Source organism: Crocuta crocuta, unplaced genomic scaffold (genome assembly GCF_008692635.1).
Source record: "Crocuta crocuta isolate KB4526 unplaced genomic scaffold, BGI_CrCroc_1.0 scaffold125, whole genome shotgun sequence".
Classification (NCBI taxonomy): Eukaryota; Metazoa; Chordata; class Mammalia; order Carnivora; family Hyaenidae; genus Crocuta; species Crocuta crocuta.
Window position 1 is genome coordinate 1,861,975 of NW_027531143.1, and position 144,179 is coordinate 2,006,153.

At 36.2% G+C, this 144,179-nt stretch overlaps 3 protein-coding genes and 2 non-coding genes across 17 annotated transcripts; 3 read left to right on the forward strand and 2 right to left on the reverse strand.

Annotated features, from left to right (window-relative positions):
- The first annotated feature begins 12,401 nt into the window (after positions 1-12,401).
- Positions 12,402-39,800, forward strand: NEXN (nexilin F-actin binding protein). The gene is made up of 11 exons (XM_077771048.1): positions 12,402-12,475; positions 14,251-14,329; positions 14,412-14,560; positions 20,263-20,304; positions 21,539-21,736; positions 21,831-22,007; positions 24,513-24,698; positions 28,324-28,521; positions 32,462-32,683; positions 37,840-38,025; positions 38,489-39,800. The coding sequence occupies exons 1-11, from the start codon at positions 12,449-12,451 to the stop codon at positions 38,858-38,860; spliced, it is 1,836 nt and encodes a 611-aa protein (XP_077627174.1). The 5' UTR covers positions 12,402-12,448; the 3' UTR covers positions 38,861-39,800.
- A 73-nt stretch (positions 39,801-39,873) lies between these two features.
- Positions 39,874-73,757, reverse strand: FUBP1 (far upstream element binding protein 1). 11 transcript variants are annotated; one of them, XR_013336847.1, is made up of 24 exons: positions 73,507-73,757; positions 68,034-68,124; positions 67,132-67,194; positions 66,279-66,317; positions 65,531-65,570; positions 64,985-65,037; positions 64,833-64,904; positions 64,649-64,706; positions 62,552-62,714; positions 62,362-62,460; positions 62,131-62,232; positions 61,773-61,875; positions 61,576-61,676; positions 60,852-60,993; positions 60,043-60,203; positions 56,799-56,950; positions 56,631-56,710; positions 53,391-53,528; positions 51,227-51,301; positions 45,184-45,243; positions 44,958-45,103; positions 42,336-42,382; positions 41,303-41,439; positions 39,874-40,101 (listed from the first exon to the last, which is right to left on the reverse strand). XR_013336847.1 is itself a non-coding variant. In XM_077771101.1 (23 exons), the coding sequence occupies exons 1-23, from the start codon at positions 73,624-73,626 to the stop codon at positions 40,068-40,070; spliced, it is 2,139 nt and encodes a 712-aa protein (XP_077627227.1). In that variant the 5' UTR covers positions 73,627-73,757; the 3' UTR covers positions 39,874-40,067. The 11 variants fall into 11 exon arrangements, 10 of the variants coding, with proteins under 10 accessions (XP_077627227.1, XP_077627228.1, XP_077627230.1 ...); XM_077771101.1 differs by lacking the exon at positions 41,303-41,439; XM_077771102.1 differs by having other exon boundaries at positions 39,874-41,439.
- Positions 73,758-74,052: 295 nt separating this feature from the next.
- DNAJB4 (DnaJ heat shock protein family (Hsp40) member B4) lies at positions 74,053-117,157 on the forward strand. 3 transcript variants are annotated; one of them, XM_077771113.1, is made up of 4 exons: positions 74,161-74,246; positions 106,883-107,124; positions 113,348-113,916; positions 115,955-117,157. In XM_077771113.1, exons 2-4 carry the CDS (start codon positions 106,914-106,916, stop codon positions 116,186-116,188), a joined length of 1,014 nt encoding a protein of 337 aa, XP_077627239.1. In that variant the 5' UTR covers positions 74,161-74,246; positions 106,883-106,913; the 3' UTR covers positions 116,189-117,157. The 3 variants fall into 3 exon arrangements, with proteins under 3 accessions (XP_077627240.1, XP_077627239.1, XP_077627238.1); XM_077771114.1 differs by lacking the exon at positions 106,883-107,124 and having other exon boundaries at positions 74,053-74,246; XM_077771112.1 differs by lacking the exon at positions 74,161-74,246 and having other exon boundaries at positions 106,441-107,124.
- Positions 75,932-76,016, forward strand: TRNAL-UAG (transfer RNA leucine (anticodon UAG)). Its single transcript has one exon. It is a non-coding gene; the product is annotated as a tRNA-Leu (tRNA).
- On the reverse strand, positions 95,168-95,270 carry LOC144237456 (U6 spliceosomal RNA). Its single transcript, XR_013336863.1, has one exon. It is a non-coding gene; the product is annotated as a U6 spliceosomal RNA (small nuclear RNA).
- Positions 117,158-144,179: the final 27,022 nt, after the last annotated feature.

A 144,179-nucleotide genomic window follows, 5' to 3' on the forward strand; every position in this document is an offset into this window, starting at 1 on the left:
ACCCACAGACCTTGAGATCATGACCTGAGCCAAAGTTGGACGCTTAACTGAGTGAGCCACCCAGGTGCCCTGAGAGACTTTTTTTTTTTTAATATTTTATTTTTGAAAGACAGAAAGCATGCACACATGAGATGGGGAGGGGCAGAGACAGAGAGGGGAGACAGAGGATGTGAAGTGAGCTTTGCTCTTTCAGCACTGATGCAGGGCTCAAACCCATGAACAGTAAGATCATGAGTGAAGCTGAAGTCAGATGCTCAACTGATTGAGCCACCCAGGTGCCCCCAACTGAGTCACCCAGGCAGCCCAAATTCCACATGAGTTTATAGACTAGTAGGTGAAATATTGACTAATATCATATAAAAAGCATGCAAGTGGGAGAGAATAATAAATGAGTCTAAGATTGAATGGATATTTGAATTTGAGAATGTGTTCCCAAAAGATTAATTTGAAAATCTTCTGTAACTGTCAAATAGCATATTTTAAAATAAGTACAGATAGTTCATTAAGAAAATAAAAGTTGGGATGCCTCGGTGGCTTAGTTGGTTAAGCATCCGACTTTGGCTTGCGTCATGATCTCACAGTTCATGTGTTAGAGCCCCGCATTTGGCTCTGTGCTGACAGCTCAGAGCCTGAAGCCTGCTTCAGATTCTGTGTCACTCTCTCTCTCTCTCTGCCCCAACCCTTGCTCATGTTCTGTCTCTGTCTCTCAAAAATAAATAAATTTAAGAAAAAAAGAAAAGAAAAGGGTCAAAAGGATAGGATCTTTTAGACTTCTCAGTTTTGATGAGTACTACATGGATATTGAAAATCTTTCCGTGATGGCTTTTGGAGTTCATTGAGGTAGGCACTGGAAAGGAACCAATCCACTGTAATCTGGGAAAGGAGCATAAAGTCTACCAGATATACAGGTGAAAGTCTGGGTGGAATTAGGAGAAGTACAAAAAGTAGTCTGAGAATAGAAGTCATTATCTTACGCATCTGACTGGAAGGTTGGGGTATGGTGTATGCCTCCTTTCAATTCTGTATCAGATAATTGAGGTTAGAACCCTACCTGTGCTTGTATATGGACCATTAAAAATCCTGTTCCAAGGCTTCTGTTAAGAGTTTTGGCCAAGAGACTGTTAACAAACAGCAAGAAAATTGGGAGAGTGTCTGCTTATTCAATGCTGTATCTCTCAATGCTTAGCAGAGTGCCTGGCACATGGCAAATGCTTAATAAATATTTGTGTAATAAAAAGTGTGTTCTATTTATATTGTATTCCATTATTGCATAATGAAAATCATAATGATAGGGATACATTATATACAATAGCCCTTAACTGTTTATAAAGTGCTTCACCTTGGAGTTGGCAGGATTTACCTATCAGTAAACAATTATGTAGGTCTTCTATATGCTGGGCAAATGCCATGGGCTATGGACACAGTAGTGCATAAATTACAGTCTCTACTCAAAGAGCTCACATTCTAGTAGAGGAGGAAGTCAGGAAAGTTCATTACCATATTGTGGTAAATGCTACAGTCGGGGTAAGTATGGGGGTGATTATGGAAACACACATAAAAGCAGCACGTAATCCTGTCTTATGGAGTCAAGGAAGACTTCCTGGAGAAAAGTAAGTACTAAAGGAGGAGTAGGAGTTAGCTAAGAGATAAGAGAATGGGCACTAAGCCGAGGGAGCTAGCTGTGCAAAGGTTTGAGATGTGCCAGTATTTCAGTGTGAGAGAGTGGGAGGAAGGTATGACAGAGATGAGACTAACGAGGCAATTCAAAGTACCAAAGTGTATTACATCACTTTGTAATAGATGTAATTAGAGTAAGAAGAAATGGGCAAAGACTGAAACATGTGGGCAAACAACACCAAAGAAATGGAGAGAGGCAGAGAAGTCCTCAGAGGAGACAGAAGGAATGGTCAGAGACACGATAGAACAGGGAGGGAATAGTGTCACGGAGCTGAGTGAAAAAGGATTTCTTCTGAAATCCTTCTTCTGAAGGAGTGGCTGAGAATCTCAGGTGTAGTAGTGACATTCTGAAGGAGAGAACTGTCCATTTTATGGGCAATATAATGAGAAAAGCATTATTCCTATTTTATATATAAAACTGAAGTTCACAGAAGTAAGCTGGCTTAACCAAGACCATACATCTAATAAACAACCCGAACAGAAACCCTAGTAGAAGTTTTCTGGTTCTAATTCCTGTCTTCCTCCATCATCATGGTCTTCTTACGTGTTTAGAAAATCAACAATTAACTGAGAAAGTGTCATCAGAATATATTTATAATTCTGAATATTTTGCTACGAAATTCCTTAAGCAACAAGTGTTAGAATACTTTGGAAGACTTAAAAATATATTTGTATTAACTTTTATTAAATGTAAAAATACATACCCTTGCATTTTTTTGTATGAGAGTGTTTATGAAAAATTATGACAAGATTGAACTTGTATATGCAGTTTTAAAAATTGAAGTGTAATTAACATACAGTGTTATGGTAGTTTCAGGTATACAACATATTGATTCAACAATTCTATTCATTACCCAGTGCTCGCCGTAAGTATAGTCACCATCTGTCACCATCCAGTGTTAGACAGTATTACTATATCCCCTGTGCAGTGCTTTTCATCTCTTTGACTTAGTGATTTTATAACTGGGAGTTTGTACTTCTTAATCCCTTATGTATTTGGCCCATCCCTCTACCCGCCTTCCCTCTAGCAACCACTAGTTCTCTGTTTTTAAGAGTTTATTGGATTTGTGTCCTTGTATGTTTTTTAGACTGTACATAAAAATGGAATCATATGGTGTTTGTCTTTCTCTGACTTATTTCACTTAGCATAATATCCTGTAAACCCATCCATGTTGTTGCAAATGGCAAGATCTCATTCTTTTTTATGTCTGAGTAATATTGTGTGTGTGTGCATGTGTGTGTATATCTTCACATCTTTATCCATTCATCCATTGATGAATACTTACGTTGCTTCCTTATCTTGGCTATTGTAAATAATGCTGCAATAAACATAGGGGTGCATATATCATTTTGAGTTAGTGTTTTTGTTTTCTTTGGATTAAATACCCAGTAGTGGAATTACTAGTTCATATGGCATTTGTGTTTTTAATTTTTCTGAGGAATCTCCATACCATTTTTCTATAGTGGCTACACCAATTTCCAATCCCACCAACAGTGTATTAGGATTCTGCTTTCTCTACTTCCTTACCAATACTTGTTTTCTTGTCCTTTTGATACTTAGTCATTCTGAATTGTGTGAGGTTTTTTCTCACTGTGGTTTTGTATTTCCCTGATGATTAGTGGTGTTTTCATATGTCTGTTGACCCTTTATACATCTTCTTTGAAAAAAATGTCTATTTGGGTCCTCTGCCCATCATTCAGTTGGATAGTTTTTTGTTTATTTTTGTTTTTTTTGTTTTGATGTTGAGTTGTAGAACTTCTTTATGTATTTTGGATATTAACCTCATAAGATATTTCATTTGCAATTATCTTCTCCCATTCAACAGGTTGCCTTTCTGTTTTGTTGATGGTTTCCTTTGCTGTGTTTCCTTTGTTATTTTAGTGTTGTCCCAATAGTTTATTTTTGCTTTGGTTTCCCTTGCCCGAGGGAGCATATCCATAAATATGTTGCTAAGGGAGATGTCCAAGAGATTACTGCTTGTGTTTTATTCCAGGAGTTTTATGATTTCAGATCTCACATTTAGGTCTTCAGTCCATTTTGAGTTTATTTTTGTGTGTGGTGTAAGAAATTCCAATTTTATTCTTTTACATGCAGCTGCTCAGTTTTCCCAGCACCATTTATTGAAAAGACTGTCTTTTCCCCATTGTATAATCTTGCCTCCTTTGTTGTAAATTAACTGACTTTGATTACTACAGCTTTGTAGTTTATCTTGAAATCTGGGATTGTGATACCTCCATCTTTGTTCTTCTTTCTCAAGATTGCTTTGGCTATTTGAGGTCTTTTGTGGTTTCATACAAGTTTTAGAATTATTTGTTCTAATTCTGTGAAAATACTATTGGTATCTTTTTTAAAAAATGTTTATAGGAGAGCCTGGGTGGCTGGCTGAGTCAGTTGAACATCCAACTTCGGCTCAGGTCATGATCTCACAGTTTGGAGTCAAGCCCCATTGTCAGGCTCTGTGCTAACAGCTCATAGCTTGGAGCCTGCTTGAGATTCTGTATGTGTCTCTCTCTGCCCCTCTCCTGCTTGCACTCTAGGTGTCTCTCTCTCTCTCTCAAAAAATAAATTAAAAAATTTTTTTAATTTATAATGAAAAATGTTTACTTTTGAGGAACAGAGAGTGAGTAGGGGAGGGATAGGAAGGGGGGGGGGAGAGAGAGAGAGAGAGAGAGAGAGAGAGAGAGAGAATCCTAAGCAGACTCTGCACTGACAGTAGAGAGCCTGAGGCAAGGCTTGAACCCAAGAACCATGAGATCATAACCCAAGCTGAAGTCGGACATTTAACCAATTGAGCTACTCAGGCATCCCTCTTGGTATCTTGAGAGAGACTGCATTAAATTTGTAGATTGCTCTGGGTATGTTTTAATGATATTAATTCTTCCAGTACATGAGCATGATACAGCTTTCCATTTGTTTGTGTTGTCCTCTATTTCTTTCATCAGTGTCTTAGTTTTCAGAGTTTTCACTGTACTGAAAAATTAACCTCTGGGTTAAATTTATTCCTAGGTATTTTATTCTTTTTGGTGCAATTTTAAATGGGATTGTTTTCTTAATTTCTCTTTCTGCTATTTCATTATTAGTGTATAGAAATGTAATAGATTTCTGTGTATTAATGGTCTGGAATTTTTACATCATAATACACATTATACCACATATAATTATGATCATTTACATATTAAGCAGCTATTATTTAGTCTAAGACATGGTCTCTAGTTGGCTGATATATGAGAGGGAGGCAGTTTCGGCAGAGTCACAGGTCATTGTGCCCTTCTTGAAGGAAGGGCATGAGTAGTTAGGGCACTGTGAAGTGAGGGTGGAGAGAGGGTGGTAGGAGACAGGAAGGAGAGGATTTAAGGAAACTGAAAACTTTGAGCTGTCATTTAGAGATCATGATGATCCATTACTTGACTAAATGTCAGTACTGTTGACTTCCTTCACAGGAAGTTCCTTGATGGATTTATGGTTCAGTGTTGAGATTCACTAAAATGTGTGATATTCAAATAATTTTTGAACATTTCAGAGTTCATGTCATGACTTTGTTGGAATCAGATCTACTTTAAAAAGCCTTCATAAAACCAGAATTCTCACTGTCATTGTACAATTAAGAGGGAATTTGGCTTACTCTAGGAATACTGTTAGATAATGTTCTGTTAGATAAATTCAGAAGCCTTCTATACTCTTGGCAAGTGAGTAGGATGATGAGATCGGTCAGTGTGTTCCTTAAGAGAATGATATATATGTGAATATTGTTATTTGATTCTTCACTATCATTAATTACAACAATAGAAGTGCTACCTGCATGTTGCTGATTTGGGCACTTTGAAAATCAGAGAAAATAGCACCTGACTTTATCACATTTGAATGAATTCACTAAATGAATTCTAAACCACAGCTAGGTGAGATAACTGCATTTCATTCAGTATTTGAGAATCATTTAATGACCTATGTGTTCTCCTTAATGCCAAGTAATTCTAAGAGAATAACTGCTAGAACATATTAATTTAAAAGGAAATACTTAAATAAAAATTGTGCTCACGTGGGACAAAGTACCAGCACCACATTCTACTGCCAGTTGCCAGCTAAAGACTACGAATTCACTAAATGTAGAGAATAGTATTAGTCATGTCTTATTTATTTTTGAGAGAGAGAGAGAGACAGTGCGACAGGGGAGGGTCAGAGAAAGAGGGAGACACAGAATCTGAAGACAGGCTCCAGGCTCTGAGCTAGCTGTCAGCACACAGCCCAACGTGAGGCTCGAACCCACGAACCGTGAGACCCTGACCTGAGCCAAAGTCAGACGCTCAGCCAACTGAGCCACCCAGGCACCCCTCAGTCATGTCTTTTGAGCTTCCAATATATTTCTACTGCTTAGAGTTATGGTTCTCAAATAATTTGATTAAAGTTTTTGTTGATTACACTAGTAGGTTAAGCTGGTTGGTATTCCCCTTGCCCCACCACACATGCCAGTTGCACTGCTTTTTTGGCATCAGCATAATACAGTGGGTAGAATGCAGACCCCATAGTCAAACTGCCTGCTCTTATCCTGTGTCCACCACTCATTAATTGTGCGGTCTTGAGCAGGTTACTTAACTTTTTTTATTTTTTTAAATGTTTATTTTTGAGAGAGAGAGTGTATGTGTGTGCAAAGTAGGGGAGGGGTGAAGACAGAGGGGAATAGGTTCTAAAGTGGGTTTTGTGCTGACAGCAGATAGCCCAAAGAGGGCTGGGATGCACAGCCCAAACTCATGAACTCTGAGATTATGCCCTGAGCCCAAGTTGGAGGCTTAACCAACTGAGCCACCCAAGAGCACCCTTGGTTACTTAACTTACCAAGTCTCTGTTTTTCTTAAAAAACTTTTTTTTAAGTTTATTCCTCAGAGAGAGAGAGGGAGGCAGAGCATGAGTGGGGGCGGGGCAGAGAGCAGGATACACAGAATTTGAAGCAAGCTTCAGGCTCCAAGCTGTTAGCACAGAGCCCAACATGGGGCTCAAACCTGTGGGAACTGGGAAATCGTGACCTGAACTGAAGCTGGATGCTTAACTGACTGAGCCACCCAGGTGCTCTAAGACAGTTGGTTTTAATAAGACATTACAATCAATGACAGTGGAACAGAGTTCTTTTTTGAGAAGTTAATGAACCTAATGTAGTCAAATTCATACCTTTCACTTTAGCACATAAAGACAACTGAGTTAGCAACTGGAATGTAATATTGTTTCTACGAGGAATTTTTAAAATTCCTTTTAAAAATTATGAAGGAACCTAGTAGATAGTTGCCTGCTTGGTTTTGAATTTTTTTCCTTTAACATAAAGCTATTTAAGGGATAGGAGTCCAATTGGTGTTTTTTTTTTTAATTTTTAATGTTTTATTTATTTCTGAAAGAGAGTGTGTGAGCAGGGGAGGGACAGAGAGGGAGACACAGAATCTGAAAATGGGCTCCAGTCTCTGAGTTAGCTCAGAGCCCGACGCAGGGCTCGAACCCACGAACCGTGAGATCATGACCTGAGCCAAAGTCGGATGCTCAACCGACTGAGCCACCCAGGCACCCCAGGAGTCCAATTGGTTTGTAACCTACACCTTAAAAGACAATTCTATAAGACAAAAAGCTAACGAACTTATATTGCTACAACTTTTTATCCTCAAAATGCAGAACAGAGCAAACTCAGCAAAGGATTGCCTGCTTATATTTTAATTAAAAAAGATAAAGTTAGTACTATTCAGATTTTCAGACTTTCAGAATGAGAGTTCAGAGTACTGAAATGACATTTAAAAAACTATTTTAACTGGTTTCACTCATTAAATTTAAAAATTAAACTTATTTTATTCTGAATCTAAAAATAAGTCAAGATATAATTTGAAGATTTCTTGAAAAATTAGATGAAGAGGTAGCTGATTCATTTATTCTCCAGGACTACTCTTGACAGGCTCATTTTTCATTGTCACCAAACGACAGAATTTTCTTTCATTTCACCACAAAGGCTCCTTGAAGTTCCCTCTGGACAATTAATATAGCTACATTTATCAGTCTATGTGAGATTGTTCAAAGTTTCCTCATACCCTTTGCTATTACTCTTTTAGATTACACAAATAATATATTAATGTATGCTCATTGGCAGGGAAATGTACGTTTTTACTGATGAGGGTAAAAAGGATAGTGAGGAAGACCATGAGTAATGAAATCAATCAAAATTATCGATACCTACTAATGTTAGGTATTGTTCTAGAGTTTTTCACATTATGTTACCTAATCCTAACCAGGAAGCACAGAATTGAAATTTGGTTTTAGCTCTGATTACCAAATTGTTGTAATCAAAGCATGAGATGATAAAGGCTTATATTATGAGGAAAATGGAAATAGTGAAGTAATATATAAGAAGAAATTTGAAAGAAACTTTCACTAACCTTGACAGTCTATCATAGTTTAGGAGATCTAAAAGAAGAATGAACTAGAAATAACTCTAAGGTTTGAGAAGCTATGAGAATGAAGGATAAGTTCTCTTGGTTATACAAGAAGAAATATCTAATAGGCAACTCTAGATTTGATAGAATGACTCAGATAAGAGCTCAAGACTAGAAATACTGGTTATTTTTATCTCAGGCACATAGAATTAGATTACGCCCAAACCTTGGTAATGACACACAGTCATGTATTCTCTGCTTTTTTAGGAAAGTACTGTTAATAATGTAATAAGCACCCACAGACCCAGTGAACAACAAAAGTTAGGACCTTGTTAATAATTACATTGAATCATGTCCTATCTACCTTCATCATATTGTCTTCTCCCAGAGAGAAAATTTTAGCCCCCAAATGGATTCACTGGAAAGGTCTTGCAAACATTTAAGGAATAAATGAATTAGGGGCATGTGGGTGGCTTAGTCAGTTAAGTGTCTGACTCTTAATTTTGGCTCAAGTCATGATTTAAGTTCCTGAGATTGAGCCCCTTGTTGGGCTCTCCACTGATAGCATGGAGCCTGCTGGGATTCTGTCCTCTCCTCTCCTCTCTCTCTCTCTCTCTCTGTCCCACTCTCCCACTCACATTTTCTCTCTCAAACATAAATAAACATTTGGAAAAAAAAATGATATCAATTCTGTATGAGGTCTTACAGAGAATTAAAGAAGACAAAATACTTTCCAACTCTTTCTATGAGAGCAGTATTACTCTGTTAACAAAAGCAGATGTTATTAAAAAAATAAAAGACCAATATCCCCCATAAACATGGATGGAAAACTTCTTAACAAAATTTTATCAAATTGAATTTATCAGTAAGTTAAAAGGACAATGCATCATGACCAAATGAAATTTCTCTATGAATGAAAAGTTGACTCAACATTTGAAAATAAATTAATGTGACTTACTATAACAAGAATCAAACATAAGATTATCTCAATAGATACAGAAAAAACATTTTATTAAATCCAACATCCATTCCTAAAATTATTCTACCACAATAGGAATAGAAAGGAATTTAATCTCATAGAGGGCATCTAAAAAAAATCTACAGCTAAAATTGTATTTAATGGTGAAAAACTAAACATTTTTCTCCTAAGGTCAGGAACAAGGCAAATATGTCTGTTCTCCCTACTTCTATTTGACTTTGTACTGAAGGTTCTAGTCAGAACAGTCAGGCCAAAAAGAGAAAGAAAAGACATACAGATTAGAAGGGAAAAAGTTGAAATGTGCTCCTAGATGATATAGTTATCTATGTAGAAAATCAAATGCAATCTACAAAAAACTTCAATGGAACTAATAAGTTACTTTGGCCAGGTTGCAGGATAGAAGATGAGTATACAAAATATATTTCTATATACCAGCAACAAATGATCATCAATTGAAATCTAAAAAATAACACCACTTACAATAGCATCAACAAATACGGAACTATTTACAGATTTATATGTGAATGCAAAGGACCTAGAATAGTCAAAACAAGTCTTAAAAGGAACTAAGTTCCTCTTAAAGTTACACTAAAGAACAAAGTTCCTTTCTAAGTTACACTAACTTTTTCAAGGCTCATAATAATATATACTAATCAAGAATATGGCATGGTGACTATAGTTAAAAAAAAAAAATCCCTTGGTACTGGCATCAGGACAGACTGATGGAACAGAATGGAGGGTCCAGAAATAGACCCACCTGTGTATGGTCAATTGATTTTTGACAAAAATTCAAGAGCATTTCATCAGAGAGATACCTTTTTTTTTTTTTTAAATAAGTGGCCCTGGGAAAATTGTTTATCCATATGCAAAAAAATGAAATTTTGTCATATACAAAAATCAACCCAAAATGGCTGAAAGACCTAAATGCAAAACCTAAAACTATAAATCTCTTAGAAGTAAATATAAGTTCTTTGTGACTGTAAGTTAAGCCAGTACAGCACCAAAAGCACAAACTATAAAAGAAGAAAATGATAAGATAGACTTGATGAAAATGAAAAGCTTTTGTTCTTCAGAAGACATTGTTGGGGTGCCTGGGTGGCTCAGTCGGTTAAGCATCCGACTTCGGCTCAGGTCATGATCTCACAGTTTGTGGGTTCGAGCCCCTCATCGAGCTCTGTGCTGATAGCTAGCTCAGAGCCTGGAGCCTGTCTTCGGATTCTGTGTCTCCCTCTTTTTCTGTTCCTCTCCTGCTCATTGCTGTCTGTCTGTCTGTCTCTCTCTCTCTCTCAAAAATAAATAAAACATTAAAAAAGAGAGACATTGTTAAGCAAATGAAAAGACAAGCCAAAGACAGAATATCTTTTCAAATCATATATCTGATATAGATCTTTTATCCAGAATATATAAAGTACTTTCAAAAGTTAGTGGAAAATAAATAACCCAGTAATAAGAACGGGCAAAAGATTTGAACAGATACTTCTACCAAAGAATATTTGTAGGTAGAAAAGAAACATATGAAAAGATGTTCAGTAGCATTAATTATTAGGGAAATGTACATTAAAACCATAATGTGATGTCACTACACACCTTTAGAATGTCTAAAATTTAGAAGACCATACCAAGTGCTGGTGAAGCTATAGAAGTACAACTATCATATACTGTTGGTGGGAAGATAAAATGGTACAACCAGTTAGAAAACAGTTTGTCACTTTCTTAAAAAGTTAAACATACATCTACCATAAGGTTAGCCATTATACTTTATTTACTCAAAAAAGTATATGTTCACAGAAAGATTTATACATGAATATTCATAGCAGCTTTATTATAACAGTAACTGCAAACAGCCCAATGTCCAGCAACAGGTGAATGGTGGTATATTGAACAAACTGGTATATTTATACAATGGAATCATATTCAGTACCGAAAAGGAACTATCAATGATCCAACTTTTGATGGATGAATCTCAAAATACTTAAGCTGGATAAAGGGGCCTGATAAAATAGTACATACTATCTGATTCGATTTATAGAAAATCGAATCTTTGTTGACCAAAAATGTACCTTCCTGGGGAAGGAGGTGAGAGAAGCAAGAAAAGGGAGGAATTAAGGGATCTGAGAAAATTTGGGGGGTAATGTATATATTATCTCAATTATGGTGATGGTGTCACCATTTCAAGTTATCAAACTGTGCACCAAAAAAAAAAAATTTAAGTTTATTTTGAAAGAGAGACAGCATGAGTGGGAAGGGGCCAAGAGAGAGGGAGACAGAGAATCCCAAACTGGCTCTGTGCTGTCAGTACAGAGTCTGACTTGGGGCTCAATCCCACAAACCATGAGATCATGACCTGAACCGAAACTAACTGAGCCACCCAGGCACCCCCAAACTGTGCACTTTATATAAGTAATTACATCAGATGTTAAATGGACTATACATTGTAATTAAAAGATATCAGAATTGGGGCGCCTGGGTGGCTCAGTCGGTTAAGCATCCAACTTCAGCTCAGGTTATGGGTTTGAGCCTGGCGTCAGGCTGTGTGCTGACAGCTTGAAGCCTGGAGCCTGCTTCTGATTCTGTGTGTGTGTCTCTCTCTCTGCCTCTCCTCCACAATCTCTTAAAAGTAAACTTTAAAAAAATTTAAAAAGATCAGAATTGACTTTTCAAAACAAGGCCCAATTATATGCTGTGTCCAAGAGATGTACTGTACATGTAAAATAATAAGTTGAAAGTAAATAACTAGAAAATTATATAGATCATGCAGACTAAACTTAAAGTTGGTGTAGCTATTTTAATATCAGAAAGTTCAAGACAATGAGATAAAAAGGAAATTTCATACTGATGAGTCAATTCAAAAAGATGATATAATCATAATGCATATGCACTTAAAAGAGGTTGAAAAAAATGACAGAATTAAAGGAAGAAAGACAATCCCACATATCTGAAGACTGACAGAAAAACTGGGCCACAAAAAAAAAAAAAAAAAAAAAAAAAGACACAGAAGATCTCAATAACACGATAAACTACCTTGACCTAGTTGATATTTATAGAGTAATACACCCAGTAACTGTCAAATACAAATTCTTTGCAAGTGCACTTGATACATTCACCAAACTGTTCTGGGCCATAAATTTACAAGGATCTTTTAATCCATGCACCTTGTACCCTCTTATACCCTGAATCTTGGGCAAAGGAGCTGAAGGTTATCACAATTTATTACTTGCCTGGATTATGTCAGTATTTTTTGAGATGCAATTAACATGTTATTTATGTTTACAAAAATACATAGCAAATGAAAAATTAAGTCATTAAAAATTCTTATACAATACTAATATATTTTTTTTCAGGTGCAAAAATATACAAAGCTCCATAATCACTCTGAGACCACATAGAGCAAACATGAATGAAATTTCCCAGAAGGCTGAGGTAAGTCTCAAACATTAAAAAAAAAAGAGGGGGGAACATAGGCTTGACGGTAGAACTGCTGAAAGGGCCATTGCTTGGTGGAAAGGTCATATCCAGAAGTTCATAATGACATAGTGTCAAGATATAAAATGTAAGAGCTAAAATTCACAGGCTGGTGTTGGGCCCAGTATTGTCATTTGGATTCTAATCTTGGAAGCATAAAGATACTGAAATGCATATGATGGCTAACATCTTGAATAGAGTTTTAATACCTTGATAAGTTATTTTTTAGTATTTAAAAAAACCAACAACCCAGATTTGACGTATACTTTTAGGAGAAAGCAATGATTCACTCTCTGGTAAAGTTTCTTAGCTACTTCTCCCAGCGGCTGAAGTAAAACTTCTCTTAGGCTTTTTCTGGTCCTTGGCTGTAGTTTCTGCGAGTTGTAGTAAGAAGAGCTCAGTTGCTGACACCCCAACATTATGAAGTTTAAAAAGCCTTAAATGGCCAATGACACCATAAGAAGATAATAAAATAGAGGCTGGGTATGCCACAGGATTAATAAGTAACTACTGACATATTATTTACTGAAACATCTGGATCAGCTTAGTTTTCAAACCTATGAAAATTTTAAAAATATTTTTAAAAAACGAAAATAATTTGCTTTCCTGGTTTTAGAGTGGAGGGAAATATTTTCTCCTGTCTTTTACTAGAACCCTCCTTTTCCGGGAATCTCTTTTGCCAGCCTAGAGCTCAGCCCACTTGGAATGATAGAGTATTTTTACACATTTTTAATGTTGGCTTACAGAAGTTCTAGATAGCAGTACAGCAGTAGTAACAACATACAAATCACTGCTTTGCGCAAAGACCCTGGAGCACATCAGGCACACATGGGAAATAAAGGGCTCCCCTTCAGTTTATTCCTATTTGATATGGAAACAAGAGCGTTGATATATGAATTAGGCTATAAACTTTAAAGCCTGAACTTTTGCTTTATTTTCACCTTAATTTATTGAAATTAGTGAATTTATTGAAATTAATGTCTTTTAAGTAAGAGATGTAAAATCTGAATCTTTAATAATCGTGTAGAAAAACAAAGTGCAGGTTGTTTTAAATTATAATCCAGTATTCAATTTTTATATTTTGTTAGTCTTTAGCCTCAGTGGAATGCATCTACAAAGTGGAATGAACTCCTTTTCTATTAATAAAGTTTTACTCTCATTTTTCTGTGATTTCATTTTTCATACTTAGACTTTAGAAAGTAATCAGATTCTCAGTGTACAAATATTTGAGACTCATTTCTGTTTTCTGTTTCAATAAGTATTTCCTATATTGCTGATGCTGATCTATCTTTACTTGATTTCTTCCTATCTTATTTTTTTAACCTTCTTCTCTTTATTTTCTTCTAATGAAGATTCTGCTTTCTTCATCTAAACCTGTCCCAAAAACCTATGTGCCAAAACTTGGCAAGGGTGATGTAAAGGATAAATTTGAAGCCATGCAGAGAGCCAGGGAAGAAAGAAATCAAAGGAGATCTAGAGATGAAAAGCAAAGAAGAAAAGAACAATATATTAGAGAGAGAGAATGGAACAGGAGAAAGCAGGAGGTTATTTTATTTTATTTTATTCTTGTGCAAAATTCATTTTCATCTTTTTAATTTATGCTTTGTTATTCACATTAACCATATTTTATATTAAATGTAATTAAAACTTCTCTGTATTTGTCAGTTAATTTCAAACTTTGCATATAATGTAGTCTAAATTTTGGACATGCTCATATTTATTTAATCATTTAGATTAAAGAAATGCTTGGTTCTGATGATGAGGAAGAGACATCTTCTAAAGTAGAAAAGGCCTATGTCCCAAAGCTAACAGGTAAGAAACCTGAGGGGTAAATTGTAAATGAAATTGCAAAACAGAACATAGTAAATATCAAACATGTTTCGTATATTCTTAGGAACTGTTAAAGGTAGATTTGCTGAAATGGAGAAACAAAGACAAGAAGAACAAAGAAAGAGGACAGAGGAGGAACGAAGACGCAGAACTGAGCAGGATATGTTAGAGAAGAGGAAGATACAACGTGAATTAGCAAAAAGGGCTGAGCAGGTATACACTAAATATTAAATTGGTATTTGCTTCAGAAACTAATTGTACAAAGTAAACTAATCAGTACATTGCCTAATTAAAATATATTAATATAACATAAACTTAATAGCAGCTAACTTGAAAACAAGATCTTAAACACAAATATTAAATATCAGATAAATATTTAATATCATCTACCTAAGAAGGATTAAGGGCAAAATATACTTATTTTAAGGTTGAATGCTAAGATAACTTTTGTTATGCACCGACTTGTCATTCAGTCCTGATTCCTTATGCTGTCCACATTTCTTCTTTTTCCTGACATGTTAGAGGATTTTACAAAGATGTAAGGCAGTGTACATAAACTATCCACAATATGCTGGTCTTTCAGTAGCAATCAATAAATACTTGTTGGTTATTATTACACAGTAAGGCATAATTAGGGTATCTTCCTACTCAAGAATTTGAAACAAATCACATTTTATTTAATAATGGTATTATTAGCTAGCTTATTAACTTTTTTTTTTTAAGTTGGGAATGATAGTAGAAGAGGGGAGAAATGTGGGACAGCCATTTCCTTCATAGAGCCATTGCTGATGCCCATAGCCACAGGGGATAAATTAGAGGGGAAAAATTGTTCCTATGATTTTATATAGTCTCTTAATGAATTTAGGATTCCCACGTATTTTAGCTCAGAGCATGAGAACTAAGAGGCTGGTAAGTATTTTTAAAATACTCAAGAATATGATTGAATTTCCAGAAAAAGCTAATCTCTCAAAGTGACTAACGAGTATAATGACATAGAAACTTAATAGTCATACTTTTATTAAGTAAAGAATTGACTAGTTCACAAAATTAATGCACTGATATTTATTATACATTATCTCTAGCCATAGACTTGAAAAGATGACAGTTATATTGCTTATGAACTTAATCTAGTCTACATTATAAGATCAAAAGAGATGATCAGTGTATTGAGTTTAGTGAGATGGCATTTATCTCCTAGAGTTGTTAATAGTATTATATGAGTTAATAAATGCAAAGCACTTAGAAAAGTGCCTGGTACACAGTAAGTAGGTGATAAATAATATTTCACATAAATAATAAATACAGATAAAGGTCATGAAACCATTTTAGCTCCTCTTTTCTCATCAATATGTTAACAATATATTAACATAGTCTTCATAGTATAAAACCATTTTTATTGTGAAATTGTACTTGGCTCTTTTTTGTCTACCCTTTAAGTACTTTAAATCTATTTGCTGGGTGGGGGAGAGGGGAAGGGGGGTGTGGGCATGGAGGAGGGCACTTGTTGGGATGAGCACTGGGTGTTACATGGAAACCAACTGGACAATAAACTATGAAAGAAAAAAAATTTAGTTGCTAAGTTCCTTCCAGATTCCTACCTTTCTAAAAAGAAAAAAGACAAAGAAGGCAAAGCATATGCCGTATTTGCATGTCAAAGAAATTTATTTACCCAGACTTTGCAAATAACCATTTCTGTGGCACAAATAACCACTTGTATAGTGGCAAATAATGACATAATACCAGATGAATTATAGAAAACAATTGGAATTTCCTATATTTTATTACTTTGTATGTCTTTAATTAAAGGATGGCATGTACTTTACCTCTGATATCTCCAGTTATCAAAGATGAGAATTGAGGGGTGCCTGGGTGGCTCAGTAGGTTGAGTGTCCTACTTCAGCTCATGTCATAATCTCACAGTTCGTGGATTCAAGCCCCGCGTCGGGCTCTGTGCTGACAGCTCAGCCTGGAGCCTGTATCAGATTCTGTGTCTCCCTCTCTCTCTGCCCCTCCCCAACTCGTGCTCTGCCTCCCTCTCTGTCTCAGAAATAAACTATTAAAAAATTAAAAAAAAAAAATTCATTTTGCAATGAACTTTCACCCAGGAATATAAATGAGTATTATAGATTATACATTATAAATATAAAATATATCAGTATATGTAATTATATTTACAATATAAAGTATAAAATAAGGTAATAAAATATATAATTAAAATATATGATATTTGGCAGTAAATAGTGTACCTGGGTTTAGTCTACTTATATTAAGTCTTATAAACTTTTTCAAAAAAGCACTGATTACTCACTAGACTTTAAGACCCACTACCAGCCCAAGAACTGAATATATAGGCAGTGGTTTCTCAAAGAAAAATGACGTGTGTGTTGAAAGAGGTGAGTTTGAATATGATGAAGACATGGGATACTCAGAGAGAGAGAAGGAGACAAAGAACCACTTCTTTAGTAACTCCAGAAACTACATGGCAGGGTGCCATAGAGTCCTGGTTAACGAAAATTTTACTCTCTTACGTTATTTGAGAATATGTAGGTGCAAAATAGTAATTTTATCTTACAAATATGGAAAGTCCAGCTTTAAAAATTAAGTACATTTTCTGCTCAAAACTAATAAAATTGAATCTATCTTTGAATATACAAAGTATGACATGGGTAATCAAGAAAAGTTTGTTTTAATTTTTGTTTTTTAGTAGGGGCCTAAAAATTTGTTTTAGTTTTTGTTTTCAACACGGGGCCTGAACTTAACGACCCTGAGATCAAGACCTGAGCTGAGATCAAGAGTCAGATGCTTAATAAGCTGAGCCTCCCAGGTGCCCCCCAAAAACTATTAATGTTGGGGCACCTGGCAGGCTCAGTTGGTGGAACATGAGACTCTTGACTTTGGGGTTGTGAGTTCAAGCCCCAATTTGGGGGCAGAGTTTACTAAGAAAAAAAAATCTTAATGTTAATTTGAAAAATTCACTTGTACAAGTCCATATTCAAGAATGCTTTAGAAAGGATTCCTGAGTCAGGAGAACTACCAGATTCTACTATCTTATGATGAATTAAAAATGAGTATACTTTGTATACTGGATGTTAGAATCAAAGACCAATAAAACTTGGGGGATAATCTTAATTTAGTATAATTTTTAAGGGTTTTATTTTTGGGTTGTTTTTTTTTTTTTTGAGAGAGAGAGAGAGAATGCACACAGGGGAGGGGCAGAGGATCTAACGCGGGCTCTCTGCTGTCAGCCCCGATGTGGGGCTTAAACTCACGATCTGTGAGATTACCACCTGAGCCGAAGTCAGATGCTTAACTCACTGAGCCACTCAGGAGCCCCTTAATTTAGTATAATCTGGTTATCTTTGAGGATACCCTAATGGGCAAGAGAAATTATTGATAGGGGCTGTGGTGTTAAAAATAAAGGGAGTAGGGGCGCCTGGGTGGCTCAGTCAGTTAAGCTTCTGGTTTTGGCTCAGGTCACCATCTCGCGGTTTGTGGGTTCAAGCCTCACATCGGGCTGTGTGCTGACAGCTCAGAGCCTGGAGGTTGTTTCGGATTCTGTGTCTCCCTCTCTCTCTGCCCCTCCCCCTCTCATGCTCTGTCTCTCAAAAATAAACAAACATTAAAAAAATAAAAAATAAAAAAATAAAGGGAGTGGTGCCTGGGTGGCTCAGGCGGTTAAGCATCTGACTCTTGGTTTTTGGCTCAGGTTATGATCTCCCGGTTCAAGAGTTTGAGCACTGCATCTGGCCCTGTGCTGATGGTGCAGAGCCTGCTTGGGATTCTCTCTCTCTGCCCCTCTTCTACTTGTGTGCACGCTCTCTCTCTCTCTCTCAAATAGATTAAAAAAGAAAAGAAAAAGAAAAGGAAGTTGCTTTGAGAAGGAGGAAAAGGAGTTGACTTTTCATAATCTAAAGAAAGAGTTGGGAAGCAGCTCTTCAATGGTAATTTCTGAGAGCCAACACTATAGGAACTGAATATCTCAGTTCTCTGTGAATGTACTGACACCATGGCCACTCAGACAAATTCATCTTTTCCTTTGTTGAAACTGAGTTGGGGGGAAAATCCTATATTCTGTTAAAGTTTTGGTAATGGCTCAAAATGAGCAAAGAAAGCATACAACAACAAAACAGAGTCACCTCAAATATAATTTATTGTCTTACCATAAGCTAAGAAAAATCTGAGAAGGATCTAGCTACAAGTAAAAGAAATTTGGGGTTAAGAAATTCAGAATTTGGGGCACCTAGAGTTGGCTCAGTCAGTTAAGCATCCTACTCTTGATTTCGGCTCAGGTCATGATCTCATGGTTTGTGGGTTCCAGCCCCATGATGGACTCTGCACTGATGGTGTTGAGACTGCTTGAGATTGTCTCTTCCTTTCTCAAAATAAATAAGCTTTAAAAAAATTAGAGTTTACCTTCCCTGTACTCTCAATGTCTGGTGTCTTACCATATCTCTTAGAAATTTTTATTAAAGGGACAAATATGATTTGTGAAAGAATTGTTACCCTTCTTTTGAAAGGAAATAGTTTTCTTTAAGTTTATTTATTTTTAAGTAATTTCTGTACCCAATGTGAGGCCCGAACTCACAACCCTGAGATCAAGAGTCGCATGCTCTTACAACAGAGCCAGCCAGGCGCCCCTAAAGGGAAAGAATTTTGTAACTATTATATATTAAAATTTTTCTTAGCTGGGCACCTGGGTGGCTCAGTCAGTTGAGCTTCTGTATGCAGCTCAAGTCATGATATCATGGTTTATGGGTTTGAGCCGAGCATCGGGCTCTGTGCTGACAGCTCAGAGCTTGGAGCCTGCTTCGGATTCTATGTCTCACTCTCTGCCCCTCCCCAGCTTGCAGTCTATCCAAAATAAACAAACATTAAAAACAATTATAATTTTTTAAATGTTTTATTTATTTTTGAGAGAGAGAGAGAGAGAGACAGCATGAGCAGGGGAGGATCAGAGAGAGAGGGAGACACACNAATTTATTTTTCAAGAAATTTGGTATCTTAATAAAATGTGTTAATTCCCCTGTGACAGAAAAAAAGGGGAAATGGAATGATGAATAGGGACTTAGCCAGAATTCTCTTAGACTACATTAGGAACAAATTATTTCCAGACTCTCACTGATTTTAAAAATCATGTTAAAATAATAAAATCTGAATGTTTACTTCCTAACTTCTCTCATTTTCCCATTTCTTATGTTTTCTTTTCCTGACATTTCACCTGTGAATCTTCTTTCTCATTTCTCAATCTGTTACATACATTAGCCTGCTCCTCAAGCTAACCTAATGGTGTTTCTTATGAGTAATGCCAGAATTGAGACACCTTAATGACTGAGGGCCTTTCCTTCCTACATGTAGTCAAATATAAACAATAATATCTACCAGAATTCTTCTCCCTTCTAAACTAGCCATGTGAAAGCTGGTGCATTGCACTGTATTATTGTATCAGTTATATTTTGCCATGTATTTATATTGTAAAATATAGTCATAATTATTTGATTACCAATGATAGGTTTTACTTGGCTGGGGCAGAGACCATAGAATGAAGAAATGTTTCTGTATCTCAGTTTAAGTTGCTAATTTAATTAATAACTGTGCTTCTAAGCTTACAGACAGGTTGTAACAGTTTGGTCCATTATTCAAATCCCAAAATTACAAACGTAGGCTTTATCTTCATTTTTCTTAATATACTATTCCCCATATATTGATTTTGATGTCAAAATATAAAAATAAATGTAAGGCTTATCTCCACTTAAAAGGATATAATAGGCTAATATGCAGCAACATAAAAATATTTCAAAAATTACGAATTTGAATATTTACCATAAGTCACAACTAAATTACTTTTCAATTGTATGTTTAAAAGGAAAAAGCAGAAATTCAATGTAATGTAATGATATGAAATTCTCATTCAATAGATTGAGGACATAAACAATACGGGAACTGAATCAGCATCAGAGGTAAATGGACATTTCCTTTAATGAAACATTCACCTAAAATTATCTGATTCACAAATAATCTTTTAATTAAAAATTAAAAGCATATCTATTCTTATTTCCATAGCAACAACAAAAAAAGGACAAACATATTTTGCAAAGCAAGATCATACTTTTGCATTCTCTGAAACATTATAGCTTAGTGTCTTAAAAGTATGTTTTTGCTTTCATGGTTAGAGACACAACTCTCAGTTTGAGATACTCTGCCAACACTTTGTATTTCTTGAACTGTTAATAGTTGAGACTGTTGAAAGGTAACATTTTCAAAAAGCAGGGTTTTTTTTCATCATTTGTCTTCTTTCCTCAGAGTTCCTGATAGTTTGTTTTTATCATCACATACTAGTAGAAAGTATAGTAAATAGCACCATGAAGGAATGTTCCACAACCACAGAAATTTTAGTTAATCTCTTTTTATCTAACAGAGAAAGTTAAACATCAATTTGATGGTGTGCCTAAAACTACAGCCATATAAAGTGGAAGCAATTTTATTTTAGCAGCATGTATTGCATATTATGACTCACTTTAGTTTTGAAATTAGTTTAGATGTAACAATAGATTATGTAATAGAACTAATTAAAATGAATTTTAAAAACAACAGAATTAAGAATATTTTACTAGGACCAAATGCCAATGAGTTTTGTCTATAAGCAGTTTATAAATCACTTGAATATACTGTTTGTTTTTCCTAAATATTAGTTTTGTTAAGTATTAAAACTTGCATATAGAAAAGGAAAGATTTTCTGTGTATTTAAACTGAATCTATCCACCATCAAATTGATGTAGAGTATACTCACATGCACATTACCTTTTGTGGAACTAGTGCATGGACAGCTAAATTCAGATAATGTCATGCAGTTTTATCCAAACAGCTGTATTAACACCACCTTCTGGGAAAGAAGATGCTCCTTGAACCTTCTCATCAATGGATTTCAAAGATTAACTTAATGTACAATGAATTCAGAGAAAGAGCTATTGAATAGAAATCTGTAAAAAAAAATGTATATATACATATAAAAGTATATACATACTTATATATATGTGTATATGTATATATATATATACATTTAAAAGCATATATATATATTCTTTATAACATTGATGGCCATGTAATAAAATTCACCAATAATGTAGGCAAAGTCCTGTGAAACCTAAATTTTGGTTAGGAAGAAATATGCTAATTATCTATTTTATAAATTAGGAAGGAGATGATTCACTGCTTGTAACAGTGGTACCTGTCAAATCACACAAAACTTCTGGAAAGATAAGAAAGAATTTTGAAGATCTAGAAAAAGAACGAGAAGAAAAAGAAAGGGTCAAGTATGAAGAAGATAAAAGAATAAGATATGAAGAACAACGGCGATCTCTCAAGGAAGCAAAATGTCTTTCATTGGTCATGGTAATTTTTTTTTTAAGGAACAAATTAAAAGCAGTTAAGTTGGTTAGCACTATTTCCTTTTGTAATTAACATGTGTTTTCACAATGTTTCTTAGGATGATGAACTAGAAAGTGAGGCAAGAAAAGAATCAATTTCTCCTGGGAAATTGAAACTAACTTTTGAAGAATTGGAAAGACAAAGACAAGAAAACCGAAGGAGGCAAGCTGAAGAGGAAGCACGACAACGTTTAGAAGAAGAGAAGCGTGCTTTTGAAGAAGCAAGGCGGCAAATGGTAAAACATATATGTAACACACACACATATTTTTTTAAAGATTTTATTTTTCAGTAATCTCTACTTGAACCCACAGTCCTAAGATCAAGAGTCGCATGCTCCACCAACAGACCCAGCCAGGTACCCCTATGACATATAGTTTTTACATAGGATATTATATAAAATGATATAGACATTATATATAATATATAATAGTTTTATATATTTATATTTTATTATATATGTTATATATATTTATATATTTTATATTGTATATTATATTGCATATTATATATTTTATTACATTTCATATTATATATTATGTTAAATATATAATACATATTTATATATATTTTATATATTAAATATATATTTATATATAATATAACTATTATATATAAAGTAGATAATATTAGGGAAGGAAGCTGAGTTTAGCTAAAATTCATTCCTACAAATTCAAGATTATCTATATAAAAGAGTCTGATTTTGAAACTACATATTTCATATACAAAATGCATCTGTATTATTTTCTAGTTTCCATTTTGGGGCATTTTACCTATTATACTTTACATTTTTATTTTTATAAATTATTGGAAATATGTAATTACTCAGTGAACCTAGTTTCTCTTTATTCACCCTGCAGGGTATTTAATGACAGGATACAGCACATGCACACTTTCAAGTCTAAACATAAAGATACAGTTTTAGTCCAGTTTTTCAAATACTTGAATGTATCAAACTCAGTTTACTATGGACTATGCAGCTTGCCGTATGAAGTAGGTAGATTTATATGTGCATGTGATGTATATAGTTTAGTCGTTAGTAGCATGGATTCTGAAGCCACGGTGCCAAGATTCACATATCTACCATTTATTAAGTGTGGAAGCAGAGACAAGTTATTTAACCTGTGTCTTAGTTTCCTTATTTGTAATATGGTGAAAAATAATTGTGTCTACTTCTTAAATTGTTAAGTGAGTTAAAACAGAAAACAATTAGTGTCTGGCATATAAGTGCTGTAAAATGTTAAACTATTATTATATTTCTAGCAATAAAAATATATTTATCAATAAAACATAAAATTGAAATAACATTCCAAATCTCATTATAAAAATTGTAAGAAAGGGCACCTGGATGACCCAGTCAGTTGAGCGTCTGACTTAGGCTCATGTCATGATCTTGTGGTTCATGAGTTCAAGCCCTTCACTGGGCTTTCTGCTGTCAACAGAGAGTCTGCTTCGGATCATGTGTCTCCTCTCTCTGCCCCTCCCCCACCTTGTACACATTCTCTCTCTCAGAGATAAATATCTAAAAAAAAAAAAAAAAGGCTCCTGGGTGGCTCAGTCAGTTTGGTGTCCAACTCTTGGTTTTGGCTCAGGTCATGATACCATGGTTTGTGAGTTTGAGCCCTGGCTCAGGCTCTGAGCTGACAGTGCAGTGCTATCTCCATTTCTCTCTGCACCCCGACTGCTTGTGCTTCTGTACGCTCTCACATGCTATCTCTCTCTCTTTCTCTCAGTCTTCCAAAATAAATAAACTAAAAAAACAGTGTATACTTAAAATTTTTCTAATTTTAATGGATATCTATAATTTTTTTTGGTTTCAGAATTTTTTTTAGTGTTTATTTTGAGAAAGAGAGAACATGCAGGTGGGGCGAGGAGCAGAGAGCGGAGAGAGAGAATCCCAAGCACGCTCCATGCAATCAGCACAGAGCCTGATGCAGGGCTTTATCTCACGAAGTGTGAGATCATGACCTGAGCCTAAATCAAGGGTCAGACTTTAAATAACTGAGCCACCCAGTTGCCCCTAAAGCTTCAGAATTTCTTGATCAACTTTCATTAATGATGTTCTAAGGACTCCAAAAGTTAAATGTTCTAGACATTTGTTTGAAATTTTTATTACTTTTGAGTAACTACAGTTTCATAATATCTATACATTTTAGCTATTGGTGGTGGTCAATTTAATGGAAAGAAATAGAAATACCATAAATCATAAACTTCAATAAATAATATTAAAGTAGAATTTTAATTATAAAATCATAAAATTTGAATTTCATAAAAAAATACTCTTATCTAATTAGTATAAGGAAGAGTACCATAGTTCAAAATAAAAAAAGAAACATGAAAATTACAAAATGAGAATTTTATTTTACTACAAAAGAGACTCTGTATAGGTACCTTGAACTTCAGTAAGTATACACACACACATTTATGTTTTGTCCTGGGAGAGTTAATGTTTAATAGAACTTTTAAATGACCCCTTAAATTTTTTCAAACACTTCATTTATCTATTTAAAAATTTGACTTTCTTGGGAAATTTTATTTAACTTGAGTACATCTTTATCTGGAATTTCCTGAAATTTGAATATTGCATCATATAAGACGATATAAAGGAAGGGAATTTTTGGTCAAATATATTAAGGGCAAGGAAACATTCATGTGTGAGATGGCTGATTCTGTCCCTTTTGAGGTCATTCATTCCTATCTTTGATGAATCTCTGTTCTTAGTAATGAGTTGTTTCTTGGTTAGGTAAATGAAGAGGAAAACCATGAAACAGAAAAAATTTTAAAAGAGTACCGCCCTGGTAAACTCAAACTCAGCTTTGAAGAAATAGAAAGACAAAGGAGAGAAGATGAAAAAAGGAAAGCAGAAGAAGAAGCCAGAAGGAGAATAGAGGAAGAAAAGAAGGCATTTGCTGAAGCAAGGAGAAGCATGGTAAGACAGAATGGAATTGGGAGAAGGCCACTAGGATTCAGCTTTTTAAGACTATGTTAAGAGAGGGTGTCTAGCTGCCTCTACTAGGACATGCAACTCTTGATCTCAGGGTTGTGAGTTCAAGCCTCACACTGGGTATAGAGATTACTTAAAAAATTAAAATTTTTTTATAATTTTAAAAAATATGTTAAGAGCAATAATTAAACTTTGGAGAATATTATTTCAGCAATGTTTCAAAAGTAGGGATAGCAAATAAGGTTTTAAAATCTCCTGTGGTATAACACCAATCAGTTAAAGGTGTTTGCTTCAATGTAATGTTGAGACAGTTCTGATTAAATTGCTATGCCTGGCATAGACGATTGACAATATAATGACCATGTTTTCCAGAAGTATGTAAGCAGGGAGCTTCCTACTCTCACCCTTTCTTCTATTCTCTCCATTCTTTCCTTTCCCACATTTCCTCTTTCCTTCCCCATTCCTTCCTTTCCTTCTTTTGTTTCACTTTCCATTCCATCCAGTATATAGTAAATGACCAAAGCCATTTAATCACAATTATTTAACTCTCTAAAATACTCACCCATCACTTCTGGATATTGCTACCAAACTTAATTCTGTCACAGTGTTAAACTCCTTATACAATTTTAATGTTTGTAAAATGCAGTTATCTGACAAACTTTATTTTCATGCAAGCTGATGTGAATGAATGCTGCATCCCCTTCTTGAAACATTTTAAAGTAACCTCTACGCCCAATGTGCGGCTGGCACTCACAACCCCAAGATCAAGAGTCACACATCCCACCGACTGAGCCAGGCAGTCGCCCCAAAACATTTTTTTTTTTAAGTAGGCTCTACACTCAGTATGGGGCTTGATTGAATTTACGACTCTGACATCAAAAGTTACAGGCTCTACTGATTGAGCCAGCCAGGCGCCCCCTCACCCTTCTTGAAACATTCTAATTGGCTTCAGTGATATAATTACCCGGTTTTCTTGTCTGAGAGAGCTTCAGGCACATATACCCACATTTTTATTTGGCTTCATCACCAATCCAGATGCTCAAATCAGAAAGTTGGGAGCCTTAATCACTTTCACCTTCTCATTCATGCGTCATATCTAATCATTCACTAAGTTTTATTCATTCTACCTTCTAAATCACTCTAAAAATCTATCAGTTTTTCCTTTATTTCTACTACTATTGTTATCCTTTCCTTGGGTCACCTATCTCCTCACAGGTCACAGTTATCCCTAGCCTCAAACCAACTTCGTTTTAACTTGTTCTCTTGCCTATAATCCATTCTTCCCTGTAAAGCCAAGTGATCTTTCTCATCTCTTTTCAAGTAAATTTTATTGTGTTACTATTTTGCCTAAAATTTTTCCATTTCTGGGGTGCCTGGGTGGCTTAGTTGGTAGAGTATCTGACTCTTTTCTTAGGGTTGCAAGTTCAAGCCCCACACTGGATGTGGAGCTTACTTTAAAAAAAGAAAAAGAAAGGGGTGCCTGGGTGGCTCAATTGGTTAAGCGTCCAACTTTGGCTCAGGTTATAATCTCATGGTCCGTGAGCCCTGCATCAGGGTCTGTGCTGACAGCTCAGAGCCTGGAGCCTCTTCAGATTCTGTGTCTCCCTCTCTCTCTGCCCCTTCCCCACTCAAGTTCTGCTTCTCTCTCAAAAAATAAATAGTGAAAAAAATAAGAAAGAGAAATGTTCTACTTCCCCTAAGCAAAAATCTAAATTAAATTTTTTTTAATTTCTAAACAATTTTTTAAATAATATTGCTCTGGTGTATTTTCCCAGCTTCATTTCTTGATTCTTCCTGAATCTGCAGTCTTTTGTTCCAGACATACTAAATTTTTCCCAATTTCTTCAAAATACTGTGCTCTCATCCATCTGGATCTTCATAAATGCTGAATGAAACATGTCCCTTTCCTTTCCCTATGCTCTAATTCCTTTTTATATATTCCATTTCCTCAGGGAAGCTTTTCCTGAGAACACAAGTTCCAAAGACTTGTTCCTTATTTACATTCTTATAGCATTTAGTACTCCCCTGGCATAGCACTAAAGCTGTCTTGTTGCTTACAGCTGCCTTTCTCATTCATGAGGCTGAGACTGTTCATCTGGCATGTGGCACAGTGCATTCTATTATAACACATTTCCTATAAATGTTTGTGGAATATATTAAAAGTTTTTAAAAAATTACTTAATTTTTTGTTAAGTAAACTACCCCCAACATGGGGCTTGAACTGACAACCCTAAGATCAAGAGTTTCATGCTATACTGAGCCAGTCAGGTGTCCCTTAAAACTGTCTTGTGTGTATTACTAGGTAATCCTTGATTCACAAATGATTTCTACACAGAAACCCTATAGGCATTGTGAAGGCACTTAATGTTTGGAGAATAAGCAGGTTCAGAAGTAACAGACAAGAAGTAGTAAAGGTCAAGTAAGTTTCAGGAGATCTAGTCCCAGGGACAGATCTTTAGGTTGAAACTGCCATCATTCACTAGTGGAAAAAAGTACAGGGAAAGAAAACTGCATTAAACCAAATTCTAGTTTCCTAGAGATATTTCCTAGGAAAAAGAAACTATTTCCTTCATTTATGTTGTTTTCTTATCCAGGACCATATTTTAATTTTGTATTATACCTTAGTTAATTCATGTATTAATAAAAATTTTTGGCAATCTTTGGATTGGATTCAAGGAATGCTAATATAATAATAAAACTGTCATTGGGAGCTTACCTTTGAGTGTCAGGTGAAGTGCTAAGTGTTTCCAAACTTTGAATCTCGTGACAACTGCATGAAAAGTCATCACAGATGGGGAAACTCACAGAGGCTAGGGTAATTTGCCCAAGATCACAAATAAATGCCAGTTAGACATGTAATTCATGTAATTACAAAAAGATAGTCTAAATCATTATTTATAATTTGATTAGGCTTTTGAAATTTTGAATCCCACATTTGCCGCTTAATATTTGTGTTGACTTTGGACAGGTTACTTTTCAGTGCCTCAGTTTCCTCATCTATAAGATGGGGGGATATTAATAATACCTACTTCTTAAGATTCGAATTAATCTGAATTAATCAAGTCAATACATGTAGAGTGCTTAGAATTTTACATGACAGCTCTAAGTATTAACTATTATTATTAACCTGACTGTAATAAGTCAGTACAATAAAATTACAGCATTAAGAGTGATTTTTACCTGATTATGAAGGAATCCTGATGGATTATCTAATAATCCAGACAAAACCATGATTTAACTGTGAAATACTCTATTTTAATCACCAAAATGGAAATTCATTTTAATTCAATTAAAAAGTGTTCTTAGTACTATAAAATCTTAATGTCTAACTCAAATTACTCATAATACAAAGTCAAAGGACTTGTGTTCACTGGAATGGAGAACAGACGGTCACCATTTCCTCTGCAGCCACAAAAACACTTTAGTCTTAAGTTTTCTAGTGATTTTTACCTTGTTTATTGTTTTATACTTTTGAAGAGATTTAGGGTCTTCAAATTTTTAGTTCAACGTGAAGCCTTTCTACTCAAGTAATCAGTTTCTACAAAAAAAGAATTCCCCTCTTTAGTATGTGTAATTTTGGCAAGAGTAATAAGAGTCTTATTTTAAATAGGTAGTAGATGATGACTACCCGGAGATGTATAAAACAATTTCTCAAGAATCTCTTACACCGGGAAAACTGGAAATTAATTTTGAAGAATTATTAAAACAAAAAATGGAAGAAGAAAAACGACGAACAGAGGAGGAAAGGAAGCATAAGTTAGAGATGGAAAAACAGGAATTTGAACAACTGAGACAAGAAATGGGAGAGGTGAGATTTTAAGAAATATTCCTTTATATCTTCCAAGTGTTTATTAATGTATGTTACATGTATCTTACAATAACTTTCTGAGTATTATTAAGGACACTCACCATACTATGAGGTACCTGGTACAAGTTTCAGCACAGTTATGTGCACTTTCTAGCCTGATAGAACTCTGCTCCTTCCTTACTAGTTTGAATCACTTATGATTGCAGGGCACCTGGGTGCCTTAGTTAAGTATCCAGCTTCAGCTCAGGTCATGATCTCGCGGTTTGTGTGTTTGGTTCTTGGGTTTGAGCCCAATGTTGGGATCCTCTGTCCCCCACTCTCTCTGCCACTCCCCTGCTTGTGCTCTCTCAAAAATGGATAAATACTAAAAAACAAAAACAAATATGATTGCAGGTAATTACCTTAAGTGAATATATCTTCCTATATACCTCACAATTGTGTGGTCACATTATGATTGAGAATTGTTTCCAGGTCATGCATAAGGTTTAACGCTCTAAGGTTGCCAATCTTGATTTTTATTAAAAACAATTCTTTTTTAATTTAAGTAATCTCTACACCCAACGTGGGGCTTGAACTCATGACCCCAAGATCAAGAGTCACATGCTTTTCTGACTAAGCCAGCCAGGCACCTGGCCAATCTTGATTTTTAAATCAAAAAATTTAATTAAAATAAAATTTAAAACTTAATTACAATTTTAATAATCTTGTTTTTGAATTTGTAAGTGAAAGCTCACTGGGCAGTGGAGTGTGTACTAGAGTCTTAAAGCACTGAAACCTGCTGTCCCCTGCCTCCCTATGGTGCATTCTCAGAAGCCCTTTTTCTACCTCCGGATGCCCTAAGGCCCTTTTCTTTTCTTCTTCTTTTTTTTTAATGTTTTATTTATTTCTGAGAGAGAGAGAGAGAGAGAGAGAAAGAGAGAGAGAGAGCGTGTGCGCATGAGCAGGGGAGGGTCAGAGAGAGAGGGAGACACAGAATCTGAAACAGGCTCCAGGCTCTGACCTGTCAGCACAGAGCCTGACGCGGGGCTCAAACCCACTAACCGTGAGATCGTGACCTGAGCCGAAGTCGGACGCTCAACCCAGGCGCCCCTTTAAGGTCCTTTTCTTTCCCAGAGTTGCCACCCTCCATCTGGATGGCCAGTTGTGCAGGCAGAAGAGGGGAGGGAGAAAGAGGGGGCCAGCATTCCACTGCCACCCTCAGCCTCTGATAAGGAGGCTCCTGGAAGCAGCATGCGAAGGATTAGGGATCAACACACAGCCCTGTGACTTGGGGTGAGATGGGCAATGGCTGTCCCAGACTCAGACTGGCAATGACAGGCATGTTTGGTAGGCAACTTGGTGGGGGCCTCCTGCCAACTCCTGACCTATGTAGAGGTTGCAATCTCTTAGAAATTGCCTTTGTGTTATGGGTTGGGACAATGGGCCTGTGGGGAGATTTACTTCCTTGCCGTAGCCAATCTAGAGACTATAAATACTATATAAACATATAAGTAATGATAAAGTATCATGAATATGCTGTAGGAAAACATTCCAAGGTCTAGCCTTAAAATGTTTTACTTTATATGTATACATACATATATGTATTAGTATATAATTTTTGAGAGAGAGAAACAGGGTGAGCAGGGGAGGGGCAGAGAGAGAGGGAGACACTGAATCTGAAGCAGGGTCCAGGCTCTGAACTATCAGCACAGAGCCCAATGCCAGGCTCGAGCTCCCAAACCTGAGCTGAAGTCAGATGCTTAACCGATTGAGCCACCCAGGCACCCCTAGAAATTGGGATTTTTGTTATCTTTGTGTGCATATACATGCTTTTTCTAACCATAAAGGCACGTCCTATTTATGTATGAACTCCAGTCTGGAGCAAAAGCTCTGGCAGCTGGAGCTTTCACAACAGTATGTCATGCTGCTTACCCGCTTAGTCCTGCTCTAGTCTCATTTGAGAATTACCCGAGAAGCCGATCCGGGTCCTTCCAGCTAGCAGAGGGCAGCTGCGGCTGTGGATTGTAGGGATGCTGACNTTTTTATTTTTATTTATTTATTTTTACAAATAGTTTATTGTCAAGTTGGTTTCCATATAACACCCAGTGCTCATCCCCACAAGTGCCCCTCTCCGTGCCCATCCCCCGCCTTAAAACTTTTAAAATGTAATAGTATTTATTTTATAAAGGAAGCTAAAAGTGAATTGTCTCGAAAAACTTGTAAATTATATTTTAGTATACTGAGATGGAATCTCATTAACATATGGCAGTGTGTAACTGTCAGACATCTGGTGCTCGTAAAGGACTTACCCCAATACATCTGGCAGTTTCTAAGCAAGTAGCACACCAGTTCCAAGATCATCTACACTGTAGCTAATTAGTTCAGTCATTAATTTTGACCAGAAAGATTTGGGAACCATTGTGATATGAGGTATACCAAATTTGTTTCTGGTATTTTAGGAGTTGTTTGTTTGGACCCACAGAGACCAAAACATGGAGGATAATATAAAGGAATAAATTTTGTCTTTTACCCCTTTGGTTGAACCAAGAAATGAAGCCTCATGTCACATCATCCACAGTGACCCCTACCTTCCCCTCCTTCATTTTCCTTCTCTACTACACCCACCCCACACGTAGGACTCTAGGTCTTCCCCAGGAAAAGTACATCAGGAACAACTCCAATTTTTTAAACCACTTCCTATAGTGAGATTAGGGTTTAGTTTAAGTATACAAAGAACTAGAAATAAATTGTAAAAAGCCAAGGGAAACTTAAGTAAAAAGTATTTAAGATAAAATGCACATTTCTTCATCATCCCCTAAGCAAAAATTTTCCTATAATTCATAGTAAAAGTTAATCCTGATATGCATATTTTAGTTATAATAAAAGTTATAATGGAATGTTAAATGATTTTTGAGTCATAATGAAATTTTTTTTTTTTTTTTTGAGGGAAGGGACAAGTGAGCAAGGAGCAGAGAGACAGAAGCAGGGCTCACTGAAGCAACGCTCCTGTTTTTACCCAGAGCAGGGCTCCTGCTCACCTGAAGTGGGGCTTAAGGTCACCTGATGTGGGACTTGAACTAATGAGCCATGAAATCATGATGGGAGCTGAAGTCAGATGCTTAATGGCTTAGCCACCCAGGCGCCCTTAATTTTTTTTCGTTAAAAAAATTTTTTTTAATGTTTTATTTCTGAGAGAGAGAGAGTGTGAGCAGGGGAGGGTCAGAGAGAGAGGGAGACACAGAATCTGAAACAGGGTCCAGGCTCTGAGCTAGTGGTCAGCACAGAGCTCGACGTGGAGCTCGAACCCACTATGAGATCATGACCTCAGCCGAAGTCGAATGCTTAACTGACTGAGCCACCCAGGCTCCCCTCTAAAGTCTTAAATTTGAAATTACTTTTCTAAAAGTTTATTTTGAGAGAAAGAGAGGGAGGAGAGAAAGAGAAAGAATGAATGAGAATCCCATGCACGCTCTGTGCTGTCAGTGGAAAGCCTGACATGGGACTTGAACTCAAACTGTGATCATGACCGGAGCCAAAATCAAGAGTCTGATGCACTTAACCAACTGAGCCACCAAGATGCCCGTTAACATTACTTTTAGTCAGTAAATTTAGGCATTGTGTTTAGGGAATAAGTTATTTAAACTAATTTTTGGCCTCAAACAAGAAATGAACACTTTTTAGGGATGCCTGAGTGCCTCAGTTGGTTGAGAATTTGACATAATTTTGCCTCCAGTCATGGATCTCATGGTTCCTGAGTTCAAGCAGTGCTGGTCAGCACAGAGCCTGCTTGGGATTCTCTCTCTCCCTCTCTTTCTGCCCCTTCCCTGCTCATGCATGCACTCTCTCAAAATAAATAAACATTAAAAAAAAAAAAGAGAGAGAAATGAACACTTTTTGGATGGTTTATTGTACAAACTAATTTTCTGGTATTTAATACACAAAAATCTTAATATTTTTGAAGGAAGAGGAAGAACATGAAACCTTTGAACTGAGTAGAGAATATGAAGAATTAATCAAATTGAAAAGAAGTGGCTCTATTCAAGCTAAAAATTTAAAAAGCAAGTTTGAAAAAATTGGACAACTGTCTGAAAAAGAAATACAGAAAAAGATAGAAGAAGAACGAGCAAAAAGGAGAGCAATTGACCTCGAAATTAAAGAGCGAGAAGCAGAAAACTTTCATGAGGTATACTATTTTGTATTTAACAGCTATGGTACAGTAATTATGATGAACATAACAAATATAACGTGGACTTTGAAATAAGCTTTGGTATTTACAGTTAACCATAGACGCATACGATATTATCTGAGAACTAAGTAGCCAAGGCATATTAAAATGTTAGGAGACTCTGAAAGATTTCCTTACTCTAGCATTGTTTCAAAATGGCTTTTATTAGAATTAAAACCTATAGTGAACATCAGATAAGTCACTCCAGAAATAATAGAAGTATTTATTGGCACAAGTTTTATTTTTATTTAAAAATATTTTCTTTAATGTTTTAATTATTTCTGAAAGACAGCGTGAGCAGGGAAGGAAGAGAGAGGGAGAGAGAGAGAGAATCTGAAATGGGCTCCAGGCTCTGAGCTAGCTGTCAGCAGCACAGAACCCGACATGGGGTTCGAACCCACGAACCATGAGATCATGACCTGAGCCGAAGTCAGATCTTAACCGACTGAGCCACCCAGGCGACCCATATTGGCATAAGTTTTAGTTTGAGTAAGTAGAACCAGTGTACATATGGTTTAAAACAAGTTCCAGAAATTATTCATATTTACTTTCTTATTTAAAGATGAAGTAAATAAAGCCTAATGATCTGCTTAAAGTCATGCCAACAATTCAGTGGCAGAGCCTAACTCAGAATTCAGATGACATGAATTTTGAAGTACCTCTGCATATGTTAGAAAAGAGGCAATTACTAGATAACCTATAATGCTCCTTCCAGTTGAAGATCTAGTTCCATGATTCTGAGTACTGCTTTAACTAAGGATCTGGAAATTTTTTTTCTGCCAGAATTGCCATTTTATAATACTTAACAGCATTTAACTTATGTTCTTCTAACAAAGAATTTCCCATCAAATATTCAATAAGGTGGTGTGGGAAGTTGGGAGGGCCTTCAGGGGAGACTATGAATTAAAAGAATGAAGAAATTATGTGCAAATTCTTTGGAATATAAGCTATTCATTATTATTAAAGCAAGTAGAGTGTAAGAACAGCAAATATAATGATGCAGATGCAAACACAGGCAAGATGGTCATGGAAGGTCTTAGATGTCATGTTAAGGGACTCTGAATTGTTGTTCATTGAAGGAATTCTTAAAACATGGAGATATCATCAAATAGACATCTTCGTACCTAGATGACACTAAAGCTAAAGATGGTTTTAGATTCATGCATTAAAAAATTATTTGAATCCCTATTATGTTCCAGGGACTGTTCTGGATACTGGCAGTACACTGGTGAATAAATCTGCAGTCCTTGCTCATGTAGTGTCTAGAATCTAACAGGTAGGGAAGATGGAAAACAATTATTGAGTAGTAAAGTAAAAGCTATGGAAATTAACAAAGCAGGATACTATTTTTTGGAGTGTGGTCAGCGAAGCCCTGATGAGGATTTTGAACTAGAGATCAAATAGAGAAAACAGAACATCAGATATTCATTAATGAAGTTGGTATGCATTTGAACTCTGTGCAATGTACACAAAATCTTAAGGTTTGTTGTCACTGCTAAGAGCAAATGCTACTGCTAACATCTTCTATGCTGGGCCCTGTATTCAGTCTTGGGTTCATGTAAGTGAATATAATGAGCCCTCAAAAAGCTCAGCCTAAGGAGATGTATGAAAATAATAATTTAAGTGCTAAAATAGGTCAAATAGGATGGACTCAGTATTCCTAGGAGAGTTTTAACAGAGCTGAGAAAATGGCATTTAAGCTAAGTGGGAAGGTTAAGTACAGCCTTTACATAAGGGTTGTGAAAATGTGTCTGGGAAGTTGAAAGTTTATTCAAAGGCATGGCTCCTAGAATAATAGGTAATAGAATAAAGTTGTAAAAGTAGTAGCTAATTGATACTGGGTCTTTTTAACCTTGCAGGGACTGTGATTTGAGAACAATGTTAGTGATCGTTTTAGGACAGAATAAAAAGCTTTTGTTTTTAAAGAAATCCAGTACCATGGAGAATGAAGAGGAAGAAAGGAATAGGGCATGAAATTGGGATTCAGGGAGGGAGAAAAATGGACCCAACTTTTAACCAAACTGGATAACAGGCTGTTTATGGGTAGGTGGTTGCTGAGAAGCCCAACATTATTTTAAGATTGCCAGGGAAACTAACTAGATGATACTACAGAGAATTCAGGTCTGGAGATGGTAGGGTGAATGGTTTGGGCCCGTGAGGTTTATGTATTTGGGTAAGATAAAGGCAGTCTGAAACATAGGTACTAAGTTCAGGCAAGAGGCTGGAATTATATAAATTTTAACTATTATGAATAGTATTTAAACATATCAGAGTAGATAAAGCTATCTTGAAAAGGTTAATAGTTGGAAGGTGAACAATAAAACTGGAGAACACTAACATTTAGTGGCTGGATGGCCACAAGATCAGTTTTTACAGAACTATATATCACAGAAGGCAAAGTTAGTCAGCATGTGCTTGCTCCTCTTTGTGATAAAGGTAGTGAAAACTCAGAGCAGTCTTACCTAGTCCTACAAAATATTTAGGAAAGATTAAAAGTGAGATAGTTGACTTACTGTTTTATTGCTCTTCTGTATGAAAGAACATGAGTTTAGGACATGTGTGATTTCCTGAAAACCCTGAGGATGTCCTCACTGTGAAGGATGCTGACATCCTTCCTATCTTCTAGATTTAAAGGTCAGAGATATCCTTGAAAAACTTGTTAGCATAGTTCAGCCATTGAGTGCAATCAACTTCTAGCATAGGACTCCCCGTACCCCTGATATTATCTGGTTTCCTCCTTTGAAAATGTGTGCTCAGGGCACCTGGGTGGCTCAGTTGGTTGAGTGTCTGACTTTGGCTCAGGTCATGACCTTGCAGTTAAGGAGTTCAAGCCCTGCAACAGGTTGCGCTGACAGCTCAGAGCACAGAACCTGGAGCCTGCTTTGGATAAGGTCTCCCTCTCTGCCCCTCCCCTGCTTGTGCTCTCTCTCTCTCTCAAAAATAAACATTAAAGGGGTGCCTGGGTGGCTCAGTCAGTTAAGTGTTAGACTGTGGCTCAGGTCATGATCTCAGTTTATAGGCCTGAGCCCTGCATCAGGCTCTGTGCTGACACCTCAGCCTGGAGTCGGCTTCGAGTGTGTAACCCCCCCTTGTTGCTCCTCCCCCGTTCACACTCTTTCTCTTGCTCTCAAAAATGAATAAACATTGTAAAGACATTTTAATTAAAAAATAACAATGTCTGTGTTCAACACTCCTTGTTTATATTCCAGACACTGTTCAAGGTAACCTCATCCATATAACCTCCCCCAAAGAACTGCACAGTTCCTTGTAGCCCTTAATCTGTTATCACTCATTTATTTAATCAATATAAGTGTTTGACTTTTTAGTTTTCCAAGAAGGCATACTCCAAAACCATTTCTGTCCCTCACTTTTATCTCATGTTCACTGTCCAATTGTGCTTCCTTTAATATTCATGTGTTAGGTATCCATACCCTAAGAATGCACCCAGAGAACAAAGATCATTCCATTTTATAGGACTCTAGGTAGGTTCATTTCCCAGAAACATTTTTAGCCTGGCTTTCAAGGATTCAAGAAAAAGCAACACTTGTACTTAATAACTGAAAGACTAGTCATAAACTTTCTCCCAATTCATTTTCTAAAGGCAGGTTTTAAGTAGCTAAATGATTAAGTTATAAATTTGTACAAACCTTTTATCCTAAAATCCAGAAAGCAAGTTGAAGGAGATTCAGTACCTGTACCTGCAGAAATACTGTATCTTGAAGATTTGGTAAGCAAGAATGAAATTAACTGTATCCTGTAAACTGAGGTCCTTTTAATTTTTTTTAACAGAAGTCCTTTTTAAACTGCAGAAAAGCCTGTTGAGATAAAACTGCAGCAAACTGATATTTAACATGTCTTTTAGCCTCTTTTAGTAATAAAAAACTATAGCAACATCATTCATTAGCAATTAACTGTAGTCCTGCATTGTGTTTATTAATAGGCATTAGATTTATCACTTCAAACTGAAACACTGGGGTTAATGGCATAGTAATAGATTTACCCATTAGCTATTTGGTTGTGCCTGATGTTCTAGGATCTTCCAACATCAAAGTAAAATCTGATTCCAGAAAACAAGAAAAACTATTCACTCCTACATTCATTGGAACTGAGGTACAATACTTCAAAGTGATGCAAAACATCCATGCAAAGATTTTTTTTCTTACATAGGCAATTATTTTAAAGCTTCTTTCAAAATTTACTAACATTAGCTGGATGTGATACCCTGAAGCAATTTCTTCACAGTACTATGAAATACAAAAGGTGAGATTTCCAAACATAAAAGTCCAGGTAGTTTAGAAACCAAGAGTCTACTACATCTAAAATACTTTAGAAAACCCTGAATTAACTGTACCTACAACTCCACTGTCCTAAAACTGCCCTCAAAGGCCACCAGTGACCCCATCATCACCAAATTGTTTTTTAGACTCACACTATTTAACAATTGAAACTCTGCTCTTAAATTCATTCCTTATTTCCATAGCTTCCAACTCTCACCCTAAATAGATGACTAGCCATATACTTCAACTCAACGATTTCCCCACGTTCCAGCCAACGCCTCTTTCGGCAGTTGTCTTTCATTTATTCTGCCTGTGAAGACTCTTGTCTGCCATTTAGCCATCAATAAATATCGGTGGATGGAATTCATTTCAAAGACAATTAGCTAAGAAGGGTGAGGAAGAATATCACAAAGTAGGAAATAACAGAAATTACATTTTCTATTATATAGTAGGGTGAAGAGTGATGGACACTCTTGTGACAAGGAAGTATTTTAACCATTGTTACAATGTATAACATCTCCACCCTTTTCTGTTATTCAGTACTATCAGCTAGCACAAAGAGTTGGTTGAGCAAATACATTGGGACTCCAATATTATAGAACCTTTACACTAGGGAGAAAAGGGTTCTAATTGTCAAGAGAATGTTTCACAAATAAAACTTTTTTTTTCCAAATTAGGGGGCAGTGAAAATCTACATGTCTGCAGTGTAACACAAATATGTAAACCAAACATGGCAATTATTTTGTGTCCATAAATGACATCTTCAGAAGTATTGCTTTAGTTCTTGTTGGTTTCTAGAAAATAAGCAATTACTATTCTTGGCTCACTTTCATAAAGGAAGAAGATGTTGATGTCAAGCCTGCAAAAAAAAGTGAGGCTCCATTTACTCATAAAGTGAATATGAAAGCTAGATTTGAACAAATGGCTAAGGCAAGAGAAGAAGAAGAACAAAGAAGAATTGAAGAACAAAAGTTACTACGCATGCAGTTTGAACAAAAGGAAATTGATGCAGCACTACAAAAGGTACCAGGGCTTACATATCCTTTATTTTTCAAAGACGCTCTTAAAATTTTATGAAGGATTAGAAAAAAAAATTTTTCTTAGAGGAGGCAAGTGAGTGAGAGGCTGAGAGAGAATACCACCAGAGGCCGGGTGAGGTAGGGGGAAGGGAGATGAAAGGAAAAGGGAGGGAAGAGTGGGGCTCGAACTCACCTGATGTGGGACTAAACTCGTGAACTGTGAGATCATGACCTGAGCCCAAGTTAGATGCTTAACGACTGAGCCACCCAGGCATCCTAGAATAATTTTTAATGGCTTTTAAGATATTATAAAAGAGGTTTTATAAAGTACATAACTATAGTAATAAGCACATTTTACATGTTCTTCGGGAAGAAAAAACTTTTTTACCTATAAAATTCTATCACTAAACCATTGTCCTAAAAATTCTGCTATAAATGCCAACTTGAATGGACTTATTTTAATACAGAAAAGAGAAGAGGAGGAAGAAGAAGAGGGTGGTAGCATCATGAATGGTTCCACTATTGAAGATGAGGAGCAAACGAGATCAGGAGCTCCATGGTTCAAGAAGCCTCTAAAAAACACATCAGTTGTAGACAGTGAGCCAGTCAGATTTACTGTTAAAGTAACAGGAGAACCCAAACCAGAAATTACATGGTGGTTTGAAGGAGAAATACTCCAAGATGGAGAAGACTATCAATATATTGAAAGAGGAGAAACTTACTGCCTTTATTTACCAGAAACTTTCCCAGAAGATGAAGGAGAATATATGTGTAAAGCAGTCAACAACAAAGGCTCTGCGGCTAGTACCTGTATTCTTACAATCGAAAGTAAGAATTAATCACTTTTAATCTAGAACTTTTATTGTATTTAAATTTTTTTCCTTAAAAAAAAAAAAATCACTTTTCTTCTTCTCTTTTTTAGCTGACGACTACTAGCTTCCCTTCCCTCTCCCTGGAACTTTCTCTTTCTCTCTCCCCCCCTCCGAATTTCTTACTACATCCATGTTTTCTGTGGCGGGGCCAAAAATGGAAACCAGAAGTGCCACTATATTGACTTTTTATTCCTTTTCCTAACAGTCTTCAAAACACAAGCTCATCTAAAGAATAGCTTCTTCCTTTCCAAATCATCACCAGATTCGTTGCCCTATTATGCAGAAGTTAATGTGTATTTAATGGGGTAGAGTGGAAAAGTTAGTTACTCAGTTATTCTAAGTTTCTAGCAATTACATTTTAAAGATCACAAAATACATTACTTTGCATGAAAAAGTGACATTTATGAGCTATTTACACCTATAATTGAGAAGACTTCATGAATTTGGAACCTATCAAGTTTTTCTTAATAGTCATCATTTTTCTTGTTGTAGTTTTAAAGTCTTTCTGAAGCAGATAGGGAAAAGGGGGAGCATGGAGAGCAACAAAAGTTAAGACTTTTAAGGAGAAAATTTAATGGAAACCACTGCCTATACAGAATTCTGAGTGTTGAGACTATTATTAACATGTACTATTCAAATGTGTGTTATATTCAAGCTTATAAAGCAAATTTATGTTGTGACCTTGCCTGAACAAATTATATTTTAGTAAGAAAACTTTGTACCAGTAATTCATGCAGAAGAAAACACTTTCAACATAATTGAAGATTTCAAGGTCTAAGAGGGGGGAAAAAGGCATAATCTTCAGTTTTAAAATGTGGTCTAAAATAAGTTTGTAAATAATTACCATGTTCTATTACCAAGTTGTTTTATATTTTAGTTTTCTGGAAGACAGTTTTATTTTACAATGTAAACCCATAATAAAATAACTTGTGTATTAAAAATAAAGTCTTTCAATATTTTAGAAAAGAAACAACACTCCCTTGTAATATTCATCAACGTACATTTATTTCTTTTATTGAGGAAACCATAATCAATACAAAATTACAGCAATCATGTGCCCTTTTACATACAATGTCATTAAAGCAAACTCTAAACCACAGTTTGTAAAGTATTCAATTTACCTCAAGTCCAAGCTGCATCTCCCTAAGACACTGTTCCCATCACAGTAGCCATTTTAAGCCAATCTTCTTTTTACACACGGGTAGTTTCTGTAGAGAACACTTTTCTCAGGACGAAAATGCATCGAGCATGCATAAGAAAAAATATATATATATATGCGCAAATACATTTAAGAGTTTCTATAGGGCTATCATTGAAGAAAATAAAACCTTGGGATTTAGTTGCTTCTTTTTCAAAAGCACCAATTTAAATCCCTCAGAAGTTTATACTGTGGCAAGATAACTCAAGTGACTAAACAAAAAATAAAGGTTATTTTCAGTGTCAAAATTATCTTTAGGTACTGTTAAAATACATTTGAAAATGAGGCAGAATTTTCAGAAAATAAAAAGACATCCTCATTGATTAATAATGTCTACATCCTTACTCTAGACAACAGATGTTTGCAGGTAGAATTGGTTCTCCTGGCAGAGTACTCAAACAAATGTTATCACTTCTGCATATATTCCTATTTCCCTCTTAAGATACTCTGCTACTCCTACCCAAGCCCATTCTTTTGAATTAACTACTAAGGTATTTGTCTAAGGAAATATCTTACAATGTTTATAAGCTAATATTAAATCATCAGTTTTAGTATTAAAACCATTTTCATTAATTAAAAATAAAAGTATACTTTTCATTTCTAAAAGAAACGTTAAACCCATTAGAATTCTAGTATCACCACACTAAAATATCTTAAAAAACAAAACACATTGTCAAGTTTTTAAGTGCTAAATAAATCAGTTCAATTTCAATCTAAACATTGTTTCTACCACTCCTAACATCCATTGCATTCAAGTCAACTGGCTCACCTTTTCTGCTTTCCATGTATTTCAAGGTTAAGATTAGCGCCATGTAAAAAAATGCAGTATCAGTGAAGGCTTATGGTAATGAATTAAAAAAACTCTTGAGATAGAAACAATGCCCCAAATATCTATTAGCATTCATCTATATTTTATAAAAATGCAAACTACAGCTAACCAAAAATTGAAAGGCTCCTTAAGGTTCAAAGATCTCCTTTATATTATTAATCTTAACACACCTATCATTGACTATTAAAACAATACATACACACACATAAATGTGGTGCAGTAACTACACAACTTACAAAATTTAACAGTTCATGGAACATTTAAGATCAAGCGAATAGCACTTTAAAATGAAAAGTGATCAAAAGCAGGTACATTACACCCTATACCATATTATGTATGGGAATACATTTCATATTTCTCAATTATGATTTGCCAATTTTACCTTCTACATTGAGCCCTTCTATGGTCCATGCTCATCGGCTCACCAATGGCATACACTCAAAGGATTCCTCTTTATGGGTAACTATCTCAGGACCTGATTTTATGAGCTATGATTTGGTGCTTGCAGCATCTTCAGCACTGTGTGTGAAAATGAAGGCAGTATTTTTGAATATTTTTCTTTGTTGTAGAGATAAGCAGGAGTTTTAAAAGGATCAGCACATTTTAGAAACTGAATAAACAAAACTGATAGGATGCTGCTTTAATACATTCATCTTAACTAAAAATATGTACCAGTTAAAATCATCTATAAGAACACAAACATTTTAAACTGGCAAAAAAGTAAAATGCAGCGTCAATTATTAAAGTATTATAAATCAGAAAAATATTGGTTGCTATACAGATTATGAAAGGTTATTTGCTATACAGTTAACATTTCACTGATGCACATGCCTTATCAAAACATACTGCCAGTATTCCTTATATTTTCCTTTTTCAGCGTATATAAAATTTAAGAAAACTGAATTGTCTAAAAAAAGTCATAATAAAACTCTGACCCATAATATCCTTACTAAATTATTATACTTCAAGAATAAGAAAAAAATAAGACTCCATAGCTTTGGAGGGCAAAGAAAATGTCCTGTCAATCATAAAAAGATGGTGAAGGCTGTTGAAGTTTCTAACCAAGTGATTTCCTAAATCCTGAAACTATGTAATTGCCCTTTCTTAATTTTAACAATTCTTCCACAGTTGGGAAAAGATTACAAAAAGTTTGGATGTAGTTCAATTACAGCAGCAATCTACTCATTTCTTTTTTGTTTTAATAAAAAAAATTAAAATAAAAAACATTACCCAGAAATGTAAACAGTTGTTTGAACAACTTACAGACTTTCCACTGAAAAGGTAGCATAAATAACAAAATACATTTTGGGGAAGCAGTAGCAGATTGCTTTTGAATACACAACCACGAAAACCTCACAGGGACAACATTAATGTACTGAAATATTTATTTATATATGTCCTTAGGTTGTGCTTACCTGTTGCTTTTTGCAGCAGAACCTAAGGTGGAAGGTCTGGGAAGGCACTGTGAAGTATAAATAATTGCACTGTTTGCAATTAATAAAGATTTTAAACCTTAAATGAATCAAAATCAACAGCCTCCAATTTGTGAGTTATGATATTGAATCCAACTGAACTATTTCTTCAGTTTAATTAATAAATGCACCACTTTCCTAAAAGGTCATCTATAAAACAGTATCATGCAAAATACTGAAATTGTTCATGTCAATTACCCTACTCTTAAAGGTAACACATAACTAACTCCTTAACTATTAAACTTCGAACTAGAACTATATATATCCATATCTAAATAAGGGCAAGGGAAATCACTCCAGGTTCTATAAAACAATCAAAAACATTTCAAAATATCTATAATGAACTGAACTGCTATTTTCTACCCTGTAAGTAATCTCAACATTTATGTCCTTGTACATCTTCCTTTACAGTATATTCAGAACTGGTGCTCCCTACCAATGAATAGACTATATATATATTTATGAAATGGTGTTAAAACTGCTACATTGCTTAGTATTTGCAAACTGAAAATCACTTCTGTCTGATACATTTTCAAGTCTTTCATATTAATATATAAGATATGCATACTGTACACTGAAAAGCAATATATTTTAGGAGCACCAATGAGTAATACTATTCAATTTTCATGATCAGTTTTCTTTAGCTATAGCTAAAGCATATCAAAAATACTTACCCATTAAGCTCACTTAAAAAAAAATACAGACCTATGTATTATTCTATGTTAAATTAAGAAGCAGTTAGGGTTTTCCAAGACATCAGCACTGTATTCCAACATAATATTCACACAAAGTATGGCATTTACATTATGTGGAACATTGACAAAAAGATACTGTTGCAGTTCATCAATTTGTCATTCTGATGTACTTACAGTGCAATGCTCCTTGAAGGAACACAATCAAGGATGATACACAGCACAGTCCTCCTCACCCCTACAGAGCTAGTTCTATACTGGCTGGATCAAACCTGCACTTCAACAGACAATGGCAAGACAGACTGTATTTGCATGTAGTCTAATATATTAATATGCAAAGAGCCAACAAATATGCAAAGAGTAAAACAATGGATTTCAACAAAATATCAGAACTTCAGCATGAGTGTTAAAGAGTAATAAAGTGATTTCAAGTACATAAAAAATTAAGTTGATTCAATGATTGGACTTGTGCATTTACAAAACAAAGCTTATCTATACTGCAAAAAGAAAAAAAAGAAAAAAGCTTGAACATTTCCATACCCCAATAATGTTTCAATGGCAGATGCACTGTAGCTATACTTTTTGCATACTATTCACTTTTCTACCCTAAATTTAAAAAGAAACACACTAATATTGTATACATTGAAAGTTTCTTTACATGAAAAAACTTCTTATTCAACTACTCATATTCACTATCTGAAAACTGTTTAAAATTAGTTATGCTGAAACAGTCTTGGAAATCGAAGTAATTATCAAATTAAGAACAGAAAGGTTAACTGTTATAGCAGCAGTACAGATCTGAAACAGTGGTCATGTATAAAAGGAAATTTCACTGTTAATGCAATGGAAGTATGCCAAAAGATCACTGTACACACATGCAGTTTTTAATCAAACAGAAGGAAAAAAAATGAAGATATCAGGATTACTTGTGCTGAAACAGCCAAATACAATAAATGGAAAAGATCCTCCAATCTACTACTATACTGCAAGGGGGAAAAAACATGCCAGTGTTTAAAAACTCAATTAATATTTCATGGGGAAAGCTTATATTTTGTGTATATGTATCTTAATTTATCATTGCTAAGAAATTATGAATCCTTTAAATACCCACATATCCAACTTACCGACACAGGAGGTTTCATATCATTTATTGTAAAGCACAAAACAGGCATTTTAAAAGTGAAAGTATACATTGAAAAAGTACATTTATATCACAAAGCATTGACCACATAATAGTTGCAAATACATTTGCTGGAATGTGTACATCTACACTAAATACTAAAAACAAACCAATTTTCATTTCTACACAGAAATATTAACCTCCTATCAGTAGTGATAGATATTTTGTACATTTTCAAAAAAAAAAAACACTATTTTAAACCAAAAACAAAATTAAGATCTTCATCAAGTCGTCTGCATCCATATATTTAACAAAGGTTTTTTTCCCCCACACAATGAAGCAAATACTGTATTGTCCACTTCTTATTATTGGCCCTGTGCAGAAGAGATACATAAGAAATACACAAAAAGTTAAAGAAAATCCTTTAAATGGAGCTAACTCAGGAGTGAATCCTTTAAGAAAGAAAAACTGGTTAATATAAATGGTGGTGGCTTCTTGCATGATTTGCAAATCCCTGGGGGAAAAAAATTTATTTTTAAAATCAAAGGCATTGTAGAAATATTCAGCACTCAGATGCCAGAAAGCATTATAAAAAAAACAAAAAAACCCAAATAATACATCACAGTACTTCATTTAGTTATGCTATGCCAGATAAAAATTAAAAAGGCAAACATAATCCCAAACAGACAAAACAGTAAACATGCAGAAAACATGACTGGAGTAGAAATCAACACATTAGCAAGTTTAGTATACCTGAGGTGCTGGAGGATGCTGTGGCATTCCCTGGGGACTTGTCTGGGCATAGTAGGCTGCTTGTTGTCTATAGTACTCAGCCCAGGCTGCACTATAATCTGGCTGACCACCTGGTGGAGCACCAGTAGGAGCAGGAACCGCTTGACCTTTGAGAAAACAGAACAACTTTGTTGCTGTAACCACAATTAAAAGCCCAAAAGAATCTCATTTCTAATAAAAACAATACCTTGCTTCTTGTAATATTCCTCCCAAGCTTTTGAATAATCTTGTGTCTGCCCTTGTTGACCTAAAAAAAACCCCCTAAATTTTAATACAAAATTATATCCACTGTAAGTAAGTACAGGTTATAAAGACAAGCACAGAGGGTCAGAATTGCTCCTGTTTTATCTTATTCATTAGTGTCAGAAGACTACTCTGTAATTAAAGAAATCAGAATGCTGTTTCTTTTTGCCTTATATTAATCTTGTAGTTCTAGAGCACCACTATTAATAGAAAGCAGAATCAAAACCATCCACATAGTTTTAACAAGAAAGTCAACGATTAAGGCATAATCTGGATTCAATTACAGAGTTTATAAATATTAATGTTCTAAAGTGAGTTTACCAAGTACTTCACGTAAACAATCCATGATTCCCTGATAGTGATGTTGGGCGCAGGGAGGGGGGGAGACCACTATTTTTCTTGTCTTATTCATTTGGATGTTACACTACAGGTTTTAAACAAAATGTAAATCTTCGATGGAGAACATTTTTGAAAAACAAAAAACCCACCTGAAATTAATTAAAGACTTCATTATTTTCAAATACGGTCAAGATCTTTGTTTCCTGATTTGTGACCTATAAACTATGTGTATGAGGACTAACCATCAAAATACCCTTTAATAATAAGGTGTTTAAAGTTTTAATATCATGTGTTCATACCACAAGACAATTTTATTAAAAGTAACATGACAAAGAACATAAAGAACAATTACCAAAGACACTGAAGAAGTAAAATCACTGAAACACAAAACTCAACAAACAGCTTTCATGAGCAGGTATTTTTTTTAAGCAGGGTAATATTCCTGAATGACTTAACAACCAAACGCAACACACGAAGCTTAAAATGGACTCTGGATCAAAACAAACAGAAAGAGAAAACACACACACACCACCGCCCCCCCCCGCCCCGAGACATTTTCTGACAACCAAAGAAAATATAGTCTATATATAGTTAATATTTCTGAAATAATTTATTTAAAACCGTCTGCAACCTATTTTGTAAAGGCTCAGGCATAAAAAATACGTATATACACACAGACACAAATTACATGATAAACTTTTTATAAATGTTGAATCTGAGTAGAAAATATAAATATGGGTGTTCACTGTACGATTTTTCCAATTTTTTTCAAGGTATATAAACTTATGAAATAAAAAATGTGGGGAGAACGAACATATGTTTTCCTACTGAGCTCCTTTCTTTGAGTAGAATTTTATTTAGCTTATTACCTTACCTGATAAAATTATTATGGCTAGGTAAAAAGTACTAAAGAACAGACACAGAGAAAGTTGTTTTTACGTTTGTTGGATGTTACCAACAAGGGGACTTTATATAGCTGCAGAAAATAGGCTATCACCATCAATCACAAAATCGAACAATTAAAAGCAACTAAGTGTACAGAAGCTTAACTTTTATGAGTAACTTTAAAAATCCAAGAAAAAACTCCCTTCTATAGGCAACAGAGAAATTCCATTTAAGATGAAGAAAATTCTCTTATTTTTGTTTTCCATAATTCTTTTCAAAGAAAAGTGAGTTTAATATTTTGATCCAATGAGGAGACACAATTCAAGCAAATCTGAAATAAGTTTCAGTATTTAGACAACTGCCAAATATTGCAGGGTACCAAGAGTAATAAAACCACACAATGTCTCTTAGAAACTGGACACTTGAAAACCTGCTGATTTGAGGCCAAACTTGGTTAAGTCAGCAACAACTTCTACTTCAGGTTTACAAAAAGGAACCAAACATCATTGTTAAGAGACTCATTTTAGAGGCAAAATTACAGTGTAAGATGAACAGGGAGACACAGTAAGAAAATTCATCAAACGCCAGTGTTCCCTACTCTCCCATCTCAAACATTTCTGTGGAAAGTAAAAGGTAATCATGTCAGACTATCAGAAAATCAAAGCACTTGGTAAGTCCTAAATTCCTCACATTCCAATCTTGAAGGTATCCAAAGAAAAACTCATCTCACCCCTCCAATCTGAGGGGCAAGTTTTGCCCTGCTAGAAAAGAACGAACTCTTCCTATTTACTTAGGACTTGACCTCCCCTAGCCTCTTGTGCCTTTCTGCCTACTTTAGGAGTGTATGTAGTTTGCTCTCTTTATCCTTCTTACTTCAAGAACTATTTTGAGTTACTTTAGAACATCCCTTAATATTTACATATAGATTTAAGGTTTGACTTTAATTTCATTCAAGAAGTAAGACTTGACCTAGAGTTCACAATACACCACTTACATTATAAGAGTCTTAGTCTCTAAGTCAAACTTTTCCAAAAATGCCTTCACTAGACCTCTTCCAAATAGGAACTGCCTGTCTCTACATTGAAATCCAGTTGGATCTCTAGGAGTTTACTTACTACAAAAGTTCCCTCACTCTAGCTTCAAAAATAACCACTCTTTGAGCTTTGCTGCCATTCCTTTTAAGACTTAACATTTCCAGGGCGCCTGGGTGGCTCAGTCGGTTGAGTGTCTGGCTTTGGCTCAGGTCATGATCTCACCAGTCAAGCGTTCGAGCCCCGCGTAGGGCTCCGTGCTGACAGCTAGCTCAGAGCCTGGATCCTGCCTGGGATTCTGTGTCTCCCTCTCTCTCTCTGACCCTCCCCTGCTCACGCTATACCTCTCTCTCTCAGGAAAAAAAAAAAAGTTAAAAAAGATTAAAAAAAAAAAAAAACAGACTTAACATTTCCTTTGTTAACCCCTCTATAATCTCATCTCTGCAAATTTCTCTCCTAAATTCTCTTGGGAGTTAATTCTGAGAAATTCAGAACGGTTTCAGAAAACGAAACTAATTAGAAACTTAACTTGAGGCACCTGCATGGGTCAGTTGGTTAAGTGTCTGACTGGTTCAGGTCACTCTCACAGCTCATGGGTTCAAACCCTGCGTCAGGCTCTGTGCTGACAGTTCAGAGCATGGGGACTGCTTCAGATTCTGTCTCCCTCTTTCTCTCAAAAATAAACATTAAAAAAACAAAAAACGCCTGTTTCAAGAGGTTTACTTACTTATAAGCAATGACACATTTATAATGTTAGTGGATATTCTCTGTTCTTAACAGGAAAAGTTGAAATTTGGGTTCAAAAGCTGGGACAGCCTGCCTAGTTTAGTAAAAGGTTACTGGATTGGGAACTGGGATGTCCAGAGTCCTAAAAAATCCTCTCTGCCATGGAAGGAGTTCAAGTTGGCCTCTCCAAATAAGGGAGATGGATTTGGAGATAAAGATTTTTATCTCCCTAACATCTTATTATTTTTCTTTATTATATCTTCCCTTTAATTTAAAAATCTTGAAACTGTACTGGTAGAGCATATGACTCTTGACCTCGGGGTTGGGAGTTCAAGCCCCACATTGGGCACAGAGATTACTTAAATCTTGAAAATTGAACTGTATTAGTTTTATGCTTCAATATCTGACAAATAAAATCCACCCAAAAGAAATTAAGGTAGTTAAGCAACCACTCATTTGCAATAACGATTTCCATACGATAAAATAAATTGGCTTTGTAGCTATGTTTAAAGACCTGGCAATTTAATATTATTTCCCTTAAGATTTATATGTGAAATTTTCATCTTATCCTTTGCTCAAAAAATTAACAGCTGATCACTACAGAGCTACAAAAAAAACACAACTAAGGAAAAAAAAAAAAGTGAGGGTTCTCCACAAAGGATTCAAGACAGTCCAGCATACTATCTCTAAACCTAAAATTTTACAGTCAGCACAGTAAAGGTAGAAAATGAAAAATTAAAAGAAATGCCAAGGTAAAAATTCTACCCTTAAATAAATCTGAATGGTATTAAGACCTCACAGATTAGATTCAACACACCTGTTTACTCCGGGCAAGTAAAAGGTAAAAAAGCTAAACCATAAATTTATCAATGGCAGTGCTCCAAACCAATGATAAAATATAATAAAACGTAAGTTGCACCAACCCCCCAATAATTATCTAAGTCCACAAGCAGGCCTGTTTTTACTCATTTTTAATATTAATCTGAGGAACATCTCTGGCATGTTCACCACAGTGAAAATATGTCAGACCCAGGGATTTTTAATTGCAATATGCTCAAATCTTTAAAATGGTGACACTATTTCATACAAGTTAAAATGACCATAGGTCCTGACCACTAATACTATCATGGGATGACTGTTACTACCATTCTCAGTTATTTTCAAAAGAATATTCCAGCCAGGATAATAAATTATTTAATCACCCTAATTAGAATATACTGTTTTGAGGTTAGTTTTTTTAAAAAGTATTCTTTGCAGAATTTTAGCTATTATAGACTCCCCTAAGAAAGGTCACAAAAACATAAATGTTTTTGCCTCAAGAATGTAGCATGGAAAGTCATTCTAACAGGAAAAACCATTTTTCTTTCTTTAAACAAAAGATAAGTTGCGTAAAACATTCTTATCATCAAGTAAATGTATCCTACACACAAAAAAATTTAATATAATTACCCTTCTGGAAAATTTTCATTCTGTAAAGACAACAAATACCCACAGGCAAAAAAAACATTGAAATTTACACTGAAAATCTCAAATGACTGTCTGATAAAATTTTACCATCTGTACATTCTTTCTACCTGTGAAGAATGGACAAGTTTATCTGTTTAGCTTTCATTTGTGACCAGTGGCTGTAGTGTACTTATGTTAATTTCAAAAGCCTAACACCATAAGCTTCTACAAACTGAAACTATCTGTTCAGAAAAATACAGTTGACCCTTGAACAACTCATGGGTTAATGGGTGCTGACCTCTGTGGAGTTGAAAACCCACATACAACTTTTGACTCCAGGAAAGCTTAACTACTAACAGTCTTTAACTAGAATTCTTACAGATAACAGTCGACTAACACATATTTTGAGTATTATATACTGTATTCTACAATACAGTAAGCTAAAGAAACAAGAAGAAAATCATAAAGAAAGTTCATTTATATAGTACTGTGAAAAGTTCACTTATAAGTCAGACCCACGAAATTCAACTTATGTTAAGGGTCAAATGAATAATATTAAGTTTCCAAATAGTCCCAGAAAAAGGCAAATTTGGGAGGTGGGCTTGGACCTTAGGCCCTCTTAGAGTTCAAATTCTGGTCCTACCACTTAGTGGCTATACACCTCAACTGTTAGTAGAAGTACAGTTTTCACGTTTGACAATTTGTAGTAATATATTTAGCAAAACACTTGATTAACAATTGTATCCTCCATGAGAATATAATAACCAGAAGGGCAGAGGCTCCTAGCTATTTATGCCCATAATCACATTCTCAGCATCTATCACTATGTTTGGTATGTAGTATCTGTTCTGCAGTTACTGAATGGAAATGGCCTTTCTATAAAAGGAGACTGTTTTTCCTTTCTCATATATGCAAATGTTATTTAAGTAACTAACATCCTATGTCACTGTAGGTTACTTATCTAGTTACTCTGCAACAGCAAATACCACAACCAATTGCTTGGCACTCTAGAATTTAACCTATGCCACTCAGGCTAATATATGTAATTGTCTTTGGCAAAAATACAAGGTCCTATTCAAGGTCATAATGTGCCAATCGCGGAAATTTTAGTTTCAATTAAGTGGCTGACAAATGCATTTAGAAATAAAAGGATTTCCTTGTCATATAACCACAAATTTAAGGATTATGGTTTGTAATAACCTTGATACAGCTATAAGTTCAGTGATTTTAGAATGCATTCAGGGGTGCCTGGGTGGCAAAGTTAAGTGTCCAACTTCAGATCAGGTCATGATCTCATATCTAGTGAGTTCGAAACCAGTGTCAGGCTCTGTGATGACAGCTCAGAGCCTGGAGTCTGCCTTGGATTCTGTCTCTCTCTGCCCCTCCTCTGCTCACACACTCTCTCAATATTCCCCACTTCAAGACATTAAAAGTTTAAAATAAAACACTCCAATTAAAAAAAATGCAAATATGGTTTTATAACAATCTTCATCCTTCTAGTGATATTTATTAAATATTTCAAATTCAATTTAGTGTATAAAAAAGAAATGTAGAACATACCCATTTTCTTGTAATACTCTTCCCAGGCCTTGGTATAATCAACCTGTCCAGCTGGAGCTGGATTCTGCTGATCTCCTTGTTCAAGAAAAACAAAAACAGAAACAAACAAACAAAAAAAGATTTACGGTTTCAAAAGACAATCTTGGCCCTTTCCTTCTATTCCTTGAATGCAGAAACTGGGAGTGGCCTGCCATAGGGAGCAAGGGTAGGAGGGAGGGTGCTGTGTGATAGTGGGATCCTTGCTGGTGCCAAAAGCACAGGACACAGGAGGTACAGAGGCCAACAGAGAAAATTTGTCAATGCACATGGAAGAGGAGTTACACTGAGCAGGTTAAGTAAATTTACTGGTAAAGTAAGGATACGTACTGAGGATACCAAGTCTTTCACCATTTATAGGCACTGAAAGGGATAAAGCCAGAAAGAACTCTGATGAAATTTAGAAATATATACATATGGGGGCACCTGGTGGCTCAGTCGGTTAAGCGTCTGACTTCGGGTCAGGTCATGATCTCACGGTTAGTGAGGCATCAGGCTCTGTGCTGACAGCTAGCTCAGCCTGGAGCCTGTCTGGATTCTGTGTCTCCCTCTCTCTCTGACCCTCCCCTACTCATGCTGTCTCTATCTCTCTCTCTCTCTCTCAAAAAAAAATAAAACATTAAAAAAAACATATAGATACTAATGTTTCATATATGCATTCACAAGCAGACATGTATATAAATTCCCTACGTTGTATATGTATAAAGGATCTAGAAGCAATGACACCTTGGTAGAAATGAACACACTTGAGTTTGGTCTCTCAAATACCATCATCTGCTAAAAGGAAATCAGGGCTCCTTGGAAAAATGGTTGATTCTAGGGCTTGAGCCCAGAAAGCACAAAATAAGCATCTTTTGTGCAGGAAAGTAAAGACACGTTTAAAGAATGACAGACATGTCGGGGTGCCTGGGTGGCTTAGTCAGTTAATCGCCCAACTCTGACTCGGGTCGTGATCTCATGGTTCATGAGTTCAAGCCCCACATCAGGCTTGCTGCTGTCAGCAGTCTGCTTGCTTCATATCTTCCCTCCAACCCCACCCAAAAATAAACAAACACACATTTAAAAAGTAAAAAAAGAATGATAGACAGGTCAAAAGGATACAGGAACCATCTTAAAGGTACTCCTGACTGACCAAAGTCAGGACAATCTGATAAATCAAAATAGTAAAGACAGTTTAAAATACAACATATTAAATAACACAGGAGTCCATACTGATATAAAGTAAAACGATGTAAATAGAAATTACCATCATAGCTATAGCTGAATCAGGCACATGTTATCAAAGAAGGCTAAGGCCAATGGGCAGAAATTCAACAAGGAACAGAATAGTCTTACCATCTCAGTGTAATTCCCCAAAAAGTATTTGTTAATTTCAAAGAGAAAAATGGTAATTTTACAGTATAGAAACCTAGCAGACACCAACATGACCTAGCAACTGTGGTTACTATCACCAGGGATGAAGTAGGTCAACATTATAGGACCCTTGATGTAATACACTAAGAGGAACATGGCAGTATTTCTGAGATGCTGCCATATACCAAGTAGGACCTCATGATCATGACCTCATGTTTGTGAGAAAAGGCTGAGGTGACCTACACCAATTTGATAGTCCTCACAGAAAAGGTATGTACTTTTTATTTTTTTTACCAGATGGGATCGTAGGTCAGAATAGAGAAACTGATGGTACAGTTGGTGAAATATGAGTAAGGACTCTGCATCAGGACAGTAATGATGCATCAATGCTTATGTTTTAGAGGGCTGAATGATGGTTATGTATTATTGGAGTAATACAGAAAGAGTATTTAAGGGCACTGGGACATCTTCATGCGCACAGCTTGGCCTCGATTACTGGTAATGGATATGGACATTATGACAGGATAATGGGACAAATGAGAGGTGGGGAATAAAATATTAACAGGTGTTTTATAATGTTATATTACAACTTAAAACTTTTATGTAAGATGCAATTATTTAAAACTATTTCAAACTTATTTTTAAAAAGAAAAGTCTGCTCCCTGAAGCTATAAATATGAAAAGTTTTTAGGTTTTATATACTGATTGACGTACTTCATATAGAATTCCAAAGATAAGTTTCTATTTCTATGTAGAAAATAAAATTTTTAGTTACCATAGTTACCTTGTCCATTGGTTTGGGTTGTGGTTGGTGCACCGGCAGGAGCTGTAGGTGGTGGTTGTGCTTGCTGTTGATAATAGTGAGCATAGTACGCAGCCCAAGCTGCTGAATTTGGATCCGTTCCTGCCTTAGCTAGAATAAACACAAATTCACAGTTTCCATGTAAAGTCCATAATCTCTCTCTCTCTCTCTCACACACACTTAACACACCCTCTTTGGCAGAGACCCCAAAATTAACTGGATATCAAAAACAGTAAATGGGTAGTTTTAAATTCTATTATTTTATTGTCATCATTTTCTTTAATTTCAGAAAAGCGAGGTACAGAAATTAAGTGACTTTCCTAGTCCTTAGAAAACTAGTTGAGTGGCAGTTGTGACAGAACTAAAGATCTTTTGCTTCCAAATCCAATGCTTTGCCTTACAGTATTCAGTGCCCTTGTTTTTTTCTAAACTGGTTTTGCCTCAAGCAAGCAGTTCTACATGGCAGATGACTAAAGGAAAGGATTTCGAGGAACTATCTATATAAGAAACAATTATTTTAAAACTATGAGTTTTGTCCTGTCTTGTTTGCAACGTGGAGACAACTTAAGATTAAAGAAACCACCGTATTTCATCTCATCATAATTCACAGTAATCACCCTAAAACAATACTTGATGTCACTGTCCTATCTGAAATTGTTCATTCATTCCAGAGACTTCAGGGCTGTCAAAAGCTTTTAAGTGTAACATTATCACCCAACATCTTTAATGATCTGGCTTATTCTTCCCATTCTAGCCTCATCTTCCTTTCTTTGTCAGTATTTTCCCAACACTCAAGTTATGGTCACAGTTAATTGCTTGTACTTTTCAGAAGTTACCATGCTCTTATCTGGCCTCAGACCATGTTATACTTTCTCTGAACGTGCACTCCTCATTCATCATCCTTTACAACAACCAACTCATGCAGTTACAGTTTGACACCTCTCAGAAACAGAAATCGCCTTCTTGATTCTGTCCTCTATACCAACAATATCAAGTGACACTACAGTTTATTTGTATTAGTTTATATCATCAAGAATGTAATTTCCTTAGTCAGAGTCTGTAGCTATAAGATTTCTGTTTATCCTTTATTCCATGTGGGCAGCAAGTCTCAGGTGCTTAATGAAGGTTAGTGAGGTTTGAGGAAAAAAGAGCAAGAATTTTTAGAGTGATATAATTTTTAAGCTAATATAATTGTAAGGCATTAGCTACTCTCCAAATCTTCTTCAAGTAATAAATGTATTGCTTTTCTAAGTTCGATTACCTGTGTACTGATACAAAGATTTCATTGACACCTGTGACACTGATACAAACTGACACCATCCCTGGTTAGAGAAACTAATATAAAACAGACTGAAAAGTAATACTTGTACTCTTGAATGCGTAGACTGTATAACAAAACCAGTCTTACAGTTAGATAGAATACATATGGAGAATTTACTAACTATTCATTCAATATGATAGTTTCATTTATCCATTTATAGGTAAGAAAAAAATGTTAATCAAGCTGACTAAAACAGTTTCATCTAAATCAATTATTTTGGTTTTTAACATAATGCGAAGTCTAATATAAGCAATATCTAACCCTAGCTGCCATCTTTTAGCTAATGGGTCATTTCTTTTCCAAAGACAACACTGCAAAACATATTCGTCAACCACTTCTTACAATGACTTCACCACTAATCCTAGCGGGAGAATGAGACTGTGATACAGAAACTACTACTTATTCCTATCATTTTTCTCAATCACATTACTGATCCAAGCAGTGCTCATATGGTACAATATTGCAGATCCAAGTTTCTCAATATAAATTCCCCCCTTAACTTGCTCAAACTCTTAAATTATGGAATTTCATTGCTTAATCACACCATCCCCATTAGGTTGTAAGAGGGAAGGAAAAATCTTTTCTTTCTTTAAAGACATTTAGGGACATCCAGGCTCAGTCGGTTGAGCATCCGGCTCAGGTCATGATCCCAGAGTCATGGCATCAGGCCCTGCTATGGACTCTGTGCCTGGCAAGGAGACTGGCTTAGGATTCTTTCTCTCTCCCTCCCTCTGGCCCTCCCCTACTTGTGTGAGCTCTCTAAAATAAAAAGGAAAAAAAAACCTAATAAAAAAGACATTTAAACTATTATACACTAACTTATATTTGACCCTTATGTAAGTCCACCTATCATAGCATTGCTAACACTTGGAGTGCACATTTCTGCTACAGAATGTAAACTAATCTTTGCGTACCCACATCTTAGCACACTCGTTTCCTGAATGAAAGTTGTGATTATTTGTTTACTGTCATGGGTCACTGTATTTCAAAGAGCACACTTCCTAGGAAATTAAAGTATGTTATAAATATAGGGCCATAATTAAATAAGTGTTTTAATAAAATTCACTAAAACAATTTCATTTAAATCAATTATTTAGGTTCTTTTAAGAAATAAATACACTAGCGTGGTAAGGAATCCATAATTCAGTACCTTCCTTGAAACTACTCCAGTGAAAGAGGCCTAAAAGATAGGTAGTAGGTGAGAAAGAAGGATCATAAATAAATGTTAACTGGTTTCAATGAATGCCCCTTTGACCATCAGAGAAAGAAATCTAGAGGGTGGAAGATGAAGTATCAGAACAGAATGTAATATATATAAAATCCAGATCTGAACGGAGAAAACATTTAACTAAATGTATTTTTAAGTTCTAACACGCAGATATTAAACAGAGGCCTGACTTTTACGAATATGTGAAATTACCACATCAGGAATATTAAAAGACTGAATCAGCTTATATCTTATTTGAGAACTCTCAAGTTCTCAAATAATTTCTCTAATTTAGGTATTAAATGCTCCATTAGATGCTCACATAATTATATAAATAAATGTACACTCTTCTTTCATAGACAATGTCACGATTAATGCATCATACATTTGGTGGCACTAGAATCTAAAACTAAGACACTGTACTTCTTCCTATAGCTTTTGGCTTTTAGCACTTTGAAAAGAGAGAAAGTCAAATGTATGTAGAAAAAAGTTACATGAAAACATCATATTCACATCAGTCTCATACACTGTGGTAAAACCAGAAACTAAGACTCTTGTTGAAAGAGTGAAACAAGTGCAGAAAATGCACACAATGTAGAAATGACACTAGAAAACTGAAGAGTATATATAACAGGAGTGGCAAACCCACAATATACATTACACATGAATGACAAATGTCTTTTACCTGGATCAGGAGGGGCCTGCTGCTGCCAGTGTGGGTACGCATTTCCCCATCCCTGGGGGGCATAAGGAGCTGGAGGACCACTGAAAAGATAGAAATCAATATAAAAATATAATTTACCAAGAGCTAGAATGTTTAGGGGAAAACCCCAGAATCAAACTCAATACTTACTGAGGAGCAGGGCCAGGTGGTCCTGGATTATAAGGTGCGGGGTTGTATGGTCCCATTGGAGTTCCAGGCCCTGGAGGCCCAGGAGGCCCATGGGGGCCTGGGACACCATGGGGCCCATGGGGTACAGGTGGCCCTAAAGGATTTACTGGGCCCTACAAAAAAGCAAAGAGATGTACAAAAAAATCAGAAAAACAGTAATGGTTGAACAATTCAAAGGCCAAATAACCTTCCATTTTTACCTTTATATAACCACAAGCAACGTATTTTAGATTTTCCTTCATTTCCTCAATCATGCTGCAAAAACATTCTTAATTTTTTAACGTTTACTTATTTTTGAGAGAGAGAGAGCGTGCGCGTCCACGGAAACAGGGGAAGGGCTGGGAGAGAGACACACTCAAAGAATCTGAAATAGGCTCCAAGCTCTGAGCTGTCAGCACAGAGCCCAAAGCAGGACTCAAACTCAGGAACTGTTTGAAGATCATGACCTGAGCCAAATTTGGACGCTTAACTGACAGCGCCACCCAGGCACCCTATGTTGCAAAAGCTCAACTCTACCATATTAATTAGACCTGTAAATTTATTAAAATCAACAGCATCAACAAAGAATCAAAACATCTCCTTTACCTTCCATTCTATTCCTTTCAGATTGATTCCCTTTTCCATTATTTCTTTTCTTTTTTTTTTTTTAAATAATCCTTACTTTTATTACTTCTTTATCATGGGAAGTGTATCAAGTTTTCTCTAGCTTTTCTTTTTCTGCATCTATTCAATATCTACTTTCCTAATAATCAGACAACCACCTTGATAACATATTCCCCAAGTTACTAAGGCTTTATACTGTGAATTGTCTACTGGGCACTTTATCATGTAAAGTAACAACTAGTAACTTTAGTAACTCAAAAAAACTAAACTTCTCTTCACAACCTTTGTATCAGGGAACCCCATTTAAATCAGTAATTTAAATTCATTTCCTTCCTTGTCCTTTATTATTAGTTTCTAAATACCCTATCTTCATATTCACATCGTACCACTTAATAATGCTTAGCTGATTTTCCTTTTGATAATCCAAATTAGCTTTCATGAAGTTAATACGGATACTGATTGTGTGACATTTTGGAGAAAAATGCTTAAATCACATTTGGTTGTCTATTTCCGGGACTACAAAATAATGAAGCTAAACTTCATGACTTGTAAAATTCCTTCTGTTACTTTACCTCTTTAATTCTCCAACTATTGTCATTACCCTTCACTTCTATTATCCATAACCAATCCCTTACAAAAAGTAAAAACAGATTATTGAAAAAGTACCAACATTTTTATAGGGCTATGTACCAGGCACTCTTTTAAGTGACACACACTTCATGTAATTTGTACAACCGTGTAGAACAGCTACTATTATCCTCATTTTCAGAGAAAGAAACAAGAGGCAAACGAATATAAAACAGCTTCCTCCAAGGTCACACAGTAAACAATTCAGATATTTTGAACCTAACAGCCTGACTCCAGAGTCCATGCTTGTAACTATCAAACTAAACTGCTTCTCAAGAACCTATCTTGTTTGCTCATCAATCCAGAAGAAACCTTGATCCAGACATGCTAAGGATAAAACCAAAACATTAATTCATTTTCTAGCATCAACCTCTGCCAAGACTGGGTCTATAATTACTTTCTTCATGTTTTCAATTATGCTTTAAAAAATATAGTTTTTTTGAATGTTTAAGAGCGAGAGAGTCAGATCACGAGTAGGGCAGGGGCAGAGAAAGAGGGAGACACAGGATCTGAATTAGACTCCAGGCTATGAGCTGTCAGTAGAGCCCAACGTGGGGCTCGAACTCATGAAGCATGAGATCATGACCTGAGCTGAAATCAGAAGTCAGCCACGTACGTGACTAAGCCACTCAGGAGCCCGTATATCCAGGATCCTGAGATCAAGAGCCAAACGGAGATTGATTAAGTTGGATGCCCAACTGACTGAGCTACCCAGGCACCCCAACAATCACACTTATTGTCAATACCACAGAACTTACAACATTTGTATGTATTTTTATAAGATTCTCTTTTAATTTTAAGTCATCTCTATATCTAACATTGGGTTCAAAGTCACAACCCTAAGATCAAGAGTAACATGCTCTACTGGCTGAAACAGCCAGGTACACCTAGTAAGATATTCTTTAAGTCTCTTTTATACAACTATTTTTGTCTTTCCCAGAAGACAGAAACATAGCATGGCAGTCTTCAAGGAGAATTTTCCTAAGAAATTCTAATTTTTATTATTAATCATTTAAAATACTCCCTGATACCCTATAGTATCTTACTTGTTTTATACTACCACCAGGAAACTTTTCTAAAGGAAAAATTTAGGGGCGCCTGGGTGGCTCAGTCGGTTAAGCGTCTGACTGCAGCTCAGGTCATGATCTCACGGTTCGTGGGTTCGAGCCCCACATTGGTCTCTGTGCTGACAGCTCAGAGCCTAGAGCCTGCTTCAGATTCTGTCTCCTTCTCTCTCTGACCCTCCCCTGCTCACGCTGTCTCTCTCTCTCTCAGAAATTTAAACAAAAAAAAAAGAAAGAAAAAAAGGAAAAATTTAATTTGTGTATTAGAATCACAGAACACCTTTCTAAGTAAGATGTTGGGCCCTATTCCAGACATGTTGAATCAGAACTGTCATGTGTAGACATGGAAAGCATTCAAGCTGTGTACACTTTAAAACTCCCCAAATGATTGTCAGTCTAGGATGGATTTGTAAATTTTTAAAGTGTGAGATGCATCTAATACATATTTACCCGAGCAGGGTTGAGTACGTTAAGCCCTTAATTAATCAAACTAAATTCCTGTCACCTATGTCCTACAAGAGTGTTCTTCAAGCCCCTGCCAACCCTCATTATCATACCTGCAAGTAATGAAGTCTATTTCTTATTTACTAACACAAGGTTCTAAATACTTATAAATGCGTATTTAATTGAATTATTTTTCACTGCTCGAGAATCCCTTCTGTTTTATGTGTTCATTTTGTGGTGAAACCTACAATCTTAGAGTAGAAACTGGCATTTTTATATAGCAATTATAGGACATCAGAACACATCCTGTTTAACAGGGTCAATTAAAAAACTATCTCTATTTATTTTTTAAGTAAGCTCTACACCCACTGTGAGGCCTGAACTCACAACCTGGAGATATGAGTCACATGCTCTACTGACTGAGCCAACCAGGTGCCCCTATAAATTGAAATTTAAAGCATACTCACACCAATCTTTTCTTCTATAAGTTGCCGCGCATAGTCTATTTGCTGTGGAGTGCCACGGATTGTAAATAATTTCATATTAGGATCTGCATTAGGTGGAGGATTTCTCTGAAGTTCTATTCTTGCACCAGACTGCTGACTTATGCTTTTTATGGTTTCACCTCCTAAAATCAAAACACAGTAATTTCTCTAAAGAGCCAAAGGATATAAAAAAAGCTATTTAAAAGAAAAGGACCACAACTAAAAGGGCCATTAAGAAAAGTTTTGAGCAGTATCCCATCTGCCAATATTCTATTAGAATTTTCCATTTATTCTACGCTTTAAATCAAGTTATATAAAGCAAATACTTCATGCTTCTCCTAAAATACATTTAAGTTTCAAGACATCACTTAGTATGTACACCTAACGTAAAATCAATTGAAACAACAAAAAGTAACTCATCAAAATACTTGGTTTAAATAAACTGCTTTTAAAGTTAACCTAAATTAACACACTTATTAAAAATTCTAAAATTTAAGAAGATATAAGTAAAAAGCAAATGACACAGAAACATCCAAACCACTTTTTGGGTCAAAACAAGTTTCTTACACAAATAAACTGTTGGCCCACTCTCTAGAAGCCAATGTTATCAAATCCCATTCTTTTTATATGCATATCAGGCCCTTCATTTATGTTTTTGTTACAAACCAACATAAAATAGAGCCAGGGAAAAATCGTTGCTACTGGTTTATAAGAGAAATAGCATCCAGAAAAAATAGGTCAGGTGTTAACATTTTTACCCACACATTAAAACATTATTTAAAATACATTGCCTTTTCCTATTATTAATCCAGTTTTCCCAGTTGGTACAATGAAATTAAATTCCTGTAGTCCACCAGGTGGTCCCATGTTCCAGTTGCCTTGACCTCTACCTCTTCCTCGGCCACCAGGTCCAGGTCCACCAGGATTACCTGCCTAAAGAAGGGGAAGACAAGGAAAGTAACAAAAGTCAGCAGAGAAGTATATTCTTCTTTCCATAGTAAAGTCATTACATGTCTATTTTCCTAAACCAGAAATTTAAAGAAGTTACGAGATGACTTGGCCCAAATAATCAAGTACTATCTATCCACCATTTGTTCTTTTTACACTGGGATGAGTAAGACAGAGTGCTTATGTAGTTGCCTTTCTGCTCTAAGATGTCTACCTTAAAGCATCCTTTCTAGTTATTAACAAAACATCATCAGACAGATTCTGATCTAAAAATAAAGATTGGGGGGGGCACTTTCAAGCTTGATAAATACATATTTTTAAAATTTTATTCATTTTGAGAGAGACAGAGACACAGCAAGCATGCATACACAGAGGAGGGACAGAGAGAGGTGGAGAGAGAATCCTAAGCAGACTGTGCTGTCAACGTGGAGCCCGATGCAGGGCTGTTTAAGGAACCATGAGATCATGACCTGAGCCGGACGCTTAACTGACTGACCCACCCAGGCATCCCTGAAAGTATTTTTTAAATGAAAACAAAATAATGAAAATAGTTAACATCTGTCAAACCTGAACACTTCGAAGCAGGTCTGTAATAATTTCTGCAGCATGCTGACATCGATCTGGAGGTCCTGTTATTTGTGCTATTCTATCAGGTGTTGTTCCATCATCTTCACAACAAAAAAACAAAATGGATCTATTTAGCAACAAATGGACATCAAAAGTAATTGCTACCAACACTGAGAAAATTAAATATATGTACTCACCTGGCTTAAACTGAATTCGAACACCAGCATCATTTTGTATTTTTTTAATCATCTCTCCATTTCTTCCTATTACAATGCCAACAGCAAATCTTGGAATGGGAACCTTATGCAAAGAAGACTAAGTATTAAGAGAGCGATTTCCTAAAAATTAATCTACCTCAAATCCTAAAAGTATAAACAGCACTATCCTTTGATATGCCATCAAGTAGGGTAATGAAAAACACAAGTTATACATTCTGCACTCCAAGGCAGGTATGGTTAGGGGATACAGTTAGAAATGGCTATGTAACACAAAATAGAAAAAACACGTATTTATGAATCAGTATACAACCATTAATGAATTGGTATTTTTACTTACATCTATCCCTTCATTTCCACCTATTCTTGACCCATACTCATTTCGAACTTCTCTGAAACCACCTTGATCACGAATTAACTCTAACACCATTTCCTTGGCTTGCTGAAACAGGAGGGGGAAAAAAAAATCACCCAATTTAGAAAGTATGTCTCAAAACACTCTAATTATTCATGCATGTGTTGCCCATTCTGTCCCCAAATCCTTCTTTGTAAGATATAAACTTAAGTTTACTTGAACTTTGTATGGGTCTCCTGTAATCCTAAGAGGTTTGTCAGCACCAGTGTTCTGAGGTCCATCTTGAATCATAACCATTTTAACTCCAGCCCGCTCCTGTTACAGAAATCACACGTATTAACAAAAGGGAAGTGGAAAGAAACTGACTTCAAAATGGAAAGTAATCGTTTTACAAATATAATAATACCTGAAGTTGTTTAATAGTTTCTCCCCCTTTTCCAATAACTAATCCTGCTTTGCTAGCTGGAATCATGATTTCTTGAACTGCGTTTCCTGGTCCATCACCATGGTGGAAGCCAGGGGCTGGTCTTCCCTTTTCTACAATCTGGTCCAGTAACCGTTTTGCTGATCTGTTAACAGTTAACAAATAGAGAGTAAATTACAGCATAATAAAACCTTATCCAAACAGAGAAATACAAAATGATATGATCAGGTACTTCTCCCATCCCAATTCAGGCTTAGGGGGCTTAAGGCTAATTTAACAATTTCAATTAAGAGAAAATGCCACCATTGTCAAAGAATCAAACTATGTAATAAATTTTCTAGGTATGTTATTCTCAGTATTTTAGAGAATATTTCAAAATTTCCAAGAAGTAGCATTCTACTTCTACAGTTATCTCAGAATTGAGCTGAATTCTGCCTAGAACTAAATGATGGATTTCGATTTTTAAATTAGTATGATCACACATGTTAAAATTTATTCGTTCAAAAATACTTAAGAAATGTCAGCTATATACCAGAACTATCCTAGATAATAAAGTTACAATATTGAACAAAAAAGGATTCCTACTGGTATAGTTTAACTTGATTAAATAAGTTAAAAGTAGCATGTTAAAAAGAGACATATTTGAGGTTAAGAGCTATAGACAAAAATCAAAACTGGGTAAGAGGGGACACTGTGTAAAGATATGCTATTTTATGCAAAAGACACATGAGAAACTTTACCGATATGGAGACATTTGAACCAAGAACTAAGGAAAAATGGGGAATAACTGTGAAAATACAGTGGGAAATGTTCCAGAGCAAAGAAACTGAATCTGCAAAAGACTCAAATGAGAAGCATATTTGGGTGTGCTAAAAGAAAAGAAGCTAAATCAGGCTTTAAAAGAATGAGGTGAGGGGTGCCTGGGTGGCTTAGTCGGTTAAGCGTCCGACTTTCACTTAGGTCATGATCTCGCGGTTCGTGGGTTCGAGCCCCGCATCGGGCTCTGTGCTGACTGCCAGCTCAGAGCCTGGAGCTTGTTTCAGTCTGTGACTCCCTCTCTCTCTGACCCTCCCCTGCTCATGCTCTCTCTCTCTCCTAGAAATTAATAAAACATTAAAAAAAAAAAAAAAAAAGAATGAGGTGGGAGAAGAGCAGCAAAAAACAAAATGAGAAAGGTTACGGTAGGAAAGGCAGTCCATGACAAAAACACTGACTTTTACTCTAAGTGGTGAAGCACTGGAGGATTTGAGCAAAGTAGAGATGTGAATTGATTCACATTTAAAAAATAAACACTACGGCTATATATTTTTTTTTTTAACGTTTTATTTTTGAGAGAGAGACAGAGACAGCGTGAGCAGTTGAGGGTCAGAGAAAAAGGGAGACACTGAATCCGAAACAGGATCCAGGCTCTGGGCCGGCTGTCAGCACAGAGTCCGACGCGGGGCTCGAACCCACAAACCATGGGATCGTGACCTGAGCCGAAGTCGGGCACTTAACCGACTGAGCCACCCAGGCACCCCTACAGCTATACTCTTGTTAAGAGTATAAGGCCACTGCTATATAAGGCTAAAAAGAATGGAAACGTTGAAATATAGGCAAATGATGTCACAGAGAAGGTGACAGTATAGAAGTGGCAAAAAGAGGCTAGATTCCAAATCATTTATGAAGAAAAATGACCCAGGAGTTACTTATGAATAAATTGAGGCAGAAGAAAAAAATAAAAGTATTAAAACAGAGTTGCCATACACTGAGATGATTAAGAGAAGTAAAAGACAAAGCTGGGTGGGAATGGTAAGGAAAATAATTATCCCCCTTTTAGCAATCTATAGTTTGAGACGTCTAGTAGACATTCAAGCAAAGATACTAAGTAAGCAGCTTGACAGGAGTCTAAAATTTGGATAAAGAGAGCAAGGCAGAAGTTAAAAATTTAGGAATACATAAAATTTATGATATGTGGGTTTCAAGGGCAGTTTTTGTTAAGATGAAGGAATTTTCAAGCATGTTTACATGTTGTTACAAATTATCTAGAAATCCTTCTGGAAGGATGCACTGGCCTCAGGCCTAGGATTTCATACTTACTGGACAGATTCAGGTGTTCCAGTTAACATACAAGACCTTTCTGGAAGGCCACCACTATCTACAATGAAAAACAACACCAAGAAAGTTTTAGGCCAAGAGAAGATTAACAGCATCATTCACTAGCTACTTAAAAAAATATGCTACTTTTCTAGTCATTTTGAAAACAGCCAGAGAGTAACATTACCAGGAGCTATCTGTATTTTGCATCCAGATTCTTGTTGTATGCGTGAGATCTGTTCACCTCCTCTGCCAATTACTAGTAAGAAAAAAAAATTAGTTGCTAAAAGACTGTAGAGTATAGTTTGTTTTCAAAGCTTTAAAAATTAGGTTACTTACTAAATCCAACCATTCCATCTGGAACTTTGTATTCCTCTGTCATTACAGACCTGCTAACAAATAACAAAAACTAACATTTTCATTCAAGAACATTTGTTTACACATAAAAGGTAACCCACGAATAAAAACTGAAGTTTAAAGTCTTAAACTAGGTTTTCAGGCACATATCCATAGTCAAAATACAGACGGAGTAGTTCAAGTCAGAATCCACACATCAAGTCAAAAGGTATGGTAGGTGAACAGTCTAAATGCATGAACTGCAAAGGAGTTATGGTGGAGTTCAGGGAATGTTATCTTAATCATTTTTAATCCACTTTAGTTCTTCTAAAATGTGGCTAATTCCACCCATCATTCCAAGTTAAGAATGTATGTCACTCAAAAGAAAAAATTATCCTCTGTATCACCTTCTTCATTGGAGGGAAATGAGTTCTTATATGCAAAAAAAACCATGCAGACACATATTCACTATACACTAACTTGGCTGTGTATTCACAGACAGTTCAACTAAAAATTGCAAATAATTCTTTGAAAGGCATTTCACTATACCTTTGCTGCTGATGCATCGGTGGTAACTGTGTTCCAAAAGCTACCAAAAAATCAAATAAAAATAAAATGTAAACTAAGTTTCACACATATTTAACAATACAATCATATCCAGCAATTCTAAAATCTTTCCTCGACAACATCTTCAAGAGAGTAAAATTTTATGCAGAAGACTTAAATTAACATTGATAATAGACAAGAAAGTCAGTGTAATGGCAGAGATCATCAGCAATGACATCAAAACAAAAAAACACCTGTCTTTTCTTAAGGGGTGCAAGCTTAAGTTAAAAAATGGAGCTATAAAATAAATTGAATACAAAATAGTTTAGCAACCAAATCCTATTAATAATATACCTAGTCATAATTGAAGTGGTAGATTATAAAGACAGGAAATACATATTTACAAAGATATTCATGGCCTTCAACTAACTCCAAAGATACCCAACAAAAAACAGGTACAAAACCATAGTATTAAAATACAGCTACTTTAGGGGTGCCTGGGTGGCTCAGTCGGTTAAGCGTCCGACTTTCGCTTGGGTCATGATCTCGCAGTTCGTGGGTTCGAGCCCCGCATCGGGCTCTGTGCTGACTGCCAGGTCAGAGCCTGGATCCCGTTTCAGAGTCTGTGACTCCCTCTCTCTCTGACCCTCCCCTGCTCACGCTGTCTCTCTCTCCTAGAAATAAATAAAACATCAAAAAAAAAAAAAAAAAACCAGCTACTTTAGCTTTTGACCCAATTTAAAATACTTACAGTCATTTTGAGGAGCAACTTTCTTAGCATCTGGTTGATCTGCAAAATTAAGAGCTTTTTAACTTTTTGCCAATAAGGACAAATATAAGACTTAGCTAACCCATGCCCAAGTAAGAATATCAATGTAAAACACTTAATGAAACAGCTGAGGGTAATTGTTTATCATTTGAACCAAAAGTGCCAAAACTTATCCCAGACTTTTAATAATCAAAAGAAACATTACATTTCTTTAATTCTTTTCATGTTTAAAAGATGCACAGACATTTAAAAAAATTCTTTTTGATTGTATCAAATCACTGACCTTAAGGTATGTTAAGCACTTTAGAATGATACAAGACAAAGTACTTAGGTCCATTACTAGCAAAATATCACATGCTAAAGGCTAATGATGCTTCCCACTGTAGGAACTGAAGACTGGAAGAAAAACAGAACCTATCAGAATGTGAAAATTTGACATATCAAAGTTGAGTGTATCTGACAGTGACCACAAGGCTATGCAAAATAAATAAATAAAAAAATCACATTACAAGGCAATCTCAATCTAAACTATTCTACTGCTCCTAACCAAACATTTCACGGCATAAACTTCAGCAGAAAAACTCAAAGCAACTACATGACTACCTTCATCTACATCCTTTACACAGATGAATACAATGCATACCTTAGAATAGACAACCTACATCTGAAAGTACTACATTTTCCTCCCCCCTTCAAACTTAAATGTTTAAACATCAAAATGTTGTGCAGCAAAAATTCAGACACATAATCCAAGAAATATTTGTGTCCATTTAAGAATCCACTGGTTTATTTCACGTTTACATACTAAACACAGGTAATAAATAAAAATTCCTGCCTTTAAAAGGAGAGGGCATTCCCTCCCAGTGTGTTGTACTGCTCGGACTTGTCCAAGAGCCATCTACACATAAAATAAAAAGAATACATTACATACAACATCTGAAGCATCATTAGCTCATTTTTTTTTTTTTGTATATTAAAACCTCACTATAAATGTGAAAGACACTTAAATAAAAGGAAACCAAGTACACCTGGTCAAAAGCTACAAATACATTCTATAGGCTCATTCAGAAACCTCCTTAAAAAAAAAATTATATAAATAAAATGGCAAAAAGAAAATGCATCAAAATTCATATATGAAATCTAAAACAAAAAATACTTGCAGACTTCTAAGTTTAGAAGCTTCAACAATTATGTATTTTATTTAAAAAAAATACAAAGCACTGTAAATCTGTTTTAAGCCACATTTTGAGTTAAACCTGAAACACAAAACAAGGTACTAAAAAAAGTAACATAAAAAAAATAACCTGCAACACACTAGAGTAGCAAGCTATAGCAACATCAACCTTTAAAGTGAAATCTGAAATAGCAAAATAATGAAAACATAGCATATAAAGATTAATTCACATATGAAGGGGAAAAAAACCCAGTGAAATGTCTTCTAAACACTTTTCAGTATGTTAACAAGTTGTCTGTGCAAACTGTCAATCTGGCACAATCCTAAGAAAGAGAAAACGTTGTTTTCTACTAAGACAAAACTTGCTGATTAACTCAAAATTTTACCTACCTTGTCTAAGGTCTTTTCCCCCCTTTCCTTCTGAGGCCAATATAAACCTTACAATTTTAGGAACCTTATTATAAAAGTAATCTTTCAATAAAAGAACATTTGAAAAATATTGACAATTAACTTCAACTAAACTTGTATGTAAAACAATTAAAATACTTATGACTATAACTTACCTCCATCTTCCAAAGGTCTTTTTTGTCCCCCATAACCATAGTCATTTGAATTCAGTGATGTACCAGCATCACCTCCAATTTTTGCTGCAATCTTAAAAAAACAAAAGCACACCATCATTAAGAATAGTTTCACATATACTTCTCAGTGCTAAATTTGCTCATAAATTTCCTAATACATATATATGCTAAATATCTAATACATAAGTAAATTAATTTGAAAGAGAAAATTACAGATCCATTTATTACTACATTTAATAACCTCAGAGTTAACAAATAATCATAGATAGTCTGGAATTAAGCTTCGAATAAATCTCTGTAAGAAAAAAGAAATAATCAATCAGCAATCTTCAGAATCAAATTAACAAATAAACAGGCTTGAGGAAACTCTGGGTCCTAATTCTTCTCCATGGCTCTCCCATGACTCTTCAAAAAACGTGTTGTGGACACAAAGACTGTGAACACCTTAAGGGACTTTAAGGCTGTGTTGTCCAATAAGTTAAAAGCTAGCCACATATGGTTACTGAGCACTTAAAAAGTGGCTAGTCCAAACTGAAATTTATTTATGTTAAATACATAGTGGATACTGAAAACTTGAAACAAACATAAAGAACTGAAAGCACCTCAATTTTTTTAAAAAAAATTGGACACATGTTAAAATAGTAGTATTTGGGTATGCTGCATTAAATAAAGTAGTGGCTTGCATTGTATTTCTATCAGACAGTCTTGTTCTATAGAAACATAGGGCGTGGTGGGAAGCCTGGAAAGCTGTACAAGTAAGAAAAGTTTCAGCTACAGAACCATAAATCATTTCATTCTTAAAGAACAGGGCAAATAATTGCTTGTACTTAACTAAACAAACATATGAGACATACCAGCTTCAAGTAACAAGTAGGACACAATCAGTGGATACGGACTCCATTTTTCCATGAATGGAAAAATCAAACTAATTTTGTTGAGTGTCAGCAATAAGTCAAACTCCACACTATGTTTTATATTCATTTTGTCACTGAATCATCAAAACAACACTATGAGGTAAGGATACTTAGGGACCCATTTTACAGTTGAAAAAAATCTCGAGAACTTAACTCAGATTGCATAGTCAACGGTGGAGATTCCCAATTTCTACACAGCTCCATGCTAATTACTATAAGGGGTAACCACCAAAGATGGGTGAGATTACATAGTCAATGGTGGAGATCCCTAAATTCTACACAACTCCATGCTAATTACTATAAGGGGTGACGACCGAAGATGGGTGACAGGCTCACGGAGTTCATTATATTATTCTGTTAATTTTGAGTATGTTCGAAATTTTCCATAATAAAAAAATTACACAGAAAAACCAAACTTCTGATGTCTAGAAATCCCCGAGACTGATGAAGACTGAAAAACCAACTTCTTCAAGTTACGTTACATTAGAAAACTATATTCAACGACTTGAGTCTTAAAATTCCACTTACTTTTACCACTTAAGTCTAATACATGTATCAGTTCCCATATGCCAACTGTACTTCCTAGGGTTTCTAGATTTCCCTTTTCCTCAGCTGTAAATGCAAACACCTAACTCAAAGCATATCAGGACTAAATATTAAAATTCTTAATTTAAAAAAGGCTTTGGGGGGGAGCCTGGGTGGCTCAGTCGATTGAGCGTCTGACTTCAGCTCTAACCTTCCCTAATCATCCTTTCACTTTCTCAAAAGCCTGTTCTGTGTCTCTGAGATTCAATTAAAAGCTTATTTCTTTTCTAAAAGGTTTCTTCATCACACATAAAAACAACTGCTTTTTCTATCCTTGAGTTTTAAAGTGTTTAATATCTGATTTGTTCCTTAGGAACTTAAATACACTGCGTGAGCACTAATGGGCACTTAAGTATTTCAGGCCAGAGAAGATTTTAACTACTGTTAAGTACTACTGATGATAGGAAAATGGTTTAAGCTGTGAGCACCTTCTGCGGCTGGCTTTTATAAATGCTGCAGGAGTTTGCAGAGTAGTACTCCTTTAACTCCAAAGAACTTCTGCATAGAAAATACTTATCTATATACTTCCCTATTATTCTCTGAATAGTTCTAAAACTATCCAAATAAAAATGAAAAGTTGATACTTCATTCACTCAAAAGAATGTTAAACCATCTCAAAAGTTCAGAAATACAACATTAAAGAAGAGCTCTTAGTAAAAATACTACCAACCACTTTTAATGACACAACATTGTCCCCTCCCTACAACACAGGAATATTTTTAAATAATCAAGTTTTGCTATCCTGTCACAAAATATAAAAACAAAACACCCAAACCATACTCAAGTACCAGTTGTTGTTTTTAATGTTATTCTATTTTACTTCTGAGAGAGAGACAGAATGAGCAGGGGAGGGTCAGAGAGAGAGAGGGAGACAGAAAACCAAGCAGGCTACAGGCTGCCTGTGCAGAGCCTGAGGCAGGGCTCAAACTCCGTCAAAACCAAGAGTCGAATGTTTAACCTACTGAAGCACTCAGGTGCCCCCAAGTGCTAGTTTTCAGCGGAGATTAATGGTAAATGAAAAGTCAACAATTCTGTTTTATAGAATTCTCCTTGCATTCAAACAACATAATGCAGTCCAAATCACTTTACAATCATCAAGAAAGAGATTTCAAGAATAACTGAGTACTTAAAGACTAATAGCTGTTTCAAAGTGAAGGAATCAGGGCTGATAACCTTAACTCGTGATCTACCACTCATCTAGTCCTGGGTCTGATTTATGTCTATCTTCACATAACCTTGGCGGGGGGTGGGGATTGAGAGATACATTTTGACTTCCCAGTGTTTCAGAGACAGAACTGATTAGTGTGATCACCAACCTCACCCTCTGGAGTTACAGCTTAAAATACACAAATATAAACCTCTAAAGTGTACAGGTTGGAAACCCTAAATTAGAGAAGCAAACTGGTGCTCCTGTGCTGACTTTAGCTGAGAGTATCTAAATATCTGCAAATTTCACATTAAAAAATAAGCCATCAGGATTCTCTGGAAAAATGAATGGGCAACTTGGTCTAAACTACCAGATGGCAAAATGAGCTAGGTAGCGACCAGGGATCCTCTCCACTTATCCTGCATTAACAAGGAACTGTCCTGTTAAAAATGCCAACAACATCCCCACTAGTACACAGCTCTCTGAGGGCAAGAAGCGATCCTTATTTCTCCTCTTCCTTCCAAGAACATGACACAATACGCCAGACAAAGAAAAGAAACCTAAGGCTAGATGGGTGTTTTGGAAACATAATCCAGTATGCTTTTAATATAAATACAAAAAAAGTAGTTCAGATGTTAACCTAAACTTGTTCCTTCAGTCCAAGTACTCCTCCCTGTATTCCATTTATATATATATAATCAGACAAGCAGCTACAATGGACATATAAAGCCATCTTCAAATGTAATCAGAAGGGGAAATTCAACTCAAAAGCTGAATTTGGAAATCTCAGGTTTAAGATCAGTTCTGTAAAGAAAAAAAATCAAATTATTACAAGATGACATCTGTAAAAAGTCCTATCATTACAGCAAGGACACTGAAGCAGCTGACCTACTGGCATAAAAAGAGTACAAGTAATCTATAGTTTGAGGATAATTACGGTATTAAAAAAAGCAGTCGACCTTTGTCAGGAAATTACAGCTTAGCCAAATGAGGTCCAATTTTTAATTAAAGCATGCTACCCGAAGCCTTTCAGAAGTTGTATTCCCCTGTACTCCCCTCATTTCCACCCTCTTTCCCCCAACCAACATTATCCTCCAGTGACTTCATTCATGGGTTCTTGTCATTCCAAAACTCCCATACCTTTGCACATGCTGCTTTTTTCCCTCCACTGATCAAACTCACACATTCTTTAATGTCGTGCTTAAATTATCAGTCCTTTAACTTGGCAGTTAGGCACCCCTCTCTTTGGTGTTGTGTACAGTGCCTGACTCATAGCAGGAACTCTAAATGTTTACAGAACAAGTGGATAAATTAACGGTGCCCATTTTTGTCTACTCCTCTCAGAAAGCATTAACAGATACTACTATTCATTTGCATTTGGTTCCTTGACTGTATCATCACTTCCTAGAAGGCAGAAATCCAATCCACACAGTAAAAAAACCCTCTACTAAGTACAATGTATGGCTTTCTACTAATTGAAATTAATTCAATATACTGGTTGAACAAAATAATTCAGGTGAGTCTTCTACCCCAACCTAATAAAACTCCGCTAACAGAGTGTCATTTAGAAAATGTTTCAATCGCTATTCTAAAAATGTTCAGAATAAAATTCAAGTAAAAACTGCAGAATTAGTATTAAAAGTAGCTTTTTGCTGGCGAATATTTCTGATTATAAATATAGGTAAATTTTTGTTTGTAATATGTTTACATTATCAAAGTAAGAGCTTATTGTTAATTACAGACTTTGACTGTATTTGCAGTTTGACTCAAATGATCCTTTAGCGGAACTGGAGAGTGAAAAAGGTTAACGAAGTGAACTCCTTAATGAAAACAAAACACACTACAAAATTAAGTTTCTAATTTGCGTTCGCTTAAACATTAATCTAAAAACGACCAGCAACTAATAGGCATATGTCATAATGAGAATAAGATTTTGCTTACATACAAGTACATACCAACACCATGACGTTTTAAGTTACAATTATGTTTACCTAATGAAAGTAAAGTTCAAATTAAGAAGTCTTTAAATTTCCTGCAGTAATTTTTTTTAACAGCTTTCATTTGAGAAAGAACTGCCTTGAGGGCAAATGTACGCACCTACGTAATACAAAGAGGTCTGGTCAGTTTACGACTCTGAACGGAGAGGCAGATTCAAACTGAAACTTCGGGTATAATGGGCCTGAAGCCATTTTGAGAAATAAGGGGGAAGAACTGGTAGAACACACGGGCACGTAAATCCTACTCTGAGGAAGGATTCCAACCTGAGATACTAGTACTCTTTAAAGTCTCTTCCTTGTAGATGTGAAAGTGGATGATAACGAAGAATTAATTTCGAGAAAGCTCGAATGAGCTGGACGCTGTGAAAACTGCTTTACTGACATATCCTTTCCTTACTATGGCTCCTGAGGACAAACCCTGGTCCTCTCTCAAACTCATTACCAGAATCTCCCATACTATTGTGTAAAACTACGCGCGCTTTATCCCATGGAGGAGGATGTTCATTCTGAGAAAAAGGAAATGCCAAGCTAACTCCTCGGATAAGGAAGCGCAACTGCCGCAGAAGCGAAAAGACCTAAAACCATCTAAGCCCAACACGCGTTAGGTTTCTAAACGGCTTAAACATTAAAAAACACAAAATCGAGTTCCAGCCTCTAAACTGTATTACCAACGTGGGAACCGCGAGTCTCCTCACATTTCAGAGCCCGGAAGGGCACTTTCCTCTTCCTCATGCGCGAAGAAGTAGCGGCCTACTCAGCCGGCGGCCAATTACGGTGAGCGTTCGGGATCCCGCCGCACGGTCCAGACTTACCTGTCGTGCTCTCTGCAGTGCATCTTTGAAAGCGTCGTTAACTCCTCCACCACCACCGCCGCCGCCTCCACCACCAGCTGAGCCAGAGGAAGGTGGAGGCACCGTTGAGTAGTCTGCCATGTCTACGCTACAGAAGCTGCTGCCGCTTCTTCGAGAGATCTTCCCTCAGCCAACTGCTAAGAAAGAAAGAAAATGGCGGCCGTCGAGGCTGTATCACATTCTTGTGCGACCATCGTGCCGTAAAGGGGCGGAGACTGAGAGGAGAAAATCTCGCGTTGTTTTGAAGCAACGCGCTGTTGTGGCGGTGGGGCTGAAAAAAGCAAGGTAAAGCAGAGAGATGTCGCGAGAAGTGTGTTTACGATATCGCGAGAGTGGAGTTTATTTTTGGCGCCTCCTCTAAGCGTATTGGCGTGCTGAGACTGTGTGGTTGTACTTCCGGGGTGGTGGGTAAGACTGGCGCGGCCACCCCGGTGGGCTCGACTTTCTGAAAGCCTAAAGAAAAAGAGTGGTTGCTTTCTATTGGTTGCCGCCTCGGGGAGTGTGGGTGAATTTTCCTCCAAGGGTCATTCCGTGTATCCATGGGAAAGTGGGTGACGTAGACTGGCGTAAGGACGATGCAACAGGATCTCGAGAGCGCCGCAACCAGGAGTGCGCCTGGGAGAAGCGCGCCCGGGACGCCACGCAGAGATGTTCCCGAAAACGTCGGCCCGGCCTAGCGGGATCTCGGCATGATTTTCAGGGTAGTAAAGTGTCCCTGTATTTTACTTCTAGACTGCAGGTCTTTTAGCTTTATCACAAGTGGGGATTAATTCAGTCTAGAGGCCTTTTAGTTCTCGAGCTCATTTCGACATTTTTGTGTAAATGTGGATGAAGCTTTGAAATTATGAGTGCCTTTTTTTTTTAACCTTTAAAAAACGTGACTGTTCCTAAAATTCTTTTGTAACCGTGTTTAGTAATCTAGCATTGTATGTGTCCGGGCCAGTTTTATTGAGGTCGCTTTATGAGAACATTCAATTCTTGACCAGAATTGATTTTGTGGCTTCCTAACGGTAGTTTGCCTCCTCCCCTACCGAAAGTAACCCATATATAAGGTAATGTTCTAAATTGTCATCCCAGGACTAGATAGCTTTGGAAATGTGCATATTTTGTTATCTACTAAATTGTCGGGTGATTTCAGACCTTCCCGACATAATGGTGGCATGTAATTTACTCAATATTAGTAGTAGTTTCAGATTCATTGGATGTTTCAGGAATCTTATTTGGGAGTCGATCGAAATGGGTTCCTCCCCGGCCCCCCCGAATTTTTTATTTTTAGAGAACAAAGATCTAGATAAAATGAGCTTTGCCAATTTGGCATTTTGTGATTTGTGAATTAGGTCTAAAAGAGTACTTTTCCCATTGGTAGTCTTAAGAGTAATTTGGAGGAATGTGTGCTGATAACTAATGTGTGCACTTGCTCAGGGTCCCAAATAAGTCAGATAATTAGACAGATTTATGCATATAGCTACAAGTGGGGTGTCAGTTTCCTCCAATGAAGCTTTTCCTACCATCTTAACCATGTACAGCTTTGGTTATCTTTTTCAGTGTTCACTCCTATCCTTTTAGATTGCGAGGGGGTGGGATTTGTATTTGAAAAAGCAGTGAACGTATTGGACTATAGATTTAAGTATAACTGGTAAACTAAAAAGAGACCGAAGACATTGTAGGTGGTATTGCTAAACAAAATTTTTTCTGTTGTTTTGTAAAAGACTGTTCAACAAATGGCATTTATTAATCAATTGATTTCTTCATATTTTATTAACTAGACCTGTTCCGTCCTGATCAATGTAATGTAACCACAGAGTGATATAATTTATCTCCAAACAAATAAACTTTATTTCAGTCAGTGTTAGTTGTTACTAAATATTGAAAATAAGGACCTCCATTTCTAGTTTATTTGTAGACTCTCCTGGAAGAATGGGTATTCTGGGATGGGAACCAGTTGGAATCAGTCTAGACCAGGATTTTTTCAACATTATTTAGACTTTTGATCGGGTAACTATATTTTGTAATACTACTATGTACTGTTATACATTTAGCAGCATCATTAGCTTCTACCCATAGATGCCAGTAACATAACCCCCCCCACACACACACACTCAATTGTGAAAGTCAATGTTTCCCAATATTGCTGATGTCTCCTATAGCAAAAATCATCCCACATTGAGAACCACTGGTCAGCCTTCATTCCTGTGCCTGCCTCTCCACCAGGAAGACCTATATTTATCATACTTTTGAGGTATATTCCAAATTCTATTAATTTCCATTTCCACTCCCAAGTTACCATCACCTCCATCCTGGACTGTAATAGTATTCTAGTTGGTTTTTCTGCTTCTAGCCTTACATCTCTACAATTTGCTTTTTAAAATTATGAAATTTCAGGGGCGCCTGGGTGGCTCAGTCGGTTAAGCGTCCGACTTAGGCTCAGGTCGTGATCTCACGGTTCGTGGGTTCGATCCCCGCGTCAGGCTCTGTGCTGACAGCCAGCACAGAGCCTGGAGACTATTTCAAGTTCTGTGTCTCCCTTTCTCTCTGTCCCTCCCCTGCTCAAGCCATCTCTCTCTCAGAAAAAATAAAATTATGAAATTTCATACAGAGAAGTACATAATATACATGTAAGTTCTCAAAAGTAACAAGCAGCTATTACCAGTACTTTTGAGGCTCAGGCCTTTACCTGATGACTGTGTTACAATTGTTTTTTCATATAGCAGTGTGAATAATTCCTTTAAATCTTTAAAAAAAAATTTTTTATGTTTTTATTTATTTTTGACAGAGACAGCATGAGCAGGGGAGGGACAGAGAGAGAGGGAGACAAAATCCAAAGCAGGCTCCAGGCTCTTAGCTGTCATCACAGAGAGCCTGACATGGGGTTCAAACCCACAAACAGATCATGACCTGAGCCAAAGCCAGACACTCAACCGATTGAGCCACGCAGGTGCCCTTTGGACAATTACTTTATAACATAAATCAGATCATCTCCCTTTTGTCTTCCTATTGCACTTGATTTTTTTTAACCTTTTAAAAGTGCACATGTGCATGTGTTGGGGAGGGGCAGAGATGGAGAGAAAGAATCCCAACCAGGCCTGCACTGGCAGTGCAGAGCCTGATGCAGGGTCTGAACCCATGAATCATGAAATCATGACCTGAGCTGAAATCCAGAGAGTCGAACACCTAACTGACTGAGCCACTGAGGTGCCCCTTCGTTTTGCACTTTAAATCCTATTCCCTGGAATAGTGTACGGGCTCCATATAATCAGGCCGCTGTCTCTAAACATTCCTCCCTTTTAATTCACTTCACCCACCTTGCTGTCCAAGATCATTCCTGCCTTTAGGATGTTACACTTTGTTTTTTTCTGCCTGGTATGGATGCTCTCATAGACTTTCAAATGGATAATCTGTCCTCACCATTCAGGGCTCAGTTCAGATGTCACCTCCTCTAGTTGTGCCATTCTGCAATCACTATCCCATTACCATTTTGTAGCATTTATCTGAAATTATCACAAGTTCTATGTGTCTACTTGTTTATTGTCTTTTCCTTTAGAATGTAAACTGGAAAGGGAAGACTTTGTCTACCTCTACCATTTATCTGTCCCTAATGTATAGTTTTAGCATTCTAGATATGCTGAATGACTATTGAAAAAAAATGTCTCTACATATTTGTTGGTTTTGTGACCTTGGGCAAGTAATCTAGTTGCTGTGTCTCGGATTTCTCTATATTGGGATCACTTGCTTTGCTGTCCTCAAATGTAAGCTTTTCAGAAACCAGAAAGTTCTGTACAAATGGAAACTAACATGTTAGTTATTAATTAACATGTGATTTGTCTTCTGGCATTTTATAATCAAGAAAGGATAATCCATGTAAATTTTTTGGATTACAGCTATGTTCTTAGTTTTAGTAAAAGTCAGTATCATGCAGGAGCAACTGAATTGTGAGAGAAATACCCAGTGACTTTTGATTACGCTATATGTGAATTCTCAGTCCACACAATCTTTTTAAAGCCATTTGTACTTTGCTGGTTATTCTAGGTAATTTCATTATAACTGATGAAATCTATTTTTATTTTCTTTTTTACATTTTTATTTTTGAGAGACAGAGTAAGACAGAGCGTGAGTGTGGGAGGGGCACAGAGAGAAAGAGACACAGAATCTGAAACAGGCTCCAGGCCCTGAGCTGGCAGTCAGCACAGAGCCTGACACGGGGCTCAAACCCACCAACCCTGAGATCGTGACCTGAGCCGAAGTCGGACGCTTAACCGACTGAGCCACTCAGGCGCCCTGAAATCTATTTTCTTAACTAAATGTATTCCCTTTTGCAATGTAAATTTTCTTAAAAGTTGGTGTATCATAGCTAATAATCTAAAATTGGTTTATTGTGCTTTGAGAGATTGGCTAAATATTTGCAATCAATGCATTAATTTTAGAATATTTCCCAGAATTCTAGATTTCCCACAATTTTTAAAATTAAAAGACCCTGGATTATATTTTATAGTCACACTCTTATCACAGGAATTGGTATTTCATATTTCATTCTTAGGATGAAGCAAAAGTCAGTGTTTTTGAATTTACAGAAGTCAAGCAGGGAGCATTTAGATTCACCAAATAACAGTGAAAAGATTAGCGAGCATAATAAAAGTTGGGCTATTAAATGTACTGGCAAGTTGCTTCATTTTACCTTCTGACTTATTGGTTACCAAATGACTGGTCTTTTTTTTTTTATGTTTGTTTATTTTTTGAGACAGAGACAGAGTTTGAGCGGGGCAGGGGCAGAGAGAAAGGGAGACACAGAATCTGAAGCAAGCTCCAGGCTCTGAGCTGTCAGCACAGAGCCCGATGTGGGGTTCAAATTCATGGACCACGAGACCATGACCTGAACCAGAGTTGGCCGCTTAACCAACTGAGCCACCCAAGTGCCCCGACTGGTCTTTTTCTTAGTACAATTTTTCACTTTTGGAAAATCTGTGAAACAGTAACAGATTCTTATTTTTAGCTATTGTAGAAAAATGGTTCATTATTGCTTTTTTTTCTTTTTCTTTTTCTTTCTTTTTTTTTTTCTTTTGAGAGAAAGAGGAATGGAGAGAATCCCAAGCAGGCCCCATGCTGTCAGCCTGAGCCAGACTTGGGGCTCAAACTCACAGACTGTGAGATCATGACCTGAGCCAAAATCAAGAGTCAGATGCTTAACTGAGTGAGCCACCCAGGTGCCCCTGTTAACGGCGTTTTAACAGAAATTTTAGAGTAACGAAATTGTACAGGCTTCCTGCCTCACCTTTATGCCCCTCACCTACCACCTAACAACTCTTAGTCAGACGATCTGATAATTTCATGCTATACTCTGTGTCATTTAACCAGGCCAGTATTTCCTCAGTATCACAGTCACAGCAGATTCAGGTTAGATGTGAAGAGTGAAGTGGCCACTTCAGATTAAATGTTCCAGGATGTAGTTAGGGTGTTTGATCATTAAGCTCCTCATTGGTCTTAATGACTTCTTTATCCTTCTGGCTGAGTGTCTAGAATTACGTTTTAGACTAAGGTATGAATGGAGGTAGAACATATTTGTGTTTTAGAAGACAAAGTTGTTAACACAAATTGACTTTGGAACAATGTGGAGAAACAACAGCTTGACCAGTGTCTGAAACTGGAGGCAGCCCCAGATAGTAGAAAGGACTCTGGACTTCCTCCCAGAGGATCTGTGTTCAAGTATGACCCCTGTGCCCTTTGGTAAGTCACATAACTTTTTCCCTTTACCAGCATACCAAAAAGAGGGCAATTTAATCTGCTTCTGAAAAGTAGCCAACAGTAAAGGGTAATAAAAAGTCTTAGGTAACTTCTGAAAGGGAAAACAGAAGTCACTATGTAAAAACATATCCTGTGTTATTAGAAATTTCTTCTCTGACTTGGTTGCCAAATTTCATAGTGTGTCCTAATTGAACGGCTGTAAGAAGACTGAAGAATACTAGGATATTGTTCATAATCATTGATTTGCCCTAAATCCAGCCTTCGATCATTCTTCTCATTCTCACTTATCCATAATTGCAGCTTCCCCTTTTTGTCAAGTACACTTTCTACCTCTTTCATTTTACTGTTGCTGATTTTTTCCATTTTTCCAGAAAATTCAAAGGGCCTCTTTGAATATATATAGTGTTTGGCTAGTTCAGAACTCTCTAGGGATTCTTTTTTTTTTTAATGTTTATTTATTTTTGATAGAGAAAGTACAAGTGGGGGAGGAGCAGAGGGTGGGGTATAGAGGATCCAAAGTGGGCTTTGCGCTAATAGCAGAGAGCATGATGCCAGTTCGAACTCACAGAGCCGTGAGTGAGATCAGGGCCTGAGCCGAAGTCAGATGCTTAACTGACTGAGCCACCTAGGAGCCCCTCAAATCTAAGAGTTCTTATTTGTTGTCATGCACTACATCATGGTAATAATAGCATAATACCACTTATTGTTTATTTGGAATTCTCACTAGATTGTAAGGTCCATGACAGTAAGGACTATGTCTTTACTGCATAGCACACTCTAAAACATAGCAATAGCTACTAGTGGCTAGTACTATATACCTGGGTCCTGTTCTAAGTGCTCTACCTGTATTTAATTCATTTATTCTCACATGGCTCTATGAGATGCTATTAAAATCTCCATTTTGCTACAGTACAGGCAAGCTAACTAACTTGCTCAAGGTCACATATTAGTAAGTGTCAGTGATTTGAACCCAGGCAGTCTGAGTTGAGAGACTGGAAGAATCTATAAAAAGTCAAGTAATGGAATGTATCTCTTTGTAATTTCTATAATATGGTTCACAACTTAGTATTTCTTACTTGGATTTTAAAAATATGCATATGCATTTGTTTCTATTAAGACATATGGTGGGGCGCCTGGGTGGCTTGGTTAAGCGTCGACTTCAGCTCAGGTCATGATCTCACGGTTCGTGGGTTTGAGCCCCGCGTCAGGCTCTGTGCTGACAGCCAGCTCAGGGCCTGGAGCCTGCTTCGGATTCTGTATCTCCCTCTCTCTGACCGTCCCTTGTTCACACTCTCTCTCTCTCTCTCTCCCTCTCTCTCTCTCTCTCTTTCTCTTTCTCTTTCTCTCAGAAATAAATAAAACATTAAAAATTAAAAAACATATGGTGAAGTTTTTCATGGGAAGGCAGATCTTAATGTAAGATAATAAAAACATTACAAAATCAAAGAATCCATGTATTTATAACATAATACAAGCTTGTTTTTCTAAATTATTAGTTGCATTGAACGGGTTAGTAATACGCCTCACTAAAGTATATATGGTGCTTTATGGGTGCCTGGGTAGCTCAGTCTGTTAAGCATCTGACTTTGGCTCAGGTTGTGATGTTATGGCTCACGAGTTTGAGCCCTGTAATCAGGCTTTCTGCTGTCAGCACAGAGCCCGCTTCTGCCCTCTGCCCCTCTCTCACTGGTGTTTCCTCCCCCTTCCTTTCCCTCTCCCAAATAAACTATAGTACTTTATGGTGTGTTTGTGTATGAGTGTCTGCATATACATACATATATATTTGGTATAACTAGTGTTACTTTTCAAATACATTGTTCAGGGGATTTATGTGTTTGTAATTCACATCACTAACTAGATTGTAAGCATCTTCAAGACAAGACTAGGATTGCTTAATTTTAATTTTCCCCCATAGTACCACATAGCATCTATGATAGTGTTTGTACTATTTGTCTGCGTATTGGATTCCTCCACAAAATAGCCCCCCTCCCAAAAGAAGCATACTAAGAGTTTTAAAATCAGACTCTTGTGAGAACTGAGGGTAAAAGTCTTCATAGTTCAATCTTTTAGAACAATTAATGTTTGAGACAAAGGTTCTTTTTGAAAATAATATAAATTTTCTTTGCTCTTTAGGACCTCCTGCAGTGAAGGGGAAAGGCATATACTGTATGGGGGAAGAGGGAGGGGCTTGCTAAAGTACTTTACAAGGTTCTTCAAGTTTTATGAGAGAAGAACCATCCTTAACTGTATCATACAAAGGGCCTCTTTGAATATATATAGTGTTTGGCTAGTTGCACACATCTGTTGGCAGCCAGTGTGGAAGCAGGATCTGTCCCTTGACCAGGATCAAAGGAGATCTAGCATAGCATCATAAAATATATAAAAAATGGAATATCCATATTTAGTGAAAAAAATGTAGAGCTGACTGCCCTTGCTGATGAGCCATACTCCTCCCAGCTTCCCCTTACTTTAGGGATGATTCTAGATTGAAATTTGGAACTCCTGACAGTATCGGTCTTAAAAAACTGGCCTTTACCACCCAGTTCCTGAGTGATTTTAGTTAATTCTATAGCATGCATTCCTATAACATAATAAAGCTGGTATATAATACTGCAGAACATAATGTATAATAAAACTGCATAATGTGTAATACATATGGTTTCTTTTTTTGACCTATGAAAGTTTTTTAAAATTTTACTTTAATTACAGTATAGTTAACATACTGTTATATAAGTTCTCATAATTTACTTTGAATTGGTCCTCTACTTATTCCCTAAATGTATTTCCAAATCTGTGTCTGCAGCTACCTTCAAGACTCATCTTGTATGTTGCTTCAAAACCAAAATGTCTAAAGTAAATTCATATTTACTGTTCTTATTCTCCCTTTATCTTGTGGCCAAAACGTTTTTTTCCTTCTCTACTTGGATCATATGTTTATACATCAGTTACTTTCACTTCTGTTACATTTATCTTTTTTCATTAAAACTTTAGCCAAATAAGGATCAAAATTAAAATTCATCTTTTTTCATGAACCTTGACCTGACTAACCAATTCCATTGATCATTTACTTAATTTAGTGTATTGGTTACAGGGAGCTTAACGTTTTTAAGCTGAGCCCCAACCCCTACTCCCAGAGACTGATTTAATTGGTCTCTTATCTGTATGTGTAACAACTTCTTAAGTTGGTCCTCAAAGTGCAGCCCACACTTGAGAACCACAGAAATATAACTGAAGCCTACATGCTCCATGACACTTTGCTTACTTTTGATGCCTTACAGTTCTCTAGTTTTTTCTCTAGTTTTCTAGAGAACTCAAGGTTTAGAAGCATTTTTCAATTTTCAAACCTTATTAATTTTTTGTTTCTCTAGGCTAGGCAGTGTTTTTTAAAACAAGGGTATGTTTGAGAAACACCCTACATCTGGGGTGTTTTTTTTTTTAAGATGTGCTTGGGGGGCGCTTGGGTGGCTCAGTTGGTTAAGCATCCAACCTCAGCTCAGGTCATGATCTCATGGTTCATGGGTTCAAGCCCCGCATTGGCTCCATGCTGATAGCTCAGAGCCTGGAGCCTGCTTCAGATTCTGTGTCACTGTCTCTCTGCTCCTCCCCTGCTCATGCTCGTTCTCGCCCTCAAAAATAAATAAAAACATTAAAAAAAAAAAAAGATGTAGATGTAGCTGCTTGGGCCACATCTGGACCTAGTGAAACATGTGTCAGGAAATCTACATTTCTTTCTTTTTTTTAAATAAATTATCATAGTCCATTATTCCACTTGTCAGAATGAAAACTGCCCTATTATGCAAAAAGTATTTAATAAATGTGGAATTTAGCTTAATTAAATTTTGTTTCCCCAGCTATACCTAGTAAATGTTGTTAACACAGAGATCTTGTTCTCTTCTGTCTGTGTAAGAGAGGGCTAGGACTAGATCTTGCTCTTTGGTTTATCCAGTATGGTGTTTGATGTTTTTATATTGGTAAAATCTTAATATCAAGTTGAATTGTTTGTTACCATATTAACCACTTTCCTGGAAAACTAGAATTCAACAAGCTATTGAATATGTGTATATAAATGTTGGGGGCCTTTGAGGCTATATAACACGGAAGATTAGTTTCACTCAACTTTTCTTAGACTAGTAGACTTGAAAAGACCTTGAAGATCATCTAGTCTGTTTCCTTCATTTATGGTGGAGGAAATTGTGGCCCAGATTGCTTGAAAGCCATACACAAAGTGATAAGATTAATTGCAGAGCCAAGACTAGACTCCTAATCCCATGCTCTTTATTTCATCAACAAACTCTGTGAAGCACCAATGATTGGATTAAGTTTCAGTTGAAGGTTTTCTGCTTCTTAGATACAAAGGGAAGAATCTTTGCAGAACTAAAAACATCTTGATATTTGTAATGAGGACATCTACCTTTACTCACGTTTACATTTTGAGATAGATTATTGAAAGACAGGATCTTAGCTAAAGAAATCTTTAACTGAAAATGGGTGGGTTTGAGATGTAAAGCCCATTTGGTATACAGTTTTGTTGTTGTTTTTTAGTGGAACTTTGCTTCTCTCTCCTGACATTTCCATGTCTCTATTTATAGCCAGTGATCTCTTTGGAATTTGCCTTCTGATTCTGTTTCTTCTTTTATGTTGCTTCATATTAACTGATATTCTCACTTTGTTTTTGTTAAAATATATTTGAAAGGACTTGAAGGAATTAAAATTTTTAGAAGCATCTGAAATTATTTTTTGTTATTTACCATAAACCATTGTTATTTACCATAATCATGGTTTATAACAGGTCATCTAACTGCAGTACCTAATGATACAAGTACTAACTTTTCAAGATAGAATGGCAGTTTATTTTTTAAATTTAAAAGCATATGAAAACTACAATACATTTCTTTTATCAAAGACAGGTAATAAATACTTGGATTATTAACAACCTTGCTCTTTAATGATAATGTACTTTGATAAAAGTGGAGACCAAGAGATTTTTGCTTAGAGCCTTTAAAATGGTAAACTCCTTAGGAATGGTTTTGTTTACCTTTGTGATTAAAATAATACTGTCATCCATACGTGCTTATTTATTCACCTCAGGAAGAATGCTAGGCACTGTTCTAGGTGCTGGAGATACCTTAATGAACAAAACAGACAAATATGCTTACTCTAAGGGGGCTTATTCTAGCGAGTGAATGTTGAATGAAACCATGAATGACTGCAAAGACTCCATCTTTGGTTTCAGATAGTTCTTTTATGTCAGTCTAAAAAAGAATCATCTGGGGCACCTGGCTGGCTTGGTTGGTGGAGTTTGGACTCTTAATCTCAAAGTTGTAAGTTCACACACCACACTGGGTGTAGAGATTACCTAAAAATAAAATCTTAGAAAAAGAATAATCTGTAGTTTATTAGGTAATGGGGTGAATTATTGGAATGGAAGAAGTTTAATGATCAGATCATTTATTCGTTAAACATTTACTTCTGAGTGTGAGTATGTAAAAGTTTTTGAAATAATCACATAATTGCCAGTTATTGTCATCCACATTCTCATTCAGTTGTTTTCTGTTTGCAGCCCTGAGTAAAGGCCTCAGTTGTTAGCCAGGCCACATTGAGAGAACTTCATCTCAAATCAAATACTTCTGAGTGCCTGTATCTATCCTAGCCAGAAACTCCATATTCACCAAAGTTCTAGTTGTTTCTTGTTAATTGTCTGTTCTTCATACCTGCGTGTGAGCTCCTTGTGTATTTTAGTTAGCACTGTATTCCAAGTGCATAAAATAACGTGCCACATAGTAAGTGTTGGTAAATATTAACCAATCAGTCCTTAAACACTCAAAATGCAATTAATTCCCTCTATATTCACTGCTACAATACATCTAGTCTTCATCCAAACAACTCAAAAAAGAAAAATGTTAATTCCAGTATGTTTAAGAGCTCTTATCACTTTAGGTTGTTTACTAATACACCTTACCTGTTCTAGTCTTTTCATATTTCCCTTTTCTTTCAATCTTTGTTACTTCCTGTCCTTAGTTTGCCAGTCACTTCAAGGATTCCCAACGCTTATTCCCCTTCTCTTTCAGTAGTGTCTACTCTTTAAACCCACAACTCTTTTTTTTTTCTAATTTTAGAGAGAGTGTGTTCATGAGTGCAGGCAGAGGGAAAAAGAGAATCTCAAGCAAGCTCCATCCTCAGTGCGAAGCCCAATGTGGGGTGTGATCCCATGACCCTCGGATCATGACCTGAGTCTAAATCAAGACTTGGAAACAACCGACTGAGCCACCCAGGCACCCCTAAATCTACAAAACTCTTTTTTTTTTAAGTTTAAATATTTATTTTGAGAGAGCATGAGTTGGGAAGAGACAGAGAATCCTAAGCAAGCTTTGCACTGTCCATGTGGAACCCAACACAGGGCTTGAACCCACAAACCACAAGATCATGACCTGAGCCGAAATCAAGTTAGATGCTTAACCAATTGAATCACCCAGGCACCCCTAAATCCATGACTCTTAATCACTTACAATACACATTTGAGTTAGTTGAGCTTCCAATCACTATTTGTTACCTAGGTGAAGTTATTTAACCTTGCCAAGTTTAACCTTTTTTGAGTTTGTTTGTTTGTTTATAAATGTTTTTATTTTTATTAAACTTTCATTTTATTATTATTAATTTTTCTTAAGTTATTTATTTGAGAGAAAGAGTGCAAGAAGGGGAAAGAGAGAATCCCAAGCAGGCTCCATATCAGTGCACAGCCCCATGTGGGGTTTGAACTCATGAACTGTGAGAACCTGAGTTGAAGTCAGATGCTTAACCAACTGTGCCACCCAGGTGCCCCTAAACTTTCTTTTTTTGTTGTTTATTTTGAGAATGTGTGTGCGTGCACATGCACATGCGTTGGGGAGGGCAGAGAGGGATTGAGAGAGAATCCCAAGCAGGTACCCCACTGTCAATGCAGAGTCCAGTGTGAGGCTTGAAGTCATGCACCGTTAGATCATGACCTGAGCTGAAATCAAGAGTCAGACGCTTACCAACTGAGCCACCTAGGTGTCCCTTATATCTGTTTCTATTTTTAAATTAAACTGTGCCCAATGTGGGACTCAAACTCACCATCCCAAGATCAAGGGTCACATGCTGTACCCGCTGAGCCAGCCAGATGCCTGAATTTTACGTTGTTTTTGATACCCTAAGCATTGCTATGAAAATTAAAAATGAGGGGTGCCTGGGTAGCTCAGTTGGTTAAGTATCTGACTTCAGCTCAGGTCATGATCTCACAGTTCATGAGTTCAAGCTTCACATTGGATTCTGCTTGCGATTCTCTCCCTCTTTCTCTTTCCCCCTTTCTCTGCCCCAAATGTGTTCTCTCCTTCCCTCTCTCTCAAAATAAATAAAAGAAATCATTTCTCTAAAAAAAAATTAAAAATGAGATTATTGTAACCCAATACCATTTCCCATAAGTAATGAAAACTAATGTTAAATAATAACCAAAAAATACAGGCATTGAGTGTGTCTAGGGCTAGTTGATTTAGCAGCTCAGCAATATATGAGATACCCATTGTTTTTTCATCTTTGCCATCCTCAGCATGTGTCTTAATGCTCCAGATGATGGCATAAATGTTGCCATGGTTCCCAGTGTTATGCAGTCATAACTGTAAAGTGAAAGAAGAAAGTTTCTTGTCTTTAAAAGCAAGGAAACCTTTCTACTACTCCCTTCCCATGGACACCAATTGGACTAACCTTGTGCTGACCAAAGCTGAATCACAGGCTTACTTTAGCAAGTAACATACTTGGTTTTGAATAACTAAGATTCATCTCCTGGGGATATAAATGAGAGGCCTCACATTCCTAGTAATAGTTATTACTACTGAATTTGTGAATCTTAGGACTCTGTCCTTGGATCTTTTTTCTTTTTTCTTTTTTTAATTTTTTTTTAATGTTTTATTTATTTCTAGGAGAGAGAGACAGCGCGAGCAGGGGAGGGTCAGAGAGAGAGGGAGATACAGAATCTGAAACAGGCTCCAGGCTCTGAGCTGGCAGTCAGCACAGAGCCCGATGCGGGGCTCGAACCCACGAACCGCGAGATCATGACCTAAGCGAAAGTCGGACACTTAACCGACTAAGCCACCCAGGCGCCCCCTTGGATCTTTTTTCTATCTATATTAACTCTTGTATAATCTCTAGCCTTGAAGTTTTAAGGTCACCTCTACTCCCAGTGATTTATCTTCCATCTGGACTTCTTCTATGAATACTAGACTCCTATAACCAACTGTCAATTAGATACTGCCATTTGTAAGTTTAATAGGCATCTAAAATGTTGTATGTCCAATATTGAACTCCCCAACTCCCCACCCCTCAGTTCTCCTATCTTCCTATATTAGTCAATAGCAATTGCATTCTTTCAGTTTGTTGAAGCTAAAAAACCTTGTAGTCATTATTTATTTCTCTCATATCCCACATTTGGTTCATCAGGAAGTCCTATTGACTCTACCTTTAAAATAAAGAACACTTTCACTGCTACATTATAGTTCAAACTATCTGAATTACTGCAATATATTCTTATTGGTCTTCCATCATTGCCCACCATCCTTTCTCCTCTTAACATAGAGGCCAAAGCAATCCTGTCATTCTGCATAAAATGCTCCAATGACTTGTCATCTTCCTTCAATATGAGCCAAAGTCTTTAGTGGCCTATAAGGCTCTACACCATCTAGCCACTTATTATTTCTCTGACCACATCCCTACCCAGTCATTCTGACACAGCAACATCTTGAAGATGCCTGGCATTCCCACACCTCCAGACTTGTACTTGATTTTTCCCTCTACGTGGTATGTTCAACCCCCACAAATATAGAGTTTTTACTCTGTCATAGTACAAATGTCAATTTCTCTGTGAAGCCATTTTTTGCCTAAAATTTTATTTCTTTAAAAATTTTTTAGGGGTGCCTGGGTGGCTTAGTCGGTTAAGTGTCCGACTTTCGCTTGGGTCATGATCTCGCGGTTCGTGGGTTCGAGCCCTGTGTCGAGCTCTGTGCTGACTGCCAGATCAGAGCCTGGAGCCTGTTTCAGAGTCTGTGACTCCCTCTCTCTCTGGNTCATACTGTATCCCCAGGTACCTAGAAAGATGCCTTGGCACATGGAAAGTTCTTAAAATGTTTGTAAAGATGGGTGCATGGGTGGCTCAGTGGGTTGAGCATCAGTTGGTTTGGGCTCAGGTCATAATTAATTTCATGGTTTGGTTCAAGTTTGAGTGTCTCATCAGGCTCAGCCTGTCAGCACAGAGCCTGATTAGGATTTTCTATCTTTCTCTCCCATCCCCACTCACATGCTCTCTCTCAAAATAAAACTTTTTTAAATTTAAAATGTTTGTAAAGAAATAAATATGCATTCATCATGATTTCTTGGTTTCGGCTGGGTCCAATTTACTAATCTTTTACTTGTTTCTGATCATTTGCCTTCCTGTTTCCATAACTGCTATTTTAGACCATCACCATTCTTATCAAATGCCCTTTTTTTCTTCTCAGCTCTTTAGTAGTGGATGTCCTTTTTAAAAAAAACTTTAGGGACACCAGGGTGGTTCAATCAGTTAAGCATCCATCTCTTGGTTTCAGCTCAGGTCATGATCTCATGGTTCATTAGTTTGAACCCTGCCTCAGGCTCTGCGCTGAGAGCATAGAACCTGCTTAGGATTCTCTCTCTCTGTCCCTCCCTCTTGCTCTCACTCTCGCGTCCTCTCTCTCTCTCTCTCTCTCTCTCCTCTCTCTCTCTCACTGCCCCTCCCCCATGGCGTATGTTCATGCGATCTCTTTCAAAAATAAATAAACCTAAATTTTTTTTAAAGAACATTGATACCATCTATGGACTTCTTGATCTTCCTAGTCAGTCTTCTTGCCTTCAGATTTATAAATTTGTCCTTATTTTCTGTTAATCTCAGAGCCCACTTCTCATTTTGTTCAAATTTTATCTACTTTTACTCCTGGTACCAAACCTTCCTATCTTCTCTGAACCTTACCTAAGCAATCATTTCTTACGCATTGTATTTTTATGTATCTCATTTTCCTCTCTATTTTCTTCCTTTCTTGACCATCTTCAAACCTCCTTTATTCCTTCCCTTTTATAGAACTCTCTCTTTTCTCCAGATGATTTTCTAGAACTGTTTAAATTTACTATTTCATTTTCATATCCCTCTTGATCAATTCACTGGATTCTGGCTTTTGCTTTTCACTGCCTACAATTCCATCTATCTCCCTTATAGGATTGTTGTAAGAGATTAAATGAGATTCTGTGTGTTAAGTTTTTGGAGTAGGGCTTGCACATAGTTAATGCTTTTTGAGTGCTTACCATGAATACCTATAACTCTTGAAACTAAAATCATTCTCTTGTGGGTACTCCTCTATTACTTTTGACTTTCCTATATCCTTCATGAAATACTCCTCCTTGGGGCACCTGGGTGGCTCAGTTCGTTGAGCATCCAACTTTAGTTCAGGTCATGAACTCCCAGTTTGTGAGTTTGAGCCCCGCATTGGACTCTGTGCTGACAGCTCAGAGCCTGGAGCCTGCTTCGGATTCTGTGTCTCCCTCTCTCTCTGTTCCTCCCCCACTTGCACTCTGTCTCTGTGTCTCTCAAAAATAGAATATTTAAAAATTTTTTTAAAAACCACTCATCCTTTTGGTTTTGGGACACCAATGGTACCATGATGCTTTCAGCTCCAAGTAGCAGAGTCTCTTTAACAGTAAGTCCAATGATGGGTGGATTCAGGATTGATTCAGAGATGTAACAACACTGTTGAGAACCCAGGCTCTTGCTCTTTACCTTCTACCATTCTCACTGTGTCACAGATGTTTACTTTCAGGGTTGTAAGGTAACAAGCATCATGTTTTCATTATCCAAAAGCAGAAAGGCAGTGCTAGGGTTTCTTCTGGGTATTTCTTTATAAAGAGGTGTGTCTGCCTAAATTTCCCCAGGGCATTTCTTTTACATCTCCTTGGCCACCCCTACACCAATCACTGGCAAAAGGAAATGTGATTACTATAATTGATTTAAACTAACCATGAGTCATTCCCCAGGACTGGGGCCCAAACTCCGACCTTCCTTGAGTTTATTATTTTGGGAGAATGTAGATATCTGGTAAGCCAGAAAGAAGATAGGAATGGCTATTTGGTTCATGATCAGTGATATCTGCCATTCCATTCTTACCTGGCCTAGTTAGTCTCTGTTCCTTCTCAGTGTTTTTCATTATCTCCTCTTGAGTGATGTACCCCTTAAATGCTGTGCGTCCTAAAGCTGTCTTTGATTCTTCCAAAAATTATTCCTCCTTGGGCGCCTGGGTGGCTCAGTCGATTAAGCGATCAACTCTTGATTTTAGCTCAGGTCATGATCCTAAAGTTTGTGAGATTGAGCCCTGGATCAGGCTTCTCGCTGGAACTGGAGCCTGCTTAAGATTCTGTCTCTCCCTCTGTCCCCTTCTCCCCTCCCTCCCTCTTTCTTTCTCTCAAAAAAAAAAAAAAAAAAATTATTCCTTTAGACTTTAAAATACCACTTGTGTTATAATCTTTTCTAAAGCTTTATTTCCAACTAAGACCTTTTTTCCTAGCCCCGAGTTCAGAATATTCAACTTTCTCCTGGACATTTTCTTTCTTTCTTTCTTTCTTTCTTTCTTTCTTTCTTTCTTTCTTTCTTTCTTTCTTTCTTTCTTTCCTTTCTTTCCTTTCTTCTTTCTTTTTCTTTCTTTCTTTCTTTCCTTTCTTTTCTTTCTTTCTTTCTTTCTTTTTCTTTCTTTCTTTCTTTCTTTCTTTCTTTCTTTCTTTCTTTCTTCCTCTTCCTTCCTTCCTTCCTTCCTTTCTTTCTTTTTAATGTTTTATTTATTTCTGAGAGAGAGAGAGAGAGGCAGCATGAGCAGGGGATGGTCAGAGAGAAAGGGAGATACAAAATGTGAAGCAGGCTCCAGGCTCTGAGCTAGCTGTCAGCACAGGGCCCGACACCGGGCTTGAACTCACCAACTGTGAGATCATGGCCTGAGCCGAAGTCGGCTGCTTAACCAGCTGAGCCACCCAGGCACCCCTCTCCTGGACATTTTAATCCACATTCAATTCAATTAAATATTGTTGTACTAAGTTTTTGGGAGTCAAAAATTAAATAAACCTTTCCCTATATGATCTAACATTATAGTTGGGGAGTTAGCCAGAGAAAGGAGTTGTTACAACATAGATAATAATTACAAATGCAGTTTTAGCAAGCAATAAAATTTACCAAGTATGGAAGTAACATAGATGAAGGGGTCATTAATAGGGTGGTAGGCATATTCTAGGTGAAACTCAGTTTTCCCTTCAAATGTACTCTTCCTATATTCTATACTTTCATTAGTAGTCCAACTGAGCACACTTTGTTCAGTCTAGAAACTGGGCAATCTAAAATCGTTCCAAATCCCCAAGTATAGTTGGTTGGCAAATTGCACACATTTTACCTTTTTATTACTTAAATTTACCCCCTTGTCATTGTATACTATAGTCATTATACTTTGTGTCCTTGTAATTTCTCATTTCATAATTTACTCAGTAAAAGTTAATTGAATAGCAATATATTATAAGTAAGGCTTTATACTAGAAAAAGAAAGTTGTAGGGAAAAAAGTCACAACCCTGTGGGTAAGGCATAACCAAAGAGATGGTTATACTATTGTGATAAGTGATAGAGTGGAGATACTGGGGAACATATGGGAACTGGAGGTCAGGAGAACCTAATCCAAGCTGGGGCTCAGGTTTGCGCAACCAGAGGCTGAGTCTTAAAGCAGTAGTAAACTCCGGGCAGAGGGGGAAGAGTGGAATACACCCACATTGTTTTCCTTTATATATACTAAAGAAATATCACTTCAGAGACATTACTTTGGGTGACTGGACTTAATGTTGCTGTTGCTCAAATATAGTTTTTTAACTGATCATCACTAATTTAGAAGATTATCAGTAATAGTATATCATTATACAGTTGATCCTTCATTATTCACCAATTCTGTACTTTCATATTTGCCCTCACTAGAATGTATTTGTAACCCTGAAATCAGAATTCGAGATGCTTTCCTGGTCATTTGCAGACATATGCATAAGCAGAGCAGCAAAAAAAGATTATCTATCTATCTATCTGAATCCTGTGTTCCCAGTTGAGGTCCAAACAAAGCAGTGCTTAGACTTATTTCAGCTCTCATTAAGAAGTCTTTGTGATCTAGAGTATTTTTGCATTTTTATGCTTTTTGTTGGTGATTTCACTGTTTAAAGTAATATTTCAGCGTAGGGCCGAATTGCTGTCTAATCCTTGTCTTGTCCTGGGCACAAGATGGCTATGATGTGAGAGAGAATACATGTGTTAGATAAGATTCATACAAGTTATAGTACCATTGGCCACGAGTTCAATATTCCATTAAATGAGGTGTCTAAACAGAAACATGCATAAAACAAGATTATGTATTGACGACTTGACTTAACTCTACCATTTCACTTGTATTCGCTAATTAGTATTATTTGCTAATTAGTATTAGTATTCACAAATTAGTATTCGCTAATTTAGCATCCATGACAACTTTATAGAACATAACTGTAGCAAATAATGAGAATCAACTACTGTGCAGGTAAATTTGACTTTGGGAGACAGCCAAAGTGATTTATGGCCAGGAGAGATGGGTTAGATGAAGACTGTTAAACTGGCCAATATAGAGGTATGATGATTAAAGTCTTTGTCAACCTCTTAAAACATATTCCCCTTTTTGCTAAACAAATAGCTTACCTCACCACCCTAAATACTCTAAATATATTCCCCTTAGCAGATATGCCCAGGTTGAGAATTAATACATACAAATTTTATTTTATCATCAGCCAGGCTCTGTTTATAGTGAAAACTACAGTTTTTTAAATTTTTTTTATGTTTACTAATTTTTGAGAGAAGGAGAGAGGGAGCACGAGCCAGGGAGGAGCAGAGAGAGAGAATCCAAGCAGGCTCTGCACTTTAAGCATCGAGCCCGATATGGGGCTCAAACCCACAAACCATGAGATCATGACCTAAGCTGAATGCAAGAGTTGCATACTTAACTGACTGAGCCACCCAGGCACCCCAAAACTAGGTTTTTAACAGTTTGCTAGATATAATAAAATTTTACTATAGTGCATATTTAGACTTCCCTCTCCCTCTAGTCAAGAATAATTCATGTAAAACAAGGGTTGGCAAACATTTTTGTTAAAGGCAAAACATTTACTTTTTTAGGTTTTGTGGGCCATAGTCTCTGCTGCTACCCCTCAACTCTGCCACCATATAGTGAAAGCAGCAATAGACATTAGGTACTATTTTACATATTTGTATTGTAAACTCCCAAGGTCAGGGATCATGCCTTCTACTGTTTTATATACTTCATGGCATATAACATAGGAGGGCCTCAATAACTGTTGCTTTGACTCCCTAAGTAGATAATAAAAAGACTACATTTTAAAATATTAAAGAGCCAAAAATTAAACGCCATCCATTAAAACAAATTTTTTAATATATATTTATTTTTAAGACACACCGAGACAGCGCATGAGCAGGGGAAGGGCAGAGAGAGGGAGACACAGAATCCGAAGCAGGCCCTAGGCTCTGAGCTGTCAGCATAGAACCTGATGCGAGATTTGAACCCACGAACTGCGAGATCATGACCTGAGCTGAAGTCAGCCGCCCTATCGACTTAGCCACTCAGGTGCCCCAAACACCATCCATTTAAACTTCCAGTTATTCTTGAATCCCATTTTTTCTCTTTAAATGTCCTTCTTTAAGCAATTACAGTAGTTCGGGCTCATTTTATTTGGAATTAGGCAGTGGCCTAATTTTATAGTAGTCGTTGAATACTATAGAATATATTGGCTTATTTTATACATTTCCTAATACTTAATATTTGCAATAAAGTCCTCGAATCATGGTTGAATCATAGTAGCAGTGGTTTAATTTTGACTTACTGGATATGACATATTATAAAGATACTTAATAGTTTGGGTTAGGTACTGATTTAAATTGAAAGAAGTAATTTGAGTTATAAACATTTGGAGAGCTAAACAAACTTGCTGGATAATCAGTTTATTGCAGTCTTGGCTAAGATTCTGACAGTTCAGTGAAATAGCAGCCTGTAATCTCTCCTCCCTCTCTTCTGTGCTCCAGACTTTTTTAATTTGTGCTATTTGTCTTCTTCTGAAGAGCTGTTGGTTTCACTGTGGCTACACTACAACTACCCTTTCTCTAGCCAGCCAATTAAGTTTTCCATGGGATTCTGATACCTTCTCTGACTTCTTACAAGAGGAGAAACTTTAGAGAAGAATAAAGTGAAAATCATATAAATTCCTCATTTCCTAGGGTTGCTTTTACTTTCAACACTGTAAAAGTATACACTAAGTAAGCATGTATAAATGGAGCCATTCCCTCTATTTCACTCTTAATGTAAAGTATTATCTAAAAAAAATACAAGCATGTTTTTCTTAAAGATAAAAAATGGCGGTGCCTGGGTGGCTCAGTTTGTTGAGCATCTGACTTTGTCTAAGGTCATGATCTCATGACCTTTCTCTTCCCCTCCCCCGCTCTCTCTCTGCCTCCAAAATATAATAAACATTCAAAAAATTTTTTAAGATAAAAAGTAATGGAATACTATGGGGGTGCCTGGGTGGCTCAGTTGGCTAAGTGTCCAACTTCAGCTCAGGTCATAATATCATGGTTTGTGAATTCAAGGCCCATGTCCATTTAAAAAAAAAACCAGAATACTATTTTTCTACATTAATGAGGTAAAATTGACAAAATTGTAAGATATTTAGGGTGCACACTGTGATAATTTGATATAGGTCTGCATTGTAAAAGGATTCCTCCTCTCTAGTTAATCCACAAATCCATCGCCTCACATATTTACCTCTTAAGATAATAAATGCTTCACAAATTTGCATGTCATCCTTGCACACGGGCCATGCTAATCTTTCATTGCTATTCCAATTACAGTATAGGTGTTGAACTGAGCACTTGGATACTATTTTATAAGTCATAATGGACTTTTCTTTAGAGTACATCTGTTAAGGTTTTATTTCCCCTAAATGTGCAGGTGAGAGATGTGTATATGTGATATATTTAACTTCACAGGTTGAGGTTTCTGCAACACTGGATCATAGCACTGGTCATTAGTAGGAACCTCTGAATCTACACTGGCTAATACAGTGGCCACTAGCCACTGAAGCTAAGGGCCTGGAATGTGGCTATCTGAACTGAGATGTGGAAGTGTAAAATTAACACTAAATTCTGAAGACTTAGTACCAAAAAAAGAATGTGAAAGATCTTATTATTTTCATATTGATTACATGTCACAATGACAATGTCTTGGATTTATTGGGTTAAATAAAATACATTATAAAAATTTCACTTTTCACTTTTATTAAAATGTGGTTTCTAGAAATGTTTACATTACATGTGTGGCTTCCATGTGTAGCTCACTTTATATTTCTGTTGGATAGCATTACTATAGATGATATGATCTTCTTTTTTCAATGTTTATTTATTTTGAGTGAGAGAGCACGCTGTGAGCACATGGGTGTAGGAGGGGCAAAAAGAGAGGGAGAGAGTATTCCAAAAAGGCCCCACCTTGTCAGTGCAGAGCCCCACATGGGGCTCTGTCCCACAACCATGGGATCATGACCTGAGCCAAAATCAAGAGTTGGATGGCCAACCAACCACCCAGACACGCTGGTACGATCTTTAAACACAAAGTCGTAGCATCAAATATCAATTTATAAGATCAAATTATAATAACCTAGAATTCTATAGTTTTTTGATTCTCTGATTCAGTATTGAAAAGTAATGTAGAGAACACTTTAACTGATTCCAAACTGCTAGGAGAGTATGAGATTAGCTCGCTTTATGTTCACTAGTCCTCTAGTAAAGCTTTTTAGTGACTTCTTATCAAAGAGGGTTAGAAGGGCAAGTTGTTACTGGGCTATTTTATTAGGATACTTTTTTTTCTTTAAATAAGGAAAGCTCTATGAGGAGGAGGTGTTTTTTTGAGGAGACCCCATGCACAACTTGGGACTCGAACTTACAACCCCAAGATCAAGAGTCACTTATTCTACCAACTGAGCCAGCTAAGCACTCCTAGGATACACTTTAATACCATCATAGGATAAAATCAGTTCTATACTCCCAAGAAAAGGAAAAAGTATTTAAGTTTATATTTATTTAAATAATCTCTACACCCATTGTTTAACTTGAACTCACAACCCTGAGATCAAGAGTTGAATGTTCTTCCAACTGAGCCAGCTAGGCTTTCCAGGAAATTATTATTATTGTTATTATTAAAAATTTTTTTTGATGTTTATTTATTTTTGAGTGACAGAGCACACACAGGGGAGGGGCAGAGAGAGAGAGGGAGACCCAGATTCAGAAGCAGGCTCTAGGCTCTGAGCTGTCAGCACAGAGCCTGATGAGGGCTTGAACTCATGAACTGAGAGATCATGACCTGAAGCAAAGTCAGAAGCTCAACCGACTGAGCCACCCAGGCACTCCTGTTGTTATAATTATTATCATTATTACGATTTATTTTTTTTTTTTTAGAGAGAGAGAATGCAAGTTGGGGAGAGGGAAGAGAGAATCTTAAGCATGCTCCACGCTCAGAATAGAGCCTAACACGGGGCTCAATCCCACAACCCTGGGATCATGATCTGAGCTGAAATCCAGAGTCAGACACTCAACCAACTGACCCCACCTAGGTGCCTTATTTTATTTTATTTTTTTAAGTAGACTTCACACCCAGCGCAGAGCCCAACATGGGGCTTAAACTCACAACCCAGAAATCAAAAGTCAGTGCTTAACGAACTGAACCACTCAGGCACCCCAGAAATCAATTTTTAAAAAATATTTCTGATTCAGATAACTCTAGTAATTTTTATAAACTTTAAAAAATATTTGTTTATATATTTTGAGAGAAAGAGAATGTGAGTGCAAACAAGGGAGTGGGATAAAGAGCAAGAGGGAGAGAATAAGAGAATACTATGCAGGCTTCGTGCTGTCAGCACAGAGCCCCTTGCTAGGCTCAGTCCCATGAACCATGAGATCATGACATGAGCCAAAGTCAAGTGCCAGACATTCAGCCAACTGAGCCACCTAGGTGCCCTGATTTTTATAAACTTCTTAAAGCAGTTTTGTGCTATCTTACTATTTTTAATGTTTACTTTTGAGAGAGAGAGAGAGAGAATGCTGGAGAAGGGCAGCAGAGAGAAAGGGGGACAGAGGATCTGAAGCAGGCTCCATGTTGAAGGAGAGAGCCTAATATCGGGGTCAAACCCATGAACCATGAGATCATGACCCGAGCCAAAGTTGGATACTTAACCAAGGTGCCACCCAGGTGCCCCCAATTTTTTTTTGTTTTAATTTATTTTTGAGAAAGAGAGAGAGACCGCATGAGTGAGGGACGAGCAGACAGAGGGGGAGACACAGATTCTGAAGCAAGCTCTAGGCTCTGAACTGTCAGTGCAGAGCCCGACACGGAGTTCAGACTCAGGACTGTGAGATCATGACCTAAGCCAAAGTCAAATGCCCAACCAACTTAGCCACCCAGGTGTCCCCCCCCCCACCCCCATGATTTTATTTTTGAGTAATCTCTTTACCCAACATGGTGCTCAAACTGAAACCCTGAGATCAAGAGTCATACACTCTGCCAACTGAGCCAGCCAGGCACCACAGTACTTTGAAGTTTTTAAAATTTTGTCACAAATCATTTGTTTTGTAAAGACCATTAAGTCAATAAAATGTAGAATAAAATAAAGCGTGTATATTCTATTATAGTACTTCCTGAAGGAAAAGTATTGTAAAATAAAGAAAGCACAGTATAAAACTTGAAATCATTGGGAATTACTAATATACTATACTGATAAAGTGCTGGGAAGTTCTGGTGGTAAAGATAGTAGTCCAGGAAGAATTATGATTCATAAAGCTCCTCTTGTTATTTTTTTAGGTTAGCTTGCCATCTTTTACTGGTGCTCTTGAAACTTACAAATATTAATGAAACTTTGTTAAGAACAGTGCTCCTTAAGAGAAGCAAGAAAGTAATTTCATTAGCTTCAAAGTAAATCGATACTTAAGAAATGACAAATAGCAAATATCTTTTTTTTTTTTAAGTTTGTTTTAGGGTACCTGGCTGGCTCAGTCAGTAGCCTGCAATTCTTCGTCTTAGGGTGGTGAGTTCGAGCCCCACATTAGGCATACTGTTTACTTAAAAAAATAAAATAAAATAAAGTTTGTTTCAAAGACCTAATGAATTGGCACTTTTCTTAAAAGTTTATTTATTTATTTTGAGAGAGAGCACGAGCTGGGGAGGGCAGAGAGAGAGGGAGAGTGAGAATCCCAAGCAGGTTCCATGCTGTCAGTGCAAAGCCTGATATGGAGCTCGCCCTGGTCTCACAAACCATAAGATTATGATCTGGGCCCAAGAAGCAGATGCTTAACTGACTGAATCACCCAGGCGCCCTAGTCACTTTTTGAAGAACATGAAGGAGCAATCATTAAGTACAAATATGACATTCAAAACTCTCAACAATCTGACCATAACTTCTGTCACCTTCCTAAAGTGAGCCTTCCTAAGTCCTATGATGTATCACATACATTTTATGCTCTTTTTGTCTGGGCTTTGTGTTCTTGATCCAAATCAAAAACCTTCCCTATGCCCCTCTTTCCTTCTTTCTAAATTCTATCAATCTTTCAAGATGCTGCTCAAAGTTTTCTTTTATAGATCTTTTCCATACCCACCACTCCAGCCCAAGATGAGTATATAATTAACATTTGCATAATATTTTACTGTTGTAAACCCTCTTACTCTTTATATTAATTTAATGAGGTAGATGATGTTTTCCATTTTATGGAATAAGGGAATTGGGTCTCAGAGAAATAGTCATGTTTCCAGAACTTCAGAGATACTAGGCAATGAAGCAAAGCATATTAGAACCAACAGCTCTTGTTCCAAGTTTCATGATCTTTCCTCGTGGCTTAATGGTCCCTTAAATACTATAGTAACAGTTATATAACACACTTATTTGAAGCTATTTGTTGTTAATTTGTATCAAACTATTTAACTCGATTGTTAGCTATAGATTTGAAGGGATATGTGCAGATTATACATATGGAAAAGGTGAAGAGAGCTGAATACATCTTGATAATAGAATCAAAGAGGTCATTAAGGACTCTTTACCATTTCATTTCCTTTTTCTGAAAGCATTATACATTTTTAAAAGTATGATACTTAGAGGTGCCTGGGTGCCTCAGTCAGTTGAGGTTGGACTTTGGCTCAGGTTATGATCTCACGGTTTGTGAGTTCAAGCCCCATATTGGGCTCTCTGCTGTCAGTGCCGAGCCTGCTTTGGATCCTCTGATCCTCCCCCTCTCTCTCTCTCTCACTTTCTCTCTCTCTCTCTCAAAAATAAACATTAAAAAAAAAGTATGATACCTAGACTTCCTCCTTTTCCTCTACCTACCTTAGTGCCAAATTTTTGGTATAATTCTTAAAACAGAGCTGAACAGAAGTCTTTCCTGACCATCCTGGCTAAATTTCTCCATCAACCTCTGTCTTAGTAACATTTAAAATTTTCCTTTAAAGCACTTCAAACTATCTGAAATTATATCACTTCTTTATTAATTTGTTTCTTGGTTACCTTCTCTCACTAGAATATGAGTTGAATGAAACCAAGGGTGTTTTCTATAGCACATAGTAAGCACTCAGTAAATATTTGTGAACGAGATACTTTATTTATGGAGAATGTTCACTATGATAACATACATCTTTTAAAAGAAGTTTTCAAGTATTCACCAAATACTGTAAAGTGTGCACTCAAATGCTATTGACTGCCTACCAAATACGAATCCAAATTACTGTAATTACCTAAAGAAGGACATTTTATAGTAAAAAAAAATAGGATTTCTAGAACAATTTAAATAGTGTTTAATGTCTTAAAGACATTTTCCTTAACTATCCTGTCTCATAAACTAGACGTAATAAGAAATGAATGTCTTCAATACTTTTCTATTTCTAATTTTTTCTAAAATTTTCTAAATTTTTCTATTTTTGTAGCCATGATAAAATTTTTAGGTTATTGTAACTTATGTTCAAAGTCTGAAATCTTTTCACAGAAATGAAAATTTAGCATCTGACTTCCAAATTTACAATCAAGCAATTTGCTGTAAGAAATAAATGATAATTTCTTTCTTTTTTTTTTCTTTTTTTACAAATAGTTTATTGTCAAGTTGGTTTCCATATAACATCCAGTGCTCATCCCCACAAGTGCCCTCCTCCATGCCCATCTCCCCCCACCCCCCCACACCCATGAGTCCTCAGTTTGTTCTCAGCATTCAAGGGTCTCTCATGGTTTGCCTCTCTCCCTTTCCCCCACCATTTCCCCCTTTCTTCTCCCCCATGGTCCTCCATTAAGTTTCTCCTAATCCTCCTATACGTGCAAACATATGATATTTGTCCTTTTCTGCCTGACTTAATTAAGTGATAATTTCTATAAGAATTCTCAGGCTTAAAGGCATCTTAGGAAAGTAGAATATGTAAAGGTTGAAGATATATCCAGTTACTATGTGGTCAAGTTTGATTATATGAAATTATTTAGATATCTAAAAGCAGATCAGGTAATAGAACAGACACAGTCTAGTACTCTTTAAGTGTATGTTAATATTAGAACAATGTCTACTCTAGTTTTAAGAATAAATATCATAGCTCACTATTAGATTGCTAGCTAGAGAAAAGCTCTTTGAAATCTTATCACTAGTTCAATATCATATGTGTATGCATATACACAATACACACGAGAAAGCACATGGAAGTGTTTTCATAAATGATATTATATGAATGTTACTATAGGGAAGACCCAGAGCAGTTACTGTTTTTGACACTAAGAGACTAAAATTCAGAAAGAAAAGTCTGAAAAGGGAACACGGCAAAGGGCATGACCTTAGAAGATACCTGAATCCTTTGGGGATAACTCTAGTTATTTTCATACTTTGTAACAACTAAAACTTCCTGAGCAAAGGGATATCTCCAAGTGGTAGCAAAATGGTTTGTATAGTTTAAACTAATGAAAGCATTTTATATGGATATGTCATCACATACATTTTAGTGCTTCTCACAATAACCTTTATGAGTTAGGAGTTCAGAGAAATTAAATGATTTGTCTAAATAACTCACCTATTAAGTGGCAGAGCTGAGGTTAGAAAGCATTTAAATTCTTAGGTCTTTATTCTTTAGACATTTGTAGATCCTTTATGCTAGAAATTAAAGATTCAATCATAAATAATAGTTCCCCCTAGGCAACTTTCAAATTAGTATAATTGAGGTATATGTGGCATCAACAGAAACTAAAACTAGAAAGATCTTCTGACTCCCAAATCAAAGATATGTATTTTAAGGGGCACCTGGCTGGCTTAGTCAGTAGTGCATGCTTGACTCTTGATCTCTGGGTCGTGAATTCAAGCTCTACTTTGGGTGTAGAGATGACTTTTAAAAAAAATTTAAGAATGCAAACATTGCATTAAAGCCAAAGTAGAAGGTGAAGATGGCATCAGTTGAATGACTAGTTATGGACTTTTAGGATTTTTAGTGTGTGGTTCAAGTGCTATCTTTAGCTCTCATATCTAAACATGTGTAATATTTGAAACTGTGATTATACAATCAAAAATAGTTTCTGTAAAAATAACCTATCTATAGTTACTATGAAAGCATAATATCCCAAATAAGTAACCTTTGTTAAAGTTGTTGGAAAAAAAAATACAATGTTATTAGAATTTTTACTGAATTCTGGCCCATGTCTCCCTAAAATAGAGTGATATACTTCCTCCAAATATATTACTGGGACAAAAACTGTGAAACCATGTTAAAAAAACTTTGATAAATAAAATAATAAACACACTTAAGTTTTCTGACTTGGTTGAAAAAATTAAAATGTCTTAAAATACGATAGAGCTTTACTTAGTTAGAGATGAACCATCCCTATCCCAGCAGGGGAACTTAACCTTGTAAACTGTAAACACTAAGGAAAATAATCTCTTTGTAATATTAATTAATTAATTAATTAACTTACTTATTTTTAAAGTAAACTCTACACCCAATATGAGGCTTGAACTCATGATCCCAAGATCAAGAGTCACAAGTTCTATCAAATGAGGCAGCCAGGTGCCCCTGTAATTTTCTTTTAATAAAGAGAATTGTGTTTTTATGGAATAATCTCATTAATGTTTGAGTAGTAAAGTAAAAGTTTTTTAATACATATACTAATATCTTTGTTAAAAATATAGCAGCCTTAAAGAAATTTAAGGGGAAAAAAGTGCATGTTTACTATTTCTAGTTCTTGTTACCCAAACTTTCTGCCATACATACATACATACATACATATATGTATAAGATATCTACATATATATATGTATAAAATCAAATAAGCAAGGATCTATTTTATTTTTAAACGATGTTTCAAATAGACTTATGTAGTTTTCTGGCTTTTATTTTTACTTTTAAAAATATTAAAAGAACCTTGTTCACATCTCAGCTCCATTTTCCCTAAAGGCTGCCCCCTACTTTTTCCTTTACATACTCTATTTTTGTCATGATCATTATTTACAGGGATGACAATTGGTCACCCACTCTGATTAAAAAAACAAACAAAACACCCTCATCTCATAGATTAAAAAAAAGTAGATGAAAAAATTTTAACATAAAATGATTGTGTAATGGATTTTTAACCCCTAAGTGGTAGAGGAGATAGCTCAGTCTGAAAAAAGTAAATATAAGAGTAAAATTTCTCTAAAATACTATGTAGCTTAATGACTATATTAATCCATTACCCTATTGCATCTAATTCAATGAGTTTATTAGTATGTTCATAGTTTTTTTTCTTTAAATTATTTTCTAGGGACAAATTTCCAGGAATGGTATTTACAGGGATTTTAAATTGTTTTTAATACTTGTTCCCAAATGGTTTTTAAAATTATTTTTATTATTTATTTTTTAAATGGATAAATAGGTGCTTATTTTTACCAATTTTGAACTGTCAATCATATATACTTTTTTGTATTTCTTACTGTATTTGTTTCCTAGGGCTGCTAAAACAAACTGTCACAAGGTAAACATCTTAACACAACAAAAATTTATTCTCACACTTCTGGCATCTAAACCAAGATGTGGGTAGGGCCCCGCTCCTTCCAAGTGCTCTGAGAGAGAATCTTAGGAGAGTAGTATAGAGTTACACATTTCAGGAATAATTTTCCTGTTATTTGAGTGTTTCTTATTCTTTAAAAAAAAAAAGTACTGGATTTTAGCTCTTAAAAAAGAAAAAGAATGTGTTTCCTCAGTAGCCTGAGTGTACCATTTTTTGTTTTTTGTTTTTTTTCTCTCTTTCTGGGTCTACCTAATTTCCTAGGCTCCATGGTGCTTTTTTCTGCCCACTTGACATTGAAGCAGTGGAGGAATAGTCAGGTTCACCTGGCTGTGGGTGTGAGTCGGCCTTGACCCCCTAACTGCCCACTGATGCTGCCATATTTATTTTCTTTATTGCAGTATAGTTGAACACACAATATTATACTAGTTTCAAGTGTATAGTACAGTGAATCAGCAACCCTATATGCTGTGTTCACCACAAGTATATGTACCATCTGTCATCATACAATGCTATTAGAATACCATTGACTATATTTCCTATGCTGTATCTGTCATCCCTAAGACTTATTTGTTCCCATATATAATGTCTTTATCCATTCATCTATGAATGGACATTTAGGTTGCTTCCATATCTTGGCTATTGTAAATAATGCTGTAATGAATGTATGGGTGCTCTTATCTTTTTGAATTAGTGTTTCTGTTTTCTTCGGGTAAATGCCCAGTAGTGGAATTACTGGATCTTGTGGAATTTCTATTTTTAAATTTTTGAGGAAGCTCCACAATCTTTTCTACAGTAGTTGTTCTGATATACATTTCCACTAACAGTGCATGAGGGTTCTCTTTTCTTCACATCCTCACCAACATTTGTTATTTCTTGTCTTTTTGATAGTATCCATTCTGACTGGTGTGAGGTAGTATCTCATTGTGGCTTTGATTTGCATTTCCCTGATGATTAGTGATGTTGAACATCTTTTCATGTGTCTGTTGGCATTGTTCCCAAATGTTTGAAAGAATTATTTATACTACTCATTTTACCAAAACCTAGCTAGACTGTTTTATTATTAAAGTCTTCAAATTATAACTGCTTCCTTAATAACTTGAAATGTCACAGTTGAGATGCATTCTTGCTTTTCAAGTTTACCACATGGTTCTTTTTTTGTGTGTATGATGTTTGAAGAAATATATAAATCCTTTATCATCCTTCTCTACATGTAGAAAGTCAAATTTGTTTCCTTTTGTTAATAGATAATGCACTGCTCAGAAATGTGAAAGATTTAGTCTTCGGGTTCTAAAATCATTTAATATGCTAAGTCCTAATAATATTTCTAGCTATCTGAAAGTGATTAAGTCAGATAAGAATCTATTTTTTCTTTCCTCCCAGCATTACCCACTAGAACATTTCAGGCTTTTCACAGATAGTAATGTCAGTGTTTCTTTGGTAGTGAATATTTTAAAGGAACTCTTTTGGAAATTAATTTTAGAAAAAGTGATTTTTATTATATTTTTACTGCAGATGCTGTACTACTACTGGACTTCAACTTGCAATTTTTTTCTTAAGTAGGAGTTTTAAGGTGACTTTGGATATTAGCATTTCCCCCTAAATTTTTCTGGATTTGAATGGTAACCTTTTGACATTGAGTATTCCTTGGGTGGGACTAAAAAATTTGTTTGAATGACTGACAAACCTTTGTAATCTGTAAATAGGCTAGGAAGATGCTATACGTTTCTAATACCAAAGTATTTTTAAAAGAGAGTTTTGAAAAACAGGAAACCCCAGCTGTCAAATGCAAAAGAGATGAATGTTCTGAAAGAATTGCTGAATCACTAATGTAAAGCTGCTTGGCATATAGAGTAGGTGTTCCCATAGCTTTAAAAGTTAACATGTGATTGTTACCTTTTCATTATACTCTAAACATATGTACATTTACTTTTCCTTTAAATGTTCTTTGTTTTCTTTTAAGTTTACAGATTTAAAGTATCTATAGGGCTCTGTGCAATTCTTTTTGACATTGTCTTATTAATCTATCTTTCCCTTGTATTAGAAACGGGAACATCTTTGAAAAGATGACGAGACAATATAGGAGATAAAAGATGAGTAATATAGATTAAAAATATTTCTCATAAATATACAAAATATATGCAAAAAAAGCAGGCATCAAAAGTGTATGTAAATGATATGATATAAACTTTGTTAACAAAAAATACAAAACTATAAATATAAATATAATTTAAATACCTATAGGGAAAAAATGACTAGAAGGAAATATATTTAGCAGGGATTACCTAAGGTGGTTTTATTTTTTCTTTCTGTGTTTTAGAAAACCTTCAGCAATGAATATTGATAACTATAATTAGGGAAATGTGGTTTTAAAAGAAAAAATGTTTCTCATATCACTGCCCTGTAAATAGCATATCCAGATTTTAAGATGATCCAGTTAAGGTCTTATAAGAAACATTAGAAACATGAGTATTTACTGTCTGTAACCTGATACTTTCTTCTATCTTTCCTGCAGCACAAAAATTCTTTAAATAACGACTCTTAGAAATGGGCGGAGACAGAGGTGGGGGTAGTGGGATCTCATTCTGTTTTTGATAAAGTAGCTAAAATCAGATATGAAGTTTTACAAATATTTAGTTTGCCAGAACTATTAACTCTTACCTGCTACAGAAAACTAGTTAAAACCACTACCTAAGATAATATTCAAGTCCTTTACTGCTTTTGATGTTTATGATATGTAGCCTTTTACAATGTGAAATTGGTATATTGACTTGCTGGCATTTCTGATTGATATACCCCAAGAATTCTAAAAATGACACAAATTATCTGAAAATGTTAATTTAAACCATATTTTAGTATTGTGTATCTTACATTTGGATAACCTCAAATTAAAATTAAAATACCTAAAATAAGTTCAAGGGTACTTTTATTTGTATAATGCTTTTAATTTATTTTAACACAGGATGCCTAATGGCTGTAATTATTTTTGTTGTTTTTTTCCTCCTACAATAGAGTAAATAAATACATAGTTATGATATTCTGTGCTGAAATATTGGTTTCTTAATCCACTTAGCTTCTTAAAAAGGAAATGAAAATGGTAGAGCCAGAAGGAAAATAAACAGTTAATCGTGGAGGAGGAGAAAACCTAGCTCAGTACTTAGGCTAGAGGCAGCTGGGAAGTGACGTCCTGTAGCATTTGCTGTTCTAGAAAGTACAGAGACACGTAGTGAAAATGGGAGGATCTAGAAGGAGGCTGTCTCCTGTGTAGTGTATATTTATCTGTAAGTGAGCCTTTGGGGAAGGAATTAAATACAGAGACGCTGCTTGCTTGCTGCCTTAAGACAGCGAAGCTGAATTGCTGATTTGCTTTAACTTTTAAAATACCCAGCTCGGTTTATTTTTCTTGGAATCATTGTATTGCTAAGACTGGGGACGCTGTTTTCTTTCACAAAGGGAAACCTAAGTTCATTTCAAGGCATTCGAAATGGGGAAAGACTATTATTGCATTTTGGGAATTGAAAAAGGAGCTTCAGATGAAGATATTAAAAAAGCTTACCGAAAACAAGCCCTCAGATTTCATCCGGACAAGAACAAATCTCCTCAAGCAGAGGAAAAATTTAAAGAGGTCGCAGAAGCTTATGAAGTATTGAGTGATCCTAAAAAGAGAGAAATATATGATCAGTTTGGGGAGGAAGGTAAGTATTCTGTGTATATCTTTCGGTCTCTCCTGCTCTGCTTCTCCGTCTCTCTCCCCACCTCCCACACCCCCCCTTTCAGCTTTATGGTCATAATTAAAATAAATTCTCAGGCATCAAAAGTATAAAGACAAATAATGGATAAAAACAAGATTTCATCTTTGATCATATGAATGAATATTATTACATAGCTGTGAATGAAATGTATTTGCTTGACTTTTGGGGGGCATTTTGTAATATATGTATTCTACCTTTAGATTTATGTTAACATTATATATTTGAAAAGACAGCTTGAATTCCCATGCCCATTAATGAATTGTGTCAAAAGTCTTATGCAACCTGTTTTGTTTTCTAATGAATTTTCTGTCAGAACCAATAAAGATCCTTCAGTCATTTAAAATTTTAAGATTGGCGGTTCAAATTCTGGGTAGTTTATATTTTATTCGCAAAAACAAGAGAAGTTTTGCCTTTCTGATAGCAATTTAGTTTAGACGGAACAAGACAGAATCGTCTCTGAGAAGCAGAAGGCCCAGGCATTCAGCTGTAGTTGTTTTTGGCATTCCGCCTGGAGAGGAAAGAATTTTCCTGATGTCATAAAATACCAGAACAAGTTTTTAGCTTAATTGTAAACAGTAAGTGTGTGCCAAGAAACTGAGATCTCAGAAATACAATTTTTGACCTAAAATGGCCACCTCGTTAGAACAATTATTGATTCACTTTTAGGTAACATTATTTCTTCTGAAATTTTACTATCTAGGTTTTGAGGAAAGCGTGACAACTTCCCTTTCCTCTCCTTGCCATACTTTTGTTTCTTGAATTGTGAGATCAGAAACTAGTTGAATACAGTATACAGGGGTTATTTAAGATTATCCTTTTATCATTCTGGATTTTAAATTAAGTTTGTCAATCATCTCCATATAAATGTAGCTATGAAGTAAGACTATTTTAAATTGCTAATTAACAGCAACAACAAAACACTTTAATTCCTACAGGTTCTGAGATTTTTAACATTTCAAATCGGGACCAAGTTATTTCATTATTTTTTTTCTCCCAAAATATTCTCTTTTAAATCATTGTAGTTATGAAAACTTTTGTTATTTCTTTGCCTCCTTCATTGCACGTAACGTAAAGTTTTCCTAATTAGAAATATATCCTAAAATACAGTGAAGCACTAATTGCTCATTTAAAACAAAAAATACATTTATATAAGCAACATGATTGGGTAGAAAGTTGTTTTTCCTTTTTGTTTTGTTTTGTTTTTCTTTTTGATCTGAGTTGCCAAAATGCAGTTTCTGTTGTTGGTGATGAGGACCTGCAGTGTCAGGTTCTTACAAGATAAATATTGAAAAAGGCAAATAATGGCCAGTTCAATTCTGCTTGTTCCTTTATGGCCATACTAATCAAAATACAACAATTTGGTTCATCTCAAAAGCTAACCAGGATTGTGAGATACTTATAATATACTCTTTCTGAATAAGTTATTTGTGATTTTGTAAAGAAATTCACAAACATGGAGTAACACTATACATACCCATGAAAAAGCAGATATCCACTGCTTAACCCACATCTCACTGATGGCTCAAGTTTTTTTTGACTAAGCCATAGGATTCAGTGTATACTAAGGATATTTATCTCCAGAATTTTCATGTCATCCAATGAGACATTTTTCTTGGCTTAATATTACCTCTTAACTAGTGTTTTTCTTGAGTGGTATTGCTCTAGTTTGATTTTTACTGGTCATCATCACAGTGAGTGAATTTTTTAAAAACGAAAGCAGTATCATCTCTGTACCCTGAACCTTTTTTGTTCTTGATTCAGATAATTGCTAAAAAAAAAAAAAAAAAAAAGGTATTGGAGAGGGCAGAATAAATTTTTAATCCATTGAAATATATTCAGAAATATTCTCTAGTTAGGAGTTATTTGAACGAATACAGTTAAATGAAAATTATTTGGTTGTCTTTTCAAAATTATTCTTCCTTTACAGAAAAGCATTATATTTATTTGCTCTTTATTCAGAATCGCTCATTTATTCTTTGAAAAAAATTCCTTTTAGGTATACTGTTTAAATGTGGGAAAATATTTTTTCTCTTTGCCTTTCATTGGTCAGTTTGTACCTGCAGCCCCAGTTCCAGAGCGATATGTGTTTCTCCACTAGTCACAAAACACTACATGTTAGGACTCCGGAGCTGTTTGTAATTTACATGATATAGTTGTTTCCCCCAATTATTACACTCTTTTTCAAGGCCTGGGACAGTGGGAACAGGAACCATGAACTGAGAAGTGTATGAGTTGAACATGCTAAATTTATATATTTAGAAATGAAGAGAACCAGTGACCCAGTTTATTCATGTTTTGAAGATTCTCTAATATCCACAGTTTTAAATGCTGGGTTTTACCAATTTTGGACAAAACTAGAGATGTTTTAAATTTGCCATATGACCCAGCAGTTCCACCCAAATTGGAAATAATTTTACAAGTATTGTCATTAAGTGAATGGATAAGCAAAATGTGGTACATATGTACGTGTGTACACACACAGGTACACACTGGTGTACTACTTAGCATTAAAAAGATTGACTTAATATGAAACATGCTATAACATGGGTGAACCTCAAAAACGATGCTAAATAAAAGAAGTCAGATGTCAGAGGCTATATATTCTATGATTGCATTTATTGAAATGCATGGAAGAGGCACATTTACAGAGAAAGAAAGCAGATCAGTGGGTTGCCTACTGCTAGAAGTGGGAGCAGGATTTAGCTACAGAGAGTAGAGAACTGGTTGGGTTGATGGAAATGATCTATAACTGGATTGTGATGATGGCGGCACAACTCTACAACTTTACTAAAATCATTGAATTATATATTTGTAATGGGTTACTTTCACAGTATGTAATAAATAAAGCTATTTTTAAAAATAGAGAAATGTTCTCCATAGTTGAATCATTTGAAAACAAAAAACCCCACAACTACAGAAATTTAAAATTGGATTTTGAACCTATATCTACCAGAAGGTTTTAGGTTTATGGTTCAATGGATTTCAACAGAAGTTTGTATTAAAAGACTTAACAACAACAACAAAAGACTCAGTAATGTGTCCTTGCAGTATCCCAGATCTGTAACCCTAGATCCTAGATTTCTTTTTCTTTATGCCTTTTTTTTGTTTGTAGTTTATTCAGTAACTTTCTTTAAGTACTAAAAGGTAGTATTTATAGTGATCCAACTTGTGTTCAGTATATTAATCTTTATACTCACTTGTTCCTTCTTTAGTTTATGTAATCAACTGAATCTCTTATTATTTGCTATGTATTTTTAAAGATAAGTTGAAATTTTGAGTAACTTTGTAAGTCTTAATATTAATCTAGATTTTTACATATTAAATCTCCTTCAGGGGCACCTGGGTGGCTCAGTTGGTTAAGCGCCGACTGTGGCTCAGGTCATGATCTTGCAGTTTGTGGGTTCGAGCCAGGCGTCAGACTCTGTGCTGACAGCTTGGAGCCTGGAGTCTGCTTCGGGTTCTGTGTCTCCCTCTCTCTCTGTTCCTCCCCCACTCATGCTCTGTCTCTCGCTCACAAATGATAAACATTTAAAAAAAATTTTTTTAAATCCCCTTAAAGTAGGAGTTGTTTAAGTCCTCTGATTTTTTTTTCTTTGAAATCCTAATCCTTCTCCAGTGCTGCTGCTTTTGACAAACTTTCACCTAACTAACTACTGGAAATTATTGTTATGGAGAGTATGCCAAACACATATTTTTTTTTGGATTGCAAATTGGTTGGTTTGTTATTTTTAAATAATAGCTGTCTTGCTATAACATGGGCAAATTCTGGTTCTAGAGTATATTCCGTGATCATGCAAAGTGATGATCGTGCCTTGAAAACATTTTGGAGAGCAGAGGGAATCCAGTTGAATATTAAAATTTTCCATGAGCAGTCAAAATGTATCTACTAACGAGTTGACTGTATACTTGATAACATGCCTGTTACCATTCAGTGCTAGGCAATGCAAGTGGCACTTGCATAATTCATGTTATATTATTAAGGATATCGGTAGGATTTTCTCAGTCATAGTAGCCTTGTACTTAATCTGAGCCATGAACTTGACAGTTTAGTGTCAAGGAAAACCTCAAAGCTCCATTAGAGGCTTTTTGTCAGCTTTGATAAATGTCATTTCAGACTGTGTGAATCTTCTCAGGGACTCTGTAATCCTGATTGAGTTACCATTTTTGGCAGAGGAGGGAAGAGGTTTTAGGGAAAAGCCAAACCCATAACGTAGTAACTTAAAATGTTATTCATTCTTTTAATGAATTTATTATGAGTCCAAAACACTTATATTTTGTCTTGTAGAGGGTTAGATTGGGCAAGCTAATTTACTCAACTTGCTGTTAAACTATTATACTCTATTATATTTCTGGGATAAAAGATGAAATGATTGAAGTAATTTAAGCATTGGTTTAGTCACATTGGTCATGACCTTGAGCAATATACATAACTTGTCATTTATAAAACTCTGTCACTATCTTTTTTTAACATTTGGAGTTCTAACTGTACCACTAAGAATTATAAAAAGAAGTTTTGTGTGAGCCGTACATTAAAACTCCTTGTCCTGCTTAAACTTGTCATTCTTTTTCTGTAAGGAACATCTTAACTGCCATTTGGATATATCATTCAATACATATTTTGACAATTTTTCAGATTATTAGATTTTTCTAGGTCTCTCCAGATTTTTATTCATGGATGAAGGTAAAAATTTAAACATCAGTTGAGACTGTTGCATGAAAAAGACTGTATATGTTTGTTTGTTTTGAAGTTTTAATTTTTATTCCAGTTAGTTAACAAAGTGTTATATTAGATTCAGGTATACCATATAGTGATTCAATACTATATTCAAATTCAAAAATATATATGTATTTTTTAACGGAAGAAAACAAATAGGATAAAACATGCAAAACTAAGTCTCTTTGTAAGCATACTGAGTGATTCCAGTATAATTTTTTATTATTAAATCTCTCATATATGTGTATGTGTGATTATGCTTTATATAGCTTTTGCCTCTTTTTAAAGTTTAAACACACTTTAAGAATTAGTTTATTCTCTGTTCAATAAACATGAGCACCATCATTTTCAGCCCTGTTTATATGAGCAATGCAAAAATGAATAGAATGTATTTCCTGCCCTCAAATTACTCACTCTTTGAACATATTGGAATCTCTTAGTTTAACCTCTTGAATGTATCATAGTTTAAAATTTTTTAGGTTCTATTCCTGTTTGTTTCCTTAGTCAGGAATGCCCATAAGTCCCATTCAGAAACTTTGTGACTACTATAATGATATAAATTCTTGTCAGTATTGATCCTTTAAAAGACCAATATACTAATGTTTGGTGGGTCTTTAACAGAAACCTTCCTTGGTATATAGCAGGAAATGCGGTCTTGAAAGTATAATTGTTTGTGAACTACATATTACTTAGTTGAATCTTAAAGAACCGTGTCAAAAGATCACTATCTCAGAGTCTGGAGCAAGTTGTCCACAATAGACAGAAATAACCAGTCCAAAGGACTTACAGAATGTTTACAGCTCTTGATTTTAGTCTTCTTTCTATATAGTGTTGAAAAGAATCCTATCACATGGTGTGCCTAGATAAACAATTTTGTCAGATAACAGTTTAAAGAAATATTTTTCATAATGTTTCCTATTAGAATTTTTCCCCTTTCTGCCATAGAAAGAGTTCTATTTTAATTCTTAAACAGTAAAAGATGATCTAAAATGAAGCTAGTTACTATGAATATGGTATTTTATATTATTGATTATGCTCACCGATTATAATAATACTTAAAGATTTAGGTTATGTATTTTGCATTGGTTACCAAAGACCTTTCAATTGGCATCTTTTGAAAACTTACATACTTCAGATTGTCAAACCAGTGGTTTATGAGACAAGAGGTTCCCGATTTTATTTTCTTATTTACCTATGGAACAAAGATTCAGGAATAAATGATCTCTAAAGATGGGGATGTCGAGGAAGAATTTGAAAGCTAAAAATTTATCTTAGGATGGAATGATCAAAAGTAAGGTTAACTGTTCTGTATTTAGTTACAATGGCATTTCTGGCCGATCTTAATAAATTGTAACCAAAGTTGGCCAAAATTTTATTAGTAATACAATTTTTGAAAGTTTAACTTTCAAGAGTTGCAGGCTTTTTTCTAATCATGTTCATGTGTTCATTTAGGGTTGAAAGGAGGAGCAGGAGGTACTGATGGACAAGGAGGTACCTTCCGGTACACCTTTCACGGTGATCCCCATGCCACATTTGCAGCATTCTTTGGAGGTTCCAACCCCTTTGAAATTTTCTTTGGAAGACGGATGCCTGGTGGTAGAGATTCTGATGAAATGGAAGTAGATGGAGATCCTTTTACTGCCTTTGGATTCAGCATGAATGGATATCCGAGAGACAGGAATTCTGTGGGGCCATCCCGCATTAAACAAGATCCTCCAGTTATTCATGAACTTAGAGTATCACTTGAAGAAATATATAGTGGCTGTACCAAACGGATGAAGATTTCTCGAAAAAGGTTAAATCCTGATGGAAGGAGTTATAGATCTGAGGACAAAATTCTCACCATCGAGATTAAAAAAGGGTGGAAAGAAGGCACCAAAATTACTTTTCCAAGGGAAGGAGATGAAACGCCAACTAGTATTCCAGCAGACATTGTTTTTATCATTAAAGATAAAGATCACCCCAAATTTAAAAGGGATGGGTCAAATATAATTTACACTGCTAAAATTACTTTACGAGAGGTAAGTTAGTAGCAACAGGGATTCTGAAACCAAACAGAATTATGTATCTGATCTTAGGGAATTTATCTAAATAAGAGCTAATATTAAATGTTTAGTATATGTTATTTTTATTTTTTTATTTATTTTATTTATTTTATAGTTTATTTATTTTTGAGACAGAGAGAGACAGAACATGAGTAGGGAAGGGACAGAGAGAGAGGGACACACAGAATCTGAAGCAGGCTCCAGGCTCTGATCTGCCAGCACAGAACCCGGTGTGGGGCTTGAACCCACGAACTGGGAGATCATGACCTGAGCCAAAGTTGGACGCTTTACTGACTGAGCCACCCAGGCGCCTCTGTTATTTTTTAAATTCTCATAAGAACCCCCAGAGGTAGTACTACTATAATACCTCTTTTTTAAAAAAATGTTTATTTATTTGCAAGAAAGAGAGTGAGAGAGTGTGTGTGTGAGTGGGGGAGGAGCAGGGAGAGAAGGGAACAGAGGATCCAAAGTGGGCTCTACACTGACAGCAGAAAGCCCAACCCAGGGCTCGAACCCACAAACTACGAGATCATGCCCTGAGCCAAAGTTGGACGTTCAATTGACTGAGCCACCCAGGCACCCCTATAATGCCTCTCTTATGGATAGGATTATGTTTTCTAAGTTTAATTACCTGTACTAACAATTTAATGCCAACTTTAAGTGCTAGCTGGATTATGTACTATGAAACCTATACCGGGTTAACTCTACTCAGTTTTTATAGATATGGTTTATGAGATATACACTGGTATTTTATCACCTTAGTCCATGTATTAAGATTTTTTTTCAAAATTGTTAATGTGGAGTAATAATTATATAACAAAAATATTAATTTAAAATAATTGTAAGGGTACTACTTTAATATATAAGTTCTTGTTTGTTCTGATTTTAGACACTATTTTTCAAATTGCATTATAATCCTGCAAATATGGCCATGTCAGTTCCCTGCTTAAAATTCTTAAATAATTCCACATAGCATCTACAATAAAGTCCAAACTTTTTAGCTTAAAATGAAAGGTCATTTTAGGGGTGCCTAGGTGGCTCAGTCTGTTAAGTATCCGACTCTTCATTTCAGCTTAGGTCGTGATCTCATGGTTTGTGAGTTTAAGCTAACAGCATGGAGCCTGCTTGGGATTCTGTCTCCCTCTCTCTCTGTCCCTCCCCTGTTTGCTCTCTCTCTCAAAAATAAATAAAAATAAACTTAAAAAAAAAGAGGTCATTTTAAATCTGATATCTACCTATAAATGTATATACATATCCCTAAGTTTGCTCTATTATTATCTTATATACATCTATGTCATTGTCTGAGCTCTAATCTATGGAACACTGTTGTTTCTCGCTCTGCTTCAATACCTGCTAAAGGTCCAAAGCTTAGCTCAAACATTCTGTACTATCAGAAGATAAGGGGGTAAGACGGGTGCCCTTTGTCTCACAAAAGACTTTTGCAACTCTGTGCCAATATTATATATACTGTATTATTACTGGTTTGTTTCTGAGTTCCTTGTGCATTCCCTACAGTGGGGTCTGTGTTCATGGTCCCTCAGCTCAGCATCTAGCACGAATGTGTGGCATATAGTACGCACTCAGTAAACATTTGTTGACAAAACCAATAAATGTATTTCTTATCCTAGTATTTTTCCTTCCAGAGAAGTAGGTAGTTACTCTTATTCTACTCTTCTCCTAAATTTCTCCCTCTTTTCTTGTCCATTTCCATCCCTGCATTTTGAATGTCGTAATGGCAGCTTCAAACATTCCATTTCATTTCAGGGTATTGTGGAAGACATCTTTTACTTCTCTTTTCTTTTCCTTTCCTTCCCCTTCTCCTTTTCTTCTTTTGTAATATGTCTGATCATGCATGTCCTCAAGACATTTGCTAAAAGGGAAAAAGTCTTATAATTATTGATATTCTTTTAGGGGTTAAAATTTTACCTTAGTGGTTTCATCCTTCACACGTGGTTATATTTTTGTTGAGTTTTTTAAGTTTTAGAGTTTGTTCATTTTATCTGGTCTATTTCAGGCATTGTGTGGCTGCTCAATTAATGTGCCAACAATGGATGGAAGAACCATACCCATGTCAATAAATGATATTGTGAAACCTGGAATGAGGAGAAGAATTATTGGATATGGGCTGCCATTTCCAAAAAATCCTGACCAGCGTGGTGACCTTCTTATAGAATTTGAGGTGTCATTCCCAGATACTATATCCTCATCATCCAAAGAAGTACTTAGGAAACATCTTCCTGCCTCATAGAATGAAAAACTTTGTTACCCATATTTTGATAAGGCACTGAAAATATAAAAGGACTGGCAGTTTACTGATGTAGATGTGAATTCTGTATAAAGATGTGTAAATTATTTTGAGGATTCATTAAATTGCATGAATAGAGACGGGTCAAATAAATAGGCAAAAGGGATTTTTACAGTTAGAGATGAAGAGAAAACCTATTCACTGTATTTTATTTCATTTCTCCCAAATCAGAAATTTTTAGTATTTTGCTTCATGTAAAATTTGTTTTTGTGGAATTAGTGGATATATTTCTAATAAAGTACTAGCCTATCCAAGTACTTTATTTCTTTTATCTTTACATTATCAGTATGATAGGTTCTCATTTATAATGGAAATTTAAATTCTTAACTAAACTACACATGTGATATGTATTTCTAGAAAATAAAAACCCAAGTCATTTGGAAATGTGGTTGACTAGATTTAAATCTCCATATGAAATGCTGCTATAGGGCTGGTACCCATAAAAGAATATGCTAATGCATATGTTTTACCATTTTGATTTTTAAAGTATGCTGTAGCATTTCTTAATAACATAGTTGTAATGTTCTTAAGGCAGAAATTTTCATCATAAAAAGGAAATTAATGGCAATTTATCTCCTGTGGAAATCCCAATTGCCTGAATTACTGATATTTTAGAAATAGGCTGTTTTTAAAATGCCATGTGTAATTTTATGCAAGTTGACTATATATCTTGGACTTAATAAATTATAGGCACATTTTATTGTCCACTAGTTTAAAATAATTTGTTTAACAATAAATGTGTTTTTAGAGGAAATATTGTTACTTGGAATTAATTTTCCAATTACACAGTCTTCTATAACTTACTGATAATATGCTATATGTACCTTATGCAATTTCCCTAAAAAGAATAAAGTACCACTATGGTGTTAAACCAAAATACGGGGAAAATAAACACTAACTGCTGCTTATGAATGATGTTGCTACTACTTGTTATGCATATAAATATTTTACTTTTTCATATGTATAGATTGCATTTCTTAGGTGTTTTAATTTTTTAAATATATTTACGTTTAAAAAATTGTTTTCTTTTTCTTTTAACTATAGTAAGAGTGATGTCTTGAGACAAAGTTTTTGGTTCAAAAGTAGTTTTCAGGATGACTGATACATGTACAAGGTATATAGGATCCTATTACTCTTTAGCAGACTATGAGTCTTCTTTTAGAAATTCAATAAATAGGTTAGAATTACCACATACTTTTTATAGCCTTATTGCAATATAATTAACATGCCATAAAGCTTACCTTTTTAAAAGTATATATTTCAGTGGTTACTATATTCACAGAGTTATGTAACCACTGAATCCAGAACTTTTCATCACCTGAAAAGGAAACTCCATATCCATTAGCACTCACTTCCTATTCTTCAGTGCCTGGCGAACACAAATCTACTTCTGTCTCTCTTGGTTAGAGAGGTCTATTCTGGACATCTAGTGGGATCAAAGAATATGTGACTTTTTTTCACTTCACTTCTTTCACTTAGCATGATGTGTAAAAGTTATATCCATGTTGCATCATATATCAGTACTTCTGATGATTCCTTTTTTATGGCCAAATAATGTTCTGTTCTATGGAGATACCACATTTTGTTTATCCATTTATTAGCTGATGGGCATTTAGGTTATTTCCATTTTTTGGCTGTTGTGAATAACGCTGCTATGCACATTTTGTACAAGTTTTTGTGTACACAACTTTCATTTTCTTGGGTATATATCTAAGAATAGAACTGCTGGAAATCATCATATGCTTTAGTTGCAAATGGAAGCTGGCCAGCTCAGTTGGTAGAGTATGTGACTTTTGATCTCTGGGTTGTGAGCTTTAGCCCCAGATTGGATATAGAGGTTCAAAAATTAAAATCTAAAAAGAAAAAAGGGTTGAAAATGCCAGAGAATTCAGCTAATCATACTTACTCTTCCACATAATTAATAAATAATTCCTTTTTAACTTTGGTTCTCTGAACAACTAAAACTCCTTAGGGAAGGAGTGCTTGGATGACTCGGTTGGTTAAGTGTCTGACTTGATTTCCACTCAAGTCATGATCCCAGGGTCATGGGATCGAGCCCAGAGCAAGCTCCACACTGAGCATGGAGCCTGCTTAAGATTCTTTCTCTCTCTCTCTCTCTCTGCCCGTCTCCCCAACTTGTGCATATATACTCTCTCTCTCTAAAATAAAACAGAAACAAAAGCAAAAAAAAGAAAAAAAAAAAAAACCCTAAACTTCTTAGGGAAGGAAAACATCATAGGAATTTTCTCACAGGTGTAAAGAGAACTAAAAGCATTAGAGTGGTGGATATGATTTCTATATTAAAACCACTGTCATTTATTGCAAATTTCTTGATTCAGGCTTTTTTCCTAAATAAAGGATATAGATTAGGTAGATGGATAATCTTTGGATTAAAAAAAATTTTTTTTTGAAGTACAGAATTATTGGGCATCTGGGTAGCTCAGTCGGTTAAGTGTCTGACTTGATTTCGGCTCAGGTCATGATTCCAGAGTTGTGGCATTGGGCCCCCCCTTTGGGCCCCGTGCTGAGTGTGGAGTTTCTTGGTATCCTTTCTCTCCCTCTCTCTCTCTCTCTCTCTTTCCTTCTGTCCCTCCCTACTTGCTCTCTCTCTAAAAAAAAAAAAAAAAAAATTAAAAGGACAGAATTATTTTTCTCTAGTAAAAAAAATTTATTTTCATTGCTATATAGAAACAGTACACCAATATCTTTTGCCTTAAAGAATACTGATAATGCCTTAACATGTAATTGGTGCCCAATTTTTACTTGCTGAATGTTGAATTAATGTAAAAGAGTTTTAAAGGTTTCTTATTGATGTAAATTGTGAAAGTACTTTGATTTTAAAAAGTTATTTTTAAATTCAGCCACATACTTGGATACCTGAAATAGTTCTGAAGTACTGTAGATGCCAGTGAGCTAATTGATAGAGATGTTTATCTTCCCTGCAAGAAAAACCAGATTGCTTATGCATTCTAATCAGGGTGTGTATAGGCAAGGCGTATACTGTTCTGTCACTGAACTGGCAATCTCAGTTGTGTTCTATATAAGCTACTTCACACATTCAATTCACTTGCTTTGCTGCCTCTGAAGGCATCTGAGTTTGTAACCCTTTATCTTTTAGCAAATCACTTCTGCCTACTAATAGCCTTTCTTGGGGGCAAGGAATTGAAAATACTTTTGCTTGTTTATTTTTAAGAAAAAAACTATCATTTGACTAGTTATGATGAATAAAATGAAATTAATATATGTGATTGGACTCAGCAAATGGCTTAGAGGTAATTTACTCTATCCTTGTATTTCAAAGACCGTTAACCTCACAGAGTTAAGGTTAAACATTACCCATGATCTAGTAACAATGTTTATCCAACAATGTGTAATGTAGTGGACTGCCTGTGTACCTGGCGTTTATATCCCTCTTTATGGAGAATTATAGAAAGAAATTGTGATTTGTTACTTTTAAATTGTAGCTTTTTATTTGAATAGATAAGTTTTATAGATTGAATATTTCAACATTTTTATCATTTCTTTTTTTTCTGTGATAAGTTTAGTTCATAAAATTCATAAAATTTTTGAGCTGAAAAGAATAGAGATCATATTTTCTAGATGAGGAAGTAAGCCCAGAGAGGCCAAGGGGCCTGCTTGTGGCTAAAAAGCAAGCTTGTAAGGGAATTCTGAGTCCCTGTTTCTTATTCTCAGTAACATTTCCTACCAATATGCTATAATGTACCATTGTTAAATTTCCAAGACTAGGTCAAAATCTGTTAAAATACACTTGCCTACTTCTTTGTTGCAATCTGTATAATTCAGCATATTTGAAATATTGTGAGTCATTTATGAGCATGTAGAATTTAAACCTATAATCTGATGGTGTTAACTAGAAAACTTGAAAGATTAATTATGAAAACTGCCATTTTTTAAGGAAGGGAGAATTGAAATGTATCCATCATTAATTAAAAAAAATGTACTCCAATGTTATTCTCAAAATACTTCAAGGCCATATCTGAGCTTTTAGATAAATAATATAAATTAACATTTTTCCTAGTAAAAAAGTTAATAAAAATTTGTGAAATTATATCTTTGGTGGGAGAGAGAGACAGAGGAAGAGAGAATTGAAAAGAGGAAGAGGAAAGAAAGAAGAGAGGAAGAAAAAAACCTGCATATTTTATTGAGGAGATAAATTTGTAATGAGTACAATAGCATCTATAATCATTTGCAAATGTAGTAATTTCTCCCAAAGTAAAATTGATAGGTAAATCTCTGTAGCTTTTAGAAATTTGGTTTGTATGAATGCAGTTCTTAAGCCATTCTTACAGAGATAATTGGGTTTTTATTTACTTTTTCTAATTTTAAGTTAACTCTTTGCCACATATGGGCCTCTAATTCACAATCCCAAGATCAAGTCACATCAAGTCACCAACTCAGCCATCCAGGCACCCATCTTAAAGAGATTATCTTATTTTATTTATTTATTTTTAAACACTTATTTTTTGAGAGAGAGCGAGAATGCATGACCAAGCAGGGGAGAGGAACAGAGGGAGAGGGAGAGAGTCCCAAGCAGGCTCCATGCCCAGCATGGAGCCCAAAGTTGAAGCTCAATCTCATGACCCTGGGAACATGAGTTGGGCCAAAATCAAAAGATGGACATGTAACTGACTGAGCCACCCAGGTGCCCTGAGATAATTTTAAAAAGAAGAAACTGGTAATTAGGAAAGGAAAAGACTAAAGTAAGTGTCAGAAGAAAATAAATTTTGGATACAGTCTTAAACATGAGAGATAAAACCAGAGACAACTCCATTCCTGTTTCTGTTAAAGGGGTGGCGCTGAGATGAATATAAAAAATCTGGACAGAAGGTAATATTAAGCTATAATAAGAGGTTCTATATTAAAGAAGAGCCTGAGAAATATTTAGTGATTTTTTTAATAAGTTACAAATTACACAATATTTTTTAATGTTTTTTATTTAGTTTTGAGAGAAAGAGAGAGAAAGAGACAGGGACAGAGCATGAGCAGGGGAGGGGCAGAGAGAGAGGGAGACAAAATCTGAATCAGGCTCCAGGCTCTGAGCTGTCAGCACACAGCCCGTCGTGGAGCTCGAACTTACGGATGGCGAAATCATGACCTGAGGCGAAGTAGGATGCTTACTCAATTGAGCCACCCAGGAGCCCCCAAAAGTTACACAATATTTTAAATCAACTATGTATTTTGTATCTCTAAGACTTGGTATGGAGGGGTTCAGGAGATGCAATGAACTGAGAATCATAAGATCTGAAAAGTATCAAATGTTTAGAATGAAGTTAGGCTTCTTTTCAATTGTCTTCTTAATGTGCTTATTGTGTCTAACATAGCAAAAATAAATTTCAGGGCATCTGGGTGGCTCAGTCAGTTAAGCATCTGACTCTTGTTTTTGGCTCGGGTCATGAGCTCACGGTTCTGATATCCAGCCTCATGTCGGGCTCTGTGCTGATAGTGTGAAGGCTGCTTGGGATTCTTTCTTTCCCTCTCTCTGCCCCTCCTCCACAAATGCATGTGCACACTCTCTCAAAATTAACATTAAAAAAAAAAAAAACCCAAATTTGAAGCAGTGGGAGAGGTAGATCTTGAAAGATTTCTAGCAAGTGAGGAATAATAAACCATATATTTATTATGAATTAAATATATAGACTGTCATTCTCCTTACTTAATACAATCTTAATTTTAGTGAACCTAAAAACTGACTTCTTAGGGTTTTGCCTAAAACTATTTTTTTCCCACAACAACTTAAATTCCTCAGCTAATCATATCCCTACCACAATGGTTTCAGAAACAACCCTTTTAGTTGGGGATAGTGTGTTTTACTGTGGTTTTTATAAATTACACTCCCTTACTTATTAAAGCAGTCATGAAAATGGGCATAGCCAACATCAAAGGAGTAATTAATTACACAATAGAAATGGTTAAACATTTTATGTCTTTTTCCCAGAGTATTTGATGCATAAAATTTAAAGGAGATTTTTCAGAAGTTAAAATTGAAACTCTGAACTGATAATGGTCCTTAGCATTATTTAAAAATTAATTGCTGTGTTATATAGGTTTATTCTCATTACATTTGAAAAGGGGATAAATGATGACCAAGTGGGATTTTTTCCTAGGTGTGCAACTCTGGTTTATTATTTATAATTTCTCTAATACATCATTGTTCTCACTCCTTTGTGCTGTTCCTGGCAAATACAGTATGTTTCTATACGTTGTAGTCACAACAATACATTACATATACATTGTTTTATACAATTGCTTTTTATTTTTTTTTAATATTTTTTTATTTATTTCTAGGAGAGAGAGAGACAGCGTGAGCAGAGGAGGGTCAGAGAGAGAGGGAGACACAGACTCTGAAATAGGCTCCAGGCTCCGAGCTGGCAGTCAGCACAGAGCCCGACGCGGGGCTCGAACCCACGAACCGCGAGATCATGACCTAAGCAAAAGTCGGACAGCCAACCGACTAAGCCACCCAGGCGCCCCTACAATTGCTTTTTAAATAGTTAAGAAGAAATATGCATTTATACTGTTTTTTTAATTACATAATTACCTTTGCTGGTGCTTTTTGTTTCTTCATGCGGATTTAAATTACTGACCTGAGCCACTGTGTTCAGCCTGAAGAACTTCTGATGGTATTTATTGTAGGATAGGTCAGCTATCAACAGATTCATTTAGGTTTTGTTTATCTGGGAATATCTTTATTTTTGCCTTCATTTTTGAAAGATAGCCTTGCTGGATCCAAGATTCTTGGCTGATAGATTTTTTTTTTCTTTCAGCGCTCTGAATGTCTTATCCCACTGTCTCTGGTCTCATTTCTGGTTGTAAGTCAGCCAATCTTATTGGGGTCCCTTTATAAATAATGAGTCATTTCTCTCTTGCTGCTTTCAAGATTCTCTCCTTGTTTTAGGCTTTCAACATTTTTATTCTGATGTCTGATGTCTGTGGATCTCTGTGCTTATCAACTTTGTTGATATTTGGATTAATGTACTCTAGTTTTGCATATATTGGTATGCTCAATGGTCTTCTACCATTCTCTGAGGCTCTGTACCTCTTTCTTCATTTTTTTTTTCTCAATTCTTTGGATCACATAATCTCATCAATCTATCTTCAAGTTTGCTAATTCTTTTTTCTGCCAGTTCAAATCTACTATTGAGCCCCTCTAATAAATTTATCAACTCATTTATTGTCCTTTCGGTTTTAGAGTTTCCATTTGGTTCTTTTTTTATATAACTTCTCTTTATTGATACTCTTAATTTGATGAGACATTATCATCCTATCTTCCCTTAGTTAATCATGGTTTCCTTTTGTTTTGAACATATCTAGAATGGCTTCTCCGAGATTTGTCTGTAAACCGAACATCTGGTTTCTTCAGAAGCAGTTTCTTTTGCCTTCTTTCCTGCCTGGTGTATGGGTCCTGCTTTACATTTCTTTGCATGTCTTATGATTTGTTGTTTTTGTTGTTGGATGTTAGGCATTTTAGATAATATAACAACTTTGGGTACTAGTTCCTGCCCTCTTCTAGGACTTGTTATTTATCTGTTTGGTGACTGGCTGAATTATTTTAGTGAAGTCTATTATCCCCTAGAAAGTGAAGCCTATGATGGTGCTTGGGTATGCTCACAGTCACCCTGGGATAACAGTGTTTCTTGGCAAACTTCTTTCTTTCTCTGACCACACCCAGCTGTTAAACTACACTAATTGCTGACTGATATTCTATTGTTTTCAAAAATGCCTTTGGGTCATAAATTGCTCCACAAACTGATTAAATCAAAGTAGGGTTCCTTTGAAGGCACAGTTCTGAAATTTTGTTTCAGATGTGTTCTGACCCCTGGAGGGCTCCTCCCGTTTGTCTCTTTCCTCTTACCTTTCTGGCAAACTAGTGCTGGCAGGGTAGGGAAGGGGTAGGAAAAATGATGCTATTTTATTTTATTTTATTTTATTTAAATAGTTTATTGTCAAGTTGGTTTCCATATAACACCCAGTGCTCATCCCCACAAGTGCCCTCCCCCATGCCCATCACCCCCTTCCCCTCCCCCTGACCCCATCTGCCCTCAGTTTGTTCTGGGCATTCGTCTCTCATGGTTTGCCTCCCTCCTTCTCCCCCAAAATGATACTTTTTTTTTTTTTTTTTTTTTTGAGTGACTTCCCTGCTTTAGGAGCTGAGTACCGGGATGGGGGCCAATTTGGGAGTAGCCCCAGGTCTCTGTAGCTTGTATCTCCCGGCAAGGAAATCCTACCCCATAAACCAGTTTGACGCCACCAAGGGCTCCAGCAGTGCTGTCTCCAAGGTAGATCCTCCATCCCAAGAAGGGAGTTGGGGGTAGTGGTAGAAGAGAGGATTCCCCAACTCTCCCTCACATTCACCAGAATTTAGTCTTAGCAACACGTAGCTGGGGCAGGATGAGAAATGCTGAGGTCCTGCCCTTCCCAGGAAGACAGTGGGTTATAATTCTTCAGATGGGAGACACAGGGATATTCTTGGCCATGGCAGTCTCTGGTGGAGTTTCCACCTCACTGAGCTTTAGAAAGGAGAAGGATTGAGTGGTCAAACATCACAAATTCTCACGATTCTTATCAAATTTTATTAGATGTTATTGAATAAATATTTCTTCTTTTGTTGTATGCCTTTAAAATCATTTCCAGAGACTTTAAATAGGTGTTAAAAATTTTTTTTTCATCAGTTTCACTGGGGAGTAGGCCTGCATAGCTTCTCATGCTGTCTCATACCTGTGCCTCACACAGGTTAAACCCTGACAGATGAAAAAAATATATTTTGCTTCTTCATAGGGTGATAGGTATGTTGCTTCTAATATTTTTTAGTTGTTCATATTTATGCAATTGTTAAAATGCCTAGAGGCACCTGACTGGCTCAAAGGAGCATGCAACCCTTGATCTCGATGTCATGAGTTTGAGCCCCATGATGGGGGCAGAGATTACTTTAAAAAAAAAAATAAAAATAAGATAAAATGAAGGGGCACCTGGGTGGCTTAGTTGGTTAAGCATCTGACGACAGCTCAGGTCATGATCTCATGGCTGGGGAGTTCAAGCCCCACATCAGGCTCTCTGCTGACAGCTCAGAGCTTGGAGACTACTTCAGGTTCTGTGTCTCCCTCTCTCTCTGACCCCACTTCCCACTTGTACTGTCTCTCTCTCTCTCTCTCTCTCTCAAAAATAAATAAAAACATTTAAAAATTAAATAAAATGCCTAAACTACTAACAATGTGGTTTTCTTTAATTTTTAAAATATTTTTATTTTTGAGAGAGAGAGAGAGAGAGACAGTATGAGTGAGAGACGGCCAGAGTGAGATGAAGACAGAATCTGAAGAAGGCTCTAGGCTCTAAGGTGTCAGAACAGAGCCCGATGTGGGGCTCGAACTTGTGAACCACAAGATCATGACCTGAACCAAAGTCAGATGTTTAACAGACTGAGCCACCAGGACACCCCTAATTTTTTTAAATGTTTATTTATTCTTGAAAGAGAGACAGAGATAAAACATGAGTGGAGGAGGGGCAGAGAGAGAGGGAGACACAGAGTCTGAAGCAGCTCCACGCTCTGAACTGTCAGCACAGAGCCTGATGTGGGTCTCCGACTCATGAACTGCAAGATCATGACTTGAACCACAGTCAGATGCTTAACCTCCTGAGCCACCCAGGTGCTCCAACAATGTTTTTTAACAAATGGCTTTGGAGAAAGAGAATAAACGTATCTCCATTCTCTTTTTTTAAGGAGTAATGTTTTTGCTCACTTCTGAAATATAACCTGAAATAATTAAAGCACACTGGGGTGCCTGGGTGGCTCAGTCGGTTAAGCGGCTGACTTTGGCTCAGGTCATGATCTCAGGGTTCATGGGTTCAAGCCCCGTTTCAGGCTCTGTGCTGACAGCTAGCTCAGAGCCTAGAGCCTGCTTCAGATTCTGTGTCTCCCTCTCCCTCTCCGACCCTCCCCTGCTCATGCTGTCTCTCTCTCTCAGAAATAAATAAAATATTTTTAAAAATTTGAAATAATTAAAGCACATAATAATATAGTACTAGAGGGTGGCCTATTTAAAATATGACCCACTTAGGAAAGAAGGCAAAATGATTGTGGAAAGAATACTACTAGGGATCAGGTTTTACCAATAACTAACATTTGTAACCTTGGACAGATTGTTTAACCTCTCTGGCTTAGCTTTTTCTTAGTGGTAACATAAAGAGTTTAATAATATGATCTCAGTCAGTAGTAGAGCATGTGACTCTTCATCTCAGAGCTGTGAGTTCAAGCCCTATGTTGGGCATAGAACCTGTTTAAAATTTAAAAATAAATAAATAAATAAATAATATAATGATTTCTAAGTCTTTGGTTAACTGAAAATATTGTATTCCTAACAAGGAATATTAAAGAATGATGACTTCTAAATTTTGTTTTATTTTAAAATCATTTATAGGGTGTCAAATCTTTAAAAAATATTTATTTTGAGAGAGAGAGCATGCATGTGCAAGTGTGCAGGAAATTATGGGAGGGAAAGAGAGAGAAGAGGGAGAGAATCTCAAGCAGGGTCTGCACTGTCAGCTCAGAGCCCAACTCAGGGCTCGATCTCATGACCTGAGCCAAAATTAAGAATCAGATGCTTAACTGACTGAGCCACCCTGGGACCCCAGGAGTCAAAATTATTTTTCAATTTGAGAGAGAGAGTAAGCATGAGGAGGCGAGAGGCGTGGAGGGAGAGAGAGAGAATCTTAAGCAGGGTCCACACTCAGCGCAGGGCCCAATGCCAGGCTCGAACCCACAACCCTGAGATCATGATCCAAGCCCAAGCCAGGAATCAGACACTCAACTGACTGAGCCACCCAGGCACTTTGTCCAAGAGTCAAGATTTAAAATTAGGATTAATTAAAAAAAATTTTTTTTAGATTGTAATGTGTCTATAGAAAAGAGACTGGAAGAGAACAAACCAAAACATTTAAGAGGGATGATCTGAAGAGAGTAGGATTAAGGTAACTATTGCTTTCACCTTCATTTTCAAATTTAAAAAATTTTCTCCAAGAAGCACATGCTGTATTTATAGCCTTAAAGTTGTTTTATACTGTACCTTTCTAAAATATTTTATTAATTGTAATTTTGATGACTGCTGTTAGATGACAATGGCACTAAATGAGGACTTTCCTCCTGTAGATGAAACTGCCTTTAATGATTATGCCATAAATTTAATTCACTAGAATCTAGTATTTTTTTTAACTTCTGGGCCAGAAGTTTATTGGTATTGTTAACAGCTTTAGAAGGTCCTGCAACTTTCCTAAAAGAATAAAGTACTAGTACAACTAGTACTAGATAATAGTGTTAGGGTAGAAAAGAATAATATATGCCCTTTATAATTGTAACAAATCATAGTAAATGATGCAGGGAATTTAAATTAGCTAATGTTACTGTTTCATCATGCTTTGAAATTTAAACTATTTACAGAAATAAATATGATTTTAAAAAATTGACACAGGGAACAAAATTAGAAAATTAGTTTGCCCACCTCTTTTAATTATTATTTGTTTAACCCCATTTTTCCCCTCAAGGTTGTTACTAAAAATAATAGAAATTAGGATACTTTAAAATATCTATTGGCACAAAAACAGACACATAGACCAATGGAATAGAATAGAGAACTCAGAATTGGACCCAAAATATACAGTCAACTAATCTTTGACAAAGCAGGAAAGAGTATCCAATGGAAAAAAGACAGCCTCTTTAACAGATGGTNATCTATTAATAAGCTTGTTAGAATTCATTTTCAAATATCAACCCACATTACACATTATAACATAGTTAAAAAAAGTAAGCCACAAAAATTTCATAAACAAGTAAAACTACTCTGTAATTCAAAAATATAAATTCAAAGAAATAAAAATTCTTAAATATTAGGCTATTTTCTAGAACTATGTAATGTGTAGTAGTATTTTGTGTTTTACTCTTTGTCAGCAAGAATATGCTGCTTACATTTGTATAGGAATATTTGTGTATATTAGTTTGAGCCATATGAAGTTATATATAACTTTTTTGATCTATAAAAATAGAAATATGAAATTAGCTGAGTTTTGACCTATGAAAATAATTTCATTTACATATACCAAGCTTCATAAAACATCACCTTTCTTTCCTAGATGGAATGACTCAGATATTTTCTATTTTACCCTAGTCCATTAATTTTTTTCTGATTGTGTCCCACTAGATTTATTTCACGATTTACATTTGTGAAATAGCTCTACAGTGTGAAAAACACTTCTAGGTATCCAGGTAATGATATAAACATAGTGACTGCAAAAATTTAAACTTAATTGTCAATTTGTTTAACTTCAGTTTTATTTTGGGGCACCTGGGTGACTTGGTTGAGCGTCCGACTTCAGCTCAGGTCATAACCTCACGGCTTTTGAGTTTGAGCCCCGTCGCTCTCGGGCTCGGTGCTGACAGCTCAGAGCCTGGAGCCTGCTTCAGATTCTGTGTCTCCCTCTCTGTCTCTACTCCCTCCCACTCGCTCTCTCTCAAAAATAAATAAAAACATTTAAAAAAATAATAAATTCACTTTTATTTTATTTTTATTAAATTCCCGTTTGTTATTTTTATAAGTAGGCTCCCCACCCAATGTTGGGCCCAAACTCATGACCCTGAGGTCAAGAGTTGCATGTTCTACCAACTGAGCCAGCCAGGCACCCCTATTTTGATCAAATTAACTTTTAAACTACTGACTGGAAAGTCATTAACAGTAATAAATAACAATCATTATTTGATTGTTGAAACAATAGTAAATATTGTTGTTTCTTGGTCATGAGACAAATTCTAAAAAAAACAACAAAACTATTTCAACTAATTGATTTATTTTTAAAAAATTTTTTATAGTTTTTATTTATTTTTGAAACAGAGAGAGACACCTGAACCACCCAGGTGCCCCTTCAATTAATTTATTGATGGAGATCATTCCACAGAACTTAATATAATTTTACATATACATATATAATATATAAATATATATAAATCTGTAAATTTGTATTAAATTTACCATATTAAAGGCTGGTANCTTATACATTATTATTTTTTGTGTGATATATTTTATTTTTATTTTTAACATAATTTATCGTCAAATTGGCTTACATACAACACTCAGTGCTCATCCCAACAAGTGCTTATACATTATTTTAGTGATATTATTAGTTGGTAACATTTTTAAAAATAAATTTATATATCAAAGACTTTATGAAAATATTACATAGAGATGAGTATTTTAGTAAGAAAGAGACTTATCTTAAACTTCTCATTTAGTTTATTTGGAATATTAGTTCAGAACAGATTTGAGTGAGCTTCATTCTAATGTGTTGCTTAACTCTGACTGAAGGGAAGATAACTTAAATGAAGCACACTTTAAAAATTTTTTTAATTTGCTTGAAACTTTAAAAGTAAATTTAAAATTGGCTTTTATTTAAAACAAATTTTTTTAAAATGTTTTATTTATTTCCGAGAGAGAGAGAGGCAGCGTGAGCAGGGGAGGGCCAGAGAGAGAAGGAGATATAGAATCTGGAGCAGGCTGCAGGCTCTGAGCTAGCTGTCAGCACAGAGTCTGACATGGGGCTCGAACCCATGAACCGTGAGATCATGACCTGAGCCAAAGTCGGATGCTTAACCAACTGAGCCACCCAGGCACCCCTAAAATTGGCTTTTAAAAACTTCCATTCTGGATCAAGAAGTTGTGGTATATTTATACAATGGAATACTACATGGCAATGAAAAAGAATGAAATCTGGCCATTTGTAGCGACATGGATAGAACTCGAGGGTGTTATGCTGAGCAAAATAAGTCAGGCAGAGAAAGACAGGTACCATATATTTTCACTTATAAGTGGATCAGGAGAAACTGAACAGAGGACCATGGGGGAGGAGAAGGGGAAAAATAGTTGGGGAGAGGGAGGGAGGTAAACCATGAGAGACTCTGAATACTGAGAACAAACTGAGGGCTGATGGAGGTCAGGGAGAGGGGAAGGGGGGTGATGGGCATGGAGGAGGGCATTTGTTGGGAGTAGCACTGGGTGTTATATGGAAACCAACTTGACAATAAACTATGAAAGAAAAAAAACCCCTTCCATTCTGTTTGCCATTTCTCTCAAGACTATATATGAAAAAATAAAATACCATTAGAAGAATCTGATTTTTTTAAAAAAATGTTTTATTTGTTTCTGAGAGAGAGACAGAGGCAGTGAGAGCAGGGGAAGGTCAGAGAGAGAGGGAGATACAGAATCCAAAGCAGGCTCCAGGCTCTAAGCTAGCTGTCAGCACAGAGCCGGATGCGGGGCTCGAACCCATGAACCATGAGATCATGACCTGAGCCAAAGTCGGACGCTTAACTGACTGAGCCACCCAGGCACCCCAGAAGAATCTGATTGAATTCTGTTTTCACATTCCTTTTCTTTTTTAATTTTTTAAAGTTTACTTAGTGAGAGAAAGTGCATGTGTTGTGGGGAGGGGGGCCAGAGAGATTGAGGAAAGATCCCAAGCACTCTCTAAACTGTCAGTGCAGAGCCCAACTCAGGGAGCTCGAACTTCTGAACCATGAAATTATGATCTGAGCAGAAATCAAGAGTTGGATGAATAACCGGCTAACTCACCTAGGCATCCTTATTTTCACATTATTTCTTAATTTTATAGTCATCATCAGTGACCACAAAAATAATTTAGGGAAATGTTTCCCAAATTATTGTATTTAATGCTTTTTTTTTTTTTTTTTTTTTGCAAGCATTAAATGCAGTCTTGATGTTTGAGGAGACTGTGCATAGTATTTACCAAAGGTAGGCTGTTGGAGTTCATAGACTTTTGGGTAAGTGTCTACTTTATAACTGCTATTTCAGTTCAGGGTGTGCTTCTGGGATACAAATAAATGGACCATATATATATATGTATATATATATATACATAAGCAGCAGTCAAGAAATTGTTTAATGACTATTATTTCAAAATATTAGAAATTTTTGGAAAATCAATTTATATTAAGTGGTCTAGTGTACATATCTAATTTCCAAACTCATAAAATTATTTTTCAGAAAAACTAAAATCTTTTCTCCAGGAAAAAAAGATCAAGAGTATTACTTAACTTAGTGTCCTTGGAAGATATTAGCCCTGTTAGGTAAATCATTACTGTGTGTTAGCCAGAGTTCTCCAGAGAAACAGAACCAATTAATTAGATAGATAGATAGATAGATAGATAGATAGATAGATAGATAGATTAAGCTGAAGAACCAGGGAAACCAGTGATATAATTCATTCCAAGTCTAAAGGCCTGAGAACCTGAAGGCTGCTGGTATAAGTCCTAGAGTGTGAAGGCTCTAGAACCAGGAGTTCTGATGTCCCAGGGCAGGAAAAGATGGACATGTCAGCTCAAGAAGAGAGGGAGCAATTTGCCCTTCCTTTGTCTTTTCCACTGTAGCCCTGTTGTGGATGATACCCATCCACACTGGTGAGGGCAGATCTCTTTATTTAGCTGACTGAATCAAATGCTAATCTCTTCCAGAAACTCCTTCACAGACACACCCAGAAAAAATGTATTACTAGCTATGTAGGCATCCCTTAGCCCAGTCAAGCCAACACATAATTAACTATTAGACATAGTGAACACTTAAATTATATGTTATTATTGTAAAGAAGAATGCTTCTTTTTCTTATTTCCCACTCAGAGCACAAAAGAAAATCATAATTGTTTCATTTATTACATGTATTACTTTGTTAAAGAAATAACCTGGAGTGCCTGGGTGGCTCAGTTGGTTGAGCATCCAACTCTTGATTTCAGCTGAGGTCATCCCTGGGGTAGTGGGATTGAGCCCTGAGTCTGGCTCCATGCTGAGCATGGAGCCTATAGATTCTCTCTCTCTTTCCCTCTGCCCCTCCCCTCCCCAGTAAAACAAACAAACAAACAAACAAACAAGTAAATAGAATAACCTATAATAGCATCTGGCTCAATAGTAAATTTTAGCTTATTATTAGTCACAACATCTTTTCATTTGAAAGTGGACTCAGAATCCTAGTTTCAGGTCTTAGTGTCAGGATTTATTCATTCAGTTTTAAACATATAAGAGCAAACTATATGCTAAGCATTAAATTAATGAGAATTTGAGGGTTTCTACTTCCTGGCCAGGACAGGAAAGCAGCAAGAACTCTCTGATAATCAACCCTAGAGAAAACTATAGAGCCATTTAGAAAAAGTAAGAACCTTATCGAAATTTAGGCTGTACTGAACTCATTTGTCAAGGTTAATAGATGGCAGGCTAGTAGGGCAACAGGGAGAGGATTCGTTGAAGGAAAGCTTGCTAAGTAAGTCTGCTCTTGTCTTTCTCCAGCACTACCTTGTAGTAGACATTACTTGCAGTTTTACACCCAAAATTGGAGCCAACGGCCCAGGTTGCAGATACTGATAATGGCAGAGTGTTGCCAAGGCAGTGCAAAGCCTTGGTGTCAAAAGGTTTTGATGAAAACATGGGTAGACTGACTGGTAGTCCCTAGATATTCATTGTTCTTTCTCTTTTCCTTCGAAGCCCTTGGGCTGCTGAATTACTTCTCCTAATGTGCTTCTTACTAAGGATTTAAAGGTAAAATTTTGACAAAGGAGCTGCCTAATGGTGAGCAGCAAACAAGAATATCAGTAGTGTTTTGGCAGTGCCTGGGGTTCTGTGCCTTTAGGCTCCTCCCACATCCTTAAACTCACTGATTAAACTAGGGCCCTGGTTGTAGGCCCTTTGTCAGTTTTTATTATCAGCTAGAGTAACTAGGGGAATGTGGCCAAAGTAAATAGATATCATTTTTCTTTCTATTCAAAGTGGACAATCAAGCAAACTGTCCAAAGTTCTTTACACTGGGGAGATTTCCCTTCACCATGTCTTTTAGGGCTACTACCCTCAGTGGGTTATAATGTAGTAGCTTTCCATTTCTGGCTGTGCCAGCATACTATGCAGATCCAGACCTGTGTGTTTTGTCCTTTATAACTAGTTTTAACTTGGCCCCAGTTTTGCCATGTCATTTATATTTAATGCATTATTCTATTCATTCCATTAATAATGGAGTACATGTTTCAACTTTATGACTTGGTTGACCAAGTAACATTCAATGCATGAGGAGTGGCTCAGGTTGTATAATTACTTGGTGTCCCACAATCAGGTAATGAATCTCTACCAGCATCTGTCAGTGGGTCAGGAGCTGCTTTTCAAAGGAAAAATGGTTGGCAGCAGAGAGCATGCCTTTAATCCAGAATCTTAGGACTTTGCACTATTATTTTCCTATTGGGATTTATCAGAAGCTCCTTTTATCCAGATATGCTACAATAGTCCACATACCCTTGAGCTGAATTTTGAAAACTGAGCAGGGAGCTATCAGCCTGCCATGCTGGGAAAGTGCATTCTAGGAGTACCATGAGCAAAGGGCAGCAGTATATAGGAAGCTGTCAGTGCTCTAACAGGGCTAAAGTATAGGTTTTGATTTGGGAAAGGTAGGGGAATAGGTGGGGAACTGGCACAAGATGTATGCTATCCTAAGGTAGTTGTATTTTATCCTATAAGACAGTAGTTCCCAGATTTAGGGTGCATTGGAGTCACCTGGAGAGGCTGTTAAAACATGGATGGTGGTTTGGGGATGGGACCTGAGAATCTACATTTATAAAAGGTTCCTGGGTGATGCTGATAGTCTTGGTTTGAGAACTACTGTTATTAGCAACAGAAAACAAGTAGGGCTTTTGTTGTTTGTTTGCCTTTTGGGAGAGAGGGAGCACATGGGAGGGACGGAGGAAGAGAGAGAGAATCTTAAGCAGGCTCCACACCCATTGCATGGGGCTCAATCTCCCAAATGTGAAATTATGACCTGAGCCAAAATCAAGAGTTGGATGAGTAACCAACTGAGCCACCCAGGTGCCCCAACAAATAAGCAGTTTTAAATACAGAAGTAACACAATCAGATTTAAGTTTACTAAGATCATCTACAGGTAGAGGTATGGCAGATAGGGAAGATATAGCACAAGAAAAATAAGACTAGTTGGAAGACAATCAAAATGATTGTGTTAAGAGATTATGAGGGCTTGAGTTAAAGTTAGCAAAGAAATGGGAAGGAAGGAGAAAATAATTTTAAAAAAATGTTTAGCACTTTTTAAATGCCAGATACTGTGCCTAAACATTTTGCTTTGAATTTTTATGGCACTCTGGAGTTTTTCAAAGCATTTGAGATCCTTCCTGGCAGGGAAGAAAGTGCTATAATGGCAGAAGATGTGGAAAACTTTCTTTGGGGGAATATATTTAATTCCCAGAAAGTAAATGTCTGTTAAAACTTGAAGCAGATATCAGCAAAACTGAATCATCTTTTATTTTAACAACCACAAGTATGGCAAAATTTAAAATTTTCTACTTAAGTAGGTATAATCCATTTTGAACTTTTAAATGACAAACTTATAAACAGTTAAAGCAGTCCCATAGTTTTATTGAATCATATAATTATATTACTTTTTAAAGAATTATATTATTTTATACTTAAAGGAATCTTAGGTGATTCTGCCCAAATCTCAGTTTTGTTTTGTTTTAAAAAACAAGTGAGGAAACTGGTGTCCAGAGTTGTTAAATGACATGTCCACAAGCTAATTAATAGTGGAGCTTAGACTAAGTTTCCTCACTGCTGGTCTGGTATTCTCCATTAACCACATTATTAGTTATAATCAGTTGCTCACAAAATAAAATTCAAACTTCCTTGTTTTCAAAACCATTTATAATCTGGTATCACCCTGCTTTCTCAATTTTATATGTTGAAACTAACCCTAGGGACGTTTGTAAGATAAGCCATTCATATCTACTTATGTTTGGCCTCTGCAGGAAGAAAGCCCCCCAGCTTTTCTCCTTGTATGTTCTCTTATATTACTCTAATCTCATCTTCTATCAAAATCAAGGTCTACCTCAGATGTGAGACATTCCTGATTTCTCTGGAGATCTCTCTGGAGAAACAATCTTTTCGTCATTCTGCTTCTTTCCTGGTAGAGCTTATTATACTCTCCTTTGTATAATGAACAGCTATGTTAATCTCCATAGAATGGGTCTTCTTGAAAATTGATTTTTCTTCCCCAGCCTTTAGGCCAGGACTTATACAAAATAATATCTCAAAAAACGTTGGATTGAATTTATGCTGAATAATTTAAATAGTAGACATTTTGTAAAATGTATTCATTAATGTTTTATTTAAGAAAGATATCCAAGAAGACAGATGATGGAAAATGTTTGGTTTTTTAAGGTTTAGTTGAGAGAAAAAGAGAGAGAGGGGGAAGAGGGAGGGTGAGAGACAGAGAGAGAGAATCCCAAGCAGGCTCTGCACTGTCAGCACTGTGCAGCCTTACTACGGTCTCAAACCCATGAACTGTGAGATCATGACCTGAGCGGACATTAAGAGTTGGATGCTTAACCAGGTCGCCCAATGCAAACTGTTTTTAAACAGAATAAATTAGGTTTACTCATCCTAGAAGCAACTTGGAAGAAGTAGACTGTTTTGAATTAAATATTGAATATAATGATCACAAAGATAGAATGATTACTTTTTGAAATAGTTATAACCTGAAATACTCATTTGCTAAGTAAATGTAGCTCAGGATTTGATTTAGTGAGCAGATAAAAATGTGATCAACTGTGGCATTTCCTCTGATACTTTAAAATGATAGAATTGCAAATGTTTTTAATATTTCTCTTACAACTTATATTCACAATTTAAAGCTACTTTTCTTTTTTTTTTTTATAAATGTTTTATTTATTTCTAGGAGAGAGAGAGCGAGCGAGCATGAGCAGGGGAGGGTCAGAGAGAGAGGGAGCCACAGACTCTGAAACAGTCTCCAGGCTCTGAGCTGGCAGTCAGCACAGAGCCCGATGCGGGACTCGAACCCACTAACCGCGAGATCATGACCTAAGCGAAAGTCGGACGCTTAACCGACTAAGCCACCCAGGCGCCCCTAAAGCTACTTTTCTTAATCGAAAATGTTTGGAACAAAATGTCCTCATTATTTCAAATAATTAAAAATATACCATGTTTAGATAGCCTATTTTCAAAATCTGAGTACAATGAAATATGACGTATAAAAACTGTTATCAAACACAGAACACACATTGGATTCAGAAAATACTATAGGATCTTACAGTATATCATTCATTTATAGCGAATATCTATTGTGCAATAATATTTCTTAATTATTTATTATGTGCTAGGTACTATGGCATCTCATCTACAAACATTATTTCATATAACCCTCATACTGACCATAAGAAGTAAATACCTTTAAGTATGAAAAATTAGCCAAGAGAGATGAAAAGATTTGCCCCAAATCACTGCCAACTACTACTATATTATAGTGTAAGAACTTGAATCAGTTCTCTTAACCAAAACTCTTGCACTTGATGGGTATTCTGAACAGCTTCCCTGATTTGTAACAGTTGTGGAAAGTATGGGAAATTATACCATCTCTGCAGAACATTCTCTTCTGGCTCTTTTGCCCTTTTTAAAAACAAATAAACTTACCATTTTTATTTGTTTACTTGACTTTTGAAAGGAAAGTGGAAAAAGCAGGATGCCCACTTAAAAATTCCATTTGGATTTTCAGGCTATATCTATGCCATGCCAATCAACATTCCCTGCATTCTGCTCGGCAATATAAACTTCAGCCTCTTATCTACTAAAATCAGAGCAAACCCTGAATCCTGTTATCTTAAATTACTGAGGTTATAATGATTAGTTTATAGATCAAATTCTTAATTTAAAGAAGTTTTCAGGGTAAATTCAGTGCTCTAATTTTAATGAATAAATGTAGCAAAATATTTGGTTAATATTTACTGGTATAATTTTTCCAATAAAATCAAAGAACAAAATGAAAAATGCTTGGCCATTTTTGAGAAACTATCACTACCATGTATAAATTTAAAATGGTCCAGTTAGAGACAATTATCTCATCACCAGCTAATAACTCTCAGGTGCAGACAATCTTTCACATTTTCCACCAGAAAATGGATAGTAGAGCTCATATTTTAGTATGTAACATAAATATTTTAGAATTTCTACTCTTATGTCAGCTATTTTTCTCTTAGAGAAATATCTTTTTGTCTTTACCTATTTCTTGACCTTAAAACTACTGTAATAATTATTTTCAAAAGATTGTTTAGGTTATTGCTTTTAGTGAAAATATTTGTTTTACTCTATCTCCTATGTATGGTTCTGTATAAAGGAAAGTACTTGCCCAACTTTGATGCCCAGGTCATCAAAGGCTTATGTCAGCTAAGTACTACTACTATTTTCAGGTCTTAAATGAGTAAAATATATGATTTTGCAATGTGGCTGCTTTCTAAGGGCCATGCAGCTCTAACATATGTATGTTATTATAGAACTTAGGTTAAATTAGCTTACCAATCACAGCTGTTCTTGCTTTTTTACTGTTTTATTTACCATAACCTTGGTGATGCAGAGTAGTTTGGACCCCATACCAGAGGGCTTCTTCCAAGTATCCCTGGATGAGACAATGTATGTAAAATATTGAGCTACTGAGTGCACAAACATACCCGTTCATCATTTTACTTGTGTAAGGAAATCTTCCTGAAAAATAGTAAAATTTAATAAACAAAGACCTCCATTCAAAGAACTTTTTGGTAATGTATAGGAAACACAACCCTACTTAAAGAATTTGTAGTTGAGTATCCACCTAGAATGGCCTTATCTTTCTCTACCCTCCTTTTTACCGCCCACCTCCTCCAAGGTGAATGTCTACTGTCATCGACTCTTATAGTATGCTCTGCAGATGCCCAATATCAGAATTACCTGGGGGTGGATGTGAGAAAGCATGCGTTGCTGAAGCCCATCCCATAAGGATCAGAACATCTTGGGATGGGACCTGCGGCCTGGGCATATGTGGTTTAGATAACTTTCTCCTTTGATCAAAATTCATATGCCCACTAAGTGCTAAATATCCACTGTGGTTAGTCCCACTGACATCCTTCAAACTATTTTTTTATTAAAAATTATTTTATTTTTATTTATTTTTTATTTTTTTAGAGAAAGAGAGGGAGCACAAACAGGGGAAGGGCAAGGAGAGAGACACACACACAGAACTAGAAGCAGGCTCCAGGTTCTGAGCTGTCAGCACAGAGCCCAATACAGCCCAATGCCCACAAACTGCAAGATGATGACCTAAGCCGATGTTGGATGCTTAACCGACTGACCCACCCAGGGGCCCCCTTCAAACTATTTTTTTTAATGTTTATTTATTTTTGAGAGAGAGAGGTGGGGGGAGAGGAGAGAGAGAGATGGAATGGGGGAGGGGAAAGAGAGAAAGGGAGACAGAGGATCTGAAGCAGGCTCTGTGTTGACAGCAGAGAGCCCAATGCAGGCTTGAACTTGGTCTCTGACCTGTGTCAAAGTCAGGCGCTTAACTGACTGAGCCATCCAGGTACCCCAGTCCCACCAATATCCTTAAAGCTCCTTTAAGGGTATTAACTCCCTCCTCTGAATCCCTGAAGCATTTATCTTTCATAAATTCCTTAGAGCAATGCTCTCCTTCTTGCTGTTTTGCTGTGACTCTGAGAGAAATACATATTATCTCTGAACCTCTGAGCCTTATCCTGTGGGTCTCAGAATGTGGTGTTTATCTAAGGTTTTAATTCATTTTAACTTACTTAGCCAGTTTGTGAGTTCCAAATGTATGAGAAACAGCCAACAAATGATCACTAGAAAAATATATGACCTGGGTACCTGAGTGGCTCAGTCAGTTGTGCATCTGACTCTTGATTTTGCCTCAGGTCATGATCTCACAGTTTGTGGTTTCAAACCCTGAGGCAGGCTCCAGGCTGAGGGAAACTGGAGCCTGCTTGGGTTCTCTCTCTGCCCCTCCCCACCCTGAGCATTAAGCTGGACACATAGTAGGTGCTCAATGAACACTTTTTTTATTACAAACTTTATTCTTCCCCCTATATCATTTAACCTCTTTTTCCTCTTCCCACTTTCTAGTTGTCTATTTTCAATTATTCCTAACAAAATTTACTTGAATTTCAGCTAAATGAGAGTCATTCCTTTGCCCACTTGTCACCTTCAGTTGTTCATTGTTGCCATGCAACTATAAAACATGCTATCTTTAGTTTCAGGGAAAACCGCATATGGCTTAAGAAATCCTGTGTTTATTTTCTCTCAAGTATTTGCTTACTGGATACATACATAATTAGAATGGGGGGGGGGAGTTATTTCTTCAAAATGCCTGATCTTACATGTTGCAATTAGGGGATATATATTCTGGGAAAAACAAATTAGTAAATTTATCTTATGATTCATTTGATGACTACATGTTTTCTTATAAACAAGTTGATATTATTGCTTTTGGCAGACATACAAGGTTATATTAATTTAATCTTATAATTTTTTATGACTCATTCATATTTGATTTTATAGTTGACACTTTAAAGCCATTATAAACACTAAGTGCTACTGAGTGAAAATACTATAGATCAATAACCTGGGTTGAACTGTAAGCCCTAGATGTAAAGTGCAGACTTTATACTTTTGATTAATTGAAGTTAATTCATTTATTTTAGGTATTAAGAAAGGTCAATTTATTTTATCAATCATATTTACTGGTATCTATTATACACATTATACTATGTGAGAATCTGGAGAGAATACTGAAGAGGAATATGGAACATGGATTCTACCAGTAAGGAACTGTGTGGTTAGGTAGACAATTTACTATATGTGAAAAAAGTCAGCATACATGCAAATACAAAACTCTCTTGTAAAACACTTCTTATAGTACAATAGATTGTATTTTAGGAATTCAGGAAAAATAGGGATTAGGTGGGCTGGTGTACCAGCCTCTCTAGATCAACCTTAATCTTTTTCAGTTTTACCTGGTGGCATCGGTAGCCTGGGCCATATCAAGAGACTTTTTTCCCTCTGGCATCTGGTTTAGTTCACCGTTGATCTGAGGGAGGAAGGAGAATGAGGTCAGGGCAGGCACATTTGTGAGACCTGGGGTGAGTACAAATGGAGGCTCAGATACCATATCTTCCTTCCCCCTCCCACCTTTAAGTGGCTTTAACTCAGGACCCTGAGATCATGACCTGAGCTGAAATCAAGAGTCTGACAATTAACCAACTGAGTCACCCAGGGGCCCAGATACCTTATTTTAACCATTGAAAACTAACTAAAACTAATTGCTTTAAAAACAGATTGTCAAATAATATCTGTTCTATCCTCCTATTTTAAGTAATATGTTTTCATGATGATCTGAAAGGTGAAGTTCAAATTGAGAGTTCCTCACATCAGAGTTCTACACTAGAAAGTAGGGACATGGGGAGAAACAGGTCTCTGCCTGAAGCCTACCCCATTATATATTATATTTTTATCCAGCTTTGTATACTACCACACCCACCACTACCACACCCCAACTTTTCTTGTCAAAGAGCTTCTCCTTGACTACCCCAGGCATAGGTTGTGCACTCTGACTGTGCTGGCTGCCTGGAACCTAGGAAAGCCTACACAAGTTTCTGAAAGGAGACTTGGGGCCACTTTGGGAGGGGAATCTGAGACCCTAGGTATTAAAAGCATGGTCTAGAAGGGACAGCATGAGTTCTTGGTGGCCACTGACTCTTGACTGTGTTCTCCATATCTTGTATGGTTTTGTGCAGCTGAAGGGAGGCTGGAGCAGGGGCTCCTGTTGCTCTGGTCTAGGAATATTGGGTCAGGCTATCTATTTCCCTAGCTGCTTTTCTTCTAGATTGCCTCTGGCTAGAGGCTTCCTTCAAACAAATGTCAACAGGTCTTCTTAAGGTGTTTTTGCCTACAGAACTTTTTAATTCCTCACCACTTTGGTCTTTGGTATAGAAATGGCCCTGGGGTACATACAATACTCTGTGTGAGGAGTATATCTTGACCACCACCTGCCCAGCCCCTTTGTTAAACTATCACCAAATATTCTTAATGTGAGTGTACCATCTGTTTCCTTCTGTGACTATGGCTGAAACAGCTGCTTCCCTAAGTGAGATTGTACAGGAAGGTGAACTTAACATACACCACAAGGAAAACTTTCAGTTTCTAGGCAAAGAAGGATAGGATTGGAAAATTAAAGGGAATTGAAAAGACTGTAGAATTCACCCTTCCCATCCTGTGTCAATACTTTTGCTCTGCTTGGTATTTTATTTGACATAGCTTATTCTCTGAAGTTTTTCTTATTTCCACATCTCTTGGAAACTCTTGTGTTCCCTCACACTGCTTAGATATTGGGAATGTACCTGCCATATACCCTAGGAAGACTCAGTTCTCATTCTACTTTTATTATCTTTTTAAATTAAAAATCAGTAATATAATTTATGAATATATTTGTGTTCTCATTAATTAAAAGTAGGTGAATTATGTTTGAAGTCTTAAAAATTATAGGATAAGTATAATTTTAAAATGATTAAGTTTAAAACATTCATAAGTATCAGATTCTGTCATTTTTTTTCAAATTTTTATTTAAGTTCCAGTTAACATACAGTATAATATTGGTTTTAGGAGTAGAGTTTCGTGATTTCATCACAAGTGCCCTCCTTAATACTCATCACCTATTTAGCGCATCCTTCCCCCATCTCTCCTACAGAAACCCTCAGTTTGTTCTCTATAGTTAAGAGTTTCTTATGGTTTGCTTCCTTCCCCCCCCTTCCCCTATGTTCATTTATTTTGTTTCTTAAATTTCACATATGAGTGAAATCATATGGTATTTGTCTTTTTCTGGTTGACTTATTTCACTTAGCATAATACACTCTAGCTCCATCCACATCATTGCAAATGGCAAGATTTCATTCTTTTTTGACAGCTGAGTAACATTCCATTGTGTGTATTTATATATTTATACACGCACGCACACACACACATACACCTTCTTTGTCCTTTCATCAGTTGATGGACGTATGGGCTCTTTCCATAATTTGGTTATTGTTGATAATGCTGCTACAAGCACTGTCCCCTCCAATCAGTATTTTTGGGAAAATACTTAGTAATACAATTTCTGTGTCATAGGGTAGTTCTTTTTTAACTTTTTGAGAAAACTCCATACTGTTTTCCAGAGTGGTTGCACCAGTTTGCATTCCCACCAACAGTGTAAGAGGGTTCCCTTTTGTCTCTTCCTACTTTAATCAAACTTTAGTGAGCTTTTTATTCATATTATATCTTGTGAAGCTATTTGGCTTTCACTTGATAGGAATTAATCCCTTACATATTAGGTTTTCTCTACTCTTTTCTCAGTACCATACAAAATAATACTATTTGGTGCAATAGCCATCATAAACAAAAAGGCAAATTCAAACCCTGGGATCCTGGGGCAGTATCCCATTTTCAGAGAGTATGACCAGAATATGTTTACATTAATTTTTAAAGTCTCTATCAACTGGAATATGTTTATACTAATTTTAAGTCATAGAAACATGAAAATAAAAATGTTAAAATTATCCTATAGAGGAGATCCCCTCCCTCTCCTAGGATATCTGCTCCGCTAACCTTAATTTGGGAAACATGGATTTTCAGCACTGAATTGATGTGGGGTGGGGAGAAGGAGCAAAAGTTTGATATGACGACTCAAAGATGTCTTGTTTGGGTTACTAAGTACATTACCCTATTTTCTGAATTCAAGAATTTAAAAAAAAAAGAGACTTTGAGTGAAAAGGATTAGTTCATGCAATCTCACTTTGAATTTTTTTGCAGTCCCCTCCCTTGGTGGTAGATTGAACTGCAGATATAAATTTGGAGGTCAACAACATCTGCTGAAACCAAGGGAATAGATGTGGTCATTAAGGAGAGCATGCAGAGTAAGAGAAGATGGCTAAGGAAAAATAATAGCCTTTGAGAAAACAGTTCCTGGAAAGTCGGAGTTAGAAAAAGGGAGAGAGGAAAGTTAAAACTGAAGCATGTTTTTTTTTTTCCTGTTTTATTTATTTCTGAGAGAGAGAAAGAGACAGCATGAGCAGGGGAGGGTCAGAGACAGAAGGAGACACAGAGTATGAAACAGGCTCCAGGCTCTGAGCTGGCTGTCAGCACAGAGCCCAACGTGGGGCTCGAACCCACAAGCTGGGAGATCATGACCTGAGCTGAAGTTGGACGCATAACCGACTGAGCCACCCAGGCGCCCCCAGAAGCATGTCTTAAGACTGGAATGGTCAATGCAGTCAGATGCTCTAAAAGGTCAAGTAAGATAAAGACTGAAAAGAGTTAATCGTATCTGATGATTAAGAAGTGCTGATCATAGTACAAGCAATTTCAGTGGAGTGTGGGGCCAAGGTCTGATAACAGCCAGTGTAAGAGCAAAGGGTTCAGGAAGTGAGGAAGAGCAGCCTAGAACTCATGATTGTTTTTACTTTGTTGTGAAGATGTAGCTTGAGGCAACTGCAAAGGTGAGACTTGAAAACAGTGTAAAAGATTTGGGTTTCTGACCAACAGTGAGCGGCACCAGACGGAGAGGAGAAAGACAAGTGACAACAGGTAGCTTAAAAACAGAGATCTTGAGAATCCTTCAGTCACTATATTGTACACCTGAAACTAACAACACTCTACCTTAATGATACTAGAATTGAAACAAAAAAAGAGATGTTAGAAGAGAGAAGTGCGAGGGTCAAATAGAGATTTCTTTGGAGTGTGGAGACGGGGAGATGCGTGAAGTTACACAGAGGGGTGGGGAGTTGAGGTGGCTCACACATTGCCCAGAATGGCTTCAGTTTTCTCTGTAGAATTAAGAGACAGGGTCCTCAGCACAGACCAAGAAGCGGGGGTGGAGCACATGACTTGAGGAAGAGCGCTGAACTTCTGGGAGAGAAAACCGCCGGGGGTGGGGGTGAAAAGGGTTACAGAGAGGCGCTGAGGCCCGGCTGGGGGCGTAGGACTATGAATTTAATGCGGTACCAATCTCAAAACTTTC

Excerpts from the sequence above, each read along its gene's own strand:
- NEXN (XM_077771048.1), top strand. The coding sequence starts at position 12,449 with ATGAATGAAATTTCCCAGAAGGCTGAG. Across the intron at positions 12,476-14,250 it reads AAATTTCCCAGAAGGCTGAG|ATTAAAGAAATGCTTGGTTC; the intron begins GTAAGTCTCAAA and ends TTAATCATTTAG. Across the intron at positions 32,684-37,839 it reads AAGCAGAAAACTTTCATGAG|GAAGAAGATGTTGATGTCAA; the intron begins GTATACTATTTT and ends ACTTTCATAAAG.
- FUBP1 (XM_077771101.1), bottom strand. The coding sequence starts at position 73,626 with ATGGCAGACTACTCAACGGTGCCTCCACCTTCCTCTGGCTCAGCTGGT. Across the intron at positions 68,125-73,506 it reads CACTGCAGAGAGCACGACAG|ATTGCAGCAAAAATTGGAGG; the intron begins GTAAGTCTGGAC and ends TGTTTTTTTAAG. Across the intron at positions 40,102-42,335 it reads TCTGCTGCAAAAAGCAACAG|AAACTACCCGTGTGTAAAAA; the intron begins GTAAGCACAACC and ends TGTTCTCTACAG.
- DNAJB4 (XM_077771113.1), top strand. The coding sequence starts at position 106,914 with ATGGGGAAAGACTATTATTGCATTTTGGGAATTGAAAAAGGAGCTTCA. Across the intron at positions 107,125-113,347 it reads TGATCAGTTTGGGGAGGAAG|GGTTGAAAGGAGGAGCAGGA; the intron begins GTAAGTATTCTG and ends GTGTTCATTTAG. Across the intron at positions 113,917-115,954 it reads CTAAAATTACTTTACGAGAG|GCATTGTGTGGCTGCTCAAT; the intron begins GTAAGTTAGTAG and ends GGTCTATTTCAG.